Raw genomic sequence first — 144179 nt, 5'->3', positions numbered from 1 at the left:
TGCAGTCCTGGTCTTGATCCTCGGAACTGTGTAAACTTGGTAATCCCAGCACTCAGAAAGTGGAGGCAAGGGACAAAAAGGTCATCCTTAGCCACATTTTGAGTTTGAACTACCTTGGTATACATTCAAATTAAAATAAAATTTAAAAAAGAAAACAAAAATATTTTAAAAACACACAAAACCAATAAGCTGCAAAAACTGAATAAAATTTAAAATAGTAAAGCTGAGCTTGGTGACTTGCCTTTAATCTCAGTATTTATTTGAGAAGCTGAAGCAGAAGGATTTGCTGCAAGTTCAAAGCTAGCTTGGGATATCTAGAAGTTCGGGCTACAGAATCAGACTCTGTCTCAAAAACACAAGTAAAATTAAGTAGGAACAGTAGGAAAATTGTTTAAACGCTAGTGTGGAGCGACCACTTTAAAAAACAGAACAAGAGGGAATTTTTATATGGAATAGGGTTCCTGAGGGGGGAAAAAAGAGAAGACAAAGGCTGAGGCCTGGGAAAGATGCTATGATTCATCTTGGATAGAATGAGGAATAGCTCCCTTATCCTCAGAGGGTAGAAAGAGATTTAAATAACTCTGTGGTATGAATGCAAGACATGAGGAAAGTTCCTCAGTCATTCCAGTCTTTCTGGGAAGATGCAAAGAGACAGGGGACAAGGATGCCAGGCAAGCATCTGGCGATGCTCTCAGAAGCCCTAAGGAGGCATCTAGCTATTAGAAGCTTGCTTAACTCACACGCACTAAGCCTGGAGTGCGCTGACTGAAATCACATCTGTTGAGTAGAACGACTTCTCCTCCAGGGTACAGGGATTTCTAGAGGCAGGTTAAAATCGAGATGGCAGACCTGGTATCACTCTGTGCCTCTTAGAATAAAAGTCTGCCTAGGGGAGAGGGGCTCCCCAAACCCTGGAAGACTTCTTCTGGTTGAGCAAGCCCGCTCGTTCCAGTGCCTTCTCCAGACGTGAAACTCAGAGCTGGGGTAGTCATTCTGGCTACTGCTCACTGAAGGAGAGTGGGCGCTGGCTTCAAGTCTCTTTTAACAAGGCTCTGCTCTGCTCTCGGCCCTCTCGTTTGAACTTCAATAATCAAATGTTTGGAAATCGTTAAGTAGCTGCTTTGCCTTGTTTAACGCCATGGCCACAGACACTTCACAGAGCTGACACAGGATTTATGTCTCAATAACACAGTAACGTTTAGTGCACACGGTGCTTGTAGAATGATTTATGCCCAATCTGAGATTGGAGAATGATTTACACCCAGTGAGGGGCAGAGTTATGAGATACTCTGCGAAGATACCCCACATCCTGTCACTGGCTTGCTTTTCTGCTGGATGAGGGGTGGCCATGTTCGTGTTTGGATACTTTTCCTTGATAGTCTGTCTGTTCATTAGAAAGAATTGGAAGTCTGAACCAGTAAGATGTTTCCCATCGCTCTTGTTCCTGTTGGTCATCTATAAACTCCACACTGTTCTGGGACAGTTGAGGGATGAACGCTATCACAGGAACTCAACACCAGACACGATGTGTAGTATTCCCAGCACTAAACTGCGCTCCTTGAGAGCACCGCGCAATGGCCAAGCTTGTCTCCATGACTGACTTGCCCAGGGCTCCAATGCTACGGTCACAGAATGTCTTTCTCACACTTGTGCTGAGACCCACAGCAAATCAGTGAGCAGTTAACGGTGTCTCCAGGGCAGTTACAGTCAGCAGCACAGAGAGACACTGGTGCAGAACAGTCCCGTGTTGGAGAAACAGTCCTCTGTGTCCGAGAGAGCTGTGAGGTGGGGGGCACGGCTTACCTGCATCAGCACCTGGCTCTGCTTGATCTGTTTGTGCCTTCATATCTCATCTGGAAAAGTGATGATTAGCGCTCCACTTGGGATTATTCTGTGAAAATTTGACTCAAAGAATATCCAAAATACCAATAATGTGTAGTTAAAAGAGAGATGGTGAAGAGAGAGAAAGAGAGAGAGAGAAGAGGGGAAGAAGGGAGGGAGGAAGAAAGGAAGGAAGGAAGGAAGGAAGGAAGGAAGGAAGGAAGGAAGGAAGGAAGGAAGGGAGGAAGAAAAGTAAACAAATGCTCTGAACGACAAAGGAGAATTAGACTAGGTTTAAATTTCACTCTGCCCCTTGCTGCCTGTGGCAGCAATGGTAGACTGGCTGTGTTGTTGATGCCATGAAAGACACTAGAATCACCCACCAAGTATTTATTACAGGCACAAATGAGCTCATGTGTATATTTTCCCTTCTTGTCAATAGCAGCTGAAAAGTAGAGGTACTTCAGCGAAATTCTTCTTATTTAAATTTTCATGCAGTATACATTTATCACGTTTTCCCCCTTCTCCAAGTTCTCCAGATCTTCCCTACCTTCCTACCCACCCAATTTCTTGTTTTTCTCTTTTCTCTCTGACTCTCTCATTCTCTTGAAATAACAAATGGATGAATGAAACAAGAAAAGGAAAATCCAAACAAACAAACAAACACCAGTAAGCCAAGAACAGGAAACATGGTCCACAAAAAACAAAATTAGAAAACCACAATAAAACAACATGGGCTTCTTTTTGTGTTGGTCAACTCCTGGGCTCAGGGTCTGTTCTGGAGTATGGTTGATATACCCAGTGACATTCCACCGGAGAAAGCCAATTTTCCCTTCGCTAGGGGGTATAGTCGCAAATGGCTCCTTGGTTAATTAGCAAGGTGTTACGTGGTAAGGATGTCTGCTGCACAGATCCAAAGCTATCTTGCACATGTGTGAAGCAATGTGTGTTTTCTCAAGCATCATTCACCCTTCCTTCTCAGTACACTTTCATCCAGCCATGGGCACCTACTACCTCCCCCCCTCCCACACACAGTTCTGCCTTATGAGTTGCTGCCACAAGGAAGAAATGGGGTTGAGCCATTGACTGTCAACAACAACAACAACAACAACAAGAAGCTATGAAATCTAAGGGCACTAGAATTTTGACAGGATAGGGTAGGAAAAAAAAACCCTTAAGGACTCTCAGGCAGTATAAAGTTCTATGACAACATTTTAAAAAAGACTTTTGGATACAGGCCCTTCCTTAAATTTATTCCCTTCCCACATGAAATGTGTGGCCAGATAGCCTCCAGAATTTTCCTTCTTTTTAAAAACTTTTTGGTAGTAAGCCAGTTCTCACCAACATGATCTTCTCGCATGGGGCCATACCAGCCCATTCCTTCCTCATAGATTCTGTGAGGAGCTCTTGTGCCCTGGATAGGCAGGACAGTCAGTATTGTCAGTTTCTTTTCCCTTCCTGCTCTGCCACAAACCCATTAACTACTCACACAGGCCCCAGTTACCTATAGAGAAAATCAAGACTTCATTAGTGTCTATTAGTAGTTTAAAAGAGAGCCATACAAGTTATTGGCCTTGATCTCCACTCAAGTGTTTGTTTTCTAAGCCATAAGGAAAGAGAAAGTGAAAACCACAGGGTTTTTGAAAATGCCTTAAAGTTGCCCAAGCATTTTATTTTCCAAAATATTTCATATCCTTCGGGTCCGAGGGAAAGTAAATAAGATTAGACATGATTTACTTTAAGCAAAACTTGGAAGGTGAGAAAAATGAACTACTCAGTAGAGCCCGAGTCACAGAGTTTCTTCTTTAGGTTCTTTCTGCAACTGATTTCTGAGCTCATAACTGAGATGTCAGGGGGTTCGGTCGTCCATCTCTGTTCACTAGGCACTGAGCTCCTTCAAGGCAGGACTGTGACTTGGTTATCCTGGTGCTTCATATATTCCAGGTCCTCCATTGGCACTTCAAGTCACTAAGGCTGACCACCTCAATTGCCAGCCAAAGCATTATTAAACAATGGGGAATTCTCTAAAGCATGGTGTGTGTGTGTGTGTGTGTGTGTGTGTGTGTGTGTGTTCGCCATAGGCTAGGAGACAACCTCAGGGTCATTACTCAGGATGCCACCCAACTTTTTTCTTTTGAAACAGGGTCTCCCAGCGACCTGGATTTCACCGGAGTAGCCTGCTAGTAAATCCCGGGGAGCCACTTGTCTCTTTTCCGCTTCAGGAACCCTAAGCACATGCCAGGAAGCCTAAATTTTTACTTTAACTAGAGTTCCAGGATCAAATTATGTCATCATGATTGCAAGGTACACACCTCACTCGAGTTATATTCCCAGTTCCCCGATATTTTCCTAAGAGCTTAAAATGGTTGTAAAAATCATAAATTTCGTATCAAGCCTTAAGGTTCCTGGTCGCACCTAGGTTTTCAAAGTTTTTTGTTTTGTTTTGTTTCTGTCTCCCACCACTATTAGTGTAGCTCTCAGATCTGGACAGTCATGGTGGTTCAGCAGATGGGGTCAATGGAGCCTGAAGCCCAGCTTTTGCCACCGTCTCTGAACTCAAAGTTTACATGTGGAGTTAAGTCTTTTGGGAACACGCCCCTTCCATGTACTTAGGCACTGTCCACTTCGCGAAGCAAGTACTCTAGAAACCATTTCTCATCTGGAAAGGCTTTCTTCCTGTTTCTCAAAATAGCTCCAATGAGTCAGAGATCCTACATCATTATGTATTCATTCGTTTATTCATTTGTTAATTCATTTCATAAGGTCTCACTCTGTATACCTGGCTGGCCTGGAGGTCTCTATGTAAACCAGGCTGGCCTTAAACTCACAGAGATAAGCTTGCTTCTGTCTCCTGAGTCTTTTAAGAAATATTATTAAAGATTTATTTTATTTTTAAATTGCATCTGTATGTATGTATGTATGCACGTGTGTGAGTGCGTGTATGTGCGTGCGTGCAAGTACGTGGTGTGTGTGTGTGCATGTGTGTGCATGCATGTGGTGTTTGTGTGCATGCGTGCATGTATGTGGTGTGTGTGTGTGTGTGGACTGTAGATACCCATGAAAGCCAGAGTAATGCTTCTGAACCTGGAGATACAGTCAGTCGTGAGCCACCAAATCTGGACGTTGAACTCAGGTCCTCTAGAACAGCACTGTGTGTTTTTAAGCACTGAGCCATCTTGCCAGCTCCTCTGCCTCTTCTTTTCCTCCAAAGCTATACTTCCCTTTGGCAGTGTGCGCCTCCTTCCTAGCCTTATGTCCAGCCTCTGAGCCACCATGCTGATGCTGGGATATAGTGGCATCTCAGCGAGGCGGTTTTGCTGTTAGATTTTGTTTTCAGGAGACAGTTATGCTGACCACTATAGCACTGGTGTTTTCTGGATATTTGATGCTTTACCCCTAACAGATTCCATCACTTAGTAGGCATATTCAGAATAAAATCTCTCTGAATAAGAAACAAGTATACAACATCTCCAGATAAATATCAAAATAGCATCAGTGATAACCAAAGGCAAAATAGCTTCCTAATAGGAAGTGGGGTGACTTCCAATTGGCCTTATACTATGTTAATACTAAATAATGAGCCTTGGCAAAACGTGCTACAACCTCAACATAATTCTTACCAAAGTCTTTTTTATCAAGCGAGCAATTTATTCTTTAGAGGAAAATATTTGTTTTGACATCTCTTTAATTGTCAATAAAGTTCAATTCAGAGCAATTGAGACATGGAAAAAGCTATTTCTCTATTAGTGACATTTTTAAATTATAAAAGACCCATAGAGAAATAATTTTTCTTTTCTATTTTTTTAAACAACTTCTAATGAGGACAACAAAGTTTCAACACAGAGAAATGTTAATAAACTATCTTAGTGAATATATAAAATCTTACTATCAGAGTGTGAATAACTACAGTGCTAATAGATTTACCCAATTTTTGAAATTTTTTTCTCCTAAATAGACACCTTTATGTTTTCATGGAAAGTTATAAGCATTTAGGGAACTGCCTGTGAGCACCATGAGAGTGGATATAGTTTCAACTTCTGTTTGAATGACCACTTTCTTATATCAGGATGCCCCTTCCATTATAGGCACAGTATCACGATCCATTGCAGTGAGTGGTGTAAGATTTCTGTTTCTCCTGCTGTGTCTTCCTGTCCAGGGCCTCATCTTTCTCGATAGGTAGATATTATTTTCCCTGCAAGTAACTTCTTAGGGAAGAGAATATGCAAGTACCTCTATTGTATGAGGCCAAGGCTCATAAATAAAAGAGTTAACTTGCAGTTACCTGGAAATACCTGCACCCTGCCAAGGCTACAATTGTTCTCTCATTTTAAGTTTAAATTAAACCAAATCCCAGGCTTTCTTGGTTCCAAATCTTCTCTTTTGGCAAAACTTGCTCTTGGTTCAAAGAAAAGAAAGGCTTTCTTTCCCCGCCGCCCTTCTTTATTTCTTTCTTTTCTTTTTTTTTTAAAAAAAGGGGGGCTCAAGGCTTCTTGGACACCAAATGACTTTTACAAAGTGCCATTTTGTTGAGTGCAAAAGAATAAGAAACAGATGGGCTACATTTCCTTTGAAATGCACACTTAGTTAAAATTAAAGACAAAAATAAAAAAAAAAAAAGAGCAGTAGAGAAAAACGCTTTTTGGTTTTGCCAAGACCCAAGCCACTTACAAAAAAATAATAGAGGGCATGAGAAAAGAAAAGAAAAAAGAATAGTTTGAAATGTCCTTGCCAAACCAGCTCCCCTTTCTGTGGCACAAAACTTTGTTTAGACCAAAACACAATAAGCAGGACACTGAGCTGGTTGTGAGGGTGGTTGTGAGTCTGCCAGGCATCACGGGCATCAGTCAATATATCCCTTTCCTGTCCCCTTCCACCCCCAAGTGGGCATAGTGACACGGTGATTCCTTGTTTCTAAAACTAGAAGATTTCTAAACAGGAGATCGGCTTTGAGTAGGAGAGTGTATTCTAATTTCTTAGGTTCTTGGAAGCATGTCCATACTACAAATAGTAAATAAATAAAAAAGTGATTCCATGGAATGAAAACCAACTGGCCTCTGCCAACTCGCTTTCATCGCATGACAGAAAAACAAAGAGTTGGTCTTGCCCTAGGAATGTAGATAAAATGAACTCGTATGTTGGGATGTTGACTTCAATTCCATTGAACACACACTATTCAGCACCTACCATATTCCAATCATATAGCAGCATGCTGTAAGAGGGTTTTAAAAGGAGCTGAGCGATCAGCTCGGGAGAGGGAAGGAGAACCAAACGATAGGGTAAATTACACCAGAAAATAACTTGCTATCAACACGGAGATTGATTTGTTCATCTCAAGAATTCTCAAGAACAAAACATTCATGAAATTGCATTAAATGCATATTGGGCTATGTATAATAATCTCGCACTAAATGTATCCTATAATAACGGTCAAACTTGGAGGAATGCACTTTATTGACAGCCTCCTGTTAGAGTTTCTAGAACAGAGCTAAGAAAGTAGAACAGTGGTATCCTGGTCTCTCATACTGGCTGAGCAGGAATTTATCCAACTCATGCCAAGGCGGACAGCACTGAGAATAGTTAACAAGCACATGCAACTTTTTGTCTTTCAGATTTCTGTTCACATCCATCAACCCAGCCTGACAGACCTAACGCTCTTACTGTTCTCCTGTGAGTTTCACTCCTATGGGGAGGGCAGATCTGATTTAGCATTGACACTAAAATGACATTCTTTTAGATCATCTGGATCTATTTTTTATTTATTTTTACATTTAGATAGCCTGTATATCTCCTTCCACCTTATGGGTTCTAAAACTCACTCACATCATCTGTCTTGATTGCAAGTGCCTTTACCCACTGAGAGGTCTCACTGGCTCAACTTTTCGATATTCTTATTTGTTTTGTTGGTGGTGGTAGTAGTGTTTTTTTTTTTTTTGGCAAGATCTTGCTCTCTAGCCCAAAGTGACCTTCAATTTTCCCTCTTCTCGCCTCTGCTTCTCACTGAATGATGAGATCATATGTATGGACTACCACACCCAGCTCTTACACTTCCTAAGAAGGAACTTGTGAGGCAGCTTTAAGAATCCCCTAAAAGTTGATTTCCATCAGAAATTGAAAGCAATCCAGTAAGACAATGGTGTGGGAAGTCCTTCTGTATATGTGTTGCTTTTATTGGTTATTGAATACAGCTGTTTTGGCCAGTGGCTTAGCAGAATAGAACAAAGCGGGAATTCCAAGCAGATAGAAGAAGAAAGAAGGTAGAGCCTGTGAGAAGCTGCCAACAGAACCTTACTAGTAGGCCACAACCATGTGGGGATGCATAGATTAATAGAAGTAGATAAATAAAAATGGATTAATTTAAGATGTAAGTGCTAGCTAGGAATACACTAGAGTCATCAGCCAAGCTGTGTTGCAATTAAAGAAGTTTCAGTGTGATTATTTTGGGTCTGGGAGACCGGGAAATAAAAGAGCAGCCTCTAACTACAAGGCAGGAATCACAAGGAGAAGGGCCTGGAGTGGCAAAACATAGATGGTTGTCTGCCAGTAGCAGGAACGCAATGGCTTGGAGAAAAAGGCAAAAGTTGAACAAAAGACTGGTGAAAAAGGACAGAGTTTCTAAGAGCCAGACTAGGACAAAAAACTACAGAATGCAGTGGGATAGCTCACGAAGTTACAGGATGCAGAGGGATAGCTCACAGAGTTACGGGGTGCCGTGGGATAGCTCACGGAGTTACAGGGTGCCGTGGGACAGCTCACGGAGTTACAGGGTACAGAGGGATAGCTCACGGAGTTACAGGATGCAGAGGGATAGCTCACAGAGTTACGGGGTGCCGTGGGATAGCTCACGGAGTTACAGGGTGCCGTGGGATAGCTCACAGCACCTCAGTGTGTAGTGGAACAGTTCATGGAGCTACAAACAGTGTCAGTGGGGGCAGATCATGGGCTACCTAGTTAGCAGGATGACAGATCATGGAGCTGCAGTGTCGGGGCAGATCATAAGTTTTTCATGAGAACAAAGCCTGGGAGGGTGTGAGAAGAGAGGAAAGTGTTGGAGAGACTGAGGTTCAAAACCAGAAATGAAGCTGCTTCCAAAGCTGTATGTCTGTGTGAAGTCACCACTCAAAGGTTCTGGGGAACTAGAAGAAACAAGGACGCTTTCCTGGCCAACTCTGGAGTCGATTCTGTTCAAGAACAGAAGCTGCATCCAGAAGACTGAAGGGGAGACAGAGGCAGAAGAGAAGGGAGACAGTGGTAGAAATGAATCTCTGTAAAGGTGGCAGATGCTTTGCCCCAGGGTGATGAGGGCAGCGGGGCTGTGGGGCAGGGGGCGTGCTGTCCGGAGGACACCCAGCTCAATGGCTTCTCTTGATTGGGCATCCAGCACAGTTCCACTTCCCTCTTGCAGCAAAGTTCCTGCCTTCCAGCTTCCACGAGGACAATGGATACATCAAGCCTCTACTTTAAAACCTTGATAGAGTAGGATTTGCCTCTTTCCTAAAAGGGGAATGTAAACATTTTAAAAGTAGGAAATATCCAAAAATCACAATTAAGATAAAAATTGTATTTTTGGCAGGGCTGATGAAACCTGATCATTGAATCACAGAAAACAAACTCAGGAGACCTGGAAACATCTAGGGAATCTCCCTCCTGATTCCTCAATGATACTCTATGTGATGGGGAAGATAGTGCCCCATGTACAGGGAATCTGCCAAGTATTGGTGAAAATGACAGTGCACACAGCTGGCCTGCACAACTCTCAAGACCACATTCAACTCTCCCAGTTCTCTCTGACTCATAGTCTGTGCATCCCGTCTCTTCTATCCTAACTCTTAGTGACCAACAGTTTGTCTTCAACCTGTACTCACAGCCCAGGAACAGCCTGATCCTGTTCATGATCTCATGCTAGAGTTTCCTGGAATCCAGAATCATCTCTCTCTCTCTCTCTTTCCTCCTCTTCTCTTTCCCCTCTCCTCCCTCCTCTGTTTTTTCACAGGACTAAACAATGCTTGGTACTTTAAGGATGCTAAACATCTTCGATAATTTTAATTCGATCATGGGTAGGATCTTTAGTAACAGCAAATTTAAAAATTGACAATTATCCATTTTCTGATGTATTTCAAAGGCGTGTAGACTGCACTGGGGTGAAAAGGGGTGAACCAAGAGGGTGGGGCTCCCATCAGTTATGAAAACTTGTGTCCTGAAGAACGAAAGCCTTCCAAGTCGCATTTGTATAGCCTCCATGCACACTCTATGGGTCACTGTAAGGGTCAGAATACAGTAGGGAGGGCTTAAAAGGAAATAAAAGAAATCCTTTTGTAAACATGATTGACCCATGGCCCAGACTTATACACCACCTGAAAAATGCATTTCTACAGTAGAAGCATATTGTTCATCGAACTGGATACATGGAATATTGCTACATTTGAGTCTGTTACTCATAGAGGCTAATTCAAGACTCTTGAGAACATGCTCCAAGTTTCTCCGGTGATGTTGAGCCTACCCACAGGTCTTCATCCTGCAGACAGAATACTAAGGGCTTCTTAATGACAAAAATCTCTGGTTTGTCTTGCATGACATTTCATTGCTATTGCTGCTGCTGTTGAACCTGTTAGTTTTCCAAAAGGTGCTTTGCTTCCTGTTTTCTGTGTTAAGGCACTTAGAAGCCCCTCCTCCCTCCTTCCCTCGCCTTCCTTCCTGCCCTGTATACCCCATCAACAAGGATGTGTCATTTTAGCCACCCAATAAAGAAAGCAGCGTGTGTATACAAAACAGGTTTAGTAATTCAAAATGGCAAAACCCAGACCAGAGCAGCCTTCTGTTCAAGGGTAAAGTAAATGTTCAATTACGTTTCAAAGACCTTGAACGGGCCATGATTCTTCCAAGAGTGTTCCCTACATACACTGTGTTGATAGGCTGATGGTTGTTTATAGAGGCAATCCCTCATGGGATGTCTTCCTATTCCTTCACCTGCCCAGAGACGACAGCTGGTTAAAATCAAAGTACTCACTCTTTGTTTTCCCCATGGCTTCAAGAAAATGGACTCCAACAGATCCCTTGTATGGAAGAAAGGTTTTCTGTGCAGGGCTCTCTTTCAGAAGACGCAAGTGAATCACAGGCCTTGAGGCTTCAGGCTGGCACCCACTTGAGAGCATAAACTAGTTGGATTAGAACAGTGCGAGAATGTAAAATAACATTATTTTAGACAGAGCTATTTGTTTGCTCTGCACTCAGTGCCTGATCCTTTCCCCACTGATATTGTTGCAAAGTTCGATGTTGTTCGTTGAGTTCGGGATCTTGGTTGTCCAGAACCTGACTCACATGAGAGAGATGAAGGACAGGATACAGTAGCTGTCTGGATGATCCACAGCAGAGCCATAGGAATGTGGGAATAATTGACAGGCCCAATGCCTGCATGACGATGCATAGTTCCCATTGTCCATTTTGTAGCAGTAATGGATGAATGAAACCATTTGGGACAAGATGGAAGACGGGCTATAGTCCTGTTGCACATGGCAAAAGAGCCAGAGGATAGGGACTTTTGCAGGCAGACCCAGGGGGCCTACAGAAAATCATTTCCTTGGCTTGCTGCACTTAGTCATTTTAGGATGACTTCTACTCTGAGAACTTAATCAAATCTTTAAGTCTTCTCATTTTAATATGTGTTCAGAGGGTTTCCAGACCCCCTGAAGGAGGCTCATACACTCCTGTTTTCTTTCCCATGCCACTTGTCCCACCAGGCGAAGACTCCTCTGACTTAACCCAACCCATCCCACGCAGATGGTACTACTTACCCAGGGTGCCTGGTCTCACTGTACTGTGCAGGGTTTCCTCCTTAGTCCCTGGCCACGCCCCCTCCTCTCATGAACCTACTTCCCAGCAGAGGCTCTTCTTACTAGTGTCTGGCCAGAAATCATTTCTTCATCTTTACATTGTCTTACCTTTAGCTTTGATCTATTGGTATATTCCCCCCTTGAATATAATCCCTGCATAGTGGTTCCTCTACCATGTCCAATCCCACCTCTGGAGGCCACCTGTTCCACACCCAGTGTCTAATCTAGGCTTCCTTGTTTATAGAACAGCCCTTGGAAACCTTTCCTAAATTTTGCAGAGCTCCAGGATTTGATTCGTGGTAACAAATGAAGGGTCTGAGGGAGGTCACACTTAAGTTACTGCCTTTCTTTTCCATTTCTGTGTTATTAAGTCTCAGATCTTGTTCTGGAGATGACACCAAGGAAAGCTTGGGATCTGGGTAGGCTGAGGAGAACATGCTCTGTTAAGAGAGGGAAAGACATTTACAGCATAGAGTTAAATTCTTCACTTTTCCTGTTCCCTCTCTTTGCTTTGAAGCCACACAAAGCAGGTGTCTAAAATGTAGCCCTGAAATGGCGTGCCTGACAGCAAGCACTTGCATCGATATAGAGTGTCCGGGAAGTGGTGTGGTCTGATGTCGCGGGTTTGGCACTGGCCACTGACTAGGAGTTGTGTGTTTACAGTGTTGAAGTGCATCTGATGAACAACATTCTGCCTGCCCTTCCCCAAAACCCGGCCTCTGAGGCAGAGTTGACACGTTCGGAAGGTTGCAGTTCTCTGTGGGCCAGCGATAGACTTGGTTCAGAGCTCTGATCAAACCAGACAGCCTGACTTTTTTTTTTACCTTAGAGAAACTCAGATTTATAAAATACATGCCCGTCTCATCATGTAGGGATTTATGCCTGAGAGGTCTGCTATCATTAAAAAGTTGTGTGTGAACATTCCCCTTTCCATGGTAGGGATTACAAACCCCTAACGATAGTAAATTATTCTCTTCGGCACTGTGCTCTACGATTACTCTGTGGAATTTTCTAGACTGTTTTGTGAGGCACTGCAGCCCTAATGAAGTGTTATTTAAACTGCATACTGATTTTACGTGCTTTGTTTTTCTTGAAGTTTCTCTTCGTTCCATCTCTTTTGATTTATCATACATTTAGCAGACCTAAGTATGAAAGCCGTTTTTCTGTCACTCTTTGAGATTTAAATGAACGAGACGTTTTATGAAGTGTAATTTTCAATAACAATGAAATATTAGAGTCCCCTCTTGGAGTTCCTTGTTCCATTTCTGCCTGTGGTTTCTCTTACTCTCATTTCTCCTCTCTTCTGCTTTCCCCTCCCCCAACACCCACCTCTGTCTCTTCCTGTCTTTTTACCCCTTCCTGGTACCCAGCAGCAGTCCCTACAATTTCCATAGCCTCGATATATGGAGTAAGGAAACACGACTGGGTCATTAAAGCTTCCTTCTCCCCCACTACACAACACTGAGACTGCTGATGCACCCTTGGCTGTGTTCAGTTAGGGAGGCTGAGAGAGCAGGAGATGCAAAGAGTCACTCAGCAAGCACTTCCAAAGACAGCAACTTCCCTTTGACTACTCTCTTTCACAGTGCCTAAGGTAAGCTCCTATCACTGCCCCGGGAGCTAAAGAGCATGGACTTTCTGAGTAATCAATGTGGGTCAAGCTATCACTATCCTGTTTGGGCGGTGTGGTTTAAAGGCCTTAAGGCTGCTTAGAAAAAAGGTATAATAAAAGCAAGTGCCATATGAAGACTTTATAGTAAAATATTGCTAGCATTATTTATGTTTTAAATGCCCAGGACTTTTCTTCTGGTCTCCTAACATCCATTTCCATCAGTTTGTTAGCCATTTTCAATAGTCATTGGGCAAGCAGCTGGTGGTTATATCTACAGAAGACAAATCTTCACACCTTCCCAAGAGTCATCACTGGCATCCCTGTCCCAAAATGGTCCCTCTCTCACTGCATATGTAAGAAAGTTACTCCCGTCCATTTGCATGCAAAATTCAAGAAGTCATTGTTTTTTACTGCTGAGTAGTACTCAAATATGTATATATTCCATACTTTCTTCATCCATTCTTCCATTGAAGGGCATCTAGGTTGTTTCCAGGTTCTGGCTATTACAAACAATGCTGCTATGAACATAGTTGAGCATATACTTTTGTTGTATAATAAGGCATCTCTTGGGTATATTCCCAAGAGTGGTATTGCTGGGTCCAGGGGTAGGTTGATCCTGAATTTCCTGAGAAACCGCCACACTGCTTTTCAAAGTGGTTGCACAAGTTTGCATTCCCACCAGCAATGGATGAGTGTACCCCTTTCTCCACAACCTCTCCAGCAAAGGCTATCATTGGTGTTTTTTATTTTAGCCATTCTGACAGGTGTGAGATGGTATCTTAAAGTTGTCTTGATTTGCATTTCCCTGATCGCTAAGGAAGTTGAGCATGACCTTAAGTGTCTTTTGGCCATTTGAACTTCTGTTGAGAATTCTCTGTTCATCTCAGTGCCCCATTTTATAATTGGGTTGATTAGCCTTTTACGGTCTAGTTTCTTGAGTTCTTTATATATTTTGGAGATCAGACCTTTGCCAGTTGCGGGGTTGGTAAAGATCTTCTCCCAGTCAGTGGGTTGCCTTTTTGTCTTAGTGACAGTGTCCTTTGCTTTACAGAAGCTTCTCAGTCTCAGGAGGTCCCATTTATTCAATGAGGCCCTTAATGTCTTCTGCTGCAAAACACTATCCTGAGTGAGGTAAGCCAGACCCAAAATGAGGAACATGGGATGTACTCACTCATATTTGGTTTCTAGCCATAAATAAAGAACATTGAGCCTATAATTCGTGATCCTAGAGAAGCTAAATAAGAAGGTGAACCCAAAGAAAAACATATAGGCATCCTCCTGAATATTAAACTTCATCAGGCGATGAAAGGAGACAGAGACCCACATTGGAGCACCGGACCGAAATCTCAAGGTCCAAATCAGGAGCAGAAGGAGAGAGAGCACGAGCAAGAAACTCAAGACCACGAGGGGTGCACCCACACACTGAGACAATAGGGATGTTCTATTGGGAACTCACCAAGGCCAGCTGGCCTGGGTCAGAAAAAGCATGGGATAAAACCGGACTTGCTGAACATAGCGGACAATGAGGACTACTGAGAACTCAAGAACAACGGCAATGGGTTTTTGATCCTACTGCACGTACTGGCTTGGTGGGAGCCTAGGCAGTGTGGATGCTCACCTTACTAGACTGGGATGGAGGTGGGTGGTCCTTGGATTTCCCACAGGGCAGGGAACCCTGATTGCTCTTCGGGCTGACGAAGGAGGGGGACTTGATTGGGGGAGGGGGAGGGAAATGGGAGGTGGTGGCGGGGAGGAGGCAGAAATCTTTAATAAATAAATAAATTAATTAACTAAAAATAAAAAATAAAGAAAAAGAAAGTTACTCCCTTCAACAGCCTTGGAGAATGGGTCATTCTTCACCTAAACTAATCATAGTAATTCTAAATCATTGGAAAGTAATTTCTGTTCAGACAAAAGTATATGGCTTAAAACTAATCATTAACATATGAAGAAAAAAATGAGTAGGATACTAGGGGATATATGGGAGATGATGTTTTAGATATTTATAATATTTTTATTTGTGTGTGTGTGTGTGCGCACGCACACACATTCACACGCATGCGTGCATGCCAGAATCGTGGAAGTCAAAAGAGGGTGTTGTATTCCCTAGAGTTAGAGTTACAGGCAGTTGTGAGCTGCCCAGTATGGTCACTGGGACCCCAACGCCCTGCACTTCTAACCACTGAGCAATCTCTCCAGCCCCAGGAGAGGCTTTCCTTCTCTAACAAAAGGAGAGACTTGTAAAGAACAGTCTTCCCCTCTTCTTAAGCAAATGTGGCCATTGCTTGATCAGGTGTCTGAATTTGCTGCAAATTCTGAAACACCAGGTATTGCTACCATGTATGGCCAAAGAAAGGGGTGAAAATTCCTGGATCCTGGTAACTTTTCTGCACTGCTGAACAGAACTCATTCAGAGCCCCTGCCTTGTTAAACAACACATACTAAGTGATTTTTTTTCATCTGCATTGTGTCCTCTGTATCAGAAATAGGCCTGCCAGTGCTCCATAGACCCGAGTATAAGTCTCAGCCTTGTGTCTGTGTGTCAGGTTAGACAAGTCACCAAGACTCACTTGTATTCTGGAGGCTGTCATTTGGTTTCCCTTTTGTGTGACATGGGGACTCAGCAAATTCACATAGAACAATGCTTGATATTTAGTTTTCAGGAGACAGTAGTTTAAATGGTTTTTAAACATTCTCTTCAATCCCTATGCTGAAGACCCGGATTCCCTCTCCCTAGTGAAGCCCTGGCTTTTCCTAGGTAATTAGAATTACAAACTTTACAGGTAACAGTGTTACAGCTTCATCTGCTTGTGGACTCCTAGTGGCAGAAGCAGGGTCTTTCCCTGATGTTTCCTCTGGTTTCCAGGAACCTAATGCCCATACTGGGTTGCCTTGCACAACCTTAATACAAGGGGAGGAACTTAGTCCTATCTCAACTTGGTGTGACATGCTTTGTTGACTCTTGTGGGAGTCCTGGCCCTTTCTGAACAGAAACAGAGAGGAGGAGTGGGTTGGGGAGTGGGAGGGGAGGGAACAGAAGGGAGGTGGGGAGAGGGAATGGGAGTAGAGGAGGGAGGTGAACTATGATCTGGATATAACATAAATGGATAAATTTAATTAATAAAAAAATTCCCAGCATAATTCTAAATAAAGAGATACTCCTTAATTGTTTAGAAAGAGTTTCAATCTATGTGCCAGAACAAGTTACAAAGATTGAAATGGTTATTATTTAGTGATCATATTCTTCAACTGATTGCTTGTCTAGTTTCCTGAAGGTGTCTCACTCATAGGAGAATTAAAAAAAAAAAACACTCTAAGTATGTTTACAAACTTCGTCTTTTATATTACAAATTTACATTGTTGTATTAATAATTTTAATTTTATATTTTTAAAAATTGTATTCTATCATGAAAGCTGTAGAATAGGGTCTTTTTAAATTTAAGAGTGTTGTGGTTAAGGGCTTATAAATCAGGAGTAATTTTAATATGAATAATTGCCTTTAATTTCTGTGATTTGCTAAAAATTATCTGGCTGTGGAGTTTTCTCCATTAAAGGCTCATGATTGAAAGGCAAACAAAATTTGACCCCTGTGGAACTAACTCTGCTCAGGTCCCAGAGAAGTGACTTTATAAGAAGGAAAGATTAAAAAAAATATCATTTGGGAAAAACAACAACAACAACAACAACAAAAAGCATTACTGTTCCTAATCCTAAATTTGGCTACACTAGACAGCTAGATGGTTATTCTCTTCCTCTCCCTTCTGTCTCTCTCACTCTCACACCCTGCCCCCATTTCTCCCTCCTTCCCTCCTTCCCCCTTCCCTCCCTCCCTCCCTCTCTCTCTTTTTCTCTTTTCCTCTCTCTCTTTTCTCTGTCTCTCTCTCTCTCTCTCTCTGTCTCTCTCTCTCTCTCTGTCTCTCTGTGCCCTGAAGCCATGGACCCACAGGAGGATGGTCACCCCATTATACACGCTCATACATCAAAGGAAATATGAAAGGGCCTCGTGCTCATATGACCCAGGCAGGAATTTGTGGTTTGGCTTGAAAATGTGAAGCCTGAACAGGCCTTTTAATTTGGGGGAGGGGTAAAGGGACTGGAACTCTTAATTTCCTTTGGAATAACTCTTTCTGACAGGGTACCCAGAAGTATCCTTTTTTGGCCTCCTCTAGGCTCTTCCTGTGACTCATCTAATTGTTTCTATTATGATCTGTGTATCAGAATCTACAACGTCGGTAGGTCTTGATGCTTGTTTTTTCTTATCCCCAAATATTACATAAAGCTGATCGTGTTTCCTAAACCCCCGTCAGGATCATTTCCTGTTTCAGTATCTGGGTCTGTTTGCCTTCCTCCCCTTCTTTGCCCTAGCACTTTTCCTTCGTTCTTCTCTAGTGGCCAGAGGACCAGCGCCCACCTCCTCTGTAGCTCATTTCGTCACATCTTAGCTTCCTGTCAGTCTGCACAGAAACATCCCAAACTTGAAGTTTGAATTGTTTCCTTTCTACAAATTGACTCAGTATCCACACGCAGCCAGGTAGAAGAGGTGAAGCTATCATCTCCGTTTTCTTCCACTTAAACAGTGTATTCATTGACTTGGGTCACAAGAAAAGATTTTTTTAAAAAAGAAAAGAAATAGAAAAAAAATCCAATAAAACTGTACCAGTTTCACAGCAGAACCCCGCCCCACCCCTATCCCGTGCTTAAGAGTATCTACACATAGCCAGTGTGTACTGGTCAGCACACCTGGCCTCTGCAGGAACCCTGCAAAGTCGATGTTGCTATCATGGTTAATATTTGAAGCGACTACCCATCCTAGAGTGATCAATCATGACAAAATGCCCAGTTGAACCCAACCCCAGGATCTTTCCCTACAATCCTGATCCTGTCTAGAGGGTTGGGTACTAGCATTGACTTAGATCACAAGGTGAATAACTGTTTCTGAGAAGCGGGGGATGAGGTGGGGTAGGGTGGTGGTAGTGGCTGACGGGGGATGTCTGAGAAGAATGAGGTGCTGTTTCTAATGGCGGGTTAGAACAGTACCAGAAATCCTGTTTAATATAATGCCAGTCCAGATTTTGTCTTCTGTCAATTCTTTTCCATCTTCGACAGCCTAGCTAAGTCTTATTTATCCCGAAAACTTGGCCAAGCACTATCCCCTCTAGGGGGGCATCCCTGTCTATCCTTGCCTGGGCCAGAGAACCCCTCCTTTGTGTACCCACAACTGACACATCATGTCATGGGTCCTACACGTGTTGACTTTGCTGCATGCAATTATGAATATGTGGACTTGAAGTGCAAAGGCGATGCCTGCTGTATTCATCATTCTGTTCACAGTCTCCAGCACGGGCCTTGACACACAGTAAGTGCTCGAGTTCAGTCAGTGTTTATTGAAGGCATGTGGAGTGAGGACCCCCAGCAGAGAAACCCACAGCAACTCTGAATGAATATGGAATGTTTGGAAGAGAGCCTTTGCCAGGGTCAAAACTACCAGTGTGAAAACACCCTGGCCCTTTCCAGTTCTTTATTGCAAAAATATAAATGATCAAAGATTATTATGACAATTAAATTAGAAGATGGTCATGTGAAATATATAAAAATGAGTCTTTAGGAGCATTTCCAATATGAAATGAAGACTGCTTTGATATTATTATAATTAGTTGCTTTGAGTGGTAATTATAAGCTCAGCACAGGGGTTTCTGTGTATGTGATTGCATGTGTGTGCTTGTGTGATTATATATTCTCTCTCCATCTATATAAATATATATATGAATATATATATAAATATATATATTCTCTAATAAAATTTTGTGATTATAGACTGTTGGAATTCCATGTGCACTGCCGGTTCATCCTGTGACATCCTCTCTAAGTCTCACACTCACAGAAATAAGATTGGCTTTTTTCGACATAACATTTTGATTACGCTGGCTCCAGCAAGTCTGGGGTTTGCTCTCTATCCGCACGCTTTTGGAGGAAAAGGCATTCTGGTCCTGACAGACCAATATATGCACCTGAAGAATTGTTTGAATAATCTGGGTGTTAGGATATGTGCCAAGAAGGATAGAGAAAGAGTTATAGGAGTCGAGGCACGGCAGCGCAGAGTGAGACGGGTTATTAGGCGAGCGCTTGGGTAGGAGAGCAAAAGTCACGAATGTTTTTTAGCGGAACAAAGAACAACTAGCAGAGGCTGTGTAGGAGGGAGAAGGGGATGGGGCTCATATTTAGGAAGGATGACGATGAAACAATAGGAGGCAAGACCGAGGCTTCCATTTTTGTGACCCCAAGACTCAAGAGGGTGCCGACCCCTAGATCATTTTCTTCAGCACACAGTACAATTGCTCTTTTTCCTGTCAAGATCTGTGGATTATTACATACATTTAGAGTCATGTGAGCACCGCTGTGATCAGGACATCACATTGGCTCATCACCCCCAAATAATTCCTGTGACACTCTTTACAGGGGTTCCCTACTTTTCCCTCCCTCTAGGTGCCATTAATGAGATGTCACGTTAGCTCTCTTCTCAAGAACATCATTGTTCAATATAATACAGTGTGTGAAAGTTTCACACCAGATTTTTTTCCAATCATCATAATGACTTTAAGATTCATTCAACTATTTGTGCATATGCACGTTAATGTTTTACTATGTACATGGGCAAGTGGAGGCCAGAGGACACCCTCAGCTATCACCCCTCAGGTCTATGTACCATATGTACCACTTTACTTTCCAAGACAGGATCCCTCTCTGGACTAGAGCTTACCAGGTAGGCGAGGCTACCTGATCAGCAAACCTCAAGTATCTGCTTGTCTCTGACATCCCACTCTGGGGTTACAAGCATGTACCACCTTGGCTGGCATTCTGAAGATCAAGCTCAGATTCTCACACTTCCATAGCCAGCGTTTTGCTGAATAAATTATCTTTCTAATTCTTCATTCCACAGCTGAACCAGTAATCCATTGCTTGATGTAGCTTAGTAGTATTCCAGTTGATGGAGCACCTGTTTCTTCATCCATTATGTTCTTGAAGGACAATTGAGTAATTTCTAGTTGGTTTTATTTTTTGTGGGGAGGGGTGGTACATAGCACAGATATTACAAGTATTCCCATGAAGGTTTTCATGTGTACATATTTTTATTTTTCTAAAATAAATGCCTATGAGTAGAACTGTAGGTCAAGACTGCATGTCCAACTTAATAACAATGTCTTACCTGTTTTGTAAAGATGGGTGTGTCATATTGCAGCACCAGTGTGTGTGTGTGTGTGTGTGTGTTGTTCTGCATCCTTGCCAGTTGCAAGCTGCATACAAGTATCTCTCCATGGAGTGACTAAAGATGGTGAACACTTTTTTATGTGTTTATTTGCCATTAAAATGCCCAATTGTTTCATGAAAACCTGATTATTAAGCATTAGGTTGGTTTTTTTCCTTTATTCTCTATACTATTCCATCATTCTATGTGTTGATCACTATGAAAACATGATTATTACCACACATTAAATCTTCACTTTAGTGTGGTGTGATTCAACTTTACTTTTTTCCACAATTGTGTTGGCTATTCTAAAACCTTTTTCATTTACACATAAATTTTAGAATGGAATTATTTATTTTTATTAAAAAGCATGTTAGATGTTTGATGTATGTTCTATTAAATTTTTGACCAACTGGGGGAATTAAATACCATTTGTTAGTGTCAATGTATGGTGCTTTATTAAGATTTTTTAAATTAAAATATAATTATATCACTTTCCCACCTCTCTGTCCTCCCTCCAACCCTCCTATCCCTCTCCTTTTAAACTAATAATATCTTTTTCTTTGATCATTACTTACATATATGTACAAATGCATAAGTATTATATGTATAAATGTATAAATAAATATTATATATAAACAGATTATATGAAGAGGTAAATGGGACAATAAGGAGGGATCCTTAAATGGGGAACAGAAAGAAGAAGAGGGAAAGAGGGACAAACAATATCAAAAATGTTTAAAATGTTTCAAAGGATCATACTATTTTATATTTATCTAAAATTATACACAATACATAAAAGAGTATGTGTGTATAATCTTTTTCATACACACAAATATTCTTAAATTTATTTATTTATTTTACATCCCAACTACAGTTTCCCCTCACTCCCCTTCTTTCATTCCCTCCCCACCACTTCCCCTCTGTGTTCCCCCCCCCCACACTCCTCCTTCCTTCAGGTCAGAAAGGGCAGGCCTCCCATGGGTGTTAACAAAGCATGGCTTGTCAAGTTGAGGCAGGACTAAGCACTTCCCCTTGTTTAAGGCTGGGCAAAGCAACCCAGTATGAGGAATAGGTTCCCCAAATCTAGCAAAAGTATTAGGGACAGACCCTGCTCTCACCCTTAAGAGTCCCTCAAGTACACCAAGCCACACAACTGTCACATATATGCAGAAGGCCTAGGTGGGCCCCATGCAGGCTCCCTAGTTTTGGGTTCAGTATGTGTGTATAATCTTAAATGAAGTTTTGGTCCATGCTGCCTTGGAACTCATGATCCTTTTGCCTCAGCCTCATCAGTGCTGGGATTACAGACGTGTGACGTTATGCTTGGATGAAGCTATTTCTTAATTAAATTAAAATGCTTTTGCTTGTTAGATATGCAGGTAATACTGTGATATAAATTATAGCACTAAAGTAATGGTTTATTTCCCCTGAAGAACTTAATAAGCTTTGTATTTAATCCAAAAAATCATATTACTCCATGAAGTTCCATTTAAATTTTCAACTCAATTCATCTTTATCAGTGTGCATTAGTTTGTTAAAGCTACTGTAATAACGTGTCTCATAATGAGTGGTATACACAATAGAAATTTAGTCTCACAGTTAGTTCAAGAGGTGGAGTTCAAGACCAAACTTCCGGCAAGGTTGGCTTCTCCTGAAGCCTTTCTCCTTGATGTGTATATGGTTGCTTTCTTGCTACATCTTGACATGATCTTTCTTCTATGTGCACACTCCCAGGCTCCCTCTATATCCCAATTTCTTCTTACAGGGACACCAGTCAGATTGGGTTAAGATACACTATGGAGACCTTGTTTTATCCCAAACACCTCTTTAAAGACCTCATCATTGAAAATGGCTAAGTTAGGAAGCACTGAATTATGACTTTAATATATGACTTTGGAAAGAATACAAAGTAATGCATAGCATTGATGCCTTATAAAGTTCCACAAACAGCTTAGTAAACATCTCTTGGGAAACAATTTCAGTTGATGAACAACTCTGTATTTTTCTACCTTTCAATAATTAAATTTTTATTACATCATATTTATTAAATCTGAGTTTTCTTCCAGAAGGTTTGGCTTTTCATTTCTATACACAAAGATTATATATGTGTGTTATCTTTCCATGTTAGACAAGAAGATTCCAAGGTAACCATGCAAATAGATTTCTTGTAGAACTCTTGTATCAGTTTGTCAATCATTTGGACCCCCCCTTAACCTCCTACCCAATACAGTTGCCCAAAACCTCTCAGAGAAGACAATATTAGTTCCTTCAAATCTACAGCAAGTAGACTAAGCTCAAAGCCACTTACCCAGGGAATCCCTAGTCCCTCAATTTAAATCCAAATCTTGTAATTCCAAATGCTGTTTCTACTTCTATCAAACTATTAACAAAGGATTGGAACTTAGCCCCAAGTGATCAGCTGCCGCTTGTCTGCCAATGCTGGTAGAGTTTGCCTGTCTCCCAGCTTCCTCTGTGTGCTGGCTTTGATAAAGATAAAACAGGTTCTGAGTAAAGTGCTACATTGTCAGTGAAAATCAACACTGTAAAAAAATGAAGTCCAAAGACAGAGTCATCACAGAAAACCCTATTTGAATCCCGCCTTTTCCACTTGAATATGTTTCTTAAATTCCCCAAGCCTCTGAGCTGGATAACCTGGCTTAATATAACACTTTCCAGATGTATACATTTTCTCCCAAATTCCATTTTTCTTAACAATAAAGTTCATGTGTGTGTGTGTGTATCATATTTTCATTATTCATCTTTTATTGATTGGCCTTTAAGTTGGCTCTATTTTCTTGCCATTGTGAATAATACAGAAATAAACACGATATGCAAGTATCTCCAGGGATGCAGAGTCTTTTGATGGTATAGATAGGACTTATGGGAATTCCATTTTTAATTTTTGAGAAATCTCCAGATTGATTCCCATAATAGTTGCTTCTGTTCACACTTTAACTGGCACTGGATAAGGGTTCCTCTTCCCCACCACATCCTCACAGGGGTATGTTGTTTAATTTCTTGATGATAGTCCTTATGACTGGAGTGAAATGGGATCTCAAAACAATTCTCATTTGCATTTCCTTGACTACTGTAGATGTTGAATGCGTTTGAAAATAATGTCCACTTAGGCATCTTCTTTTGAGAACCATCTCTTTACTGCATTAGCCTGTTTGTTGATTGGCGGCTCAGATTTTTAGTGTTTATTTTTCTTTTAAATGTAGATCCTCGCTCATGGGATTAGGTGTATATGGTTATGAGTGTGGCTATAGACAATTCTAGAAAAGAGAAGGGGGTGGGATGAGGACAAAAGGTCACATGTAACACAATAGCAAAAAACCACTTCTACATGCATGTTTTTAAATCCTTTTCCTAAAATGTAACACACATCCCCTTAAGTGACCAATTTTTACTTTTAACTAATTGTCATTGTATTTGGAAAATGTTAGGTAACGTGTTGTGGATATTTTGGCATATTAGGAAAATTGACTTTAGCCTGCCTTCTTTCTCAAGAACACAAACATAGGTAATGTTTCCATGGTTGAAGAGGTCACCTCCACTCGCAGCTAGATGACTTTTGGAAACAACACACATGTGGCACCACACAGTGCTGCAGGGCAGCAGGGTTCTGGAAGTAAGGCATGGCTATGCTTCCTCAAATATGAGTTAGATTCTCGGAGAGATTTGGGTTATTTAGAGTGTACTGAAAATGATAGAGGATTAGGTTTCTTTATTTCAAGCCAATATATACAACAAAAGGATAATTGGAGACACAATTTTACAAGATTACTTTTAAATTCAATAATTAGCACCCTCACTCTCTGTACTGCTGAGAAATAAGATGAATGCCACCAGCCCTTTCCCTCATAATTAGTTATTATATTTTGCTCAAAACTGTAGCTGGAGGCTTTTAATCACATATTTTCTCTTTCTCCTTACTACTCCGAGTAGTTAAAGAACAGTTCAGGTGAGACCTGGATGACAAAAGAAGCTACCCAAAAATATAACTAAACAGACTTTTCAATCAGAAGGAAAAGCAGATGCAAAAACTGGAACAGGTAGCAAAATCACTGTGGTGGCAGGAACAGAAACAAAGTTGTGTGGATTGAATGTCATGAGCAAGGAGCAATCTGAGATGGAATTGAGAACATACCAGGGCACAATGACATAAATGTATGAAGCCCAATACGGAGACACATCATGTTGTACGCTAGCCTAAAAAGATTAACTAAAAGTTATTTTAATAGGCACACCAGAGCATATTACTCCATAAGCAGAAATGAAATGTTTGTAGTTTTGGAGGTAAGGAAGTGATCAAGTGACTAACACTTGTAAGGGGCCTTTCTGGGGCTTCCCCCATGACAGTGGTGGAAGAGAAGGTAAATGAGGGGAGAAACAGAGGCCAAATCCCATCAATTTATAATAACCAACTTTACAGTAAGGTTGGAGGGCAGAAAGGGCTAATAAACACATAAACCTCATCCTTTTGTTTGTTTGTTTAATTATTTATTCTTTTTTTTTTTTTTTTTTTTTTTTTTTTTTTTTTTTTTGGTTTTTCGAGGCAGGGTTTCTCTGTAGCTTTGGTGCCTGTCCCGCTGTCCCGGAACTAGCTCTTGTAGACCAGGCTGGCCTCGAACTCAGAGATCCGCCTGTCTCTGCCTCCCAAGTGCTGGGATTAAAGGCGTGCGCCACCACCGCCCAGCTATTTATTCATTTTTTGAGACAGGGTTTGTCTGTGTAACAGCTCTGGCTGTCCTGAAACATGCTTTGTAGACCAGGATGGCCTCAAACTCACAGAGACCTGTCTGCCTCTGCCTGTGCCTCCTGAGTGCTGGGATTAAAGGCATGCACCACCCAACTGCACAGCTTAAAGGACCATCTTAGTCTGACTAAAATGATCATTGAGCTTCAACTTGAGTATGGAAAAGCATATATTTAAGCAATAACCCAGTGATCGCATTGTTCACCTCCTTGAAGACGAAGTAAATTATTTTAAACATGATGGGAAGACACTGACATTGGGCAAAGCTCTGACACTCTTAATGTTTTAAGAATTCTATATACTAGAGAATGAATTATAGACGTGCAAGGTAGAACGTAATTGTAAAAGTCACAGGAAAGTTGTTAACAACTGGAATGAGAATAATAGTCTGTAGGATTGATGGAGGAATAACACTCATAGATTGTTAGACCAGTAAAAACAAAAGAGAACATACTCAATATTAATGAAAGAAACCTGAATGGTAGACACTTGAAAGAGCCTCTGAAGGCGAGGGTCATGGAATCTAAAAGGGATGAAGACAGACTCTACTCTGGGCTCACTAAGACAGAAATCACAAAATGTAAATAATACCAGGATTATATGGAGGAGAGAAACTTAGAAACATAAAAAACTAAAAAGAAAGGAAAGAAGGAATGAAAAAAGAAAGAAAGGAAGAAAGAAAGAAAATGGTAAATCAGAATAAAATGTATAAGGGAACAAAAGGAATGGGGAGATTTTAATACATTTAGACCTCACAATAGATATTAATTTCCCTTTAAACACAAACCCCATTTCTCCATTAGGTGAAGACCACAGCAGTGTAAGCCAGGGATGTCATTGTGTCCTTGGAAATAAGATGCTATTTGTTGTCTTGGCTTTCCTTTGCTGTAGTCTTTGCCATATCATATTGAACGTCAGTTTGCATCAGTTGTCGTGTGTGCACATTCTCTTTCAGGGAACATTTGTTTCATTCATTTTATATGCTCCAAATTTCCTAGCCACAGAACCACTCTTACTTGATCAAGCGATGAATGTTGGTTGACATAATGTTCACAGGTGATATATAAATAATTCACTCATCTTTATATTGTCCCTGTATCTTTCTTCCCAGTAAAGTACAGGAAAAGATGTCTCCTATTTACCTCTGGACCTATAGCTCTAGTCATTCTCTGTATAGATAGTTCATGGTTGCTGCAGTGATAGGCTAAATTTAACCTGACTCGTATGGTCAAAAATGTCTGATAAAGAGAATACTGTAAGATAACATGCAGTCATAAGGATCATAGATGGTGGGCAGATCGGCTCTCCTAAAGACCCTATGAGAAGGCAAATAAAATGTCACACCCATCCAGGAAACCTAAGTTTCTGTAATATCAGGAATCAAGAAATAGCTGAACATACTAAAAACACACACTACAATTATGAATGGGACAAAGTCAGAGTTGCTGAAATTGGGATTTAGCCCATTTACATTTGTGACTGCTATTGAGGACAGTAAGTCTAAGGAATGCTCAGAAGTCTGTTTGTCGCATTGTTTTATGTGGAGCAGTTTTTCTCCACATAAAACAAGACTGTCAGAAAGTTTATCCTAATAATTAGCTTGAATTTATTGCACCAAACCCTCCATCTTTCTCCTTCAGAGACACTGGACACTTTCAAAGCATGTGTGTCCTTACCCACATCCTTCTTGAATTATGGTGGAATGGGGAAGAAACTTGACTTTCTCATTTTTCACATCGTTCCTGTTTTTGTACATATTCTTTATCACCTATTTACATCCCTGTTTCATCAAAGGGCCCCCAACACCAGTGTTTGAACCCTTGAAACAGCACCTCATTAAGGACCCTATTCCTTTCCTAAAACTCATATGCTAAACCAGATGCTGATAAAAATTTTCCATCTAATGTAATTAATGCATGGTTTCTATAGCCCAGAGTCCCTAGTTGATAGCAGCATGAAATGGAGGGAGATCTGTTATACTATTTTGGTTCCAAAATTAAATTTGTAATTTACCCGTTTACCTTCCTTTACAGCTCTGCCACATTCATTCTTCAGTAGTATTTACATCTACTTGTGTATATAACTTTGAGATATTCCTAAGGCTGATGCATTGGTGCACATCTGTTTATTCTCTCTCTCTCTCTCTCTCTCTCTCTCTCTCTCTCTCTCTCTCTCTCTCTCTCTCCCTCTCTCCCTCTCTCTCTCTTTCTCTCTCTTTTCATGGGGTGAGGCACATGAGGTATGGTGCCAGACAATTGTCTATATTCTGTCAATTATGTTTTAAATAACCACTGATTAGCCAGTAGCCAGGCAGGAAGTAGAGGTGAGACAACCAGGCAGGAAGTAGAGGTGGGTCAATGAGAACAGGAGATTTCTGGGAAGGAGAAAGCCCATTCCTCTGCAGTCCTGTCCAGACACAGAAGAAGCAAGAAGTGACTACACCGCTGAAAAAGGAACTGAGCCGTGTGGCTAACACAGATAAGAATAATGGGCTAATGTAAGTTATAAGAGTCAATAAGATGCCTGAGCTAATGGGCCAATCAGTTTATGATTGGTGTAGACCTCTGTGTGATTTCTTTGGAACTTAATGACTGCGGGAACTGGGCAGAACAAGGACTGGGCAGGGCAGAAACCTCAGACAACAGAGGCATGTGTGTGTGTGTGTGATTGTGTACATGTGTGAGCATATGTGAGAAGGTTTAAAGTTGCTATTGAAAGATTTCTTGGATTGTTTTCCACTTTATTAACAGAACTGGAGTGTCTTGTTGAACCCAGGAATTACTAGTTATGAGTAGTCTAGATAGCCAGCTTGCCTAAGGATTCCCTCTCTCTGCTTCTCATGTAATGGAATTACTGGGGACTACCACACCTGTGGGGCCCTGGGGATCCAAATTCCAGTCTTCACATTTTCAGGGCAAGTGTTTGGTCTACTGAGGCTTCTCCCCAGGCCCTGATTTTATTCTATAACCTGATTTTAGTTTGTGCTGACAGACATAGCCAAGCTGTACGTCATCTTCAAACAAGATGAAGACGCACTGATGGGACAGATGGGACAGAGCTGATCCATATCTTAGGATTCTCTAGCAGCTTTCCCACCCAGTGCTCATTCCTTACTCCTTGCCACTCAGTCGGTTGATTGGCAGAGTGCCCCAGTGTGACATTATCTCTCACTTCTGCTTTACTTGGCAGAAGCCCTCGTGCTGTGCGACAGACACCATGTGAGCACTAATTTAAAAATTACAGTCAGAGATGACACACGGGGATTGAATTCTGCAGCAATGACTATTAGATCTCAGTTTGTTTCCCTTGGAACTTAACATGTTCTAAATCTTCTGACTAAAAACTTAAAAACAAAGAAAAAAAATATTCTCTGTTGACTTCTGTGCCTACCCACAGATAAATCTTTAAAGTGTACATTGAATAATGGTACCCAAGCCAGCAGTGCAATGCAATGTAAACACTTCAAAGAAAATAAAATTCAAGTATGGCCAGCTTGTTATTTGACACTGTGAGAACCTAGGCTGTGCTGAATACGAGGTTCTTACTAAGCCTCACCACATACCTGACATCAGAATAAGTCAGTCAGAAAGACTCTAGCCAGCACCGTGACTTTCTCTAAACACCCCCGTGTCCTTTAGTGGAAGTTTGAATTTCACTTCTTCAGGCTAAAATGAAATTCCTTAAATCTTTCCTTGCATGACTTGTTTTGAAACAGAATAAGCTTTCTCCTTGATTGACCAAAATAATTATGCCTGTGTGCAGTTTCCAAGATTTAAATTGGGAATAAATCTTAGCAGGATAAAAAAAAATATATGGTAGTGTGCTTTTCTGGGTATAAAGAAATGGGGGCAGGGTACTTACTCTTTGGAAGTTTTAAAGAGAAGTCAGTGGTTTTTTTTTTTTTTTTTTTTTTTTTGATTTTTCCAGACAGGGTTTCTCCGTAGCCTGGAACTAGCTCTTGTAGACCAGACTGGCCTCGAACTCACAGAGATCCGCCTGCCTCTGCCTCCTGAGTGCTGGGATTAAAGGCATGCTCCACCACCGCCCGGCTTTGTTTTTTATTTTTTCGGCACTAACTGTAGCACCACTTTCTGAGCATGCCTTATTACCACTCGCCCCGAAAATCTTTCCTACTCTCTAACTTTCCATGTTTTCTTCTAAGTTTTTAACTTATGCTTCCTATTTTTTAAAAAAAACAGAACAACTTGTTTAATGTATTTAGAATTTTCCTTTTAAAATAGATTTACTTTTATTATTTTTATGTGTGTGTGCACATATGTGTGTGTGGTTATGTACACATGAATGGAGGTGCCCTTAGAGGCTGGAGGAGATGGATCCCATGGACCTGGAGTGACAGGCAATTAAAAACTGCCCAGTATAGGTGCTGGGAACTGAACTCAGGTCCTGAGCAAGAGCAGCATGCATTCTTAACTGTTAATTCTTCTCTCTGGTTTAGTTTTGTTTTTTGTCATAGGCAAGAACTTAAATGTTTCCCTGAAATAGTCAATTTAACCTTCATCATGTTGATTGAATGATACATTGATTGAAATATATATATATATATATAATGGTAAAGAAAACCAGTAGTAAGATCATCAGATATCAACAGGACCCATGAACTGTGTCTGTCAATGGCTTTATGAATAAAACAGTCTAAGGAATTGCATTAGTATAAAGATCGTTTGATGAAAAGTCATCAATAATTGTTACATTGTAGGGAGATGTCTTTAAAAATAGGGAAGTCCAACTCATCCCTCCTCTCCATTAAATAAAAATACCTCTAACCTGCTACCCATAACTCTATACCCCTACCTATTCTGTACCCTACCTACCCTATACCCTACCTACTCTATTATACCCTACCCACCCTATACCCTACCTACTCTGTTATACCCTACCTACTCTACCCTACCTACTCTAATATACCCTAAGTACTCTATACCCTACCTATTCTATAGTCTACCTATTCTATAGCCTACATACTCTATATTATACCTACTCTATACTCTACCTACTCTACACCCTACCTACTCTATACTCTACCTATTCTATACCATACCTACTCTGTACCCTACCTACCCTATGCCCTACCTACCTATTATACCCTACCTACTCTACCCTACCTACTCTAATATACCCTAAGTACTCTATACCCTACCTATTCTATAGTCTACCTATTCTATAGCCTACATACTCTATATTATACCTACTCTATACCCTACCTACTCCATACCCTACCTACTCCATACCCTACCTACTCCATACCCTACCTACTCTATACCCTACCTACTCTATACCCCTACCTACTCTATACCCTACCTACTCTATACCTTACCTACTCTATTATACCCTACCTACTCTATTATACCCTACCTACTCTATATTCTACCTATTCTATACTCTACCTACTCTATACCCTACCTACTCTATACCCTACCTACTCTATTATACCCTACCTATTCTATTATACCCTACGTACTCTATACCCTACATACTCTACAGCCTACCTACTCTATACCCTACATACTCTATACCTTACCTACTCTATACCCCACATACTCTACAGCCTACCTACTCTATACCCCTAAGCTTCCCATCCTTTGTTTTCTACAACTTGAAATTATTTGGCATTCCTATGCCTTGCTTCAAGGCTTTGATGACTACTAAGTTTCCCCTAGAGGAATATTTACTTGATGACATTTTAGCTTCCCAGAGATGGGACAGAAACAGATGGCTCTAGAACAGACAAATCATAGTTCTAACTGTGGCCTGATGACACGGCTCTTGGCTGCTTCAGATCAAGTTTATCTCTACTCTGGATCTCACTTTACATGCCTGTCCACTGGAGATCTTTGAGACACATCAGAACTGATGTGAGTACTATGCACTGTAACAGAAACCATGATGATATGTGCTCTGAGGTTTTGCTGAAATACACAGGCAACAGAGTCCAGAGTCAGGCTGGCAAAGGACTCAAAGCGTGTAGATGCTTGACTTAGAAATTTGGTCTTGGAAATGATGATGGTTTATTTAGGGTTGTTCCCCTCTGAAGAGATGAGAACTGTGCTTTGCTTGCTTATGGAATGTTATATTCCTTTAGACCAAATCATTGCGGAAGATTGAAGTATAGGGATAAAAACGTGGACATATGGATCACCAAGGGCACGGAGCATATACACATTCGTGTTTACACATAGCAATTACCCCACATCCCCTTCCTTCTTAAGGAGGCTCTTCTACAGCTTGATGAATCATGAAGGCCTGTGTTCCTCTGGATAAAAAATGAGCAAATTACCCAAATTAGGCTTTGGGGGAGAAAAAAAAACCCTTTATAGTTCGTGAATCTCGAGCATATCAATAAAAGGCAAAAGCTTCTGAACATTTATCCACCCAGAGGCCAGAATCCTGGGAAACTGCTAATCCTTCCCTTCTTGGATGTCTAGAGCTGCACTCATTTCTGTTCAGTTAAGTCCAGTCCTTCAGCTTTGGCCTGATTGGTGGACTGCATTGTGTTCTCTCTTCTCCTTTGCTGCATCGTTTCGCAGTGTTTGCAATCAAAAGAATGTAAACAAATAGAACCTTTACCTGATTGAAACAACTCAAGTTCCCGATGCCAAGTAACTTGGGCCAGGCTTCCCTGCAGTGTGTGCAGAATGCAAACCCAGATTGGATGTTTTGAGGACTAGCTTCCTTCCATACCTGCCACTTTTGGTCATGTGAGATATCTAGCTTTCAAGGGAATGTTGTAGGCTGAGGTGTAGGAGGAGGAAAGCAGTGGCATCAGCAGTATGCAAACAAGCAAACTATATTCATTAATGAAATCTCTCTGAAATAACCTTTCTGTCAGCAAACAGGACATGTTATCTCTTATCAGTGTGTGATTTCTATGCCCTTTAGGTTTGAGGAATTTGTGTTTGACTTGTGGTCATGCAGTGTTTTCTCCTAGCTTAAGACATATTTCTGAAGCCTGAAAGTAAAAGTCACAGAGCCAAGTAAGGAAGGGTGACCTTCACTTTCATACCTGTCAATCAAAATCCATGACTCGGGAGGCCATTGGTCCTTGGGAGAGGATATATAAACGTTGTTTTTCTAAGTGGCCACCTGTCAAAAGGCCTTCTGTTAGCATCATGCTCTCTCCAACCAAGCTACCTGACTGCCCCTTTTAAACTGCCTTCTAAATATGTATACATTATATAGTTTTGTGCTTCTCCCAACCTTGGTAAGGGAAGCTTCATGTTGCAGTGTGCAGTGATTAATGCAAAGGTTCATAACTATTCGAAGTGCTAAAAATAAGAAATTGTGAGTGCTCAGTGTGGATGGTACATCTATAGCAACCTCCCCCAACAAAACTAGAAAGCATCTGGGAGGAGGGGGCAGAGAGAATGTATGAGTCAGAGGATGGGAAGGAAGGCTATGAAATGCTGTCTTCTGAACATGATGTGGTTGTGGTACAAATCTACAGTAGGTGTGGTTACCTACAGAGGACCAAGCCAGTCAAAATCCCAGCATGGATAGAGGAAGGACTTCTAAGACTTCACTCCAAGATGAGGCATTATTACAAATGATGGCTACTGGGGGAGGAGGCAGAATCATTTTTATTTGGGGTGTGTGACCACTGGTAGGTTTTTTATGCACCAGTAGGTGGCCCCATCACTGTGTGCATATAGGCAGCATTAACTGGACTCAGTGAGTTAAAGATGAATAAATAAATAAACAAATAATTTTTAAAAAGGAGGACTTGAAGTTGAGAAATGATGGGGAGGAGCCTGGGTGGAGCTGGAAAGGGACAGAGGAGGAGGGGGCAGATCCGATACATGGTATACATGATCAAATTTTTAAAGAATACAAAGTATTCTTTTAAAAAGAGACTATTGCCTCTCAGGAGTAATTTCTGTACCTTTTTCCTAAGTCAGTTTCTTTTCTTTTTTATCAGTTCCTCCCTACACTTAAATGGTAGCGAACATGTCCTGTTAAGCCCACTGCCATTGCTTGCTTAGGACACCCCTTAAGTTTTTCTAAGTCTTCATCTCCAGGAGATACCTTCTTAAAGTTTGTGTCTCTCCTATCCAAAACAAAGGATACACCTCTCAATCTGATGCTGTCCTCTAGCTATTGATATGCCTGGAATCGTTCCTTATAACAGCCTTCAGCTGGAGCTCCAATTTCATATCCCCCATGAGAACAATTGTTCCTGCTGCGATGTATTAACCAGTTTCTTACTTCGCTAGTCATTTCCCCTGTTCCTTATATCATGCTTCAAAATGCCATGGTTATATGCATGCTCTATTTTGTTATACCAACAATCTATCCATATACCACACCTTCTAACTCTGAAATAGTTAAAAACCTTTATATCTTGATCACAAACCATTTCTTCCATTCTGCCTCTTCAGAAATGAATTGACTGGTCTTTTATCTTTGCCTCCCTATTGGTCTATATACCTTTTACCATCAGTTTTCAAAAAAAGAATTTATCTTTTGCTCTTGATGATTTCAACCTAGTTTGTTTACATATATATAATTTATCTTTCTGCAATTTTAAATCTCTGAAGCTCATTATTTAAATATAAATACATATTTATATACATTTATTATATATGATTATTACAAAATTAAACATCTAAGTTATTTCATTAGGAGCATTCTGAGGGTTAAAATTTTTCTACTATTCATGATTAATTACTTAGGATAGTGTTCTGGACATCAAACTATTTTACAAACATGTTCTGTCTTCTGCTAAACATATCATGAGAAAATTTAACTGTGCACAAAACACAGAACAAGTAATGTAACAAGGAGGAGTTGCTTGTTTGGCCCAGCTGCTAGGCTAGCTTAGCCCTGAAATAACCACACAGAAACTTTATTAATTAAGTCACTGCTTTGCCCATTAGCTCTAACTTCTTATTAGCTAACTCTTACATCTTAACCCCATTTTTTATTAATCTATGTATCATCACGTGGCAGTGGCTTACCAGGTAAAATTTCCAGCATCTGTCTTTGGTGGATCCATGGTGTCTTTATGACTCTGCTTCCTTTCGCCCAGCATGCCATTTAGTTTTCCCCACCTACCTAAATTCTGTCCTACCCTATCAGGCAAGCCAGTTTCTTTATTCATTAACCAATGGAAGCAACATATAGACAGAAGGACCTCCTACACCAAAGTAATAAAATACATCTCAGGCATTAAAGTTTTAGATAGAACAACTGCCCATCCTCTTCAAGACAGACTGCAGACACCATAACACTGCTGATAATAAAAAAATCCCCCATATTTCACCTGTTTTTCACAATAAATAACCGTAGTATTATCATTGCTACAGAGAAAATTAAATCTAAATCCTTAGGGTAGGATAAGCCCATATTTAAATATCTCCCTATTGTCTACCAACTATCTCTTTTTTTATTTTTCTGAAAAAAAATCCTCCCAATTAGAGTGTCCCTACTGTATTAGTTATTAAATCTTTTAGTCTCTTTTAATTGAGAACAGTTTCAATATCTTTTTAATGACACTGACATTTTGGAGTGACCAGGCCAGACTTACAGAGTTCCTGCAACCTGAATTCACTCAACTGATTGCTTCCATCTGGATGTCGTTCTCCTTATTTCTTCTATCTTCTATTTTTATAAACTGGAAGGTCGGTATAAAGAAATAATGAGGTTCAGGTTAAAGATGTTGAATATGGAAATTTTATAGAAGATGCAATGCGTTTTGGGTCATGTCACATTATGTGACAGAAAAAGTCAGATTGTCCTGCTTTAGGTAACGCCAATCTGAGCACTTGAAATAACTAGAATTGAATATTTCCATTGTAATGCTTTCTTTCTTAAAATTCATATAGTTAGAAAATGAATTTTGGCTCCATGTGAATATATGAATTTTAATTATTATTTCATGTGATTTTTTGTAAATTTGATAATCCTTACCACAAAATAATTTTATCACAGAGTTGAAAAATGGTATTTTCTTCAAATATAATTGTTGTATTTTTTAGTGTGTGAAGAAATATTATTTAGAAATAATATGTAATATTATTATTTATTGTAATACTATATAAGAAAGAAAGCATTATTCCTCATTTTAAGTGGGTGTGTTTATCCTTTACATCTACTTAGTTGTTTCACAATGCACTTTTATAGAGAAATCGCTTCTAGTGGTGATTTGACTCATGAAGTCCCTGCAATTGAACACACCCCTCTTAGAGCTTGCATTCTTGCTTCCTGCCATAAAAAGAAGACAAAAAAAGAAAAGATAAGAAGACAAGAAAATGTTTCCAAACCAAAACCCCTCAATTGACTACTTTTGCAAACTAATCTTATTGTGTTACCATGAAATTCTTGCTGTAACAAAACTCCAGATACCAAGTCCATTGCTTTTACCAGGGAGGCGTTCCTGAGGTTGGCGTAAGTGAGGAGGAGAGCTAGGAGATGCACTCTAAAAGGATGAGCCAAAGTCAACTAACAGGGACCAGATTTATCATCTTGCTGGAAACAATCAAAAACACATTGGACAATCTATATGGAACAATTTTCAAGGCTTTGGATAGAAGACAACAAGAGATAGTATTTCTCACAATATAGGAAATAAACAGCCTGGATTCTGTGTGCTCAAAGTTTGTTCCCCGAAGAGAGTTTCCAGACCCTGTTTCAGAAGTAGGAGTCCAGAGAGAACAAAGCAGACAGTGTCCAGGTCAATGGATTAGGCCACACAGCAGTGAAGCCACACTTTCCCCCTCAGATCTGGGCCATGTACGTATGATAACTCTCCAGTGCTGAAGCTACCGTCCAGGATAACACATCAAGGGCAGAAAGGAGTGCTTCCTATCACCAGCTAGACTGGAAAATCCTAAGATGCACAGAAAAGACTGGGTCAATCCTAGGACGTGTTTCTATCCAACCTAACACGTCTGACAAACAACACTCCACAAGTTGAAGCTCTTTTCCTATGATTCAACTGTATTTCAGAAGAAACTAGATTACTTATAGGAAGCAAACATTTCTAGCAGCCAAGAAGCTGGCATTCACAAAGTCTGGAATCTCATAATTCAAGAAACTGCCACATACACAAAGAATGAAGAATATATGACTTTTAGAAATGAGTATCTCAATCAGCTGAAAAGACACATACTAAAATTACTAACAGTTGTTATAATATTCATTTATTAAAAATGTTAACCAGAAATACAGGTGTAATATAGATGGTAATAAAAGTTCTCAAAACGGAAACTAGTCTCCCATGAAAATACATCAAATGGAATAATACATCACAAAGGTGAGACACAATATAAGGAAAAAAACAGTGATCTTGAAATCATAACAATAAAAATTCCTATACAAACCACAGGGCAAATAATTACAAAATTAAAGGCCACCAGTGCATTGTGGGAAAAATATTAAGTGACCTACACATGTATAATTGAAATCCTATTTAAATGGGTCATGAAAAATATACTTAAAGAAACAATTGCTAATAAGATTCTGAACTGGATAATGACTGAAGACCCACAGACAATAGAACAGCAAAATTACACAGATACACATGAGAAACCATTTGTTCAAATGTGGTGATGCAGCAAAGGGCATTAAAGCATCATAAGAAGGAGGAAATACTACAAATGAGACATTAGGCAAGGGAGGCCATAGTGCTCAGGAACAGGAATGGCGGCCCAACAACACCTCCAAAGTACTGTGACAAACGGTGGCACACTGGAATGCTGCTTGTAGTAGAATCATTGGCTCATTCAAAACAAGAAAGAAATCCTTAGCTATGCAAAAGCTAGAGAACCTACAGAAAAGCATTGAAGGCACTCTTTCAGACAGAAGGAAAACCACACAAAATGGAACCATATATTGCCAAAAAGAAGTGCATTGGAAAGTGGTAGCTGTGTGGACAAACCTGGGATCATTTCTACTTTCCAGTTGTCCCAAGATAATTTTAATAAAAAATAAAAATAATAATGTATTTCAGGGATTATCCTATCTGGGGATGTAAAATGCATTAAAATGTTAGGAAGGGAGACAGAGACAAAGAAACAAAATACTAAGATAAGGACTTCATAGTATCACTATGAAGTGATAAGGACATTTTAAAGTTGGTTGTGACCACATAAAGATGTATTCTACCAATCCCAAAGCTGCTATCAGGACAAAAAGTAAAACTGAAGCAAATAAATCAACAGAAGACAGTGCTGAAAATATCAGAGACAGTGCAAGGAGACAAAGGGCAGAGTGGACCATTGGAGATGATCCAGTAGGAACCAGGAGGCTGACGTCCTTTCTTCTCTGTCTTGATCATGCAGCCTTGTTCTCCAAGTATCCCTGTCCTTTTCAAAGTCTGCTCTACGCAGGATCTAACTCCTTCCCTTCTGACTCTTAAGTATCCAGCCTTCTAACCCACAGTTCTTCCAGAGATTCTCTTTTAGGATTTCTCACTGAGGATGAGGCCTTCCAGGAAGACTTAGTGACATCATCTGTGTTCTATCCTTGCAAGGGTCTCACCATGTTATCTTCTTATCTGCTCAGATCCTTCAAGCTTCTACATTGATCCAGAACTTATTCTTCAGCAACTGGACTGTATATTCCCTTTATTTCCTTATGTATAAGTCCTTGGGCTATGATTTATGTAAATGCTCTCAAATCCCATCACTTAGTAGAATGTGCTCACAGATTCAACTTTAGGCAGCCATCCTTATCTACAGGAGTCTTCCTGTCTTCCTTGCTCTTCCTTGTTCTTCATAGATGCACATGGTGGCCTCCTACCTCACGGCAACTGTCTCAACAAGAGCAGCGAACCCTTGTTGAACATTTTAGTGAGCACTGTCTCTCACCCCTTCTCTTCCTTGGCATTACTGTACATTCTAATATCTGGGGTATTCCCTGCTCCTTGAAGCCCTTTTCACCCCTCGATGCTTTGGCACAACACTCTCCTCTCTCTTTCCCATCTGTTTGCCACTCCTTGAGCCCTTTCCCCTCCACCTGCGTCTGATTCAGCATCCCGTCAAATGTTGACTTCTCTCTCTCAATGTATTCCTTTCTGAATTTCTCTTTTTTAAACGTTCCCTCCTTCTATAATTTCACTTTTCATTTATTATACCAATATTGTCAAAATATTTTCCTGAAATCTTTGTCCAAACCCTAAAGCAGACACCCAGTTGCCTATGGGGCATTTCCATCTTTTATTCCACAGATGCTTCAAAGCCATTATCTTCCAAACTTAATAATCCTATTCACCCTCTTAAACATGAGTGACAATGATGGATCGCCAACCATTACATTAACCTACCCTGAAATCTCGTGATAATCTCTGCTCCTTCTTCTCAGTGTCTTTATGATTTTTCTACCATGACATCTGTTGACAGTCTGTTTATGATAATTAGCATTATCATTTCCCAGTTCAAGTCTTATCATCTCTCACTCAGATTATTTGACAGTGTTCCATCTCCCTGAGCACAATTTCCTACAGCCAATCAATAATTCATACAGCACTCAGAGAAAATATTCTGAATTGTAACTTAATTATTTCTCTCAATTCAGTTGAATGACAAAGCATATCCTTGGGATAAAGTTTAAATTCCTTAACATGGTTTATGAAGTCAAAGTCCATAATTTACCTCCTCTTCACTAACTCAGTGAGGCAAGAGCCTCACTCCTCTTCTACCTCAGCATCCGCATCCGTCCTGCTGAATTTGTGCAGTGTTTATAGCCAACCCCAGATCTTTCTTCATGCTGTCCTTCTTTTCATAAAGTTAATCCTGTTCATCTTGGCTCTTTCTTCTTTCCCGAAGTCATCTACACTTTTTTCACATTTAGGTGGATCTCCCTTTGGTTCCATGATACTTGACACTTATCTCTCATAAGAGTTATGGAGAGATAATGATGCGGTAATTGTAATTTCATGTTTACAGGTCTGTATTCTGTTTTAGAAGGCTTTGAGAGGGATGTCTTCACTAACTTATGAGTGAGTATAAACATGTTGTATATAATAAGTACTTACTGAACAGTTAATGGACTAATAAGTCTACTAGTATAAATGTGAATGAATGTCTTATATTGTATATTTATTCACAGTACTTAAATTCTTCTATTAATAATTCTCTTTGTGGAATCAAAATATTCCTTGATGGCATGATTGTAAGGCTTATAATATCAACAAAAACCCAAAGTTATCTTTCTTATTTTAGGATGTTCTTAAGATCTCTTAAAATAATAAATATATATTATTTCTAAATGAAGGTGGGACTTTGTTGGTTCTTCTCTGGAGGGGATGATAGTTACGGTTATTGATCACTCACTCATTGCCCGTCAGTATGCTAAGAACTTTCTGGATAATGTTGTTGAGTTTTCATAGCAGCCCAGTGTGATTCCTGGTATCCCATTTTATGATGGTAACAGGCACATGAAGGTTTAGTAACTTCCTCTGAGCTACATGGTTAGTAAGCGGCACTGAGCTTCAACTCTGCGTGTGGAATTCTAAATTGCTATGATTCACTACCACTTAGTTGTCTTAACCTGAGAGCTTTGGTCTGTAAATGTTTTTACTACCCTCCTTTGTCTTAATTTTCATTCTTTATTGTATTTGCATGTAAACATGGAGTCAGCTTCATTTACAGGTCCAATTACATTCTACAAAACCAACTCAGAATTAACTTTATCCATTGAAGCAAAACCCCAAAATGCTCTTTTCTATTCTTGTCGTAAGGCAGAGTGATACTACTTAGGTGCAGTTTCTCTCTCTCTCTCTCTCTCTCTCTCTCTCTCTCTCTCTCTCTCTCTCTCTCTCTCTGTGTGTGTGTGTGTGTGTCTCTCTCTCTGTCTCTCTGTCTCTGTCTCTGTCTCCCTCTCTCCCTCTCCCCCCCCCCTTTCCTTAATAAATTTGAGGAAGACTGCTTGTAGTGTTGAACTCTTTCCTAAATCTCAGGACTGACTGATTTCCAGAGTCCAGTGTAAAATGGAAATGTAAGATTCTTGCTCAAAAGTTAGTGACAGTAGAACATTAGATCAAACATGCAGTTCCCCAAGCACATATCCCTTTGCCCAGGAAGTGTGTCTGTGAAGCTAGTGTGGTTGAGACCCCTCAGAAGCAGCCTTATCAGACAATGATTCCCAGCAATCACTTTGTCTGCAGCTGATACTACCTTGAGAGCAATGCTGCTAAAGTGTATAGGGTTAAAAACTGTATTTTCGATTTTAAAACAACTTCATTGTTTAAAATAGAAGTCCTCACTCACATTATCCTATCACAGAATCTCCATAGCCAAAAAAGAATTTAGCAAATACAAAAGAAAATGTTTAGGGTAGGGAGATAGCATGCTGGGTTAAATGCCTGCCCTGAAAGCATAGGACCTGGGTCCCCATCAGTTACATAAGATGTTTGATATGGTGATGTATGCCTGTAATGCAGCACTAGGGAGGCAAAAGCAGGAGTGTTCCCAGGGTTTGCTGCCTATTTTAGCTAGTGTATTAGAGACTGTCTAAAATAAGATGTAGATCAATTGAAAAAAGACACCTATAGTTTCTCTCTGGCTTCCATATACGTATATGAATGTGTGTATATACTTAAACATATATATGTATTAAGGCAAACACACACACATACATCACACACTATTAGTGTGTTTTAGTCACTATGATATCTATTGTTCTGTGTAATAGCAATAAGTGATTTTCTTTTACTGAGGATCAAATAGACTGAGAACTTTTAAGCAACTTCCATAAAACCACTTAGCCAGTAAATCGAGGAGCTACTAGTTAAGCTCAGAGCCACCTGCTGCCAAACACCATGGTTTTTCCATTATGCCACATCACTCCTTTTACAGCAATGGAAAAACCACAATCAGTCACGGACCAATAAGTCAAATTGTAAGACATTTAATTTTGGCTTTAAAGAATCTAAGGCTTGCTCTCGTTTTTTCTGTGCTTTCCCTGTGAATCTCTGGTTCTCCAAACCTGGGTCTAATCCTGGAAATACAAAGGACAATTCATGATTTCTCTTTTTAAAAGGAAGGGGAGCCTCGTCCGAGGCTGGGTGAGCTCCCCAGTGGGGATGCTGTCATGGTCATTCTCAAATATCAGGGCAGATGCAGTCTATTAGGCATTACAACGCCAGCTGTTGTTTTATATCATTAGCCTTGTAACCAACTGGGAAAAAATCTACTTCTGCCAAGAGGCGAGTCTCCAGGCTCTGCAACAAATATCAACTCCAATTTGGCTGAAGCGATGCAGGGTCATTTCCCCCCCTCTTTTTCATGGTTTCAGAGATGATTCTCTGTACATTGGTTGGAACCCAACCTGAACTATGTCATATTTTCCATTTAGATTTAAGAAGATGTATACTTACATGGGACCTTAAAACAGAGTCAGACACACATTTTCCGTCAAGACAGAAGACTCTGGGCATCTGTCCTTGTCCTTTGATGTGAATCAGAGCATAAAACTTGCCTGGGACTTTGAGCTAAGAGCAGTACGTGATTTGCAGAACCAATCATCTTGCCTTAGAAAGGGACAAGAAGAACTGCAATTTGATGCTCTCTTGGGAACAGTCCCAGTGTCCACTCAACGTTATTGCCAAGCCAGAAATTCACAAGTGGGTCTCTTTGGCAACTTGATCACGAGTCTGACAGCCGTTTGATTATTTCATAGAATTTTAGAATCATGAAGTGTTAGACTTGGAAGGGACCTTAGGTCATATCATCTCAATGTTTCATTTCATATAGACATTCAGGGATGTTTATTGTGGCAGAAGTCAGGAAGCCAGTGAACAAGCTGGTTCAGGGTTTGAGTTACAAATCCTTGTCTGCCTCTCTTTCTGCGATGCCATACCAGTCTTCTGCACTTGGTTCCTGCAAAATTCCATTTGTTCTTGCTTTGCATACATTTTCCATTTCAACAGGGAAGCTCATTGAATGGGAAAACTTAAATGAAAACAGTTTTAATTAGTATACATTGACCTTTTAAAAATTCAATAAAACATTCAGCATACTATTATCTGCAGAGGGACCCTTGGGTAATTCTTGCATCCATGGATTAAGTCAAGGGTTTGTTGATCATTGATAAAACTTAATGAATCTTTATTTTTAATTTAAGATTGTTTTGCTTATTTCAACTAAAACATAATTCCCCATCCTAAACGAGATTAAAATCTACAGGAATAGATATAAAATAATAATTATAATAATTATTCAATTTACCTTTTTAAGCATATATGTTAATATGGACTAACAACTTGACATGGTCTAGACTCACCTAGGAGACGGACTACTGAGTATGTCTGTGAGATAGTTTCTAGAATGGATAGAGGTGGGAAGACCTACCCTAAATGTAAGCAGATCCACCCCAGAGGCAGTTAGGGTCCCTAACTGAAGAAAGATAAAGCAGGCTGAGTAGCAGCATCCATTTCTTTGTGCTTCTTCATTGTGGATGCAATGACCAGTTACCTCTCATTAGCTTTGCCATGTCTTCAATCCCATTATTCCATGCCCTCAAACTGTGAGCGAAAGTAAATGCTTCCTTCCCAAAGTTACTTTTCTCAAGTGTTTGTCACGTCAATGAGAAAAGCAACTAGTACATATATACATCATAAAAACAGCACAGGAATAAAAACAAAGTTTGGCACAAAGGTTTATAAAATAGGCTGCATAGGCAGTTAAGCAGTGTTACCGACTGGTTTATTTCCACAATGATTCCATTGTGAGGGGCAGCATCCCAGGCTGTGGCAGGAACTGGAACTCAACAGGATGCAATGGTTGTGCTCTCATCTGAAATCCCTGAAGATGAGCTGCACAGCAGTTAAGCAGGATACAAAGGTAGGAGGACAAGACATCCAGTCAGATCTTAGAATGACAGCAGAGTGTCATCACGTAAATAGAATGTCAGGGATGATTCAATCTGTATGATCTGAGATAGTGCAAAAATTGTACTGGGGAATCAAGAGAAAAATGCCAATCAGTAATAAAGCAATTTCTGGGCAGGAGAGTTGGCTCAACCATTAAGAGTACTTGTTCTTCTAGAGAACTTGGGTTTGATTCCCAGAATCCACAATGTGGCTTACAACCATGTTACCTCAATCCCAAGGAATTCAGTACCTGCCTCTGACTTCTACAGGCACCAGGTACATACATGATACATACATACATGCATGCGTACATTCATGCAGGAAAAACACCCATACACAAAAAATAATAAAATAAAATTTTAAAATAAAACCGTTTCTGCCCATATAAACAAGGCAATCCTGTTGTTGTAGGAGACTGCTTGTTCATTTCCTGGCCACCCATACTCCTGAAATAATCACACAGAAATCTGTATTATTTGCAAAACTGTTTGGCCAATAGCTTAAGCATATTTCTGGCTAACTCTTATATCTTAAATTAATCCATTTCTATTCATCTGTGTACTTCTATATGGCTGTGGCTTACCAGCAAGGTTCCAGTGCATCTGTCTCCAGTGGGTGGCTACATAGCTTCTTCCTGACCCTCCCTACTTTCTACCAGCATTCGGTTTAGTTTTTCTGCCTAGCTCCTAATGTGGGATTTCCATCTGCATACTGTGATTACCATTAGTGAATAAAGAAACTGCTTTGGAGTTATAGCAGGGCAGAACTAAGGTAGGCAGGGAAAACTAAACTAAATGCTGGGAGAAAAAAAGGGCAGGATCAGAGAGAAGCCATGAAGTCCTGCCGGAGACAGATGCCAGAAATTTGCCAGTAAGCCACTGCCATCTGGCGATACACAGATTAAAGATAGAAATGGGTTGAATTAATATGTAAGAGTTAGTCAATAAGAAGCTAGAGCTAGTAGGCCAAAGAGTTATTTAATTAATACATTTTCTGTGTGATTATTTAGGTTCTAAGTGGCCAGGAATCAACAAGCAGCCTTCTCCTATGAGCTCTATTTTGTTAAACCATTGGCCAAAAACAGTTTCTTTATTAACTAATAGCAATAAAACGTATTCATAGCATACAGAGGGAAATTCTATATCACCTCTCCTTTTCTATCTAAACAAAAGGAAGGTTTTGACTTTAACATAGTAAATTTACATATAGCAAAAAAGGTATCAAGAAAGAATTACAATTACAATATTTATATCTACTTTATCTTATATCATAACTAAGGAAAACTATAACTATCTATTCTTCAACTCCATCAAAGACTGCAGAAGGATATAACATTGCCTAAATAAACAGGAAGTGCATTGTAAGCAACTTCCAAAACTCTAAAATTGACAGAGACATATCGCTGCCTGGACAGTCACCCAAAGTTCTTCTGTAATATTGTGGGCACCCATCTTAAGCCTATTGGCCCATAGTGTTCGCCAGACTTTTCCATAAAGCAGGAAATTTTAAGACAGTTCTACCTATATTGGCAGTTTGTCAGTCATTTTCTTCTGTGTCCTGCAGAGTGTCTGGCAAACTCTTTCATGAAACAGAAACCCCGAAGGACGGTCTCACCCTTAGGCAAGTTCAGCAGTCATTTTTCTGTGGGTCCTGCATGTCCAGTTCATACAGCATAACATCAAGCAGTCCAGGCAAGAGCAGTTTCTTACCCAAATGGCTAGAAAACTCCATAAGGAGACTCTGTGATGCCCATCTACATCTTGCAGTAGATTAGTGCAACCAGGAGCAGATGTGTCTCATTGTCATAAAAGTCCTAAGTTCTTAAAACATTTTAAATGCTGTATTCTGTAGTCTTTGAAAGAGAAATCTATCTAACCAAAATATATCTCTATATATCTAGAAAACCTAAGATGACTACAAGCTTGACTATTATTGGTGATTATCTATTAACCTATATTTCTTACTTATAACTACATTTTTAAATGAGCTACACAATCTCTCCAGCATTCAGATGCTAATTGTTAAATCAATTGCTACCACTAGCAAAGCCACCGAGACCTCTTGACTGAATTCTCTCAGTAGCACAGTAGCCACTAAGATATTCCCCTATTTCTGGTCTTGCTCCTGAGTAGTCTGTTCCGAGGACCACCCACTGCAAAGGCATTACAGCATCACATGACCTCCAGCCAGGATACTTAGTAATCTCCAGAGGCTCTTTATTTTCTCAAGTGGTGGAGGTGTGAAGCACAACTAATAAAAACTCAGAAGATAAATTAAGGTTCAACCTGAAGATCTGAAAAGGAAAACAACCAGCCATTGGTTCTTAATTAGACCTCAGTCTGAAATGGCATCCTGCCTCCAGAAATCTCAGACCAAGACTGTGTCTAAGAGCTGTCTCCCCTCCTCCCTCCCTGTTTTATATTCCTTTCTAGGGCTGCGATTAAAGGCATGTACCACTGGGATTAAAGGCATACACCATGTGATTTCTATAGCAACTAGTGTGGCCACAGGTATTAAAGGTGCCTGTCATTGTGGTTACTGGGATTAAAGGTGTTTGCTGCCATAACCTGGTCTGCAAGGCTGACCAGTGGGACTGTTTACTCTCAGATCTTCAGGCAGTCTTTATTTATTAAAATACATTTACCCTTTTGTTTAAAATTTAAAAAGAAGGCTATAATTAATATAAGAAAACTATATGCAATAAGTACAATGACTATATATAATATATATAAGCAATAAATATATCAACAATATCTAGTCCATTTGCATTTGACAAATTCAGAGAAAATATTTCATCTCTATCCTATCTTGGTGAGTCTAAAGTTTTTTGGTTTCTGTTTTGTTTTCTTTTTTAATTGATTTTTATTGAGCTCTACATTTTTCTCTGCTCCCCTCCCTGCCTCTCCCCTCCACTTCAACCCTCTTCCAAGGTCCCCACGCTCCCAATTTACTCAGGAGATCTTGTCTTTTTCTACTACCCATGTAGATTAGATATATGTATGACTCTCTTAGGGTCCTCATTGTTGTTTAGGCTCTCTGGGATTATTATTTGTCAGTTGGTTTTCTTTGCTTTATGTTTAAAAACCACTTATGAATCCAAAGTTTTATACCTAATTTACTTTCTATCATAACTCACTTTCTGAGTGTAGTAAACTATAACTATAGCTATCTAGTCTTCAACTCCCTCAGAGACCCAAGAAGGAAATAATATTAACTGAGTAAGCAGGAAGTACAAGCAAGCAACTTCCAAAAGGATATGAGTAATGACAGAAACAACTGACTATCTGGACAGTCACACAAAGTTCCTCTCTAACATTGGGTCTTCCATCTTCAGCCTACAGGCCTGGCATATTTGACAGACTTTTCTGTGAAGCAGGATATTTTGTGTCCTGCTTGTCTAATTTGGACAGCATAATGCCAGCAGTCAAGGCAGGGGCATTTTCTTGCCCAGTGGTTTACTTTTGCCACAAAGAAATTAAACTCTATGTGAAGTTTCTTTAATACTCATTATCTTCTCTGAAGTAGATTGGTGCTGCCAGGAGTAGAGATGTCTCGTCATAAAAAAGATCCTAGGTTATTAAAACATCTTAAATGCCATATTCTGTAAATCTCTGAAGTATTTGAAGATGACCTATCTATCTAAATTATATCTTTGTTTGTCCTTGAAAACATACCTATAACAAGTTCAGTTTTACTAGGTGATTAACTACTAACCTATATTTCTTTATTATCCTAAATAGTTGGTAATAATAATTTTCAAGGACTAGAAATTCACATTACATTGTTAAATGAGCTGTATAGGTACAATATCTTGAACAAGATTAGAAATGTATGTACAATACATTTTAACAAAATTAATTTCAAATTTGTATCAATATACAAAATTCATATACAAAAGTAAAACCAATGTAAAACATTTAAAACTGATACTTGCTTTTAAAAAGCAGATTCAATAAATTACCTTTTTATATTATCATATCTATATCCTTTTTTTTCTTTTCAGAGTAGATTCAATAATTTACCTTTTAGCCAGGCTGTGGTGGCCCATGCCTTTAATCTAGCACTCAGGAGGCAGAGGCAGGTGGACCTCTGTGAGTTCAGGGCTAGCCTGGTCTACAAGAGCTAGTTCCAGAGCAGGCCCTCAAAGCTACAGAGAAATCCTGTCTTGAAAATCCAAAAACAAACAAAAACAACCACAAAGAAAAACCTAACGATAATCTACCTTTCTATCTTATTATATTTATATCCCCCTTTTCCTTTCATCCCCCCCCCCTTTCTATCTCTAGCTCTGTCTGTCTCTTCTGGTTTTTCTAGGCAGAGTTTCTCAGTAGCCATGTTGCCTGTACTGGAACTCATTCTGTAGACTAGGCTGACCTTGAACTCACAGAGATCTTCCTGCCTCTGCCTTCCAAGCACTGGGATTAAAGGCATGCACCATCTTATTTCTTTTTGTTAAATTTTATTTTATTTTATTCTTTTTTAATTAAAATTTCCGCCTCCTCCCCGTTTCTCATTTCCCTCCCCCTCCTCCCACATATTGCCCCCTCCCTCCCCTCCCCTCCCCCTATCCCCACTCCTCTTCTCCTCCCCCCACTCCATTCCCCCTCCCTCTCGATACTGAAGAGCAGTCCAAATTCCCTGCCCTGCGGGAAGACCAAGGTCCTCCCACTTCTATCTAGGTCGAGGAAGGTGAGCACCCAAACAGGCTAAGCTCCCACAAAGCCAGTTAGAGAACTCAAGAACAATGGTAGTGGGTTTTTTATCCTACTGCACGTACTGGCTTGGTGGGAGCCTAGGCAGTTTGGATGCTCACCTTAATAGACCTGGATGGAGGTGGGGGGTCCTTGGACTTCCCACAGGGCAGGGAACCCTGATTGCTCTTTGGGCTGATGAGGGAGGAAGACTTGATTGGGGGAGGGGGACAGAAATGGGAGGCGGTGGCGGGGAGGAGGCAGAAATCTTTAATAAATGAATAAATAAATGGACCTTCATCTGGCAATGGATCAAGATAGAGACAGAGACCCAATTTGGAGCAACGGACTGAGCTCTTAAGGTCCAAATGAGGAGCAGAAGGAGGGAGAACATGAGCAAGGAAGTCAGGACCACAAGGGGTGCACCCACCCACTGTGACAGTGGAACTGATCTATTGGGAGCCCACCAAGGCCAACTGGACTGGGACTGAATAAGCATGGGTTGAAACCGGACTCTCTGAACATGGTGGACAATGAAGGCTGATGAGAAGCCAAGGACAATGGCACTAGGTTTCGATCCTAATACATGAACTGGCACCATCTGATTTCTATGGCAACTACTGGGACTAAAGGTGCCTGTCATTGTGGTTACTGGGATTAAAGGTGTGTGTTACCATAACCTGGTCTGTGAGGCTGAGCAGCGGGACTGTTTTACTCTCAGATCTTCAGGCAGTCTTTATTTATTAAAATACAGTTGAAGTGGCACTACAGAGGTGCTGCTGTTGGCATCTGATAAGCAAAGGGTAGGGACGACTCCAGGAAATATAAACTAAACAAGCTGTACACGAAAGCAAGGAACTGTCTGCTGTGAAATACTACCAGCGCTGAGTCTGAGAAATCCTGATCTCTTGTCCTTACGATAGCTGCCAAACCTATCCATTTAGGGGGGTAGAAAACAAAGCTAATTCTGTGTAAGACATTGTGTTACACAGGTAATTTTTATACAAGTAAGTATTGTATATTAGGCATACTCATGCCTCCCTCTCCTCTCCTTTCTCCATGCCTAGTTCCGTTGGCCACCTTTGTCCACCTAGACAGTTTCACTTCTCTTTTCATGTCATGCTACACACTTGAATGCATTTATTCATATAGAATCTAGGAAACCCATGGGAGAGAAGACATACTACTTACTTTTTCCTGAGACCGGCTTGGTTTATTTAACATGGTCACTTACAATTGCATCCACTTTGCTGCAAATCATAGAACTTACATCTTCATGGCTATGTTGGATGTTTAAGTCAACTTGACATAAACTAGAGAGAATTTGCCAAGAGGGAACCTTAATTGAGAAAATGCCATCTGTAAATGCCCTCTTTGCCCATGGGGAAGCCTGTGATTCATTTTCTTAGTTAGTGATTAATATGGAAAGGTTCAGCCTACTATGCATGGTTCTACCCCTAAACAAGTAGTTCTGGTAGGTACAAGAAAGCAGGCCGAGCAAGCCTTGATGAACAAATCAGTAAGGAGTGTTCCTCCTTGACCTCTGCTTCAGTTCCTGCCATAGATGACAGACTGACTGCAAGCTGAAGATGAAATAAACTCTTTCCTTCCCAAGTTGCTTTGGGTCATGGTATTTTAAGACAGCAATAGAAACCCTAACTAAGCCCATAGCTTTCTATATTTCATTGTATCTGCATGTCACATTTCTCTCTCTATTCTCTGTTGATGGGCAGGTAAACTAGCTTCATGCATTCACTACTGATAGCATTACAACAGATTCAATGGGCGAGTGTCTCTGCAATGTGCTGACTTGAGGTCCTTTAGGCAAATAATGAGGATCATAGAGATAGGTCATATGGTAGATATACACAATGGAAATTTTTAAATGATGAAAAAAAAACAAAGAGGGAAGATACACATGAAGTAGAATCAAAGAAAAGATATTAAGAAATGGGGAAAAGAGAATGTTAGAACAGTTGTTCCACGAAAGCAGAGGGGGATCAAGGGACACAGGAAATGTCAGTGGGAAGAGGATGAATTATAATAAAGGATAATGACACATCTGTATGAAAATGTTGTAATAAAACCAGGAAATTTGTATACTAACTTACATATTAAAAAATAATTTCAAATGGGAAAAATACCTAATTCTGGGCTTAATCCTGTTAGAGCACTTTAGACATTATCTACCACTCTCCAGTACACTCATTGTGTCCAGATTCTTGGCCTCAGCCTCCTTGCTACCCCATGGATGAGGAGACAAGGCTGCCATTGGAGGTCTTTCCTCTAATCGGGCACTCAGGATGGGATACTCCCTTTCCAGTACCAATTTCACCAAATCTCTCGACTGCTTGCATTCTTGTCTATTCTTTTTTTTTTCTCAGTGAGAATTGCAAATCATTCAACCATAGTTTTGACTCTCCTTGTTCTGTTTTCCGTCTTTCAGAGTCTTTATTAAATTCTGCTACACTCTAAAATTCCCTGTTAGGTACATGTTTTACTGTCTCTGGAACTAGCTCCCTATTGGGCTTGGATGTGCATTTGTTCATCTATTTATCTGAGTATTGTGTCCGCACAGACACTGACTTAAAATATTTTGACCAAATAATGATGATTTATTGAAGGCAAAAGCCTAACAGAAAAAAGTAAGTATTTGAATATAAACAGATCCAGATATCATAATAAAAAGCATATCTATGTTGATCCCTGTTTGCCAGATGAGCAAGAAGTTTAAGAGCTTTGTTTAAGGTCCATAAATATGGGTGCCAGAACTCACTGGTAGCAAAAATATGGATAAATAAGAATAAATAAACAAGGCTAGAAAAATTTTATTCTAAAAGAATATAGATGAGAAACAACAAAATTAGAGTAAGAGAGGAAAGACCTGATATTTGGAGAAAGCCCCCAAGCTGTCAGAAAGTGAGGCCAAACTGTCCTTATTTAATAGATGAGGACATTGAAAACTAGGGGGCCAGTCCAGGTGATTGCCTTCAAAAGTGGTTTCTGGAACTGAGGCTATTGCTCTCAGTACAGAACAGGGTTCCATCCTCGGAACTGCACACACCCACTTTGTGTGTGTGTGTGTGTGTGTGTGTGAATGGTACCAGGTCATCCTATTGTAATCTAATGCTCACTTTAACACATTCATATCTCCCTCATCTTTCTATAGAAAATGGAGAGACTACATTTGTCTTTCTGGGTCTGGGTTACTCCACTCGATATAATCTTTCTGAGGCCCAACCATTTACCTATAAATTTCATCATTTCATTTTTAGCTACAGCTGAATAGTATCACATTGGGTACATATATATTTTCACACCTGTTGAAGGACGGCTACGTTGTTTTCATTTCCTAGCTATTATGAAGAGGGCAGCTACGACCTTGCAGAGCAAGTATCTGTGGAGCAGGATGTCTAGTCCTTTGGGCAGATGTCAAGGAGTAGCATAACTAGGTAATGGGGTAGATTTATTTTCAGATGTTTTTAGGAGTCTCAGGACTGATTCTCAGCGTGGATGCACCAGTTTGCATTCCCAACAACAGCGAATGAGGGTGTCTCTCCACAGTCCCACCAGCATTTGTTGTAAGTTGTTTTGTTGAACATGGCTATTCTGACTGAGGTGAGACTAAAAACTTCAAAATTCCTTTAATTCGCATTTACTAATTGTTAAATATAATGGACACTTTGTGAAGTGTCTCTTAACCATTTTTATTTCCTCTGTTGAAAACTCTATTTAGACGCCTAGCACTGGGTTATCTGTTTCCTTGACTCTTCATTGTTTGAGTTCCTTGTATATTCTGGATATGAATCCTCCATCATTTGTATATCTGGCAAAAAGTCTCTCCCATTCTACATGTTTCCTCTTTATTTCATTGTTTTCTTAGCTCTACAGAAGCTTTTCAGTGTTTTTGAGGGTCCCAGCTGTCAACTGTTGGCCTTAATTCTTTGGAAAGTGGAGTCATGTTCAGAAAGTCCTTTTTTTTTAATGCTATGCAAATGCAAATTTATGACTTCTATTCCCCACATGGTATAGAAAACAAAAGTTAATTCATAAAACATGTTTTAAACAGTCGATCTGAAAGACAAGACATTCCAGGTACATCTACCTGTCAAAGCCCAAAGCAAATTGGATGCCTCTATTAAAATGTTGTGGGGTTTGTTTTTTCTTCTCACATAAGCTGAGGCAAATTTATGAATTACAAAGTGGTGAGCTCTCCACAGTCACACCTCAAGGCTTTGGAGAGACTTGCTCACATGATTGTGTGACTCTATACTTAAGAGGGAAACAGGTTTCTTTTGTTTTGATTGGGACAGGTAAGGCTAGTTAGAATACCAAAACTCTCCCATTGGTTCCTACTGGCACGGCATCATGGTTCAAAGCTGAACAATTTGAAGATGTGTCTTTATATTTCCCATGTGACCCACTGCTGGGATATGTAGCCACAGACCTGTCAGTGGGAAGAGGGCATGTATGAGTCTCTAAACATTGCCTTTTCTGTCAAACAATTATTTTAGATAGTTTTGCTGGGGGTTAGAATTTATTTCTATCCCAATGAGTAATTATACATTATTTTTAATAATAGTATATTTACCTTAACCTCTGGTACTGGTGCTGTTTGATGTTTTCATGTTTATTGAACTAATTTCATTATAACAATACAATTCATAATATGTTTGTAAATTGAACTTTCCAGGATTTTGATATTTTCCTTTTGATGAATGTATGTCCTTGCATTGAGCAGGTTTTGGTTGCCGGGGGCAGCGGATGGACTAGTTCTTTAACCCCAGGGTAGCGCGCTTCTTACTCACCATTTCTTTCCAATCTGATGGTCTTGATGCTTTTTGATTAACACATGTGAAAAATCCTGTCTGCTTGTTTGGAAAAAAAATGTTTTTTTTTCTCTTCAAGCTCTCTGTGTGACTTGTAGGCTTGTCATTTCACGTTATCTGAGCGTCAGGTCATTCACCTGTAAAATGAGTTGGCTTGAATGTCTCCAAGGCTCATTTGAAATCATAGTATTGTACTGTGGGGAAAGATTTTAATAATGCAATCGCTTGCTTTTCCCTTCATCAATGTCCTCCACTCCGAGGCAGGAAGACAGTTTAAGATTAGAGGCGGTAAAGGAACATTATTTTATTTCCATCCCAAGGCCATGTCGCTTGGTGACTATTGCCAGTTGACTATCTTACTTAAGCAAGAATATTGAGCAGAATGATCAAGATTTCCTTTTAACTTTGTTGAGTTGTAAAGAAGCCTGTTTCCCTCGTGAGTAGAGAAGTCCTTTCTTATATCCACATCTTGTAACATTCGACCTATGTTTTCTTCCAGCAGTTTTCATGTTTCGGGCTTCAAATTGAGGTCTTTGCTCCATTTGAGTCTAAATTCAGTGCAGAGAAATGGATATCAGTCTAATTTTATTTTTCTATAGTGTCCAGTTTCCCCAGCAGCATTTATTGAAGGAAGATGCTGTCTTTTCTCTGTATGTATGGTTTTTGCTTTATTTTTGTTTGTTTTTGCCTTTTTGCAAAATATCAGAAGAATGTTATCACTAGTATACATGCTTAAATGAAATATAGACAATTTTATTCCATTGGTCTATGTGTACTAGTACCATATTGCTTTTGTACTCTATACAGTTCCTCAATAGATCTTGAACTCTAGAATAGCAATTCTTCCAGTATTCTCTTTGCTCAAGATTTCTTTTATTATCTGAGGTCTTTTCTAGTTCCATATAAATTTTAGGATTTTTTTTTCAATTTCTGTTAAAAAAAAATGTTAGTTAGGATTGCATTGAATCTGTAAATTACTTTTGATAAGATGGCCATTTTCACAATAATTAATTCTATATTTTAAATCTTATTCTTAGATTCATATATAAGTGTAGTTATCACCCTTTTTCGCAGAACCCTCTCTTTACAGCAAATAAAGAGTCTCTCAGTAAGCCACAACTGGTCACAGTGCAGAAGCCACCAGGTCATAGGAGCCCAGTCTGAGCAGATATATCTTTGTCACAGCTCCTAAATCTAGGCTCAGTGAACATGGGGAATAAGGGGCTACAAGACCCTTAGAGTAGAATACACAAAAGTCTGTTGTGACACCATCTCTCCTAGAAATAACTGCACAAGAAAGACCAGAACAATGTTAAGTATCAACTGTGTGTTGATGTGGAAGAGGAAACATTTCAGAGTCTCACCTCTAGACAAGGAATGACCGGCACCTAATGACTGCTGGAAGACAAAGCGTTAGTTAGTCTCCACAGGGATGAGCCTCTTCATTGAGCATCCAATTCAGAGTGGTCAGCCTCGAAACCATATAGAAACAAACAACAAAAATGGATTCAGCAGGCTTTGCGTGTGTGCATTTGTTCATACAAATACATATATATGTAGCAAATATAATTTTAAAAGAGGCTATCAGTTTGAGAGGGATTATGGGAGGAGTCTGAGGGAGGGTAGGTGAGAAGGATTGGAGAGAATAAAGGAAGGGAGAAATCGTGTAATTCTATTCAAATTGAAATACATTTTTAAAATACGGCCGCTTTAAGCTTGAAAGTGAAAACTGCAAACAGGTGCTTGCTCTGTCTATTCAACACCATATAGGCTGCAAGCCCTGCTCTTCTGCACAAGACCATCCTCGCCATGAGCTTCCTGTCCTCGCAGTGACTCTTTGAGGTAGTAGTGGTGCTTCCTCTACTTCTTAGCTTAGGAAACTCAGTCTCAAAGGTAAATTCTGAAAAATCTATTAATCCTGCAAAAGTGAGTGGGGAGACGCAAACTGATATCTCACTGGGGCAGTTGCTCTGTCCACCCTAGTAGCTCCCCTTTCCAAGAGGAAATTCACATCTCCCACCTCAGAGAATGCATTCCTCTGACTGATGTGAACAGGGAGTAAGTGAGTTGAGAAATTACCAGTACTTCAACCCCTTGTCCGTCTGGGGAGATACTAAAGAAAGCTTCGTAAAACACCATTTTAAAGACTTCTTTGAAACACTAATTCTGGTGTGCAGAAAATATTCTGTTACTGACCTCACCTGTGTGTGTGAATCTCAAACAGTGCCTTAGAGAAAGCTACAGGAAGAAGAAATGTCTGCTTAGAAATCCCAGGCTTTGTGCTCTTCTTCCCAGATCCACCTTGTGGTATCCTTGTGCGTTTAAAACAACTACTTCCCTTAGTGATCTGTCCTTAACCAGTTCTAATCTAAAGAGGATCTTTCCTGACCCATATTGTGTCAATTCCATAGTCATGCCTCTCCCTCCTTACGTGGGTCTCTTCCTGCATCTCAGATTTCTCCAGCAGCTGAGAGAAATGGCTGGTCAAATACATTTGCTCAGAAAAGCCAGGAGGGTACATTTTCCCACATTCAAGGAAGAGGGACAATTTTGTATTTGTTGACCACTACCTGGATCACTGCACTACATGAGAGAGCAAAGTTGAGTCATAGACATCCCTCAGGAGAGTCACTGTATCTTGTTTATGTGATAATATCACTGGAGCGGGTTCTCTGATGCTCTCCAGCTCTTCCATCATGAGAGTCACATAAAAGCACATACAAAATTCGGTCTCACTTTGTAATTCCTCAAGAGAGAACTATGGCGGGGGAGGCCAGTGCAAGAGAAGGAGCATGGGGAGTGTTGGGATTGGCATCAATGTTGTGGAATCTTCTCTCCAGTCTCTGGAAAGTTACAGCCCCTGGATATTTCATCTGTGCTTTAAAGGTTTGCCTTTCTCATCATCTGAAGTGATTATTAGCATTTTATTGATCTTTCAATGTTTTAAACCTGGTCACTCATTATGACAATGCTCAGATACAGTCTAAGTTGAGACCACCACTCAAATAAAATATAAAGATATATGTAAGACAAATAGTAATGACTCTGAACATTTTGGGGCTTAGGAATTTTCAGAGCACTCTTTCCTGCATTATCTGATTCATGCCCACAGTTCTGAAAGGAATGTGTGACAGAGTAAGGCAGCGCAGAGGTTACTCCATCTTGTGATCTTGCTGAGGCCATTTCAGGTTTAACTAGAATTTGATGGTGATAGAGAATCCCATGGGAAGTTACCCAACTCTATTCTAGATGTCCAAGGTTAAGATGACCCAGCTAACTTAGCCTCGGTTATACTGCCTGCTTGTGCAAACTGCCCCCTCCAGCTAACCGCTTATCTTAGCTTCTGTTAAACTGCTTGATTGCACAAGGCACCCTCCTGCCTGAAGCTGCCCAGCAAGGTGCCAGGCTCCCCCTAATATACATATTGGTACTGTTGAATCAAGAAGCCAAGTCTTGGAGAGGTAAAATGGTTTCCCTGGTATTTTAAGGTGAGGCTTTGATTCGTGATGCCTTCTGTTTCTACCGTACCTCAGTTACCCAAGCTGAGTGTGTCAAAATAGCACAACTAAGTCCATGTCTGGTGAATGCAGTTTGTGATGAATGACAATGGCATGGCAGAGCAGGACACTAAGGAAAGAAATGTCTTCCATAGAGTGGGTGAAATTTCAACTATCAACACGCGGCACTTGCTTTGAACTCTCCCTAGGTAGAATTCTTAGGAAACAGCATAGCATGCAGCCAGAAAGTTGATTCCATGGCTTAAAAGCTAATGCTTGCCCCAGTGTCTCTCATTTGAAAATGTGCTTCACACATGTGAATGTCTAATAAACGCTAGTTGATAGTGCCAAGGAGGACTGATAACTGAAATAGCCTTCGGCCCTGACGTTGTCAGCTTTCCCGTGAGCAGCATGTGAGGAAGAATGCTGTGTCCCATTAGCAGCTCTCTGAATACTTGAGTCCATGAAAGTCACTTTTTGAACCCACTGTGATGGGGGGTCTGAGGGTTGATAACACAAGGCCATGTACACACAATGCCAATCATTCCAATGAAAACTGAAAAATTCAGTCAATCATCTGGGGATTTATCCACATGACACCGAACATCTGGATGACTGAGTGTTTCCAGTCCTCACTAGGATGGTGTCATGAAGAGAGTCAGACATCTGCCATTTAAGATCAGCAATATTGCAAGGGACATACAGTTTTACATAGCAAGTTGCAAAAGAGAACACAAGAACATGTTTCACTCGTTTCTTCTCTGGGTGACGTTTGTAAAAGGATGTACATGTGACTGTTCACTCTTTTTGTACAAGAAACTGAACATACACCAAGAACTCACAGCCTAGTGGGAAAAGAAAAGCAGATCCTGATGGAAGTCCAAACAAGTGGACAAAAGATTCAATGCAAAGATGAACTCCGAGAGTTTTCAAAGCTTCTAAGATGAGGTAACATTTGACCAAGACTCCGTACTTAAATGGAGTAGGGGTAGATGTTCTCAGTGGAAGGGGAAGCCAGAGGGTGTGATTTCTGTAATGACAAGAGATCCTCGGACACTCCAAAAGCAAAAGGATGACTCGGGAGAGAACAGAACACAGGTGCACTGCCAGTATCTGTCTGCAGCCTATGTGTTGGAAGGTCAGGCTTCACTCTCCCTTAGCTGCATGCCTTCCAAGAAACAAAACCATCATAGGCAAAAAACCAGCAGCCTCGCCCTGAGCCAACCCCCAGCTTTGCAGGCCACAACCTGGTTCCTAGGCTCCAGAATTTCCTTCTCACCTTGCTCTCCTTGAGTACCCGCAGAGGTCATTTCTCAAATCTCTGCTCCCAGAGGAAGATATTGCTACTGATACTGCTGCTGCAGCTGGGCATACCAATGGGCAGCTGCTTGTGGGCTGTGAATGAGGATGGGTGTGTGAGCCTGAAACCCCTCACCCCACAGACTGAACAGGTAACAGGGAGAGAGGGTTGGCAGACAACAGGACTGGTATAAGGAACCAGACATCTCCACTCCACTCCTGGAACCCATGGTTTATAAATTGGAACATAGCCTTTCAGGTTAATCGTAGAGTTAGGTATGATGCATTTATTTCAGCCTGCTCCTTTGTTTTACAGTGTGTCTGTTTTTAAATGAAAGTGAGTAGGCCTCCGTTGTACCATTTACCGGGTTCTGTAAATGTTAGGAGCAGTTCCAGAGGCTGGACAAAGGTGGAGGAGGAGAAACTGGGATGAGATTCTGGAGGGTCTCATATAGGCTTGGCAAATAGGTTCCTAAAGAGATAATGAGCTGTTTGATGACGGAAGTTCCTCCTTTCCCCACCTTCCCCAGCTATTCCTACCCTTAGAGAGGTCTCCCTTTTCCAAACTGTTATTCCAGTTACATAAGAAACTGAACTCTTATGTGTGGACCATATCTAATTACTTTATAGATAATGCTTATATCCCTCAACTTAGTAAGCTCTAGTATCTGCTAACAAATATCTAGAACTTTCATTTGTTTGTTTGTTCTTCCATGGTTGTCTTGGATAGTGTTTGGGCAGAAGTTTCCCGCAGAAGCTTTTTAATAGCTCATTGTAAAGGAGTTCATGAAAAAAAAATCTCAGTGTCAGGAGCACACTGAGCTGTGCTCGCTGCCAGACTTTCATGTTCGTGTACCCTCTCGGGACTGGCTGTACAGTTTGCAAAACCTGATGAAAAAGGAAAATGTGGAACCAGTTGCTCAAAACTTCTTCAGAATTTCAAGAAGGTGACAGCTGAGTCTTAAGGCAAGCCTGGGCCCTCTGAGCATGGGGCTGTGTGTGGCTGCACAGGTCTGTTTGCCTTTACTCATCGGAGGCAAGATGCCTTTCCTCCAGGCGTAGCTAGTGAACTCAGTGCCAGGAGCCTTTTCACAGTTTCAAAAAGTGTGGTCCAGAAGTAAATGAGATGACGCTGGATGGTACGCAGATGGGCGTGTGTTCAGTGTCACAGCTACGTACCAATGTGTTATGATACATGTAAGAGCTATGTAAATGTGCCTTAGGGAAATATAATTTGCACATCAATCAATAATTTTGTGTTTATTATTGTTTAGGACAAGGCTAAGCTACAAAATAGGCCAAATTAAAGAAAATATTAATAAGAGTCCAGGTGGTAGGCAGATGTTGCACAAAGTACAAAATGGTACTTAAATGACTGAAGTTCGGAAACACTGGGAATGCTGGGTGGTTACGGTGTCCTGAGGACCTTCAGTATTTGGGAGCATCTTTGGGCACACCTGGCCTCTCCTTTTGGGTGCTAGCTGATGCCCTTTCCACCTTTCGCCATTTAGTGGGTAGGACTTTGATTTGAACAAAGAAAGGTCACCAGATCTGGAGCCCAGTTTAAAGCAGACCTGGAAAGTCTCTCAGGTCCAAAACTCTACTCTCTTGTGAGCACAGATCTTATTCTGTAGGTGAGAGAGACCCCTTAGCCTAGGCAGAACGCTTGTAACCAACCACAAAGATGATTGCAGGCAGCCTTAGGTGCTTCCAATATTCTTTATGCTCTTTACTGTTGTAGGTATTTGACATTGCTTGTTTGATAAATATTATTTACTGTTTATCTCCATTACTGTTCTTCTCAAAATTATACATGGTCCCACAAAATTTAGTAAATAGTATTTATGATTAGTCTCTGGGTTTGTGTTCCTTATTTATTGAGAGTGTATTAAATGGTGTAAGTTGTTCTTCTATCATATGGTGGCATGAGTGGGGGGCAGGATGGGGAGCTGCCCCTGTCCCCCACCGGCTGCTAAACTCGGGCAAGCAGCCCCTGTGCCTCACTTGGGCAACACAACAGAGCCAATCCTGTTGGAGGAGGTGTGGGTGAGCCAGTCCCGTAGTTGTTAGTGTGGGAGATCTGTCCCCATTACTCATCTGTCATGAGGTGGTATGGGCAGGGGAAAGAAGCTTGACTCCCATATCAACGTCCAAGACAGGTGGGAAAGCCGGCCCTGCCCTTCATCAGCTGCAGCACTCAGGACTGTGGCCCCTATGCCGCTCCTGGGCAACACAGTAGAGCTGTCCCTGAAGGTATAGGTGTGGGCCATCTGACCCTGAGGATATGAAAGCAGAAGAATTGGCCCAACCCTTGCTCACCGATGCAAGGGAGAATTCACCAGGACAATACAGCTCACCCCCATGGTGAGGACAAGGGAGAGCTGGCAGGCTGACCAATCCTGCAACCACTCAGGCCCAGAACCAGGGTTATGTGTCAGCCTACCCCAACATCCACCCCATCTGTGATTTGCTGGGACAAGTGAGGGGACCGGACTGGTGCTGCAGACCCAAAGCTGCAGGATCTCCACAACACAGGGCAACAGCAGGGTATCCAAGAAGAGTCTCAGTGAGGATCCAGCATCGATCCTGTAGCACTGTGTGGCACAGCTTCCATGACAACTTTGATTTTTTTTTCCTTTCTTTTTTTTTTTTCTTAAATTTTATTTTATTTGGGAGAGAGGTAGAATCCAAGGGAAGAGAGTGGATATGAAGGGATGGGGAAATGAATGGGATGGAGAGGCATAATGTACAAGACACAAATGATTTTTAAAATTGGTGTGAATGGTATAAAGGCTAACCTTAATTTGATCTTCTCAATAATTCTGTAAGTGTTAGCATTTCTACCTTGTGAAGGAGTCTCAAGAACCCAAGTGGCTTCTCCAGGATGACCTGGGAGGCCTGTCTCTAACTCCTCTGATTTCAAAGTTCAAGATACCTTCACACTTTTTTGCTTGTACACTTAACATCTGGGTCTTAGGTTCCATTCTAGAATGGTGTTTCTCTCTAAATTTATCCAGGACTACTGCTGCTTCAGATCAAAAGGTGTTAATCTTAGGGATTTAGAGAACAAGACATCAGAACTTCTGGGAACTCTTGGGAAATTTGATGTCTTAATTCTTAATTAATTCATAATGTACTTCAGACCTTCTGCTTACTCTTGGCTTGTTATTATAAGTGCCTAAAATATTTAATTAATAAGCTATATTTATTATTAATATTCTTTATCAATAATGTGAATATGTCTTTTGTATCATAAAAAGCCTGCAGCCCATAATTAATGTACAAGAACCAGAGCACATTATCGGTATTTTGAAGGACTCCGAAATTCATATCATCTGACATGAATAGCAACACTACAGATAATTATATGCTGGTATGAATAATTTAAGGATCAGTTTTGCTTCTAAACTGTTATTTCTTGAAACACTACTCAGAGAACATGACACAATATGTGATTAATCTTACTAGTATTTACTTTATTCACAAGAATGACTCATGAGCCTTGCATGGGGCCATGGACACACATTGGGACCACAGCAGCAGCTACAAGCAGGGCTAGCATTGATCCCCTCTTACTATACATCCTCCAGGTCCTGTACCCCAGGGGTCAGTTCCAAACTCTCCAATGTAATCATTTCCTGAGAGCCTTTAACTTAACAACTTCTCTTTATTGAGTTTAGTTCTCTCTAAAGATTTTACTTGGGATTCAAGATTAGAAAAAAAAATCAGAATAACTTTTTTAATGCTCAAAAGAAAAACCCACAGGGAAACATTCCCCAAAATGGACGGCACTGTGCGCTCATGGGCATTTGGGTGGAGCGGTTAGGTCAAATTATTTGTGTTCCAAGAAAGAGGAAAGCAACAGTTAAATAAGGTTTTGAAGAGCCATCCCTTCTTCTCAAACTGAAGAGCACTTGAAAGCTTGTTCTAGATAATGAGCATTTTATGTAGAATTAGAATTCATCCTGACCCTGGAAGGAATTATTACTAGGAGTTAATTGCAAGCTGCTTGTTTAGACTTTCTGTGGCTGTTAGGTTATTGCTGAGTGAAGGCCTCATAAACAAGAAGCTTCCTAACATGGCCCCCTCCAGAGCAAACGGACATGTGTTTCCCATTTCGATGTTTCATTGCCCCAACTGAAAACAAATCAGCTGTGTCCTTGGGATCTTAAGGAGAGAAGGTTAGGATTTATTCCTGGACGAGCCTGAGGAAAACATTACCCTAATGGATGAAATGTGTTCCCACTAAAGACTTCTTAAAAGTGTTGAACTAGCCTTTCCCAGCGTAAGCTCCTCTGTCCTGAAAAGAATGGAAATGCAGAAGAGTCCATTGGTGTTAGGCTGGCTTTGTCTTTCCGTGAGGAACAACGTGTAAACCTTGCTTTGATTTAGATAAGCATCAAATGTAGTCACTGTCTCCAGGGATTACACCCCCACCCACACACCTTCACCAGTGTGGCCGTCTAGAAATGCCATCCTTTCTTGGCTCTATACAGCGATCGAAACCCACTTCCTGTTTTCGTGGGCCAAATTCCTCAATCAATTCTATTTTATTTCCCCAAGAAAACGTTCTCTGATTTCTCAGTGCTCAGCAGGGTCACCAAAAACATTGATTCTAGAAAGATTGTTTGCTTTTCTGCACTGGAAGTAATGGTCTCCTTAGGTCTGCAAGCCTACGGTGGAGGAATTCTGGCTTCCTTTTTATGGCTTTTACCCTGACAGGGCACAGGAAATAAGAAAATAGATTTATTTTCCTTGGCAAAATCAGGGGATGCTTGGTTTATCAGTCTGAAGGTTTTTAAGAGTTCAAGTGGGGCGGCACAACATGAAGCCATTCTGATTCAGATTCAGATTCTCCAGGATAGTAAGGGAAATTCGCCACCCTTATTTGTCTCATTCTCAGTTCTGTGTGATAGACTAGGCAGCGAGCAGGGCAGTTGACTTTTCTTTTCCTCTTTTCTTCTCTCCTTTTTTGTCTTTTCCAAATTTGATTTCTTTATGAAAAGATTTAAAAATTTAAGGAAATTTAGAGTTCCAAAGTCCACAGTGTACCCACTCTACTAAGGTGACAAGGAGCTGGTGACTGGCTTGTGCTGGCGTGATGTCTCCCTGGTTTTGAGAAAAACAAAAGACTAGCATAAAGGGAAAATTTGACATTTCTCCTTCTACGGGTGATTGGTACAAATTCAGAATGAAATGTAGAAGTCACTATTTCATCATTCAGATTTGTGACACTCCCCCTGGAGAGAATCCAATCGCTAGTCCTTATTTTTGGCCTCCAACCAATCAGACTTGGACTTTTTAGTAGAGTGCATTTTAGTAGCATCATCTGAGGTTAGTCTGTGGTTGTATCTTCTGGCTTTCATAGTTTATAGTAAGAGGTATATCTTGACATTTTCAAATCTTCAGGTTTCCTTATAATCACCATTTTGAAATGCAGTTTGAGATCTTATTTGACAAGATAATTCACATACATATGAAATATAACCATATTATAGCATACTGTGAAATCATACCATTTGCAATTTATACCAGCATTACTGGTATCCAGAAAAAGATTGTGTTTCACTTTCAGGAAATATTAAAATGAACATATAAGCAAATTCACCAAGATAGGCATAAATACACATCAATTATATATCCTATATTGTTTTATATTAAAAAAAATATAGATTCCATATTGTGAAAGAATGGTCCTGGGATGAAGTCATGTGAGGAGAATTCTGAGTTCTTGTGAGGGTACTCAAGAAAACAAGAGTCTTGTGACCTCAGTTTCTTTGAAACACGAAATTGTTCTTGACATGTGTTTTCATGCTCCTCCCAGGTGAAGCAGCGAGGAGTAAGCTTACTTTAGATTACTCATTATTGCTTGCTGCTGCTACTCAATTAAATGTTGAAATGATCTTTTCTATGCCTCTATGGAAAAAACCATGATTTTACCATTGCAGCTTGTCCTTGTGGCTGTGTACAGCTTGAACTCATGAGAACTTCCCTCATATGACCTTTCTTAACTCTCGGAGTATAAACTGTCCAGGGCTCTGAATAAAGTTGACTATTGCATGAGACTTTAGTCCACCTCATTCATTGGCTCCTTTCTCCCAGGTCCTACCGTCTCTAGGATGGTGACACATAGTGTAAAAATATATTTATACACACACACACACACACACACACACACAATATTATTTTGTTTAAAATGGTCATCAGCTTTACCTAGTTTCCTGCAAATAACGTAATTTCACCCTTTGTTATAGAAGAGTAAAACTCTAGTACGCACAGATCACTTTGTTGTTGTTGTTTTGTTTTTCGAGACAGGATTCCTCTGTGTAGCTTTGAAGCCTGTCCTGAAACTTGCTTTCTACACAAGGCTGGCCTTGAACTGACAGAGATCCACCTGCCTCTGCCTCCTGAGTGCTGGGATTAAAAATGTGCACCACCACCGCCCAGCCACATATCACATTTTTAAAATTCATTCTTCTATTGGGGAGCATCCAGGCTGATTCCATATCTTGCTTACTGTAAATCACACGTTTAGAGTTGATATAGAAGTTTTCTCTTTAGTTTAATAAGGAACCTCCTTACTGACTTCCACCCTCCCCACCAAGGATTCCCATCAGAAACTGTCGCTTTTTTTCTTGTTGCTGAGAGGAGAAGGCACCTCCACGTAGTTTTCATGTGTTTTCCTCTTTGGTCAAGGACTCAAACATGCCTTGCTTTAACTCTGAGATAATAAACAGGCTCTTGATTCTCAGAGTCTTCGAAGGAGCCCTCCCCATAGCCCTTTTCCTGACTGCAGCTGTTCTTCAAGGCATAATACTTATTTCTGTGTTGAAGCTGCATCCAAAAGCCAGTTATTAAAGTTATTCCTGTGTTACAGGGCCGTTTTCCTTCTTGAAAAGCACAATCATATTTGCATCCCACATTGTTATCTTAAACTTTGGTCTATGCCCCTGACCTTGATACCCAGTCCTGCTTTTCATGCCCTTACTTACCAGGAGCTTCCATTTGGAGGTGGCAGCCTCCACAGTGGATCTGAGACTGCATCATCCTTCCCAGGGACAGAGTGGCTGTTGATTTTAATGAGGTTATCGGTGATTTACTCTCTGAGTCACCAGGGTTCTGAGTCACCAGGGTTCTGTCACCTTCACCTCTCTTCTCTCCTTGCTAGGCAGTCTTATGGATTCTTTTCTTGGAAGACTCTCCTCATCCCCCATATGCCACCTCTTTATTCCAGAGCTTCTCTGCTCTAGTCCATCTTTGCCCTTTTGTAAGAAGTGTCTGCTTCCAATTTCCAGGAGGATCTATATATGTTTTTCTTTGGGTTCACCTTGTTATTTGGCTTCTCTAGGCTTGTGAAATATAGGACTAATGTCCTTGGTTTATGGCTAGAGTCCACTAATGAGTGACCATTCACTCATATGGTAATACATACCATATTCATCATTTTGGGTCTAGGTTATCTCACTCAGGATAGTGTTTTCTATTTCTATCCATTTGCATGCAAAATTCAAGATGTTATTGTTTTTTACCACTGAGCAGTACTCTAATGTATATATATTCCATATTTTCCTTATCCATTCTTTTGGCTATTACAAATAATTCTGCTGTGAACATAGTTGTAGTATGATTGGGCATCTCTTGGGTATATTCCCAAGAGTGGTATTGCTGGATCCTGAGGTAGGTTGATTCCCAATTTCCTGAGAAACCACCACACTGATTTCCAAAGTGGTTGCACAAGTTTACATTCCCACCAGCAATGGATGAGTGTTCCCCTTACTCCATGTCCTTTCCAGCATAGGTTATCATTGGTGTTTTTGATTTTAGCCATTCTGACAGGTGTAAGATGGTATCTCAAAATTGTTTTGATTTGCATTTCCCTGATCGCTAAGGAAGTTGAACATGACCTTAAATGTCTTTTGGCCATTTGATCTTCTTCTGCTGAGAATTCTCTGTTCAGTTCGGTACCCCATTTTTTAATTGGGTTAATTAGAATTTTAAAGTCTAGTTTCTTGTGGTTCTCCTGGAAATTGGAAGCAAACAAGATTGCCAGGCAAAAGTTGGGAGCATGGGGGTGGGGGTAGGGGTGGGAGTGAGGTTGGAGGAAGGGGAGAGGTGGAGAGGGAAGGGAGAAGGGAAAGACTGGCGAGAGCTTGTGGGAGTGGGAAGGTGGAGATGGAGGAAGGGCAGATATAGGAGCAGGGAAGAAGATATCTACATTAAGGGAGCCATTTTAGGGTTGGCAAGAGACTTGGCTCTAGAGGGGATCCCAGGTATCCACGGGGATGTCCCCAGCTAGGTCCTTGGGCAACAGAGTAGAGGGTGCCTGAATTGTCCTTGCCTCACTATCACACCGATGACTATCTCGAATATCACCATAGAATCTTTGTCCAGCGATGGATGGAGATAGAGACAGAGACCCTCATCAGAGCAACAGACTGAGTTCCCAAGGTCCAGTTGAAGGCAGAAGGAGGGAGACGAGCAAGGAAGTCAGGACCATGAGGGGTTGGTCCACCAACTGAGGCAGTGTGTCTAATCAGAGCTCACAAATCCAGCTGGACCAGGACTGAATGAGGATGTGATCAAACCTGACTCTCTGACTGTGGCTGACAATAGGGGCTGACTGAGAAGCCATTGATAAAGGCACGGGGACTTGTTTTTACGGCATGTTCTGGCTTTTTGGGACCCTAGTCTATATGGATGCACAGTTTCCTAGGCCTGAATGTAGGGGGGAGGGCCTTGGACTTCCCACAGGGCAGGGTTCCCTGCCATCTCTCAAGCTAGGAGGGGGAGGGAGGAGGGTGAGTCGGGGAGCAGGAGGGGATTGGGAGGAGGGGTGGAAGTGTAAATTTTTGAAAGGAAAAATAAAAAAAAAATAAATAAAAAAGAATTTTAAAAAAAGAAGTGTCTGCCAAAATGGCAAGTTTGAGAACTGTTTTCTTCTCTTGCTTATAAACCATCTTTGCTTAAAACCTTTCTCTGGGTCTCCATGGCCTGAGAAAAGGTTAATATCTTTTGTTTGAAAGTTAAATTTCAGTGTTTTTTTTTTTCTACTTCGTTTAAAAATAAATTCCCCATCTTCCCGTTTTTCCTGGGCCCAGATTCTTCAAGGCTGCTTCCCTGTCTTGTCCCTCCCTGCCTCCTATTGCCACCTCTCCTTCCTCTCTCCTCCTGTTCCACTCTAGCTAAACATTTTCCTCTTCTTCTGAAGTTATTCTATGCACTGTCTCACATCTGTTAACAAGTGTCTTAATTTTGGGGCTTAAACTTGTTTATTCTCAGTTTGCTTTTTGACCAGATTTTAAATGGTAAGGAAAAAAATCTATTCCTCACAATGTGGGTTATTATTATTATTATTTCCTTATTGTCACATACCCACATGGGACACAACGATTGCTTAAAATGCTTCATTTTGATATTATTAAATAAAAGCTTGTGGCCTGTATGAAGACTGTCGTATCGTAGGTAGTACTGTGTATGCTAAAGGCATTAATAAAACTGCTAAATTTCCATCAGAAGTACTGCCCTCATCTTCCTACAGTGCTTACAGATATTCCTTCTTTCTCCCACTACTAGTTTTGTTTTAGAAGTATAATAGATTATTTTCCTTTGATAGGATATAATATTGTACTTTGATGAAAAATTCTCTAGCTTATAAACCATTCTTACCTTCACTTTTCTCAGTGTCATCTTGAGTCCAAGCGGTTGTGCAGTTTGGAAGTTCAAAGAAAAAACAATCACCAAGTCCAGTGTATTATAACAAAAGGCATTGTAGTATCTGTCTTTCATTTTATTGAAAAGAAATCATTTCTATTCTAGCACAAACAATGTATATTTTACATCATAAAGCAAGATATAATTTACATATTACATTTCTTATGAGATATTTATTACCACATGTCATTTACGTAGGTCATTACTTCTGGTTTAATTTAACCTGACAAGTACTCTACTAATTAGCCCCTTGTTTGGGAAGGGATTGTGGACAGTGATAGTGCCATGCCTTCATCTGGGTATATTGATGGAGAGCTACGGGTGTATGCCTTGAGTCTGTGGCACTGAGACACTCCTCTGGCAATTGACTTACAGACTAGAAATCTAATCCTCCAAATCACTTGTTAAAACATATGTCTATTGAAAAAGTGGATCATAAATGAACAAAATTTGTGTGTGTTTCAGGGATATATCTAGATAAGTGCTCAGATAAAAATGTTGTGGTGTGGGCCCACCAGCAACAGGCATTCCTGTGACTGACTAGCATAGATTATTCTAAGAAATTCCTAGAAACTGCTGATTTGAACCATCAGATAAAGCCTCCCTCTTTCTCCTTTGAGTTTATAGGATCAGACTCTCTTGATGGCCACTGGAAATGGAGTCAGGACAAAGGCGTCGAATGACATCATTTTTCTTATGTGATTCTCTGCAAAGATTCCGCCCTCCTTAGCAAAACCTTTTCATTTCTAATTTCTGTTCCTTGCCTATAATCCAAATCTTTTAGCTTTTTTCTGCAAACTCTAAATCCCCAATGTTTATCAGTCTATTGGATTTGTACTTGCTTTTCAAATCAAAGGAAGTTTTTACAGTAAGGATGTGTTGTTCCTTTGAAACTTGTTAATACACAGCAATCAATGGGATGAATACATGAATAGAAAGATTCCTTAAAAACAAGTAATGTGTGTTCAGCCAGACCACATGAACTATTCTGAAAGAAATGTTTAATTGTAGTTATTGAAAAGGATTCACTTCATGAGATCAAAGTACACAAAATGGTGTTCCTCCTTATTATTAAAAAAGGACAAAATCACTCCAAGTATTGTTTAGAGCAGTGGTTGTTAGAGTGAAAATATGTCACTATTAACTCAGATATGCCAAGGGAAACACAAACATGAGCTCAAAGTGCATCTTATGCCCCAAGTACTTTGCCTGTCACTCATATTACAAAGGTGATATATTTGGCCAAAATCAATCTGAAACATTTTATTCACTGAGAGCTATGGTTATTAGAACTAAGCTATTGATGAGAATATAAGTTAAAAAATATTTCTATACTTTGTGCCTTAAATTATTCTTTGGTCAAATTATGTGATTGTTGAGATATCTGAAAATATAAACCTATTTATCATTTCCAAATACAGGGCTATATGTATGTACAGCCAGATATCATTTCTTGCTAGAAAACAAAGCTTCCAGATACTATGTTAATCCATGAACACTGTATGCTTGTAAAGTCCCTTTCTTCCCATGGTTACAAAGTGCTGAACAAACAAAGAACAAGCAAGCAATCAAGCAAGGAAGGAAGGGAGGGAGGGAGGGAGGGAGGGAGGGAGGGAGGGAGGGCGAACAAACAAACATAGTCTTGCCACATACCCGTGAGGTACGTAAGAACTGGTAAACCCATTTTATAAACGGATAAACTAGACACATCATGGTAACATGGTTTGGTCAAGTCCACCAGGAAAGTTGACAAAGCATAACCAGGAACAAAGAGAAACAAAGAAATGCCTGCCCTGCCTGCCTCCCACCCTACATACTAAAGCTCATTTCAAAAATACTAAAATGTAAAAGTATAATTGTCCTTAATTTTTGGAGGAGAGAATTTAGAGAAAGCTTTAAGCACTTCACTAAAATATGCTATTTGTTTTTCATGTTTCTGTGGCGAGGAGAAAGAGCAGATAGCTAACTCTCCCTCCTCCTCCTTTCTGGGTATATTTTCTGTGATATGTCAGATGATATAGAATTTCCACCTGAGCTCAGGCTCCAAACTCAAAATTATTCTTATATCGTCAAATAGTTCTGAATCCCACTAAAGCCCTGATGGGAGCAAGACAGCTGTTCTCAGACACTTTCCTAGCAAACTGCTCTCTGACCTCAGTGAGAATTTTGTGTCAAGTATAGAAAAGAGCAAGAGGCCACGTTAATGTATCATTACTGTGTAGATAGGATGGCGGTGATGGTGTAAAGTTGGGTTTTGTAGTGTTTGAGAAATTGCAAACTCAAGCTTGCAATATTTTATATATAATATATATATATAAATATACACAGAATATATGTGCATCTGACCACCCCTAAGGCACCAAAGAGGTAAAGGCTATGCGTTTCACAATTCAGTATTTGTTTTCCTTAAAAAAAAAATTCTCCAAAATTTCCTACAAAAAATTCATTCCATCTCTAAAGCTAAAAAAGAGCGAGTGACAGCAATTGTTCAAAAACAACAAATATCTTTAACTTAGGATGGTTTATTGTTTGTTCAGGGGAAGGACTGTGTTGATGGTGACGCTGTAACCTAGAACTTCGAGCTTGAATCCACAGATTAGCTCTAGATCTTAGAGCTTAGCATTCACCAGTCATAGCGTTCACCACATCGATCAGACAGGTCAGACACAAGAACATGTGTACATTTCTTTTTCCTGAAACTGATAGAAAAACCTTACCATGACCAAGAGACATCGAGACAACAATACTGATTCTTTAGAAATACTTTGGGTTTTCAAAGTCTCCTAGAGAGATGTAGAAGGAAGCAGAGTAAGGCACTGAGGTCAAACAGGCTACTGAGAAGTAATCCTTCACACACATATACATAGATATGTGTCTATCTTTGGCTGCTGCAGAATATTTTATTTTCATACAATTATAGGAATGAAGAAGCCTAACTGAAGAAGCCCAGAGTATAATTAGCAAAGCACAGATAGAAGGAAAACAAAATAAACACACACAAAAGCAAATGGTGATGGTATCCGAGAGGAAGAAGGAACCACTGTTAGCTAATTTTCATTTTGTTCCTCTCCTGCTTTTCTCCGCCATGGTCCCAATATTTTAGTCCTGGCTTTGTTTGTTTGTTTGCTTTTATTTTTTCCAGCGGATGAAGAAATGACAGAACAGGATAGGTTTTCTTATGGTTTTTGATTTCTTCTTAGGCCTGTTTAAATTTTTTTTCCTCAGTTGACTGTTGGCACCTGGTTCCTCTGTAAACTATATTCCTTGGCCTTCAGTCTCAGGTTGGCAATGCTGTTGGCCATGTTGATACCCTGTGCAGGGCTATTGTTGGCACATGTGGCAGAATAAGTAGCCATGGCGCTGTAGGGACAAAGGAGAGAGCAGGGAGAACAACAGGCATTAGTTTCATAATTGGTTTCTTGCAGGGCTGCAAGACCATGCCCTGGGTGGATAAACTCTCAGGACAGGGGCGGGCATTAGGGCGGACAGAGGACCTCTGGGATATTTTACAGCCCCAGCTTTCAATTAGCCTAAGGTCCTTGGAGAAGGGTGGCCATCTTTTACAGGGCATTGGGGAAGCAGAGGAGAACGAGACAGGGTAGGGAGAGGTATTTGCTGTCGTGGACACCGTGAGCAATGATCTGTTTCTGAGGGAAGAAGAGATTCTGCTCAAGTCAAATAGCACCAGTTTCATCCTCTACTTAGAATGTAAGCTTCCCTACCTATCCCAAACAGCCTGTGGGATGAGTGAAGGGAAACAGCAAGCGAGTGACACAAGAACAAAAGAATTCTGTTTCTTCACTCTGGGGAACAGACCTTCATTTCAATACATTTGGGATAATCAATAACACCATAAGAAATAATGTGCTTGTAGAATCGGTTAAAGAACCCAACAACACTACTCCTCTGGCACTGTGATTCGTGATTCACTGGACAATAATAACAAACATGGTCGAAGCAAGACTTTGCTATCAATGGGTCTTGATTTTTATAACTTTGTGAAAATATTTGACTAGCACACACCACCTTTGGGGTGAGTCACTTTGGAAATGCTTAAAATTTCAAAATAAACTTCCCAAGTTATAATTTTACCACTCTCGATCTCAGACGTCACTATTTCTCACTGTCTACGTTGTTGAGAGAAACATGATACTGGATTTGATTGTCATAGACTATAATTAAGACCAAGGCAAGAACTCATCATTGGTGGGTTTCTATTCATTGCGTCTGCAGATCTCTTTTAAAGGAAAAGAAAATAGTGTTTTGATGTGGATGCAAATGGTCTTTTCTCTGTGTGAAATAGTTAACATGAGGCTTTCTGGACTAAGTAGAACGCTGCTCACTGTTTCTACTATGAGTGAAATCCGTTTCAACAGAGAGCTGAGATGGAGATTCTCAAATGGAATGGCATGGGCTTTTCTGCCACCTGCATTCCAGGGAAATTTTGCCATCCATACAGGACTTTGTTGTTCTGGGATGAGATGACAAGATCAGAAAGAAGGAAAACTAAAGCTAGAGGAGCTCAATCGTTGGTATTTATCTGGGACAGCGCAGAGTCAGGATTGAGACTCATAGTAATCTATTTCACTTCCGATTCTAACATGCGCCAAGAAAAGAAAATGAGTTAAAGAAATATACTGAGTTTTAGATCACTTACTCATTCTATAAAACAAATCTTTTAAAAAGATTATTTCATGGGTATAAATGAGAATAAAGTCTGCATTACAGCAAAGTGGAGAAGACTCAGGATTACAAAAAGAATTCTACATTCTTACATTCCATTTTTCTAGCTTTCCCTCTTACTGACAATTTCTGGGTAGATGGTCCTAAGCCTCCCTACCCAGACAAGGCTGGGTTCTCCTGTAGCACCCTGCATTTTTGTTTTACTCGCTTATTTCATGCTTAATTAGTTATTTATTTAGTATCTAGCCCTGTCGTCTACAAGCTGCACAGGCCACCCAATCCGTTTTTGTTATCACTGTGTCTTCAAGCTCAGCCTGATACCACACCCAGCACATATTTGGTGCCCAATAAACCGTTTTCTGGGGGAAAAAAAGTCAAGCTAGGAGTTGGAGAGATGGCTCAGTGGTTAAGAGTATTGCCTGCTCTTCCAAAGGTCCTGAGTTCAATTCCCAGCAACCACATGGTGGCTCACAACCATCTGAAATGAGTTCTGGTGCCCTCTTCTGGCATGCAGGCATACATGCAGACAGAATATTGTATATACAATAAGTAAATTTTAAAAAGCCATAGCTAGATATAGAATGATTAAACAGACCTGTGCTCTGTGACTCTGCCATCTCTTATGCTACTGGAGTGATCTCTAAAAAGAATTCATTTATTCTTGAGAACGCCTTCTTTCTGTAAAATTTGTTTTCTTAATGGAAGGAAAGAGTCAGAAGGGTGTGACATAAGAAGGCATAATCATTGCATAGTCCTAGATCTATAAAGAGATCTTTTCATATTAAAAATACATTAATAAAAACTTAATAAAAGAGACTGTTTTATCATTGTTTATCAAGAGGCAGGAGAGTCCTCAGGTAAAGCAGGCTTAAATTATGAAGGCATAAAGGACAAGAACAATCCTCTGAGACAGGACAAAAGTCAAATAGATATCATTTAGTTCTAGATAAATTACATTCTGCTATCTAATATCCTACCAGAAATCAATGTAAACCCAAAATTTATAGTTTAAAAATTTCCAGGATATACCAAACATTCAAAGATTTAGTTGCTGCTAGATGCGGTAGTGCACACATCTAATCCTAGCACAAGGAAAGCAGAGGCAGGTAGATATCTGAGTTTGAGGCCAGCCTGGTCACAAAATGAGAGTCAGGACAGTCATGGCTACACAGGAAAACCCTGTCTCAACAAAAACCAAACCAAACAAAAAATAAAATAAATCAAAAATAATAATTAAGAAAAGTGATAACTGGATTTGGGGGATGTACCTAAATTATGAATTATTCATAATATAATTAGCCTTTCTCAACCATGTTTCTGCGAAAATATCAAGTCCTAAAGACAGTCTGCAGTTGTTAATGTTTTAAACACTTGGAGCAGAAGCTGGCATTACAGGATGTCTGTTAAATACAGGTTCTTTTTTAAATACTGGGAAGAAAATTGAAAGACTTCTGAATATACAAGGCTAAAACTTCATGAGAAAAAATGACCAGTGTAAATTATAGATTGTTATGGAATGATTTTGCTTTTAGATACTTGACCCAAGTTTCTACAAAAACTGTTACCCATCCTTTGAGACTCCAGGCAACAAGATCCTACTTGTCTTTTTCTTTGGTAACTGAAAGTATTCCATTTCTTCACTGGAAGAAGGGATTAGAACTTTGGGGAGCATGTGTTAATTTTCTGAAGTTGTTGTTACTATTTTTCTGCACTGTTTACTATAGTGTTGGTATCAATCCTGCTATATCACAACATTTGGCTGCAATTATTTTATAGTCTACTATCTATATCTCATCTGATGTTCTAGCCTGGGTAATCTCTATGGTAACACATCTCTGAGAAGTCCGGAGTTTCTCTCTTAGGTAGGTTGACAGTCAGTGATATGAATTGATCCACTTTCTCACGCAAACCGAATGAACAAGAATTAGGATAGTATCTTGCACCATGGTATTCAAATGGCAGCCTGCACTGGCCCAGCAGAAAACAGTGTCCTTTTGCATTCTGCAGTCCTGCAACGGTGAGAGTGACATTCTAGCAGTGATTCCGTGGCTATATTCTATGAAGCACCTCAGGTTGCAGGGCCAGAAGTTGAGAAAGCAGTTGATATTCGCGAATGACATTTGCATTCCCTTGGGAAGTTTGGTGATAGCAGTTTCACTTGGTAAATGCTTAAGAAAGTCACAAATTTTCAAAGACTGAACAAACTTAGTATTGCAGCATTTGTGAGTTGAATATGTAGACTATAAACAACAGACACCATCTCCACTCTACCTCTTAATAAGTGCCTATGATATATAATCCCACAAATTGGAATTTCAGTCATACTTTATATATTTCACTCTGGTGCTGGACATGGCTCTATTTTTACAGCTGAAGCTAAATGTGCAGTATCGGCAAGCAATAGGTAGTGTTTTGACTTAACACATGAAAAACAAGGCTCGTTATCAGTCAGAAAAGAGAATTAACTGCTAGTGTCCCAAGAGCTGCTCAGTCATGCTTTAAACAGCATTGGAAGGTGGAAGGCTTGCTTGCTGAAGTGACTGCAGATACACGAGAGCCCTAAATGGGCCAAGCTGAGAGACGGCTCATGACCGAGAGAGAGAGAGAGAGAGAGAGAGAGAGAGAGAGAGAGAGAGAGAGAGAGAGAGACCTTAAATATCTTCCCACCAGAAAGGCACTAAGGTAGTTAATTGATTTCAACCAATGAATGGGACATCCAGTCCATGTAAAATTATCACCTGTTCCTACACAGAATGAAACTTCCTGGAATTAACAAAAAATAAAAGCAAAACCAGAAAACAAACAAAACAAAGACAGGAACTCAGGGAGGTGTATCAGGACAACCACCAAGAGCTCCCTCAACTGACAGACATCCAAGTGCTTAGTCTCCCGCTGGGTAAAAATCTCTCATTCCTGTGAGCAGGGAGCACGTAGGAGTTTAGAGTTCTGGACGGAATTGAAAAGGTTGGCTAATGTATCATTTCTGATGAAGTTTTAACAGAGCTTCTTGTATCAGTTACTAAGAAACTGCATTGCCAAATAAAGCCCATGGAGACCTTAGGGATGAGAAAGAAATGCTTGCCTTCCATCTGCTGACTCATCGAGTCTGCAGTGGGACTTCACAGAGCTGACACATTTTGGGACACATGAGGCTTTCCACTTCCTTATTTGGAGATTCCAAACAGACGCGACCCAGCAGCATGCTAACCCCACTAGCAAGGTTAGAAAATTGTTTCCTCTGGAGACAGTTCTCTTAGGACCATTTCTACTTGCTCTGAAAGGTGGATTTTAAGGAAGACTGAGTGAAAATAATGGCCACTAGCAAGGACATCTAGCAAATACTCTGAAGGATTTGACATCTAATCACCCAGTCCTATAAATCACAAAACAATTGAGGAGAAACTTTAATGCTTGGCTTGATCTTTAATGCTCTCTCTGGCCAGCCTTTTTGAATAAGGGATGACAAACTGCTCAAAACGTCACCCTAACAATTATGACAGTCTAAGAACCACGTGAATGGTCCTTAGCATCCAGGTTTCCTCCCACTCTAGATAGTCTTTCAACAAGCTCCAGTTTGTAGTTTTCTGAACCTTGAAATAGAGAGGTTGGAGGCTCTCTCTCTGGCTTGTTCTTTTGTGAAGGCAAGAACAATATAAGTTTTTCATATAAAACAAGTAACTTTCAGTTTCCCTAGGGAAATTCACTTCTAAAATAGGATCCCCTGCTTCCTTTGGAGTTGCCCCATGTAACTGAAATCACCATTTCCTGCTTCTGTTTGAAATTTAGAGTTTGAGTTTTAAAATACATTCTCGGTTTCCCCAATTGGACACGAGGGACCACATTTCATCAGTAAGGCTTTAGTTTCCATTGTACATTCTGTGATCCCTCTGTAATGTTCAACTGCTCTTTCTAGCAACACCTTCCTACCGCCTCCAGAACTTCTGCTCTTCCCCTTTTCAATATTGAATATGCCATATTGTGTATTCCTAGATTCTCAACTCCCTTGTGAGACATACAATTGGAAAATTCTTTCTAGTTCAAGTTTTCAATATAAAGTTACATAATAAATCAGCTACGGCATTGGCCAGAAGCAGGACAATAATGTAGTCTGACCCCTGGCTCATACTCTGAGTAACTAAATCCTCCCTCGTCAAAGTCCATCAGATATGACCATCATGGGAATTACTTTAGAGCGGAACAACGGAGAGATGTAGCATCTCGCCCCACTCTAGACTTACTGGATTAGGGTCTTCACAGGCACTGATCCCGGAACATAACCATAGCTCTAAACTGTCATGCTCCCTTAGAGGGCATGCTTTCTTACAGTTCTGTCTCCTAATTTCCCACTTGGGGAAGTTCCACTGTTCATATTTCTAAGACATCAGTCCCCAGTTGTTTTTTTTTAAAAAAAAAAAAAAAAACACCTAATTCCCCCTTAATCCCTACCCCAATAAGCCACCCTCATGCCCATCTGACAAGTTACCTTTTCAGTGTCTTCCGTTAGAATCCGTTATGAAGCCCCTCGTGTAAACAACATCTTGGGAGGGACGAGGATCTATTTTTGAAAGTGTGAAAGGGGAGAAATGAGCCAAATGCGTTGAGCAGATGTCAGCAGCACCATGACCAAGACAACTGAGGGGAGGGGCACTGTACAAGAGTCATCGGCCTTGCTTTCCCTTGCCACTAGGTTCACGTCCAACCCTCCCTCTGTAAATGGTACTGCAGACCAGTACTACAGAGCCAAGCCCTTCTCAAGCTACCTCTCAGAGGAACAAAGGTGTCTGGGAAAGGGTTTCTTGGCTACTTCATTTCAAAGAATTGCATAGGATTTGGTTGATTTTTGCCACCCAAGAGGCATAACACTGTAAGGTTAGTGAGTCTTGATGATTTTTGTGCTTGTGTGCATTCTTATAATTTGCTTAAAGAAAATAATTCTTTGCTAAGAAGTGGGTTTATGTCCCAAAGACAAGTTTGCTTCAGTGAGCTACAGGTAAATAAATGGCAACTGCTACCAGGAAAGTAGTCTCCATGTTAGGAAATCCTTTGCTCCCTCTGGTACCTCGGTTGCCTGTCTGACATCATCATCTAGTGTACTCAAGAGAATGAGTGAGGTCATACTGAGCTATAATTAGAGTGGACCTAATGTCTTTGTTTGCCAGGGACAATCCTGGTTCGTGCCCTTTGTCCTAATGTAATTATTAATATTCAAAAGCCTTCCTAGCCCATATGATATGTTATATGATTTTTACACTCAACAGCAGCGATATCAGCAAAAACAGGGAGAAGGGCTTTGGTTACTTTCCAGCCTGTGATTCTGACTGTAGGCAAATAGCTGTTTCTATGGTTTGGTTTCCTGTTCTTCTTCCAGAGATGAGCTGTGGGAGTCAGAAAACCTTTCTCTCTACTCACTGTCCCCGTATTTCATGATCTAACCACGTAGGCCACCCCACTGGAATGCCCACACCCCAGATAGAGACCCCAGCTGCAGACATGCTTTGCTGATCAAGAAAGAGTCATGAACCAAGAAGGACCATTGAGATGGTTTTCCAGTCTTACACTTAGTAGCACTTCCAATACAATGCATGTGAAATTTGAATAGAATAGACTGTCCAGACCTCCATAGGACAGAAACAGGGCCCAGAAGTACTGTTCTAACTCTTCTTACTTAAAACTAGGGAGGTGTTCAGTTTCCTCTTGTTTTGTACCAAGGCAAGGACAGAGCTATCACACAGGAGTGCGCTAAAGGTTAACCAAGAGAAAACGCCTTTTAATGAAGATCACATGTAAGGCAACTAGCTTGACGTAAAGGTACCAATAGCAACAACAACTATCATTTCCTTTGCTTTCCATCATTTGTTTTTCTTTTATATTTCCTTAAGAACAATTATGTTTCCTAGCATGGTTGAAAATATAAAATCATAATATATTTGATTCTAAGCAGAGTTTAAAATTCCCATGTTACAGAATAACCTTTGCTACTTCCAGAAATTAACCAAATTATAAACACTTCAGTCAACATTAAGTCAAAGAGACATATCATTCAATAAACTGTTGCCTTAAACTTTTGCTTTTCTACTTATAATGGATATTAATTTATTCTTCACACAAAATATGAACAATCAGCTTTTGCATCACTTTGCTTAGTTGTTTTTTTTTACAAACACTGTATGTAGAGAAATAAATGCAATACCATGCAATGAGTAAGAGGAACTAGGTTATACAGTCTTAAGTCAAAAAGAGCACAATACAAAAAATATGTACACTAAGATTATCTCTATATAAAATATTGAACTCTAGTCATAAAATGAACTAACTAATTATGTCAAGATGTTGAAATTATGGGTTGATTTTGGAAATGTAGCTAGAGTTTCTATAACTTTTCAACTAAAATAGAACATTTCCCAAAAGGCACACACAAATTGCCATGTTACTAGCTTTGTGTTGGATACCGACACTGGATCTTGTCTCTCTTTGGTCTAACGTGATACTCTTTCAGGACGGATGTCATCTGTGTAGTGTGCTGCGTTCAGCTCCATGGGAAGGGACCACATGGCAGCCATGTGGATTTTTGATAGCTGGGGGTAAAAATCCCGAGGAAGACATAGGCAGAAAGAGGAACAATGCTTCCTGGTTGCAACCAAATTCAAACCAGAGATCTCAATGCAGCAGACCCCTAACTTAACCCAGATTCCAAGCCACTTGCTGAATCTGTAGACTATCGGTAGTTGTAGAGAGAACAGGCCTTCCATTTATTTAAAATATTAAAGAATATTTAAGCAATCTTAAAAATGTGTTTTTAGTAAGTTCCATGGGAGAAGCATCTAAATTTTAAGTAAGAAGCATAGACATGGCTGACCTTTCAAAGTCAGTCAGGATGGGGGCGGTGAAGAGCCAGGACAGGAAAAGTCCCTCTTATTCTTCTAGACATGGGATATTTATCATTGAGATCAGAGCTACTTCAGGCTAATAAATGTCCCAAAACTCCCAAATACTTTTATGGCATTTTTCTGAAGAAATTATTTGAACTGGAAAGACCATTTAGGTGAGGCTTTGGGATTTAAGGACATCTACCAACTGTGGGAAAGTACTCGTGTTTCCCAAATGTGCATTTCCCATTTTTAGCTAGGCCCCATGTCCTGTAGCCAGTTTCAAACCCCTCCTTAGGTCACGAATTAGCTTTAAGAATAAAAAGATAAACAAGTGTCATTTAATAGAAAAACAAACGTGCATAGTTCCATAGACATCAGCCAGACAAAATACATAGCCTTGACCTGGTGGCGTCTCCCACAAGCCTGATCATATGCTAAGGATAGGAACCCTAGGTGTGACTGTGTCAGCCTGTGCTTTCTGAATAGCACGCTGGATGGAGGGTAGAAGTCTCCAAACAAAGATTGAAATGGCCCTCATGGCCCTCTCTTATTTTCTGTTTCAAACAAGCAATTCTTTTTTTAATATAAAAGTTTAGTGTGTTGTTTTTTCTTATTTAGAGAGAGCGAGAGAGCTATATCATGGGGGGGGGGGAGAAAGCCAGATAAACAGTGGAATATATAAGAATAACACATAGAAGAGGAAGGCATTTGTGGATGGTAAGAAAGCCTTACTCACTAACAAAGAACTAGGGTCCCTCTCCTCTCTCTTCTCCCTCCCTCATGTCTCTCCCTCTGTCCCTCCAACCTTCCTTTCCTTTTAACTCAAAATCAGTTTTATTGTGGAGTGCCTTTAGTCCTACACTTGGAACATTAGATATTGATTCCCTGCGTGACCATAATACGATGAATGTGTCTTAAATGGATTCATTTTTTTCCAGAATGGTTCCAAGAGGGGCACTGGATACAGTTTACAAAGGATCTGTTCTTTAATATTCTTTCCCAGTTTTGCAACCTTGGCAAAAATTCCTGAGTCCAAGAGGAGATTGCTGATGGCCGCCCCTCTCTCTTCTGCCCCAAACCCTGCTCCTGGGGCAACTAGCAATCTCCTTTAAAAATGTAGAGATGCCAGCAAGTTGAATGTCTCTGAAGAGGTTAACCCAGTAAGGAATGTCAGCTGGCTGCCAAAGCAGCCTTGAGAGTGGTGGATGACTGAGAAGCATGTGGAATTGGAGCAAGGGAGAGTGGGCCAGTCATTCACCTGTACGGAGAGGCTGTCCCCCAGGAGAGATAATCGGTGGGTCTAGGAGCAGGACGAGGTACGATGGGCTGCTCCACCGCAGTCACATCTCCTGAGTAGGACTTGAGGAGGGAAGCGTTTTTATTGGCCAGCATGGCTCTCTCGTTCCGGCGGAACTTGGCCCTTCGGTTCTGAAACCACACCTGGAAGAGGGTTGGGAGGGAAGAAAGATGTAAGGAGGGAGAAGAAGAACAACGACAGACAGGTTACACGTGTGCAATTTGGGCTTATTTTTGCTACAAAATGCCATCCCAAGAAAGACCCAGGATGGGTCTGGCACCTTTCCTAAAAGAACAGAAATACTGCAGTGTAATCCTCCCCGCGGTTGTGTATTCAGAGTTAAACCTCTGTCTGTGGAGCACTTCAGGGTAGAGCTTAGCATGGATAAAGCCCCATTTTAATGCCCCTCACTATAGGACCATGAAATACTTCTGGTAATTAAGAACCCAGAGATGGGCTCTATGAATAATAGACAAGACCACAAAATGTAGGCTCTACACCCTGCTCTAATTATAATCAATAAAATGAGGATTTCAGTAGATGCTGGCAATGGATACAATGGCTTTTTCTAAGGGAATTTTTAAAAGTCTTCAAAATAGAATTTTTCATCTGCCTCCACTGTGTTTATGATTTAAAGAAAACCCTTTATCTCCCCACACCTTCTGGCAAGGATTAAGAAGGAAATCATTCATATAAGAAGTGAAGGAAAACCCATCAGAGAGTGAGGCTGCAAGAGAAGAAAAAGAAGCACTAAAGAGTGCTCAGTAGATTGGTGACCTTTATGGGAGTCAAATGGTGACCCCAGAGACCAAGACTAATGGAGGACAGATGTTCTGGGGTCCCCCTCTCCCTTAAGGGTGATTTGTGCACTGACTCCTGGCTATAAGGTTCTAGCACTTCTAAAATATTGAACCAAACAGGAAAAACTTATTTACATTCTATAAGTAAATTCCCAGAAGCAAACCACAGCCACTAGCCCTGAGGATTCAATCGGAGTACATTTATTTGTACATCTCAAGGAATGCGGGTGGCTCTGGCAACTTCTGGGGTAGCTGATAATAAACTCATCGCTTATTAAACTGCTGCCATAACTAGTAACTCACACAGGACCTACTACACTGCTTCTACTTAGCATGACAGTTCTCCATGTTGGGTGTTTATTGTTGCTACTTTAAAGTTAAGGAACGTGTCTAGTGAGATTTCAGTTCTGAAGGTCACACAAATAATAACTGGCTGATCATTTTACTTAAGGATGTCTGGCCCATGACCACACAATTCTCTTATACTGCAATAGAATTTTATCATTCATTGATATTCATTCAAGGACTCTGTATTGGGTGCTCACTGGAGTGCAGGCCTTGTACCCAATACTGGGAAGAAAGAGATGAAGAGGACTGCTTTCAAGCAGCCTAAAATTTATTAAAGGGGGATGTGGAAGTGTATCTGAAATAATGCAAAACAAATATTTTAGTCAAGTTATAGAAAGTATGACAGTGTGTTGGAACAAACCACTCTAGGGGGTGGCATTTACCTAAAATACCATGTGACTATTGCCCCCACCATGGAAGTGTGTAGCATGTGGGACCTGAGTGGAAATCAGCAAAGGTGAGATTAGGCATCTCCTCCATACCTTCCCAGTCCTCAGATCTTTCATTTTAATATGAGTAACACATCGCTGTCAGAGTTAGCACTCTAAATGTAAAGATAAATGGTACCTGGCTTGAAACCTTCTACTGCCTTCCGACTGAAGAACAGAATGAATATTTCTTAACAAACACTATTCAAGAATTACCTCTTTTATTATCATAAAGCCACGTTATTTCTAGGGGTTCTTAGGCTCGGGGCTACCAGAGGAACCCCAAATGCAGTGGGTGACTGTCCACTTACACACAGCTACACAAGACATTTTCTTTATTGGCAACATTCTTTGTCTCCATCCAATATGAAATGGAAGATTTGATTGTAACATTGCTTCCTCCATGAAGTGTAGAGAAAGGCATAGATTAAGGTCTAAGAGAACTGGATAGAAATACCAGCTATAAAAAAAGAAAGAAAGAAAGAAAGAAAGAAAGAAAGAAAGAAAGAAAGAAAGAAAGAAAGAAAGAAAGAAAGAAAGACCAGCTATTTGAGACTAAGGATTTACCATTGAGCTGCTATATAATTTGTCTATTACTTTGTTTCATAGTTGATTAGAAATGACTGACGTGTTACAAATAGTTATGAGCTGGGCCTCAGTGTAAAGTTAATAAGGACATAGTCCCTCCATTTTCCTTGGGTAGATAGATCACTCTTTCTTCTACTCTATCAACAATTCTTGCAGAATTCTTTACTGTGGGGATTATATCATGGTGGCATCATTTGAAGGTCTGATCATCTTTTCCCTCTGGTTCAGACTGTGGCATTCTTAAGAAGAGGACCAGTGTCTCACTTATCACCAACAAAACGAATCAGGTCAAAAAGTCCACCTTTGCTCCAAAAGCATTTGAGGAAAGGGAGGGAAATAAATTTTGCAAAGCTGAATAAAGCTTATCCCTACACAAGAGGACTCCATCACCCAGTAAGGGGAGTTGACCCACAGATACCTCAATACAGTGCCTGCCATGTTATGACAAATGCCCCGAATAGAGAGTCCCAGAGTTAGGGGACTGGTTTGACCTAAGAAAGCCTAGGACTTTACGGAGAAATAGTGAAGTCACAGAGGAACAACTCTGGGCCACTCGCCTAGGACATTCACAGCAGTGGAAGGCATTGGTTTGCAGTGCAGTGGAAAGGGAAGGGGAAGAGTTAGATGGTAGACATTCAGGAGGTACATGGATGACATTCCCCTGTCTCTCCCACGATGTCTGTGTATAAGTGTGCATATACGTATGGACATGCATGATATTCAACTGTTGTAACTGGAAAAGATAATCTCCCAATTCAAAAGTTACCCTTCTGCGTTTTTAAAACAATTTTCACCATTGCACTGTCTATGGTTCTTTTTCAACTTTGAAGCGCTGTCACAAAATGGTACTCTAAGACACTAGGGGCTGATACTTGATTTAGTTTTTTACATACAACATATTTCGATGATATTCTTTCCCATCTCCCAGCTCCTCCCGGGTCCTCCCAACCTCCTTACCTACCCAATCTTGTTCTCTCTGTTTCTCTGTCCCTCTGTCTCTTTGTCTCTCTCCCTCTCTGTCTCTTTCTCTCAAATAAATAAATAAAACAAAATCAAAGGTCAAAACAAAAACATAAGAAAAAAAGCCAAAACAAAGAGAAGAGCATGTTTTGAGTGTGCATGTAAATGCCTGTGTGTGTGAATGTGTGTGTGCTTGTGAATGTGTGTGAATGTGTGTGTGTGTGCGTGTGAATGCGTGTGTGTTGCTCATTTAAGTTCTTTTATTTCACTGCAGGCTGAGTTTGGGGAAATGGGAGACATAGAGGATTAGGAAAGTGGAGGGAATTCACAGCTGTGTGTGAAAAGCAGCCCAGGGTGGTATGGTTCTGTGAGGACGATGGGATGGAGAGAGCAGGACTCTGATGCCACTATGGTGTGCTTGCTCGTGGGTCCTGACTGCCAACACAGGGGTGAATCTGCAGCATTCTGTTTCAGTTTCCTCGGGGCCACAGAAGAAAGATATCATTCCTTGCATCATTGTGCTGCAATTCTTTCTTGTGTCATGGGGAGAATGTTAAGGTGGAGCGCCTGTCTCCCCATGTGGAAAATCTTCCCACACCCCTCTTCCAACTGAAGGGGTCACCAATACTCTACCTTCCCATTGCTTGTTTTATTTCCTAGAGACATTGAAGACTAAAATAAGCTATCTACTTTGCTCCTAACTTAATTTTTCAATATCCATCTCCACTCTTTATCACCATCCATAAACATGAGTGCTTAGAACAAAGTACTGGAAGGTTTGTACATTCTCCCGTGCTGGAGGGGAAAGCTCAGGTGAGAGAGAGTTCATATCTCAGGCATGGCCACTCTAGAGCTCAAATTGAAAACTGGGGGTGTAGAGGAAAGCGGACGGCATAATAAAACACTGAAGTGTAAGGTTCACAACAGTGGGGAAGAGATGGCAGCCCTCCCTACAGCGTGTTCTACCCTTCCTGAGGCCTTCTGTTTGATTATTAAAACATTTCATTCAACCCAGAGAAACACAATAAAGATATGAAGTCTCTTGTCATACTTCATATATACAACTCTTATCAGTACCAACTCCAGTCCCAAACCTACAACTTGTATTCATAAGCAGTCTTTAGAGATGGGTCACTATGGAGGGAACACTTGGTGGCTGGCACTCAAAGCATGAGTTACCTGCACTCTGGCCTCAGTGAGGTTCACCCGACGCGCAAGATCTTCTCGTACAAAAGCATCCGGGTAATGTGTCCGCTCGAAGACACGCTCCAAGGCCTGAAGTTGGCTGCTGTTAAAGGTTGTTCTGTTTCTCCGTTGCTTTCTCTTCTTCTTCTCCTCTGAGTTAAGTTGATCATCTGAAACGGAATTGATTGGTGATAAGGAATGGATACCACTCCAGTGGTCCCAGACACCCTATGTTTACCATCATCTCTAATGAGAGATGCTTCTTCTGCTCACATTCCTAGCAAAGTGCTAGAGCCAAATGCTACTTTTCTTATCCGAATCCTGGCAAGGACCAAGAGTCTTCCTCAGTTCTGGTGTCTCATTGCATCTGTATGTAAGATTCAACCTCAGATGGCTGCCCAAAGAATATTACTCGCATGCTCTTCAAAGCCTGTTATGTAAAAGAGGGCTAAAGAAAAAAATCTCACGCTTGTCTCCGTATTTCACTAGAGATGGAGAAATAAAAGTCGATCACATGATACCTTACACAAAATGATGCTCATTCATACAGTTTCATTGCCAGCTACACCAGCCCCCTCCTGGCTCCTCTCTACAGCACAGTCCCGAGGTCAAAAGTGTACATTTATAGAAAAGAAACTGTCCAAACCCAACCAGAGCGATTTCCATTTTAACATGATTTCTCTTGGAAGCAGTGATTCAAAACATTATTCATTAAAACTCCATGCTCTTGCCCGGAAAGGTGTCAGCTTAGATCAAGTTTAGTGTCAGGCACAATACCGGGAACCTAAGCAACCATTAACTTGGGGCTACACCCTGAGAAAATACAAGGATAGGGTGTCGTTCCCTGAAACATTCTGCCCTGAGTAATAGGGTCCTGAGGACGGGGGGGAATCTTTTGATAATTACATCCCTGAATTTTTACCTGCTGGTATCTTTCTGGGGTTTGCTCTGAATTATTCCAAAGCCACCTTGGTTTGCTAATCATTCCGAGAGCAGCATGCTCCCATTAGAGAATAACATGGGCTTTGGTCTGAACCCCTACCCAGCTTCAGGATAAGAATGATTGACTGGGGAAGCCAAGAGATTGACCAACTGTGCTAATACCACTATCAACCCATTGCTCAGACACTTGAACTTCCCAGAGCCTCTGTGGTGCATCTCATACACATTCCTCTACAGCCCACATTGTCCACTAGCTTCTCACCACAGAGGCTCAGCCTAAAGAAAAGTACAAGGAGTAAAGATGACGGGAAAGGAGAAGTTGTGCCTTTGCTCCATCCTCAACAACAAAAAAGTAGCTCTCGACTCCTTGTTTCGAGCACATCTAATTTTGATTTTCTGTGACTAAACACATAGCACTCTCAACAGAGCTGCGAGCAAGACTCAAGATGGCTTAGTGACATCCAGCTCAGCTGTGATATTATTGTTGCCACAAACTAACACATTAGAGCCTGTTTCTAGATTCATGTTTGGGTTCAAAGTGCAGGTTAGACTGAAGACTCCTGCAGGGCGGACATGTAGGTCCCTGATGGCTGAGACGGCTACTTCACCCTCTGAGACTCCTTCCCCCTCACGCTCCTTCAGGACTTGGAATAGACATTGTATATTGTCCTTGGTAATTAAAGACCTGGATACAATAAACATTGACTGAATTTTTTTCTGTGGCAAACATGAAACTTCTCTTGTCTTCAAAAATGTTTCTATAGAAAAAAAAATGTGGAAGACCTTGCTCAGTTTCTCTAAAAAAGAGATTGCTGGCCACTCTTCCCTGACTGCTCTGTGAGTTCCATGAATCCTCTCTGTTTCTGATACTTCTGGCTCCTTGGCGGAGCTCCTGTCACACTCTACTGAGATTCTCAAGTCGGCCATATTTTGATGAGGCACTATTTGAGTCATAATTGCTAAGGTCTTTCCAGGCCTAGAACATCCAGTTAACGTGGCTGGCACTATTTACCTAGTAGGTAAATGTAGCCCATGATAGCATTACAACTGTGATTCAAACACATAGGACAGAACGTTTTTTCGCCATTTTCTTGCATGTACAATCTCTTCCCTGCTCACCTGTCTGAAAACATTTGTATTGTCCTTATTGTGTCCCACCCCCACTCCCATCTCTTGTCCACAGTTCCATATGCCTAGCTTTTCGGTGACTCTAGGTCTTCAGGGACTTTGAGAAAGTACCTTGTCTTGAAATTTCACATTTCCATTCAACATGACTCTGCAAAAAGTCCTCAGCTTCTATTCTCTTCTAAATCTGAGACCAATCAGACCTCAAGTTAATATTTTTTTTGTTGTATAAAGAAAACTCCAGATTAAGTAAATACTCTGATTTTTCTTCACTGAAGGAAATTCTTTCTCCTGTATAAACACAAGCTCCAAATCCTTTGTTCTGTTTTGCAATCCTGTTTCTCCTTGGACCGCCAAGCTCTGATCAAGATCAAGAGTATTTTCCATCTTGCTCCTAGTGCCGCAACCTGCCACATAATCACTCGGTAGGTCTTTGAAATCTCCCACCGTTGGTTGAAATTCTACTGACTGTCCACTATAAAACCACCAACTCCCCTGCCGTGGGAGTAAGGGAAATGGAGGATTACAGTTTATGACAGGGAATAAATAGCTCCATGATCTGAAGGGATTCCAGCAAGAGTTTCCCAGTGAATGTTCTTGTTGTTTTAACAAATGAAAACATGGGTTCAGATTATGTTGAAGGTGAGAAAAGACACGCAAATAACAAGGGTCCCGGGAGGCCGGCTCTGGCAAATGTCCTTCAAAGCCCCAGTCAAATGGAAAGAGACAATGACTGGGCAGCAGAGGCAGCATGCGCAGCAGCTCTTGGGCTCATCTGTCTTTGCTCACTATTCACAGCCCGAGGGGTTCCCCTACCGTGGAAGAACAGGCCCTCGTACAGTAGTATCTTCAACAGCAGGAGAGGATAAATAAACACCAGCGAAGTTTACAAATTCAGGGCACTTGAAAAAACGTGTGATAAATACACTCATCAGACTCAGGGCTCTGGTTGAACACAAGGAACAAAAGCAGCGAGTGTTTATCAGAGCAGAGGGTCGTCTTTCTGTTAGGACAGCAGCAGGGAAGGGGAACTGCAAACTGAGAAGTCCAGGAGCACCAATACCCAACTGGATAATGGGATGGGCATCATTCTTGGGCATCTTGAAGGGATTGGGACCTTACGACATGAATCGTGAATTAATTTTTATTGAAATCTTCTGTAAATCCAAGGGCTTTGTGGATTTTATAGGTTTGGGGTTTGACTACATTGCAAGTATGTAGCTATTGCTACTTTCTTGATGAGATGACTAACTGTCATTATTGACATGTGTAGTCTTACTTGGAATCATGAATCATAAAATGCCAACACCAAATGAAACCCCAGAAATTATCTAATTCATCTCTCTCATTTTACAGATGAGGTAAGGAAGGACCTAGAGGAACTATGCGATTTGCCCAAAATAAGAATGAAAATTTGAGATTTCAGGACAAAGCTGGAGGCCAAGACACCGAATTCCACTCCATTCTTCAGTACAAATGGCAATGTACGTGTGGTGCAAGAGAAAAAACAAGGAAGTATCCACAAGGAGAATAGACTGCTGCCCAGGGAAGTTATTCATGGGAAATGTTTATCATGCTAGCTGTGATAAAGACATTATAAGGAGGGTCTGTGAACAAGAATCAATGTGTCATATCCCACTCCTGCCAAGGCGCCCACTATAAAACGAAGCCATATTCATCTTGAGCAGCTGTTTAGTTCAGGTATTCTGTACTTTCTTTTTCAGTTGTCTTCCTAAGTATCTCCGATTATTTTATCTTTATTATTATCACCACCATCTTCCATCTTTTCCCAGGAAATGAATGGGCATATTTCTCTTTCATTTTAAGGGACACATTAAAATTGATGTGTCATAGGAAATACATCTCACATTTTACTTCCTGTGTTAGGACTTGACCAATAATATCATTCCATATTGACCTATCTCTTTCAAAATCCACATGCATTTGTTAATATTTTATCAAATATTATGTGGAAATTATGGTCCAGTTCTTTCCGGGTATATATTTTCTTGTTGTTGTGCACTCAGTCATTACTGTGGAAGAGCTAGAGGAAGCACAGATGAGCTAGCAATAAAGGTTGGATGAGTTAGACCTATACCATCATACAGAAGCAGGACTGAGAGAATTGGTACCCTGGTATCTAAAGGACTTGGTGATACCTGAATTGTGATGATACCTTTTAATAATGCAAAGAAACTAATTAAGTCAGGGATGTCTTTGTTTCTGGATAATTTTAAATACAAAAGGAAATATCAACCTTTTGTAGTGTGTCTTCTTCAGATCTAGACACAGGGAAAACCTTGGGGTACGGTTCCTTTGTAAATGCAGGGCTCAGTCCTTCATTTTCATCTCTTAAGTGAAAAGCAACCTTGAGATGAACGAGCGATTTATTTTTTTTTAAATATTTATTTATTATGTATACAATATTCTGTTTGTGTGTATGCCTGCAGGCCAGAAGAGGGCACCAGACCTCATTACAGATGGTTGTGAGCCACCATGTGGTTGCTGGGAATTGAACTCAGAACCTTTGGAAGAGTTGGCAATGCTCTTAACCTCTGAGCCATCTCTCCAGCCCCTGAATGAGTGATTTAAATAATCAGGAACACATTCAAGACAGAAACGCTAAAGAGTGGTGTTTTCAGTGGATCAAAGTATTAAGAACAGAGTATAAATGCTTCATAAGGAAAAGGAGCCAGAAACCCCTGTAAAATAAATTGTGCATCCATACATGGCTAAATAATAATAATAATAATAATAATAATAATAATAATAATAATAATAATAATAGTGCTCACTCTGGCTGTAGTATAAAGTTTACTCTGCATTCTGCTTGAGACGGCTGCCATTGCATTGGAGGTGAGATGAAGAAAGCAGAAATCGGTTCATCAGGACCAGAAGCTGTGGTAATCCCTACTTGCTAAGACCTTGCACCCCCCATGCAGTCTTTGACCTTCTGCTGTGCTGTGTCCAGTAGAAGAAACCTCTGAGGTCCCAGATCAATGGTCAGCCCCATATAATTTAAGTGTACAGTAAAAATATATTTTAGGAAGAAACTCGCTGTAAAATTGTGTTCCCTATGCCTGAGTCACATCAATTTGGGAAGAAATCTGATGCAAGAAGATAAAATGCCAACTTCAGTAGCAGCAACCAGCCACCACATCAAAGCTTGTCGTCTGTCTCTGGGCTAAAACCATGGCAGGCAAGCAGATCTGAAGTGCAGACCGCTGATGGCTTTATGGGCATTGAAGAATGTTTTCAAAGCAATTTATATTGCACAACAGCTACTTACTTTAATGGGATTTGTGTGGTTCGGGCCCTTTAACCTTTAGAAAATTGAGAGGAAGTATAATTGCAAAAGCCACTAAAAACTGTTTGGCCTTGATTGCCAGGCCTAGGAAAAGCAGTAAACTGTGGTGTTCATTTGCGTGTCTTTGGGTACACTTAGCTTTTGATGAAATCAGGACACCATCCTTCTAACATGTACCCTGATAAGTGCCTCAGGTACCACTGCACTGGAGACACTCGCAATGCCAACGGAGCTTCCTCATTCCAACGACCAAAGCCAGTGTTAGCAGCATGCTCACCCTTTCTCAACAACATGGTCCTTGCCTGGTCCTTCACCATTGAATTTCATCCATTGGGCAGAGAAACGAGGTCTCTGATAGTACAAATATGCAACTATTCAGTCATTGGAAATGAGTGATCACCTTGGAACTGCCAGGTGCATATTGTCTGGTGAAATTAGACACGTGTACTCTTTCCTGTACCATCATGTTGCATGCCTTTAGTTTGTTTTTAGTTAGGCATCAGTCTAAGTCTTACAAAAATATATTAAGACACTCAAAATGTGATGCTTCTTTCAAGAAAAAAAAGACTTAAAATATTCTAAAGATATAGGAAAAGGGGGTCGGAGGGATGGCTCTGTGGTTAACAGCATGTACTCTTTTCACACAGGGCCAGAGTTCCCAGCACCCCACATCATAACCACCCATAACTTGAGCTCCAGGGAATCTGATGCCCTTTTCTGGCCTCCACATGTCCACGGGCACCAGCACTCACAATCACAGACACACATGCACACAAACACGTACACACGCACTCACACACACACACACACATTTAGTCTTTTAAAAAAATTATTTTTATGGTGCTGACTGAAAGGGGGAGCCTGTGATTCTGTGTCCAACCTCAAACCGTAGCTTTCTCATTACAGCCAACCTTCCCGGGAAACGGAAAGCACTGAAAACGAGGAGGTACCTTCATGGGTTGATATTGCTTTAAATCTCTCAGCTTCCTCTACATCCTTTTGGGTCTGTGAGCCAAATGTATTTTCACAGTGCTGAAAATGTTAACACAGTCCGCAACTCTCAAGACGTGTCTCTTAAGGCTTTTCTGATCAGAATTCCTTGGATCAGAAAATGGAATGCAGTACAAACAAAACTTCCTATGGAGTCCCGTATCAGAACTCTAACATTTTCTGGGGCTATGTAGAATATGTATAAGGTTCTAGATTTAATCTCCAGAACCACCAAATAACAACACTACTACTAATAATAATAACAATAATACACTCTAGTTATTGGCTTGATAGAGACATAAAGATCTGTCTTTAGATACGTCCACTCCTCAGTTTCTGAATCTTCGATCCGATTCACCTAATTGCAGTTGAGGGGATACAGTGAAACAGAGCAGGAAGCTGACCAGCTTAGAAATCAGGATCACTGTTTCCCAACAACCCTACCCAACATTATCTGTGACCTTGGGCTGTGAGCTTCACTTTCCTGTGCCTGTTTTCAAAACAACAGAAAAAAGAGGAAGACTAACTTCTCAAGATTACCTGAGGCCTTCAGGGGTGCAGCCTGTGTAGTCAGTGGGGCAAAGGGAAAACATTTGTAAGTGGTTATAAGGCTGCTCTTGTGGGTTGACTTCTCCTTGGAAATGAACTAGTCACTAGTCGGGTCTTTGCCTTTGCGCTGATCCCTTTGCCTACAGATCCCCCTTGGTAGTGAGCCATCCTTTCACAGAATAGCTAGCTACAGGGAAAGTTTCAAGATCTTCAGATTTGGTGGCCACAGCTTGGTCAAGTTGGGTGAGCGTGTGAATGAGGCTGGAAGCTAAAAAGACTCATTCATAAAAACTTTAAAACTCAGCAGGAACAAAGACATGGTGGCAGACCCAGACAAGCATAGGGAGGTCCATAGCGTGTCCCAGATGCTCCACTGGGGGTGTTCTTCTGCTCTCGGTCAATTCCTGGCTTTTTAGTGAGCCAGGTTTTTTTTTCTTCTTCTTTTTTCTAAATTTCGCTTTGGAAAGTAAATATTCAAATATCAAGCAGATGCCAGCACTCAAATAGGTAAGGAATTCGTAACTGTTATAAGCAACCTTACCAGAAATTAGTATTTTCAAAACACAGGAAAAAGAAGAAGGCCAAAGGCTAAACCCAGGCTATGAAAATTCAATTATTCCCAGCTCATTTGCTTTGTGTTAGCTAATTTGGTTGCCACATGTATAAAAGCTAAAAGTCACATTATTCAGTATTTATTCAGTGAGTACTTTTTCTTTCTTTCTTTTTTTTTTTTTTTTGAACGTTTTGGAAAATTCCAAAAGATTTTTTAAAAGAAAGGAAAGAAAGAAACCACCACGGGAGGCAAAATTCTAAGGAAAGAGTAAATTCTGAATCAGATTTTAGAAGGTTTCTAAACCCTGGATATTGCAGGTGTGTGGTCGCCTGAGGTGATTGCTCCCTTCACAGGCAGGCAGCTCTGGGTGAGCTAAGTGCTGCTGCTGCTGCTGCTGCTGCTGCTGCTGCTGCTGCTGCCTGGTGACATCCTTCCTCTGCAAAGACTGTTTCCACTTTCTAAAGGCCTTAGCATCCGTCATGACATTGCCGGTAGGAACTGGCAATATCATGAGGATTCCACATGCTCCAGGTCATTTTTAAGATGATTCTTTTATTTGTCACATTTTTAAACTGTTACTTGAAACAGGCTTCAGAAAAAACACTCCTGGGAGTGGACTGCAATGAGTAAGATGCCCGTAGTTAATGGATGAACTCAGCTCTCAGAAGGGCGGGGCTAATGAAATGGAGAAGGCTCTTCTCCTTGGATTAAAAAAGAAGTGACTAAAAGGTGTGTGAGCTCTTTTTGAGTAGACTGTGACTTGTACTGCCTTACATATTTTTACTTAGGTTGAAAGAACAAGATGCTTCTAGCAGAGAGGCCATAAAGAACAGAGTGCTAGGTGCCCCTCACAGTGAAACACAGGGGCAAGGGCATCTTAGTCTCTGCCAGTAAACAAGGAAGTCTGAAGAGATTACTTCCTTCCGGGTGGTTACTCTGGTCTTCTGTTCCAAAATAATCAGACAACAGGAGGATGCCAATGTGCCCAACACAAGGAGTCTGACATTTAAAAATAGTGTAGTAAAGGAAATGAAAACTCTCCTTAGAGAAGGAGACAAGGGAAAGGATGGTGCTCACAGATCAGAATTTTTATTTTTGCAGGGTGGTGAGCGGACACTATTCCATAACGTCCCTGGGCTTCAATAGTTTCGTATGCAAACTCAGCTGCTGTCTCAGTCAGTTCGGGCTGCCCTCATCAAACACCGTAGACTGTGAGCTACAGAACAGAGATGCATCTCTCATGGTCTGGAAACTGGGGAGCTCTAGAGCCTGAGTGTGGGCCTACCCAGGTCCTTGAAAATAACAGAGTGGAGAGTGTTTTCCTGGGGTAACAAGGATCAAACTCTATCTTGAGGACTCCACCCTCATGACTTCATCTGAACCTAATTACTTCGCCAAGACCTGACCTTCCAACAGGCCACACTGAACGTTGTAGCTAAGATACCCGAACTGTGGTGGGGTGGAGGTGAGCACTTACTCCATGAGAATTGCTTTGTCACAGAGAATTCCCGGGCTTTCAGAGAAGCCCAGTTACACCACCAACTAGTTACACACCATTGTCTTTTGCTTTAAAGCATATTGTGTCTTAGTAATTATTATTAGTAATTCTGGAAATGAGTACGGGAGAATTGGATTCTAATTGAAGGAGTTACTGGCCAAGTCTGCATCAGCCTGCAGTGCCAGCAATGTCTCTCTGTGGCATCGTGGGGTTGTTTTTATTTCAAGGACCTAACCATACAGAAAGCATCCAGTAGTTGTTTGTTTTAGATAATAACTAAATTATGCTCTTTTGGTGGCCATGTGTTCCTTTTTTTTCTTTCTTTTTAAAGAAAATCATTGACTGGATTATAAATTATATGGAGGCTGTGCTGTAATTAGCATGCCTGGGGAAACCCTGGGTGACTGACAAAAGCCTGATTGCCAAAAGAATCTTATAGGGATAAATCTCCAGATTGAAAATGATATGAGCCAGGCAGGGGTGGCGCACGCCTTTAATCCCAGCACTCGGGAGACAGAGGCAGGCGGATCTCTGTGAGTTTGAGGCCAGCCTGGTCTACAAGAGCTAGTTCCAGGACAGGAACCAAAGGAACACAGAGAAGCCCTCTCTCGACAAACCAAAAGAAAAAAGAAAAAAGAAAATGTGATACGAATGTTATTTAGAAATAACTCATGTTTAATGACTGTCTAGACCAGGAAGAAACCTAGCAGTCAGTTACCCTGTTCTCTAGCTGAACTAACAGGAAGCGGTACTAACTATATAGCACTTGCCTGTCTTCCGTCTTTGACCTCCTTTCCGTGAGTTAGGGCATTCTTCTTACTACAAACACTGTTTTTATCCACGGCTGGAGAGCAATTCTGAAATTACCGACTCTGACTGCAGTCAGAACCAATCATGATCTTCACATCCTCTTACTATCACCCCAAATATCTACCAATTTCCTGTTGCCATGGGAAAGTGGGCTCTCTGGATGCAGAGAAGTGAGACACACAGTCTGCTCTCAGCCGATTTGATGCTGCTTTGAGAAGCAAAATTGCAAGAATGTGAATGGAAACGTAGAAAAAGAGAAAATATGCATTAGACTCAGTGGCCACCAGAGCCAGCAAAGGCAAAAAAGGAGGGCTGGGATCCCATGTGCATGCTGGGGTGGAGACACATCCTGAGTGGGCTTCCTTCTCTCCCATTGGAAGCTCCGCATCCTTCCTCAGTTTCAGCATTGTTTTGGCTCCATTCTCTCTACTCCAGCAGTAGCACTGATGGTACCAATATCTTTGAGGTTTTGTTGTTGTTCTTGTTAGTTTGTTTACTTCTATTGTGTCTCTTGTGACCTAATGAAACATCCTTGACCCTACCCTTAGTCATGCATTTTACTCCTCTTCGAAGTCTCAGTTTCCTGATATCTCTTGGCAGGAACTTCTTCTAAGAAGCAGCAGACCCTTTCCATTGTTCCCTGATTCCCAACATTTTAGCCCACTTAGTAACCCGTGTGAACTCTTATGGCTATCTGGAATGTCTTATGTCTGTTGCCGACACAGTGGACTGTTAGATCTTGAAAGCAGGCACTTTGTCTGACTTGCTCAGTGTGACACTCTTGCATTCAGTAATGGTACCCAGCACAGTTTAAGAACTTTCCTTGGAATAACTAAAGGAATAAACTAAGCTGTTTAGTGAAGCTGCCTTACATGACCTAGCCAGTTCACACTTAGCTTGAGCCTGGCAACTCTTTCGGACATTGGTTTCAAAAAAAAAAAAAAAAAAGACAAAAACACCTTGGCACACAAATTTTTGAACAACTAAGGTTTCCTGTAGTCTTGATAAAGGACATAATGTCCAGGGTTAGCATTATTCAGATCTTTGATGCACTCTCTCCATCAGTGACTTTGCATCAGAAATTATCCAGTAGATCAATAAATCTTCTCAGTTGAAAAGGGAACCCTTGAAGGCAGATGAAGCCTTTAATAAATGTTAGTCCCTGATAAGGGCAGCACATATGGAATTATTGACCGGTTTGGTCTTGTGAAGGTGAAGGAAATCTTCAAAGAGGGCTCAGTTCAATTATGTCTGTGCTCCAAAAGACGTGCGTACTTTAGATTGCTTTTCTTCTACTCAGTTGTCTCCAGGCACTGTGTTCGCTGTTCCCTTTCCCTGGCAAGAAAGCTTGGGTGAAAGCTTGCCTAACTCACTCTCTAACATACAGGAACATGACTGCCTGTCAACCACACCTAACCTTAATTATATGACGATTTCGTGCCCAGGGAGTTGTGTTTTAACTAGCAAGGAAGTTGAAGAGTTGAGGTCAGATGAAAAAAAAAAAAAGAAAGTCAAATTTGGGCAAGCTTCATGTGGAATAATCTTATTCCACTGAGGCATGCGCCCTGGTTTTAAGCATCCTCAAGAAGTCCTTGTTAGTCGATGGTCCTGTCTGCCTGGAGTGGAGACTGTGAGTGACCTGTGTGTCACCTGACTCACATCATGACCACGCTTCCACACCCCAGTCTATGAACACTGGTGGGAAGAAGACATGCTGTCCCAGTTCACAGCAGGAAGAAGCCAGGGTCAAAGACAGCCATAATTAAAGGCTTTGTTTATTGAAAAGAAAATGGTAAGCAGAAGAGGGTGACAGCATTTCAGTGACCACTGGGTCACTCCCTCAGCATCAGTTTCCAGTGTGCCTCCCATGCCAGGCATTCTCCTTTCTGTAGCCACGGGTCACTTCTCAGCTTTGATATACCTTTAAAACTTTTTGATTTTCTGGTTACTTTTAAGGAAAGCTTTTCAGACTGTCTATGCTGCTCTGGCTGTCCTGGAACACACTCTGTAGATCAACCTGGCCTAGAATTCACAGAGATCCATCTGCCTCTGTTTCCCGAGTGTTGGGGCTAAAGGGGTGTGCTTCCACTGCCCAGATGAGGAAGAACTTTTTTAAATTATGTGTTGTGTGTGAGTGCATGTACCTGCAGAGTTCAGGGGTGTCAGAATTCCCCCCTTGGGACTAGATTTATAGACTGTGGTGAGCTCTCCAATGTGCATGTTGAACTTGGGTTCCCTGCAAGAACAATAAGATATCTTAGCTACTGAGCCCTTCCGTAGGTCATCTAAGCCCAAATTGTCATTACTACACATGTAGACATATGAGCAACACAAAATGGACCCAGCAATATGTGTGATATGCATGTGAATGAGTGTGGGATGTGTGTGCGCTCAGGAAATCCACAGCTGAACTAGTAACACCAATGCTATAAATACAAGAACTCAAAGCAGATCCAACTGCCTGTGGTAAAAAAAAAAAAAAATAAAATAAAAAAATAAAAAAATAAAACCAAGACTCTTGCACTGTGAAAGATTTACTTCTCTGGACTGTCTGTAGAGCCCACTAAGGCTGTTGAGGTCTATCATCGTTACCTGGTGGGGTACTAACTATATCTGGTAACTCACTTTGACATATTAGTTGCTGGTGGGAGTTCCCAGATAATGGCTCATATGTCACTGCCAGCTGGGCTTCACTTCAAAACAGAAGAAAATTTAAATAGATATTTCAGACATTTGAAATTTAAATAAAGCATAGCAGAGCCTGCAAGGTGCCAACTGGCACGTTGCTCCGGTTGGCATGACCTAGCACCACATCAATGGGCTCTTAAATCTTTGTACAATTCACGCATGGAAAAAAAATGGAAAGTAATGGAGACATTGAAGAAAATCACAAAGAGAAAAAAAAAAACTTCCATTAAAATCTGAGTGTTTATACGTTGATATTGAGACAGTCCCAGTCCCACTAGAACCCAAATGATATGTGTAACTTTGGAGACATTGGAGGTGTGTATTTCAAAGTTTTGAGCTAAGCTACTATGTAAGTTTTATGGGTCCCTCTAGAAAAAGAGGGTATTTTTTGTCAGAACTGGAAAAATAATGACATAAAACATCCAGTCCCAACAGCATTGAGGCCTGTTAGTTAGATTTCTCTTCCAAGAGAATTCAGCTTGAGTGTCTAATACTTAACATTAAAAAACTTTTCTTTACTGAAAATGACCCATGTGGAGACCAACTGAGGAACCTGCTCATCATTTAATTTGTTCCAGTTGTGACTCTCAGGAAGGGGAGCTTCTCCAAGACTGTCACATGTGGGGGTGAGGAACATGAGCAACATGTATGTCGCTGGCTTTCTGAGGGACACCCCGCTTATCAAGATTCCCCAAAGAACATGAGATAACTGAGAAGGAGAGTTTGCAGACAGCCCCTGACCGTCACTGCAGTGACCCAGAGTCAGTAAATCAGCTACATGGTAGGCAACCAGCTACACCTATGGATACAATGACTGTTTGGAATGTGTTTTTTATGGTCTCCAGCCCAAAGCTAACTACAACCTCAAGATTTTTGAATCTCAGAAAAGCAAGTGGAGATCCACACCCCCACGCTCTATTCTTAGCATGCTTAGAACAGATTTCCACCAGCAAAGCATAACGGAATTGTATTCTCAACTTCTGAGCATTTAACAGGTCAGGTTTCTGTAGGTCCTTTCTTCCAAAGACCATAAAACACCTCACATATGTTATTTCATTTATATTCCAAATGTTTCTGGTATAACAAAGGAGCACTTAGTACAATTTTAACCAAAAATGGATAATTTAACAAATTAAAGCATAACTTAGTAAAGTCTTATCCATCTAATTAATTGCAGAAACAGCAGCACCTAGTAACATTTTGGAAAAAAATAGCCAATCAGTAGGTTTTTTATTTCTACCTTTTAATTAAAATTTGTCTGGGAACAGTGGTGGCACTGGAGTGATAGGTCAGCAGTCAAGATCATTGTCTGCTCTCCCAGAGGACCCAGGTTTGATTCCTAACACACACATGGTGACTCACAACTGCCTGTAACTCCAGCGCCAGGAAATCTGATGCCCTCTTCTGGTCTCTGTGGGCATTGCACACATGTGGCCAGAGACTCACATGCAGACAAAAAAAATTCATACTACTACTAGTAATAATAGCAATAACAATAATAAATTTTCTTTTTCTGTTTCCAACCTCTAGGCCACATTAATTTAATTTTTCTTCCTTAACTCTGAATTGGTATTTGATTCAAACAATTTATCACATTGGAGCATATTTCTTATTAGTTGGAAGACAGGGTCTGCAGAACCAGACTGAATCTGTCACTTACTTCAGCAGATTCAGCCTTCTCGAGCCCAAGTTCCTTAATTGACAAATGAAAAAAAACTGTAAATATTTTCAAGGCTAATTTTGTGAGGTCCAGGTAAGTGTTCTAAAACCACATGTGCACACGTACACACACATTACAGGGGCACATATGTGAGACATTATTTTACATTCTATGAAGGCAGAGAATATTTTTGCCTTCTTATATGCTCTCAAGGATCTAACATAATGTTGGTGGATATGATTTTCCAGGTAAGCACTTAATAAATATATTTTAATGTTAAACAATTATTGATCACTTGTTATTTGCTTCCAGCCACCATTAATGTGATTTACATGCTCTTTATGATTTTATTTCACTGTTACTACTATGTCTGTTCTATATATGAAGACACTAAAACGTGGAAGCCTGAGCATCCTGGCTGAGGCCATGCAGATGACATCTAGTAATTTCGCTAAAGAATCCAAGTTCTGAAAAGCTTTGCTGTGTTTGACATTCAAGGACTCAATGATCTTGGAAGAACTCAGAGCCTATAAAGTGTCATTCCTAAGAACTAATAAGCAAGGGAAGAAATTGGGTGTGGTGGGATATGCCTCTATTGCCAGCACATGGGGAGTAGACACGAGAGGGTTGCAGAGTCAAGAGCAGCCTGGGCTGCACAGTGAAACCAGGTCTCAAAACAACAGAGAAAGCAAAAGAGGAGGAAGAAAGAGAGTGACGGAAGGAAAGAAGGAAATTCTTTAGGAGACAGGAATTTTTCCAAATATATTGGATACCATTTTAGCTCAGAAAGTGGAATAGATGTATGAGCCTTCCTCTTCTTCTGATCAGGGTGTGATCAGATGATTTTCATAAGACATATATTTGTCTAAGAAACGTTCATACTTATTTTGTTTTACTTTGAGAACTGAAGCTCTGGGATGTATTGTGATTGCTCTCCCAATTCACATCACAGAGCGTTCTTGGCTTCATGGGAGCATAAATCTGACCGTGCATGAAGACAACAAGAAAACATCTCACTCAGATCTATCACCGTTTTATTGTACTTAACTTCATAAATCATATGCTGTAGCCTCAGCTCTTTGAAATCCCCAGGTTATTGGAAATACTCTCTTATTACCATGTATGGGAGAGACATACTGGACTGTCTTCATCTCAATTATAAAAGTAAAAAATAAATGATAATAATAGCAATTGGAGTGTTCACGTTCATAGAGGGGTTAGATGATAAACAGCTGGAAACAAATCAAGACGTGGCATCTTACATCAACATAGACAGTAACCTTGATCCTAGGACCAGTTAGCCCCATGCTTATAAAATTAGACTGGACAGTTCCATGTTTAGTCTTTTTGTATAAAAAAAATATATTTAGTGAGCAGAAGTGCAGGTCTGCTTCCTCCTAACACACCCATTACACAGTACCAACTCCATATGGAAAGTTTAATGAATCTACTTCTTAGATGGTTCTTTCAAATTCTTCTACCCCTTAGACGTTTAGAATGAAGATTTTATGCCCTCTGAAATGGTAATGCCTGAGAAATGCAAGCAAAGCTTCTGGTGTGGATGGAGATGAAGCAATCAAATGCCCACAGGTTAAACTGAGTTCACCTCCAAGCTTTATGTAAACTTGCAACTCATGGAATTCAAATTAAGCAGCAATTAAAAAAAAAGTCACAATTCATATTTCCTATCCTTTGCTTTCTTTCTGGTTATTGTAACTTATGTTTAATGAACAGCAATTGGTCGGTAATTATGAAAGGTGAGTCCCCTCCAACAAGGGGTTCATGGTTTAGCAGAGGGGGAAAGGAGAAATCATGTCACCAAGTGACTTCAACAAGTGAGTGAAGTAAATTAAGTGAGGGTGTGCACTTCTAAAGTTGGGGCACAGACCAACCGTATTTGACAGATGAGATTAAATGATAGAAAAGAGTCATAGAATAAAAGGAAGTGATTACATTGTACTTTCAAAGAAAAAAAAGTACATATTTTGACCAACTGGGAAGGAAAAGAAACTACTTGTAATGAGTAGAGTATGGTGATAAATAGCAGCGTGACTCATGGCTAAAAATGTATCTGTACCTCATTTGTTCCCTAAGACAGTGTTATTGTGACTTTAGGGTTCAGAGAAGAAAGCTTGTCAAAAGCGCAGCGTCAGTCAGAGACAAAGATGGTGGCATTCCAGTGTTGCAGACACTGGGAGTTTGGGAGCTGTGAGCCAGAAGAGAGGTAGAGCTGAGATGGAGAAGGTGGAAGGCAGTGGCCCTTACAGCGTTCCCTGGTCTTTAGACCGTTAGTGCAAGCAAGTTAGCAATGTGGTTCTGGCAGAGCGGTAGGCACCCAAGCACGTTTGCCTTCCCTACTAGGTCTTGGTGACTACGCAGAGTCCAGGTTTCTCTGGGTACGAAACAAATGCCCTTGTTCTGAGACTCGGAAGAGGTTGTTCCTGAGAATACGCTTTGTCCTGCTGCTTTAGTGGATGGTATGCCTCTCTGATTCCCAGATGTCTACCTTGGCCCTGCCCATCACCACGCACTTTCTCCTCTGTCCTGTTCTCTTTCTAAATCTCCAAACTCATATTGTTTCTCAGCCTCTGAAGTGTATACATACATACATACATACACACACACACACACACACACACACACACACACACACATATATATATATATGAGATCTGAAAGATTTTTCCAAATGGCCCAGATATTCCTCCTAAAGGCCTGTGTTCACTTCTATAAGCAACAAATGATCACACAAGTCATTAATGGCTCTAACCCAGCTGGCCATGCCTTGCACTCTAATATTTCACCTGAGCCCTACTTCCTGGGCCCCTGGAGCACCACACTGTAAGCAATTCGAGTCATAAAATAATAATAATAATAATAATTTCCAAAACCATAAAATCAGATATGGCAATTCACTTGCTTTTTAAAAAATGACCACAGGATGTTTTTTAAGCTGCCAGCTCCACTGACATTCAAATATCATTGCAGACATGTGTGCAAAGGTCCTTAAAATCCATCTGTTTGTGTTGTGAGGCAAGCCGGCACGTCTCAGAATATGGGGGAGTAGTAATATCAATTTAATTCTAAGCAAGCCCTTTCTTTTGAGCCAGAGGGAGCCTGACCCTACCATTTATTTACCAGGCACAGTTCCTTGTAACTTTCTATTCTAGTTGGAGGTGACAGACCCTTGGGGAAATCGGTCCCTAGTTCTATAGTCCACGACACCCAAGATTTCTGTGAACTGACTATGGCGTTGTCTTCTTGGCCTCTATGTGGAGGAGCTTTGTACAAACCGGAGCCTCTGCAGCGAAGATGAAATGGAGAGAAGCGCATGTCAATGCTCAACAAAGCCTCACTTCAAGGAACTACTTTACTTCTGAAAGGGTTTTGTTAAAGGGTAAAAGTATAAGTGGGAAGAAACTTTATTACTCTTTTCTAGAGAAACAAAACTGTCTTTTCCTTCCACAAGAAAAGTCTTTTCTGGGCTGCAATTGGCAGCCGGTCGGCCTGGCATTTATCTCCCGCGTAGAAAGTGCTTTGTCAGGCGCTCTGTGACCTAACAATAAGCTGAAAAACACACCACAGACGTCCACTGTATTTTATTTGGCAAGGGGGAATTATTTCTCAGTACAAAGTATTTGCAACTGGCATTGGTTAAACAAGAAATTACAACCTTGAAAAGCCCTATTTATCATTAGCTGCAAAAGTGCAGACTTCACTGTCAATTACCCTGACAAAGGATTACGGACCATCAACACAGCACAAGGAATTGCACAGTCTTGGCTGCCTGGGCCTCACTGAAGGGAGGATTGGAAAGGGTCCCCTCCTCTAGAGACCCCTTGGCCCTTCCGTTATACTCTCCCCCTACAGCTGTGAGGGACTCTCCCATTCTCTCTCTTCCTTTACCTGGAACTAGCTGGTGCTGGGAGGCAAAGAGAAGAACACTGGGTTTCAACAGCATCTTCCAACCCACTGGCTGAACCCAGTCCCCAGCCATCTTCCTCTGGTTCTGCTCTGAATGGATTCTGATGGGGTCACTAAAAAGTACAAGATTGATTTCTGAAAGCTACAGAAATAATAGGTGCTAATTCTCCCAATTCCTCCAGGAGGCTAAGTAGAGAGAACACTGATTCGAATAAACAAAGGGTCTCTACTGTGATTGGTTCTAATTAACGTCTCAATTCCTGTGTGGTGCCTATGTATTAGTCCAACCTACCTCAAAATGACTTAAGGTCCTCAGGATAGAAAAGTAAAGAAATGCTTTGCTTTCAGGCCATTCAGCTTTTTGAACAATATCTTTTTTTCTCAAGTGGTTATATAATAGTAATGGATTTTTCTCAAGGAACAGAGATAAACCAGACAGACAGAGAGATGGAGATCCTACTAAGCTTCAGCTTTCCTGAGGAGCAGGGTTTCTGACACACTGCTGCATCTGACACACACACTGCTGCATCTGACACACACACTGCTGCATCTGACACACACACTGCTGCATCTGACACACACACTGCTGCATCTGACACACACACTGCTGCATCTGACACACACACTGCCGCATCTGACACACACACTGCTGCATCATCTGACACACACACTGCTGCATCATCTGACACACACACTGCCGCATCTGACACACACACACACACACTGCCGCATCTGACACACACACTGCCGCATCTGACACACACACTGCTGCATCATCTGACACACACACTGCCGCATCTGACACACACACTGCTGCATCTGACACACACAGTGCTGCATCTGACACACACACACACTGCTGCATCTGACACACACACTGCTGCATCTGACACACACACACACACTGCTGCATCTGACACACACACTGCCGCATCTGACACACACACACACACTGCTGCATCTGACACACACACTGCCGCATCTGACACACACACTACCGCATCTGACACACACACTGCCACATCTGACACACACACTGCCGCATCTGACACACACACTGCCGCAAGTGCATTATCTGAAATGACCCCCAAGGATTTCTCGCAGCAATGAGGCTGACATCTGAACTACACTTCTCTTTAGTGTTTTTGCTCATTTTGATCATAGTTCTCTAAGCACACCAACATTAATAATGAATGCCCAAGGACGAAGTGAAGGAGCACAGTGTATATAAATCACTTCTACACAGTTGGACACAGTATTCAAGGGATGCTGGGGACATAATAATGCAGATGATAGAAAAGTCAATGGCAGCATGACATGCAGGGGGTATGTAGTGCTAAAAGTTACTACCTAAATTAAAATACCTTTTAATTTTAATATGATGAAGGGACACTGTGATGGGTATACATATATAGATATGTAACTTGGAATATATAACTTAGAGACATATATATATTTTCCAAGTTTCATGTATGTATAATCTTAACTACATAAACAATATTCAGCCAGACTAAGGTATTAGCTTTGTACAATGGGTTTTTAGAAAGCTTTAACACATGTTAATAGGCTCAGACTCAATCACAACCCTTCAGGGAAGACAATTTCCATTGCAGCAAACTGAGGCTCAAAGATATGAAGTGGCTAGCTCGGGAGAGAGCAGCTCTGCTCCACAGCCAAAGCTAAGGCACAGCTGCTCCGGGTGGTGGCTGTGTCGTTCCCTCTGCCCTTTCCATCTCTCCCAACTGCGTGTGTGTTGGGGGGGGGGGCTCTTGAATCTGCTGGCTCCCTTGCGTTCCTATCTTTTCCAGTTAATGTATGTTTAAGCAGTGGGTCTGTTCATGTGCATGGCCCCAAATTTCTCCCTTTCATTTTACTCTTCTGTGGACATACCAACTATCACAGGGATATCCTGTGTCGATGACCTCCTCCAAAAATCACGCGAGTTTGCATAGCTTTATTTAGCTCTATTAAGTTCAAAGAATGTGCCAGGCAGATTCGCAGTCCAAAAATAATCTCCTTTTATTGGCACTCTAAATTACCTCATGGAGCAGTGAGCTGAGCTAAATTAAAGCTTTCATACAGCAAGACCCAGGGATTTTTACTGAGTGGTAACCGCTTTCTCTCTGTGTGAGAACTTTACTGTTTCCTTCCTCTGAGAGAGACTGTGCTTAGAGGCAAAGCGGCTCAAAGCAGATCTGTGAGAACTCATTTTATGTGACAAAGACTCTTAGTGTAAGCCCCTGGTGTGGAATATTTAAATCTTTATAGGTTTTCCTAGCTTTTAGGCTCATTTGCATATAAATGAAGGGACACGAACCTCTAGCACAAATGGCTGAATAAGTTCATCGTTTTCCTCCTAATAAGAAAGTCGGGTCCCTAAGAGTCATTGAGGGAGGGATTTTTACTTATAAATGACGTTAAAGAGCTTGACGAGCCTTAACTACATCCTTTCTGGACCTCCCCCTGCACCTTATGTTGTCTTTTTCATAACTGCTGGAAAACTGTGGTACATTCCTCTCTGAGACCTGCGCGTCAGAGAACAGCCCATCTAAAACAGAAATTAGGAAATTAAGAGCAGTCACAGCTTCCTTTTTTCTCTAATTCAGAATGCCCGTGCTGGTCTCAGCTGGCAGTGGGGTTACCACTGTTCTCTCAATGTCTGGGTGATAAGCGCTGGATTTTTGAACAGCTAAGACCAGCATGCCTGGGACTTCTTGGTGTCACCCTGTATTGAACGAGTGACCTGTACAGCGTGAGGCCTGTGTGTGTCCCCTGTGCCCCTGCTTCTTTACTGGGTTTTGGACATATGCACTGTTATACACCAAAAAAGCTAAAGTGCCATAGTCTTCATGTAGTTTGAAGAAAAGTCTGTCTGCTTGTATTTTATTTCTCCCCACTGAGCATCTAGACCATGTAGGAAAAGCCACCCACTGTTTCTCTGGACATGTACTTTTACTTCAACAGAGGGTCCAGTGAAGTTCCTAGAGAACCAAGCAAAAGAATTTACCCAAGAAAAACCAAGAAGAGAAAGTAGAGGTCAAGGCACGTGGGAGAGGGATGCGAAGCTTTGTCTCTCTTGTGCAAGAGATTACATGTGAGAAAGTGCGCTGCATGTGGGTTTCCTATTGAGGGGAAGATGTAGGAAATATAACCAACATAGTGTTCTTATGTCCAAGTGAAAAGGTCCCAATGCGGGTGACATAATGCTGATACTCCTGACTCTAAGGCAGAAAACACTCTTCTCCAACTACTGCTGAGAATCTCATAGCCCCCCAAACACAAAAAATAAATGGCCCAACCTTCTACCAGCTCAACATGAGTTCTCTTGTGGTTCTGATAGAAGGAGGAGAAAAAAGAAATCTATAATCACATTGAATATTTAGCTGTGTAGTATTGAGAATTTAGTGTCTAATGGATCAAAAACACACACAGCTGTGGAAAAGCCATCGATGAAACACAATGGACAGTAAATAGGAACACAGACTCCAGTACCTGTTTTGCAAGCTAGCAAGCTGGCTCTGGGCACCCACTCTCTTTCGCTCCGTCTGTCAGTGGTTTGGAGGGGCACCATCTCTGGCTCCTTTTCCCTCTAGTAGTCCATTGCTAAAGTTACTGCTTCTGGTCACACTAACATCCAGTATCTCCCATCTCAGACCTCCAAAGACATTCAGTGGACTTCTCCCACCATTACCAGGGAGTGGGGCTTGACCACAACAAGTTCGGTGAGAGCAAACCACGTCAGAGAACCTTGGCATTCTCATCTATAACAAATTTCATGGAGAAGCTAAATGACAAATTAGCAGAACTGATGCCTCTAGCCTACTCCTAATTCCTGAGTCTGTTCTTATTCTAACAACAACAACAACAACAACAACAACAACAAAACAAAACAAAAAAAAAAAAGCAAAATCCTAAGATGCTAACATACTTTTGAATTTTATCTGTGGGACCCTTTCAAGCACAGCTGTTACTTGTTAGACTCCTGTGGCTGAAAGCATTTGGTTGCTACAAGAAAAAAAAAAAAAGAAAAGAAAAGAAAAAGAAAACCAGTAAAGTTTTATTTATAATCTACTCTCACTGTAAAATGGTAGACATTCTGAATTCATAAAAAGATGTGCTTGGTACTAACAGCATAACTATGTCTCCTTAAAACAGCAGTAAAGGCTGTGGGCCTGCTTCCCAGGTTTAAGCACTATCTCAGTAGGGTCTTATTTTCCCCAGATGGATGGCTGTGTTTCTCAGCCCCGGGACAGCTTTGCAGGGCTGTGCCTTCCTAGCTGGGAACACGGTTTATGCGCGTGCATACCCAGAATTCTCATACAGTTTTCCAACAAGAGCTTGCCCCCTCCGTAAGCTAGAGAACCCTGTGAAAATCTTTACATGAGGCTGGATTGTGTCTGCCAGGAACGTGAGCGAAAGAATTCTGGCTTCCAGAATAGCTTTTGGTTGGTTACTTACAAGGTTCGGTTTTGACGTTAACAGTTCTGTAAGTCACAAGAGTTTCCTAATTTCGTTTTAAGAACGGACTCGGCCTTTCTCCCGCTTTCCTGTGGTGGCAGGTACTACAGAAAATGCGAGTGAGAAAATGAAAAGTTATGGTGTTGAAATTCCGATATCCTTGCACCTGGAAACCAGAGTGCGCGGTAATAAAGTCCCTCTGGGCAGCAGCTCTCCTCCAGGAACTACAAAGGCTTCCAAAAATTAAAACTCTATTTGTTCCTTGGCATCTCCGTGTGGTGGAAAATAATGTGCTCACTTCCTGCGGCAGGTAGCATGGAAAGTAGGACTCAGATGGGTATAAATAGGACCAAAGTATTGTCCCCGACCGTTGTTGCTTTGTGAGCACAAACCCACCTGAATGTCACAGGCTGCTGCTGCTTTGTAGCTCACTGCATCTCCCCGCTCCCCCTAGGATCAGATTTCTCAGAAAATATATTTCCTTTATCTTCCATCCCATCTTGTAAACCTTGGCTGATTCAAGGCCTAACTAAGCCTTTCATCTTTTTTATTTAAATTTTTGAAGAAATCGTAAGTAATAAAGTACCATACTAAATGGGTTACCTACCACCCATAACGCTATCTGCACTAGGAAATCTGTATTGCTAAATGTTTTCTTTTAGGAGACTGACTGAGCGGATTTTACTTAGCACACATATTTTGACATTTTTGCATGATGGTTTTAGTAGCAAGAAAGCAGAGGATTGTTCTTCTCTTGACCCCTCCGAATGCAGGGCAGTACTTCCACGTCCAATAGCCTGCTTCCCGAAGCCTGCTTCTGAGATTGGTACATGCAAGAATTACATCATAGTGGAATTCGGTCACCCTGACCCTAAGAGCACCATATTCCAGCACTCATCTTATGACCCCCTCTCCCTAATCACATTTGCACGCTGTCTCTGCTCTTTATAGTAGATTTAAAACCTTTATACAGCATATTCTATTTTGCAAGTCATTTATCAATGCTTATTCATCTCTCCTTGCCTTCATTCCTTTAAGGTAGAACCCTGTGATTAGTTATGATGACAAAGCCATGTTATGTAGCTTTTCTGGAGCTTCTGTCCCCTGAGAACTCTCCAAATATTACAGCACACACTGAGGTCTTCTGAAATGGCTTAGGTCACAGACAGAGCGGGGCAATGCTGTGACTAGCCTAAGTGGAATAAATTGAAGGTTGGGTTGGAACTGGCTCAAGACGCGAGTGTTAACATGCCTGACTATTTAGGAAAAGTTCCAGGATCACTTAATGATGAAAAGCAATAAGCCTGTCAAAATTTGCCTGGAATATATATAGGATTAGGCCAGCTCCTAAAATTTCCCAAGGTACCTCTGGGTCAAGGACTTTCTGCAGAAGGTACGCATTCTTGATGTTATAAAAATTCCAAAAGTCTTAGTTACAGAAAAAAATATAGTAGTGGCAATAAGGGGTGGGGGGGGGGGAAGGAGAGAGAGCGAGAGAATGAATGGGAACAAAGGCTTTCTTTCTCTTGTTTCCATGAATGTTATTCAGGGAACCTGTATTAATTCCCAATACTTGTCATAGATTATCACTTCTAGGGAAAAAAAAATAAGATCCTGCAGCTAGGATCAATCCAACTGTTAAATAGTAAGAGAACTCCAGTGGTCTGAAATAAAATACAGCTTCAACTGGTCTTCAAACACACCTGGGTGATTTAATAATAATGTAAGATGAGCCTTTCCAAGGGAAAGTTAGCTACATTCTAAAATAAAATACAAAAATGAATCTAAGAAAGTTATCCCTATTTATGGAGAAAGGAAGGTAAGGAGGGAAAGAAAGGGTAGAAGACCTTTTTCTCAGTGATGTCAAAATTCATGTAAGGGGCAAGTCTATAAAAGCAAGTTCATTTCCATTAACTATGATTCTCTATCAGCAGTCCCTGAAAGTCAATACTTTGTATCTGACCCCTAGATTCCTAGTAAATACTTTTTGTCCAATTCATGTTGGCTTCTTGGCCACCAACACATCTCCTATATGTCATACATTCATTCAAGGCAAATAAATACTTGGTGAGCAACAGTTTCTGGTCCTGTGAACAGCACGAGAGGAACAGGAGCAAGGGAAGGATGGACTTTGCTTGAAAGCTTCACCCTGCTCTCTACTGTTCCTCGGTTCGGACTGGAAATACTTTACACACCTGAATTTTACTAGGTAGCTTTCCCCTGGAACCAAACTATCCTGAAGGGACTACTGACAAACACGTCCCCATGCCCTTGTCCTTATCCCTGACAGTGCCTGAATCAAGCTCTCTCCCTGTTTTCTCTTTAACCTCTTACTTTATGAAATGTCCATCCCTCCGAGCAAGGAGCTTCCAATTTTCATTTTTATATTCTTTCCATACTCACAATTGTAATACCATTCTGGCACATTGTCCAGACTCCCAAACTTAATCTCTCTGACCCAGTAAAATATTTGAATATTAAAGCTCAATTTACATCACAATTGGAGCTGTCACACGAACTCTCAAATATGAAGATAAATGAGGAAATTAAGTTTCATCAAATCTGTGTTTGTTCAAGTTCTCACATGCAGACCCTACACTGCTGCTAGACATGGTGACGTAAGTCTGTAATTCTAGCATTTGGGGGACTGTGGAGGGAGTGTGAGATCTGCCTGGGCTACATAGTAAATTCAAGGCTAGCCTGGGCTACTATAATGAAACAAACAAAACCAAAACAAGCAAACAAAAAAGCATGTAAGAAAATGAACAAATAACTGTACTATTAATGTTACTTACAAGATTGACTATATGTAAATGCTTAGACCCAACCAGCTTTTCTTCTACATACTGCACATGCTTGAACAGCCCTTGGGCACAAAGCCATGTATTAAAATAATTTCCTTAATGCACATTTTCCTGTGTTCAGCTTCACGTGCATGTCTATCCTGGTATTTGTTTCTTCACCCAATAGAATGACAGCTCCCTTCTGTAAGCATTGCCTTGACTTTAGCTTCATTTTTGATTCCATAAAATACGGCCAGTTCAAGGATTATACATCTAATTGTCAGGCAGCAGGACCAGAGAGGGAGCATCTGCAATGGTATTGCTAGAGCTTACTTCACTGTGTGGGTCATTGTAAGTGGGAGGGGAGGAGTTGAGGCCTTCTATATAACAATATGCTAGTCCAAATGGCTATCGTGATCTGCAAGTGCAGTAGGTATCTATATCTTACAAATATATATGTGGGTCTATGTATATATATGTACATATATGGTACACAGTCTGCTGAGAAAACTATTTCATTCAGATGGGTGATGCTAACCTAGTGTTTCTTAGTCAAAATATAATGAAATCAATCAAACCTTTGCAAGGTTTCCCCTTTTGATTTGTCTCTCACACTCACACGCACACACGCACACACACACACACACACACACGTTTGTTCTCCAAATCTCAGGGGTCCTATTTAATTTACACCATAATCTAAACTGCCAACCCCCATGCATCTCACAGCTCACCTCACATCGCCACCTGGTGCCCAAAAGCAAGAAAAATACCTAAAAAATGAAACATAAAAATAATTTTTCTTTCTTTTTTTTAGATCATTTTTAATTTGGTCTATGCTGCCCTCAACCTTGCTAAGTAACCAAGCATGGCTTTGAACTCCTGAACTCCCTGTCTCTATCCCCCAGAATACAGGGATTGCAAGTGTGGGCTACCATGTGTGGCCGAACCGTGGAGCCACGTGCTGACAGTGCTTCTGAAAAGTTCTGTTTTCTGACATAGACATTCCGTCACAACCAAGACCCAAATATAAACCTGTTTCAGAAGCCAAGCTCATTTCCATTCACGTCTTTACATAACATGAACACTTTCCAGTTCCTGTGCTTCCTTCCCCAACACACCCCAGGCCTCAAAGCCTTGCTTATCAAGTAAACTGTACCAGTGGTTTATATTTCCTAACCTCAGGCCATGTAGCCTGTGATTTAAAAAAAATACTTATTTTATTTTGAAATTAAATTTACTATTATTTTGGTGCTCTAGAGACATTTGTTTCATAAAATAGCAGATTGTAGATTTATTTAAACAGTCTCACAAATCTACATAAGCAGTACCCTGTTTCAAAAAAATAAAACTTTACTGGTACATAGATTTCTAAATTCTTAGTAAACTTAAGCATGAATCTAAAACGAATTTTCAAGGAAAATTAGAAGTTGGAAAGCATTGAAAATATCCGACTTAAAGCAATCTTTAGAATAAGTATGAAACATCTAATGCTTTTTTCAAAAGAATTGGTGAAATTAAAGCATTTTTAAGAGAAAAGTCAGGGGGAATCACCAAGTTTAATTTTCAGTCCAGTGTGGTCCAGTTCCAGAAAAGAATAATAACATTATATAAATCACAGTTTTTCAACCCCAAATTCTACTTTGAGTGGTCTAAGTTCCTCTTTTACTTTGTGGTTTCAAAGTCCCTAGGAAGCTCTAGGATTTATTTTCCTTCCAAAGATCTCTAGGTTAGTGAAAAAAAATAATAATTATGGCAACAACTGATGGGAACTTTAACAATGAATCCAAAGGTCCCACAGTGGATGGGTGTGGTGTCTACATGCCTGGACTTCTGTTTACCGAAGAGCAGCAAGTTCTCATCCAACTGTGGGGCTTAACTTTGTGCAAAATCCGTGTCCAAACTCCCTTCCTTTCTCCTTTCTTTTTTTCTTTTCTCTCACCGCAGAGCTTCTTGGATTGAGTAGAAGTATTTGGTCACTTGCTCTTTGACCTCAGAGTCTTCTGAGACTATATATTCATCTGAGAATGAGTCCCTTTAGTTACCTAAAGTGTCCTCACACTAAATTGATTCCAGATGTTTACAAATATTTCAAGGAAATATCCACATACCTTTTATGGCTGAGTGATAAAGGACTCCACAGTGTCTGTTCTGTTGTAAAATGAGCTCCAAGCACTTAGTATTTTAAAATAATCTTTGATTTGACAAGGACCCACGACATGGCAGGCACTGCAGCCACCATACTAAAACATTATCTTATTTGGTGTTCACCAAAGAAAACGCTGTATGGGTGGGGTTATAATAATCTCCCTTTTAGAGAAAAGGGAAGGAGGCTCAGGGAGTATCTCAGAGCAAACAAGACAGGAAAAAAAAAAAAGGTGCTTCCAGCTCCTCAGTCTGCATCTGTGGGCTGCAACTTTCTGAGAAAACTCTCAACTGTTGGTTTAATACAAGACAGACTTAAGAGTACTTACAAGAGTCTTGAGGCATCCCTAAGTGTCCAAAGAGTCTGTCACAGAGAGCAGAGAAGACAAAATTCCTATAGTTTCAACTAGTGACATCAATCGATATATATGTTCACTGAATACGCATTGGAAGGCTGTGAAGGCCTGAGATTAGTGTGCCTTTATTGTTTGAAAAACAGCTGTTACATTTGAGGTCCTGAAATTTTCCTGTCAAATGTTTATATTGTTCTTCAGTCGTAATATTCTGACTTATTCTGAAAAAAAAATCAAATGGTCAAGATGATCTTTTACTTTATTAAACTTTTTTCATAGAAACTATGCTTTTTACTTAACATTTTGACATTGAAAAAGGCAATTATTAGTAAGAAAACTCTAGTGATTTGCTTTTGAGATGAGGCAGGACACTGCCCAGTGGATATTTCATTACTCTACTTAGGCAAAGACGCAAAGCATGATGAGTTCTGAGCTCAGTGAGTCCTGCCTCCATTACCCACAATAAACAATGGTCCAAAACGTTCTGTATCTGTACTTGGAAAGCATTCTAGTTTCTTCACTTTAATTCATTGTATTTATCTGGGACGTTTACACCTCTGATTAGTTTTGCCTTGGTGTGTTTACATGAGATTTTTGAATTATCAAGGACATTGAGAATATAATTCGTGATTCTAGAGAAGCTAAATAAGAAGGTGAACCCAAAGAAAAACATATAAGCATCCCCCTGAATATTAACCTTCATCAGGCGATGAAAGAAGACAGAGACAGAGACCAACATTGGAGCACTGGACTGAAGTCTCACGATCCAAAGGAGGAGCAGAAGGAGAGTGAGCACGAGCAAGGAACTCAGGACTGCGAGGGGTGCACCCACACACTGAGGCAATGGGGATGTTCTATCAGGAACTCACCAAGGCCAGCTGGCCGGGGTCTGAAAAAAAAGCATGGGACAAAACCGGTCTCGCTGAACATAATGGACAATGAGGACTACTTAGAACTGAAGAACAATGGCATTGGGTTCTTGATCCCATTGCACGTAATGGCTTTGTGGGAGCCCAGGTAGTTTGGATGCTCACCTTAATAGACCTGGATGGAGGTGGGTGGTCCTTGGACCTCCCACAGGGCAGAGAAACCTGCTTGCTCTTTGGGCTGAGGAGGAAGGAAGACTTGATTGGGGGAGGGGGAGGGAATGGGAGGTGGTGGCAGGGAAGAGGCAGAAATCTTTAATAATTAAATAAATTAATTAATAAAAAAAAAGAAAAAAAAAGAAACTGATGGTGAGATAAAGGAATTATAAAACATGCATGTGAGGGAGAGTTGTCTACTACTGTAGATTAGCCAAACAGTTCATGAGGTGGGCAATTCATATGCAGGAGATTAAGAGGTGAGCGTGCTGGAATTTCTCTCAAGGAAGCCACTGCACACGCTGCCGCAGCTTGCTCTCTTCCACCCATGGTAAATGTCACCCATACCTGCCACCTCGTCCCCTGACCCCATCAAATAGCTCCCCCAACCCCACAAGGCTAAAATTTAAATAAGTGTCAAGAATGCCTAACCACCTTTGCTGGCCCCCTCCCCAAGGCACTATAGGACTCTCAGACTCTTGGCCTTGCTGCAACCACAGGATTATCTGAAGGAGGGGTTTTTTCCTTGTGGTTCATTGTGCCTTCCTGTTCCTTCTTCTCCTCAAACCGCCATGGCTCCATTTAAAGAAAAGATGAATTATAAAACAGCAGCCTGCTTTTCCTTGTTTGGGTTCTTGGTCTCTTAGGTCAAAAGTTTTCTAAGCTTTCTTTAAAAAAACAAAAACAAACAAAACAAAACAAAGAACCCAGAACATTTAAAAAATAGCTTGTGATTTTTTTTTGCATGTGTTTTTAATTAAAAATGTGATTTTTTTTTCCTTTTTTGGTTTTTCGAGACACAGTTTCTCTGTGTAACAGTCCAGGCTGTTCTAAAACTCACTCTGTAGACCAGGCTGGCCTCAAACTCCCTCAGATCCACCTGCCTCTGCCTCCCAAATACTAGGATAAAGGGTGTGCACCACCACCGTCCAACATCAATATTTATTAATGAGTTTTCAATCTTTTAAAAATATTTTAATTATACATATGTGGTTGTGTCTGTACACACGTGTGTGTGTATGTGTGTGTGTGTGTGTGTGCGTGTGCGTGTGCGTGAGTGAGTGCAAATCTCATAGAGACCAGAAGCTAGAGTTACAGATGGTTGTAGGCTGCCACCTGTAGGTGCTGGGAACTGAAGTTAGTCATAACTGTTAAGTCACCTCTCCAGACTTAACTTCAAATCATTTTTAAGTGAGTTAACACTGGTGAAGAGTCAGACTTAAAGCCTCCTAGGCAAAAGGTCTACATTTTTAGTTTGACAAAATAGCATGTCAGCTACTAAGGAGATCCATGAGAAAACACTCATGCCCAGAAGAGTTCTCGTGGGATTGAACAGGCATCTGACCATCTAAATTTGCTTGTTTCATGTTTTTAATATTCTTAACTCACAATGTTTAGACTTGTAAAAAGGAAACACTATTTTGCTACACAGCAGCCCCATTCGAATACCACCTCCTCCCAAAAGCCTTCCTACTGGGAGATGTCAAAGAGTTCCCCTCTCGGTATATGAGAGTTTATTATTTATACAGAAATTTCCATCAGACCTCATACCATACATAGGCCTCTTGGTTTAAACAAACTTAAGCAAAAATTATCATTTTTCATTTTCTTAATATGCAGGAGAGACAAGCAGTGGTATATTTAGTCAGAAATGCAAGTGGAACTGAGATCTCAATGTCTGACTCCAAATCCTAAACTCTTTAGTCTCTATCAAAATGAATGTTTTTCAAATTACCAAGAGTGGGTGAAGAGGCTTTCATTCCTAACTCGAACTCTCTATGTTTGTCCTGCAGAATGCCTGACTTCTAGTCAGCCTTCTGCCCCAGCCAGCTGCTGGTCCAGACTGGAGTTGCCCTTTGATGGTACACCCCAAGCTCAGGCTACAAGCTTGACCCCGCCCCCTGCCGCATCACCCCATGTCCTCCCATGTCAGGAGATGAGCAGGGTTAGTTCGGTCAGCCACAGTAGGTATAAACTAGCTTACCTCACCCAATTTCCCCTTTTGTTTTTCATTAATGAAGCCATCTGCGAAGGCTCAGAGTTTGAAGACATGAATCTCAAATAAACAAGACCTGATGAAGAAGCTGATCTTTTGGCCTTAGGCAAAGTACAGATTAAATTTTCTGTGCTGAGCAGCGAATACATTTTAAAAGTCGTGGAATATGTTAGAAGATTCAGCAGAATCTGAGACAGAGCCCAACCTCCCTAGCATACAGGTCCCTGACATCTTGCTGGCATATGCATCTCACCTTTTCTTCTCTAAAGTTCCTACCACTCACTGTCTTCTGAGCACATTAACCTTCCTTCTGGGTCCTGGATGCTCATGTTTGGCTCAACTTCAGAGCCTTCCTACCTGTCCCTTCCCTCCTCTCATGGTTATCTCCTTTATTCATTCATATTCTTCCTCAAATTAGCCTGTTTCGTTTTTTTTAAATAGAACTCACCCGTAACTAAATTATTTACCTGTTTGCTTTTTTACTTATTTATCACTTTCCTTCCCAGAAGCACGCAAGTTTCTGAAAAAAGGGCAGTTTTTGTTTGCTGTTGAAGTCGCAACAACTTGGATAATGACTGGGATGGCCAGTACTCAGTGCAAATGTGCCAACGCGGTGTGAAAAATATGAGAGAAAGAAAGAAAGATTGGAGCGGGAGTCTGCAGTTCCTACCGAGTTGATTCCACCTCCTGCTTGATTGTGTCAGCAAATGTTACAAACCTGGATGTCCACAATTATGGGCATCTGTCTAAACGTTGATGGTTCAATACATTGTTTGCCACTTAGTTTCTCTTCTGTGTTCTTATTTTCCTCCCAGAGACCTCTGAATCAGAAGGGAGACCAAGACACTGTACTCTACGGCATGCTTTGAGAGACCACGTGTGTGGCAATTATGTAAAGGATGCTAAGAGCATGTGCAGGAGATTTGGAAGACAGACGATTGAATAAGGCAGCCCAGATACTAAATTCACTGCATTCTAAATTAGGCCTGGCATGGGTCCTACACCAAAGAGGAGGAAAAACTTACCCACTTCGTCGTCACTATATTGTCACAAAATCACTTCTGTCCAAGACAGCAGCACTCTGGCTGCCCCCACCAACTCTAGAGCTCAACTATCTCATACATTTGCCAATCTTTTTAGGTTTCGTGGGAAACCAATCCCTACTTAGAACATCACATTTGAACAAATGAATTTCCAAATCTAAAGAGTCAAGTTAGAGGTCACTGTGAGAATCTTGCAGGTAAAATCCAGTCTACAACTTTAAAAACCTCGTTGCTTGTATGTGGGGTGCCTGGCAATTGGACCAGGATCTGTTCTTGGTGCATAAGCTGCCTCACCTTGGTGTGCCAGACATTGTTGACTTCCCATGGGAGGGCCTTACACTTTCTAAGGTGTGGGTGGGAGATGGGTTGGAGGGAAGGTGGTGGGGCAGGAGGGGTAATTGTGGTTGGTATGTAAAATATAAAAATAAATAATTAAAATATAAAAAAAAAACTCATTGCTACCTCAAAAGAGGTCATACCTAGAATTTTGAATGTTTTTTTTTTCTAATTCAACATTAGACCTGACACAAATGAAGAGCTTGTTTCCATATCTCTGTGATAGGTAGGTCCACGGGCGTCTCTTTTAGCCTCCAATAGACTTGCAAAGAAGATATGTCACTCCTCTTTCATAGACCTAGAGACAGTCCAAAGGAACTTGATGGCACATGTAAAATCATGTGGATGCCAAGATTCATGGTCAAAGTCTCATCTCTCGGGCTCACTCAGCTTCTCTAAAACTCACCTCCAGCTCAACACCTTCATTTAAGTTACTTAGCCCTGTAGTTAACCTCAGCTCATCTAGTTAACTAACAAGTCTCTGTCATCATTAGGGGATTTTCTTGGTAAAGTCATTTGTTTTCAAAGGATTCTTGACAATTTTAAATGTATAATCCCAGGACATGACCTGCTCTCACAGTGTCCAGCTCAATGTCTACTGAATAAATGCCACGAAGAACATGGGTCCGGCTCCACTAGAAGATACTGGAGAGAGTATTGGAGAATAATGGAATATAATGTACCTGAGGGGTCAAGACTAGTTCTAGTCTTTGTCAATAGCTAGCTTCAAGGCTCCAGGCAAGAAGATCAGCTTCTACCAAGTATAGGACAACATATAATATATGTACATATATGTTATAAACATATATTATATGCATTATATATTAGGTATAACAATAGCTACCATTTAGCCTTGTTATGAAAATGTAATGAGCTTAATTAGTAAAAAAAATCACCCAGCAAACTGTCTGTTTCATGATGAGTGCTCAATAAATCTCAGTTTCTTTTCTTTAGTTCTCTTATCCCAGTGAGATATCCAAAGACACTACATAAGTAGAATCATTTCTAAACTTCAGGGACAAACACAAAAGACATATGCAGGCAAGTCCAGAGTCTCTTTACTTATCCAGAAGCCCTCTTTGCTGACTCACTGATATCACTTACGCACTGGTGAATTAACAGTAATAGAATCTTGTTTCTCAGTTGTGTTGTAGAAGGTAGGATCCGATTATTTGTCTATGGGAACATACTTGTTACTCGGCAAACTGTCTTCAAACCAGGAGTCATCTTTCATAACTACCCACCCCAAATAGGAAGATTCATTGAGAAGGTGAGTCAGCCAGGATAAGTTCAGGACAGTCGTAAATAAGATCAGCATCTGCAAGGCCTGAGGCTTGGGATGTCATGACACTTGCTGAATGCCTTCTGATGTACTCGATTATGAAACAAAGAGATTTGCAGAAGCATAACCACATAGCTCCCCTGGGTAGGCAGCCAGTGTGCTCACAAATGATTAAATGTAAAATAAACAAGAGTGAGCTGTGAATTATGGAGTTGTAATTCCACCAACAGGGTTCCAGTGATGTCATAGACCACCAGAGCAAAGTTTGTGTCACCAAAGGATCCCAGATGGCTTAGAGGCCTATAACTCTGTAGTGTAGTCTGCTACAGACCCGGATGCAGGAAGGCTTCTGTCCCTGGTTTAAACTCATCTCATATCTGCTAGGGTCTGCCTTTCTTGTTTCTTTTCTCTGAGTTTACTGAAGTCAAACTCACTCTGCTTTTCTAAAAGTAGTTCCTTCTAATCAGTCTAATATTTTATCAGTTGTCATAATCCAACAAAAAGACCATGTGGAGACCAGTCTACTCTGACATACACTTCATCAGAAAGCATGCTTTGGTATTAATAAAACATACATTCAGGGAAAGATCCTTGAAACATACTTAAAGAGGAACATTGAAGATATATGTAGCCTCAATACATGCCAAGTCCAAGAATGTCACTAATGCGATAAATTCAGTTGCCACTAAACGAGCTACGTTTGGGAAAGTTATAGTGAAAGCTCATCTATAGCCTTCTCATAAATACACATCCAAAGGGGGATAATTTAGACCAAATTTAATTTAAACCAAATAAGAGTAACCAAATTTCAAAGCTTTGCAAAATCTGTGCTTTGTCATCTACCTGAAAGTGAGGAAATACTTTATTTTTTTAAAGAGGAAGAAGGGGAAGAGGATGAACGCCAGCTTTCCAAGGACAGGACACTTTTATGTGAGAATTACTTAGACTTGAAACTGAATTGCAAATGCAACTGTCTTGTGACAGGGTGCCACTTTTCAAATGTACGCTTAAGGGCTAAGTGCTGAGACAACAGTCACCTAAGCCTATACCCAGGGATTGTGTATTTCTGCAAAATGTATTTCCTGTCCTTCAAGAACAGTGCTATGTGTCCATAAACATGGTGTGCATGCTTTTTATTTCTTGTTTGTTTGTATGCGCATTCATATATTCAATAGCAGCTTTAAAGCAACCTGTGCTAGGAAAAGAACTGTGGCAGCTGCTCTGAGGTCTAACCATCTGCCTCTCTTTCTTTGTTTTCCAAACTGGATGAACCTAGATAAATACGTAAGATTGGCGCTTAGAGTTTAAGTGACAATGGAATACAAAATATTCAGCCTCTGTCACAAGGAAATGCCTTAGCCTGTGACTCTCTACCAATTGCTATGGACCAAACTGTTTTAAATTAGGGCTTTCAAACTTGGTATCACTTAAAAGTTCATCATCTGTGCATGTGGACCTTGGAGGAGGGTTGAAGAGGAGGGGAGAGGCAGGGAGGGGAGCAGAGAAAAATATAGAGCTCAATAAAAATCAATTAAAAAGTTCATCTGTGATATTTAAAATACTGCTTTTTGGAAAGCCTCATTCACTGGGTACAATGGAATAATAAATGTATCCCTTGGATCATTTTATTATCACAGGTTTACACAGGAAGGAGTGTGAGTGTGTTAGAGAAAGAAACAGATGATCTGGTGTGTCTCTATTTCTTTCTCTGCAAATCAGTAAAAATTAGCAGCTTTGCAATAGTGTATATAGCACATCGATTATGAAAACAAGGGCCAAGAGAAGGTCTTTCTAGACTCTATGCTCCCGAAAGAGAATGGTAACCCAGAATTATCTGTGTACCCTACCACAGACTGCATAGATCAAAAAATAAAGACTGTCTTTTAGCAAACATGTACAAATGCTTCTCACCCTATAAGATTGCCATTTATTTTCAGCAGATCTGTCTAATCTTTGCCTCATATTCACTGAAACTGTTTGGGGGCATAATCTGCCTCACTCCCCAAAAAAGCAAATGGCAAGCTGCTTCCTTGGACCACACTGGGGAAGGCACACCAGTCTGGCAATATGCTCTTCTCAGAGTGCCTCACCCATAGAGACTGGTGTTCCCCACATGTGCCACAGCTGTGAGCAACACAAATCCACTGCTTGCAAATGCCAGGGAGATCTGATTGTTAGTGGCTTGGCAAAGAAAAAAAACAACAAAATCTTAGATATTTTGTGATAAATGCGGTCTGTACATATTCTAGCCTTATTAGATTTCAAAGAGGAATGTGAGAAAACAGGTCACATATCAGAGGGAGGGTTTAATGTTTATATTATGCAACTCATTAGGAAATTGAAGCCGGAGACTAAAAGGGCAAACTTATGTGTAGTCATAGTTAACATGGTATTATGACTGTACAAAATCTTAATAAGCCCCAGAGAAATCTCAATGAAGTAGCCAGTGCTGCCGTAGAAACATGACAACTTGGGAGAATGCTTCATGGGGGGTCCCTGGGAACTCACTAAGTCAGGTCTGGGTTTAACAGTCTCAATACTTTGTATCCTAAATGTGTATCATAATCTATGGAACATTCAGAAGCTCAGTAGAAAATAAAGGGATTTGCCTCCCAGTCTGTAAAGCCCATGGTGATGGCTGAAGCAGATGGGTATTAAGGATGCTCCTGCCCTCTTCTGAAGCACTTAGGGTTCAGCATGGCTATTCCTCATGGAGAGAGGAAGAAGCATGGACTGAAAAGGGGCTCTTACCCAGAAAGTTCTAGGACAGACACACGCCTAGCATTCCTGGTGGCATTTGTGGTGGGGCCTTGTGAGCGTCACAGAAAACCATGAGGCATCAGTTTCTAACTGTGAATTAAAAACGGATGTCTGCTTAGTCACTCAGCAAATGACATGCGGGAAGAGTTTGACTTTCAGAGTATGGGAATATTCTAATTTCAGTAGTACGAAATGGCCTCCAGCATTGACTGGGAAACCACACTGAATATATAAGCAAGCTGGGGAGAAACGATACTTGTCAGGGATGTTTGGAGAAGTGCAGAAAAAGAAAAAGGCCAGCATTTATTTATGCCTATGACAGGAAGTGTGCTGGAGGACTGATCACTTTGCGATTATTACTCTCTCTAAGCAGTGAAACTCAGTCATCCATATTAATACATGTAGACGAAGCTTGAGACCTAGAGATTTCTACCAAATCAAGTTATAAGTGGGATCATAATTTGAATAGAGAATTCTCTGAAATCACAATAAATACATACAAATTGCTAATATCCCTAAAACCCAGATAAAATATTTCTCACTTTTGTGTGTATAGTTTCTAGGTAGGGAATGAATTCAAGTTCTCACACATATTAATAAGCACATGCTCTCCTAATCACCTATGTTGCTAGTCCCAAAGATTTCTCACATTTTGAGAACTTGGCATAAATCTAATGAAGTGTATGTTTATTTTTTTATCTTTTCTTGATAACTTAATCTTGAAAGTTCTGTATTCTACCCCTTATGGTTTATCAATGCACATATGCTTAGCCCTTTTTATTTTATTTTATTTTATTTTATTTTATTTTATTTTTGTTGTTGTTTGTTGAGGCAGGGTCTCACTATATACCTCTGACTGTTCTGGAACTCATTATGTAGACAAGGCTGGCATCGAACTCACAGAGAACTTCTTGCCTCTGCCTTCTGAGTACTGAGAGTAAAGGCATTAGCCACCGTGCCCAGTTGATTTTTCATTTAGTTTTAGAAGTACAAGTTTTTCCTACTGCATTCCCATGAAAGAGACAGGCAGAGCAATGGCTTTATCCTAAAGAATGGGATTACTTTTAAAAATATTTATACAGCATAGTGACATTGTTGTAAAGTAGCTTGCTTGATGCCTCCATTCCCAATTTACCTTGTTTTCTAAGAGAGTGATGCAAGCAAACTAATTTGGTTGATATCAAGGGTAAAGGAGGAGAATTTTAAAATATGAAAATGGAATCAGGAGAGTGAGTCACTTTACAGTAGCAATGCAACTGAGATTCTATACACAAGCAGACTCCCTATCTATAAACTGAAAACAATTACCCTAGTTCCATCCACTTAAGAGAATTACTAGAAATAGCAAGTATGTGTCTTTAATGTTTGTGGAGTAGGTTTATACTTTATATGGCTTTATCTTCCATGCATTAATGCTTTCAATACTTCATGACAAAGCAAGTAAGCCATGCAAGTCATTAAGGACACGGATGAAATAAGCCAGCAGTGTAAGTAAATTAGGTCAGTTGAAATAATGCCACTTCCAGACCTAAACCAACACAGGCTAAATTTCCTCTCTGCTCGAAGTAGAGCTGAACCTTCAAAACAAACAAACAAACCTCAAACAGGGCAGAAAACACATATTTGCACCATCTCAAGAAAGCAGAAAAATGGAGGCAAAGGAAGTGGGGAAGAGGGAGATAAACATTTCAACAAAGATCCTAAAAAGAATCGCACTCAGGAAAATTGCTCCTTCCCTGAGGGTGGCGGAGAACAGACTGTAAGAGTCGAGTGTGCAGAGATATTATTTTCTGTTTCTCTTGTCAGAAGGGATTCAGTCTTTGAAATATGTCTAGCTGAACTGCAGAATTCAGCTCCATGATTAATGAACAAAATTACATTTTATTTCTTAAATGTGTCGGGGATTCATCCTGTGGTCTTCCCCCGGTCTTGAGGATTAGAGCGGCTGGAAGGCACATCTGGTTCAGGCAACCAGCTCTCTGGGTGTTCTTTCTTCCCTCCTTTAGAAGAAGAAGGCAATGTGGGGAACTGCAGAAACTTTTATTGGGTAAGTGTGGTTTTTTAATTCTCAAAAATGGTGCTGACTCTATTCCCTCTAATGAGAAAGAGAAAAGTAATTATTAAGATCTATAAACTATATCTAATTCACAAACAAAAGCTTTTATTTAGCATAGCATTATACCCCTTGTTAATTTTCCCCCTCAATACAATGTTTGTATTCATTGAGAAAGTATTTTAATGGCAATCTGCCTTGGAATGATTTTTAAATAGACTTCATAATAACAATTTCATATCTTCCTTATAATTATCACTTTAAACAAAAACTCATGTCTGGATAAAATTCAACATCTTTGTTTTTTTTTTTAATGCTTCTTACTTTATCAAAATGTCTTACTGGGTCCTGAATCTGCCACTGTGTCTATCATTCTACAAAGCACAAAAGAATGTATGACTTCCAATATTTAATAAAAGGAAATGCAAGATCCAAGAACCTACAAAAAAAAAAAAAACAAGAAACCATGTTGGACTCCACTTTGTGTCCACTTGGTGAGCACGCTTTACCACTTATGTCAAAAAATAATCCTATGGAAAAATCCCCTTTCAGTGTGGTCTAGAAGCATCCTTTAGATAGATACGAGGCAGGCTTTTCCAACTTCAGAATATGTGTGCTCATGTCTAGAGAAGGTTCTCAACTAGAACAGGCAAAAGGAAAAAGAAACCATTTCTTCTGAAAGCTGGAGATGCCTCCAGTGGAAGCTGAGAAGGCTGAGATTTGACTGCCATGGAGGACCAAGGTTTGCATAACCCTCGGGAGACATTGTTTGCATGTTTATTTGTTTAACTTTCCTGATGAGAATAAGCGGGATAAATGTTTATATGTTTTCTTGTTTAAAGGAAACCGGATATTTGACAATGGGCTTAAAAACTCCTCTGCTGATTAAAGAACCACCAGTCATCCAGGATGCTAATACCACATCATCAAAAATTGTTTAGACAAGACTAAAAGGAAAAAACTTCAATGTCAAAATATTAACTGTATTCTCCTCAGGGTAGTGAAACAATGGCAACTTCACTTTTTCTTTTGAAATTTTAATGTAAATAAATATAGCTATCTAAAATACATATGTGCCACTCTTGGTTTTTACTTTATAAGAGAACAAACGATCAAAAACTTTGCAGATAGAAAGCAGTCGGTAGAAGGCCTCCAGGCAGATGTGTCTACATAGTATTTGAGGAAATATGCCCCACCCCACAGTCTCTAGTCTTAAGAAAATGCTTAAGGCACATTCACAATCCTAAAATATTTTGAAAATAAGTAAACAATACATGTGAAAGCACTGAGTGTTTCTAGAATGTGCGCTGAGGAAAGGAATTTACAGGAAGGGGTTTGCAGGGACCAGGATTAAGCAGGGGCGTCCCAAGCGTTGTGGAAATAGAACCTTGGAAGGTAACACGCGTAGTGTGAGCCCTTCCACATAAGAAGCCAAGAGACAGAAATGAGGCTCGCACATAGGAATCCACTGCCTAGCATCTGAGGGCAGAGCTGCAAGACAGCTTCTGTCGGGATTTAGGCTTATGAACAGGGCAAGTTGCTGGGGCGGGATGGAAGGAAAGATTGTAGAGAATGGGTTTAAGAGAAAATCAAAGTCAGGGTAAGCCAACCATCCTTGATGCTGAAAAGGTTGAAAAGCGTTCTAATGAAAGGTGGGAGATGGGATTTTTAAACGATGTATTCGGGGGGTGAGGGGGGAGAAGCCATCACCAAAACTCTCAAGTTGTGTGTTAAGGATTTGGTCCACACCGTTCTCATTTCAACACCTGTGCATAGGGAAAGACAAGGATGCACTGTGGGGAAATTGACAGGAAAGGAGGAGGAGGAGGTGGTGCAGGTAGACCTGCCAGCGGTTTAAAGGAGGGGGGGTTTGGGTAGATTTTAAAGGTAAACTCGCAGGGAATTAGAGATGGAGTCAGCAAAGGCCTCAGGGATGACTGTGACACCCTTCGGGTTTGCCATGTGTTGCCACCTAGGGAAACAGGAAAATCTATCAAAGTTAGGGAGTCCCTCGCTTTGCTATTTCTGAGGCCAAAACACTTTAGTGACATTGGATCAGCAATGTCAAGTAGGAGGCCGCATCCCTAGCTCTGCCCCTTCCATAGAATCCTAAAGCTGTGAGAGAGAAGAAGAATCTACAAATGGCTGCCGACAGGAAGATGGGCCCGGGCAAAAAGCAGGAAGTGGGAAGGAGAAACTAGCATGCAGAGTACTTCCGTGCCATAAGGATGGCTTTTATTTGGAAGTGCTTACTTAGCACTAGCGAGCACAGACAACTAGTTGACAGCTGTCTACATGTCATGGCTGCCATGAGCTATGGCAGCATTTGTTGAAGAAAAGCTGCTAGGAAGTGAAAGGAGTGTAAGCATGCAAATAATTATTTAATGCTGCTCCCTGGTCTGGATTAATTGTGACGCATGAAAATGGCAAGGTGCAAAGATTTAGAATCAGTATGTTTTCCATTAGAACCTTCAGTTCTGTGGAACTAATCAATGACCCCGAAAAGAAACCGAATACAATAAACAATCTCCCAAACTCCAATCACCAACAAGTTCTTCACTGAGGAGAGGCCGGGTATGGTAGTGCGTGCCTATGATTCTAACTTACAGGAGTCAGAGGCAGGAGGATTACTGTAAGTTCAAAGCTAGTCAGGTCTGTGTAAGAGTTCCCAGATACCCAGGGCTGCATGTGAGACCCTGTCCCAAGAACCCCCAAATTAAAAATGAAATAATAAACTGAGTTAGCAGAGAGAAAGAACGCAGGTAGCTATCGGGTACAGTATACCTACTTGAGCGCGACACCCCTTTCTTTCAGAAGATGCCAGAACATAATATTTAAGGGATGCTCAGGCAGAGGATACACAAAGAAAAGAAAGTAAAAGGGACAGGGTGCTGGAACACAACGCTCTCCCCACCCACAGGGTCCAAGACAATCCTACTGACCTCTTGGCAGCCCGGCACTGAATCTGTAGAAAGATTGCAAGGAAACATAAGAAAACGTGTTTCTCTGCATGTGCCCACTTCTGGCCAGGCCCTCGACTTTGCCCATAGTGAAGGCGGACTGACCTTAGCACATTCTGGCACAGGGTTCTGATTGAGTTGTGCCCTTTGGCCTTGAAGTTGTATTTCTGATTCTCTTTTGAAAAGATTTGGCCTCCTTGTATGTCCTCAGCATATAACTGAGAGAGCACCCATCTGTTTTTATGCTTATTCATAACTGCACCTCCTTCCAGCACTGTGAGGTCCTTTAAACTATAACGACATGAGTAATGAGGATAAAATAGCTGAATGGGTTGAATGTCCTCGCTCTCTGACACAGAATTGTGGGAAAGTAATCCCCCTCACAATTCTGGCCTCCTGTTTCTACTTCTACTGAACATCTAGGGTCAGATCATCTGGAAAAGTTCGCATTCAACGCCATTTATGCTAAGACAACAGTATCTTCATTCAGTCATTGTCCTTCCCCCAGAGTTGCCTCACCTCACTCTAGCCATCCTTAGGTAAGAAGAGAATTAAAAGAACTGTAAAATTTACCAGGGTGGGGGTGTAAGAATTTACCCTAAAGTTCTTCAGGTTTGACCATAAAGGGTCAGATTTGGGGATTGGAAGTCGTTTCAAGTGTTCAGATTTCAGTGCCACGCAAGTGTTGGGGCATTTTTTGCCTTCCTCTCAAGGAAAAGGGTTACCCTTACTCCAGGGGGCCAGATTTCCTGCCCTATTTGAAGACTCTAAGGGTTTCCATTACAGTCTGAAACATCTTGCTTATACCAGCCAAGATTCTACCTCCTCCTTTAAAACCTCCAGCACATTTGGACACACACACACACACACACACACACACACAGACAGTTACATTCACATTTGCAGGGCCAATCCCCGCCTGCTCCCTAGAATCCACACACCAGTTCTAGAAGCTATAACTGAAGGGCCAGTCTTCTGGCCCTACCTCCTACTACCTCTTCCTTCTTACCCTGGAATCTTGATCAGAGTCATTTCAAAGGAGCTGAGGAAAGTAGCCCTCTTCCCTAGCAGCTCTCTCCATGTTTCTGTCAAGCTACATATGCATGGAATATATTCATACAGTCCCTGAAGTGTCTTCATGCTATCAGGATTTGCTGTGTTCTCCTGGCCTAGGACTGGAGTCTTTTTTAAGGCAAAATAACCTCAGCCCTGGAGAACTGCACCCCCTATTGGAAAGAAAAGGCAAGGAGGAACCAGTCAGACTAGGTTGGTGGTCCTACCCTGCAAAATGCAGGGATTTCTGGACCAGCAAGGAGGGGATATAGGTGGAGTAGGCAGGTTTGCATCTTTGCTTGGGCAGAGACAAAAGCAATTCAAATCAAAGGCACTAAAGACTGTGTTTTGAAATTAAAAATCTTTGTTCAATTAATTCCTCTTTACCTGACACACACACACACACACACACCAGATTACTGCTACTTCTCATGAACATTCCAAATTTATTCCTTATTTGAAGTTGAGCCTAATGAAACAAAAAATTCTCAGGAACTGAAACTCTCTCACTCTGCAGAATAGCAAAGGGTTTTGTGCATTCAGGACCCAAGAATGTATGTGGTCACAACTCAGTCCTTGTCCCTGTATTTGAGGACACCACAGAGGACAGAATTCTAAGATTTTGACTGCCCCTGGACTCTTCTCAAAGGTCACTGTGAGTTTCATTTGACATGATTTTTATTTCTTTCACAAGATGTCCATAAGTGGCTACCAAGAGAGGGATGACATCGTTCCTCTAAACTACCAAGGCTGTCACCCTCTGTAATCAGCTTCTCAGATTTTTTTTAATTAAGCAATTTCAATGCCAATGAAATACTGTAATTTTTAAAAATCTTACTGCAAAATTGATATGTCATAGAGGTCTGTATGAACAACTATTTGAGACTTCTATCTACGGATATCAAAAACTACTAATATTCAGTCTTCAGGAGAGACATCTTTCTGTGAAAATAAATTTGCTAACTTACTTAGAAACACCCATGACTGCCCTGCTCTCCTTCCTCTGGTGCCTTCCACTATACTGGCCCAACCAGAAGCCACATTTAAAAAAAGGAGGGCACGGTGCTTTGCTGATATTTTCATTACCGTTTGAGAATATTGATTTTTTTTTTCACTTGAGCGTTGTTAGCCTGCACACCAAGGTCTTTGATTTTTTTCCCAAGAATCCAAATTCGTGTGGATCGATACCATTATCAAAGACATCTACATCTTCTTTCTCTTGATAAAGAGGGAGTTACAGTATAGGAAACCCGTGGGAGGTGGTACCTCAGCATCAGAGAAAATCAGAGAAAGGAAGGAGAAATTTTGGTCAGACACAGGGTAATGCTCTGCATGCAGGTAGTTCTCGAATTGTTGGGACACACAATGGCCATAGAGAGCTGGGCACTTAACAACAATAAAATTAATCATTTTTTATACATGTGTCTAGCCCTTAAGGTCCCTGTTATTAAATTTACCAAGACTTAGCTAGAGCATGCTGAGACCCATATTTTACTTTTCTTTGGGAAGAAGAGTACTGTCCAACTAAAACTTTCTTCTCGTCCACCCCCAACACAATGCAAAACCTAAACCTATCTCCTTTTCTATGAATACCCCATTCCAGGTTCAAAGTGCTTCCTCATGTGGCTCTTCCAAGGGGTTAATAAAAAGAACATTCCGCAGCATGCAAAGAGGATGGAGCCTTAAGCTGGAGGATCCCTGGGGTCACAGTGCAAGACCTGAAGGCACAAAAGTTTGCAACAACTGGGTAGCAGCAACTCTAGCGTCCTCCCCACGGAGGGGTTGGGGTCTGCTTTGGCGGGAGTCTCCCCCGCCGCTGCGGTGGGCCGGTAAACACCACAGAAGAAGACAATTGTAAACTCTTCAAAATAAAACAGTTGGTCTAGGAACCCTCGTAGCCGAAAATCTACAGCTGTCAGCGGGTGCACAGGACTCCACGCCGTCGGCCTGGAGCAGCGGACAAAACTCTTCAGAACTCGGTCCTGGGTAGAAGTAATACAAAATCTGGGACTTGAAGTCCGTTCTATCGAAAAGTACCCGCTGCTTTGGAATTGATGCTTCACCTAGGGCACGAGCTGGCATTGGTGGTTTAGGGATGATTTATTCACTCCTGTTGTAAAATCTAAAATGATTGTCCTGGGAAGACAAAGGAACCACTGACCAAGGTGCATGCGATCCACTGCGGAGTCTGCCTTGCTACCCAGGGCCCTGCCTCGAGGGCCTCTTAAGAAAGGTCACAAATTGCGGAGCAAAGGCTATGGCTAGTATAGGATGCTACAGGGTATTGGAAAAGGTTTTACAGAGAATGAGATCCGGGCAATGATGACTAGAGTTGATTATCTGTAGCCTCAAAGAGTCTGCTCAGCCTGAGCCCTTGACTCCTATGGGGCCCAATTCCCTAACAACTTCAAACCCCAAGTCGTCCTTGGTCCCCAAACTTCGAAGTTACTGGATTGTCTTTTTCTCTGAAAATTTTAAATGGAGGCCACCAGGCTCTAAGCCTCTGTGCGTAAAATAAGCAATTCACCAGCCTTTGCATTAAACTTAATGCTTTGGGGACTCCCTTGCTCCGGAATTTCATCCCCTACTCCCATAAAGAGAGAATTTTCCAGGCCACCCTTAAAATGACTTGCTTTATTATCTCCATCTTGAATTAAGATCTTTGAGGCCTGAATTCAAATTCAGAGTACCAGCGCGGGGCATAAATCCCAGGGTGGTGCTGCGAAAGATACTTCTGGCGCCATAACTATTGCGAAATGAGACGCTGCGGGTGGAGAGAGGGAATTGATATTATTTTGATGCGGATTTCAACTGGGGAGCGCCCTAGAGAAAGTTCCCGCTCTCCTGGGCGTTTCTCTGGCATAGAGGAATTGGGGAGCTGGGCCAGCAAGAGTGGGTTGGTGGATCTGGAGGGCGACCGTCTGCCTGCGTTTACACCTCTCCCTTTGAGACAAATCGATTTCCCGCGCCGCTGTTCCGCATTTGCATCCACCACGGCCCGGGACCCAGCTGTGCCCGGGTGCACACTTAGCGCTGGCTGGTGAATGTGTGCGTGCGCGCGCGCGTGTCTAATTGACTTTCCGTCTACCTTTTTATGACTACATGTGTTTCCAACAAAAGGTCTTATTAGGACAATCTGGTTTCACTAATTTAGAGGTTGGGAATGTGGAAGGCAGGCCGTGTTTTTTTTAAGAGTTTGCAGAAGTTGAAATTAAGAAGTTGACAGAGGGATGAACTGTCCTCCCGAGAGCAGGTCTGCTTGATTTTATGAGTCCTTACTCTCCCTTCTTACTTATCCCTGCTCTGCCATCACCAGCGTTCATACACCAAACGTTCCTCCACTGGTTTAGCCGTTAAAGGATGCGAAAAGATTGAGAAAAATACACTGGGAAAATAAAAAATAAAATCAGTTCTTCCACTGAGGGGAAAACAGAGTGAGAATAAGCCCCCACCCAGGGGAGGAGGGGGAGAATAGATAGCTGACTTACTGTAGGAAGGGTCAATAAGGACTCCTTACTTTTTACAATAGAGCTGGCAAGCAGAAGCATCTGTTGGGTGTTCCCATCTCTTTGAAGGGAAGGGTCTGTTTCTTTCCCACTCTGAGCACCTGATGCCCTGTGAACTTCCCCATCCTTTGTGACCCCAAGTGTGACCCCTAAATCCCTTACAGTCAGATCTCTGCAGTAGCTCCCCTCAATGCCAGACTCCCCTCTTCTCTGTCTATAATCTGAGCTTTACTGCCGGCCCCCAAGCTAGAGAACCGGAGATCTTGACTTCCAAGTAGCTCACAGTTTTCTCTGCTTTCTACCTGACATCTAAGAATAAGGATGGGGTTCCATGGGGCTGCTTGTCTTACCAGACAAGAGTCTCCTGTTATCACCCCCCCATGGAGAAGAGGAAGTTTGAGAAAATTCCACTAACAAAAGCAACAGTTTCTTAGTACATCCCTGCGGGTCATCTCCCAGCAAAGGCAAAGTCAGCCTGTGCCTATGTGTAGTTTCCCTGAATTCTTTCTCAGTTTTAGGTGCTTGTCACTTATACCCCTTACCACAGCCAGCATCTGTTGAGTAGTGACTGTCCTGTTCAGTGCATCCTTTCCCTAGGCTAACCTTAAGAGGCTAGGTTTCCTCTCTGGGTCCTCTCTTCATTGGCCTCTCTATTTGTTACAAGTATGAATGAGATAAGGCTGGGTTTGATGAAGGCAGATTCACAGAGTCCTGTCCCTCTCTCTGTGGGCAAAAGATTCCCCAACCCAGATGGAAACCTTACACTTGTCCAGGAGATTCCTAAGCATAATGTGACCTTGGTGGTTCTAAGCCCAAGTCTCATAAAAACTATTCTCCAGTTTCAACCAGCCTCAGGGCAGCCCCTTCAAATGAGCTCCACAGTGGCCTCGTTGGCCTAGGTTTTCTGTATCCCTGCTGTATGACCAGGACTCTCCTCAACTCCCTTCTCCTGTGGTTTCCTTAAAGGAGAAAAACAAAGCAAAGCAAACAAAACCACTACTTTCTGTCTGCTTCCAGCCCCACAATTTCTGATACTGACTGCCTCTCCCTCCATGGCTTTTGCTGGCTGAGGCCAGCCTTGGTCCTGCTTTTCCTATGCTCCAGCCTTCTCTTGGAACAAAGCAATACTGGCCTCCTCTCTCCTGCCCACATTGGTCTTCTCCACAGCAGTTTCCTTACAGCTTGTTTTATGTTGGGGTAGTGTGTGTGTGGTGGTGTGAGGTTCCAACATCCAGGTCTTCAAACAGTGCTAACTGCCGGGACAGATCATAAGTCGTAGAGAAACTGCCTGTCACAGAGCAGCTACAACTGGGGTTCCAGGTACTAGTGTCCTTGTCTTTGTTTTTTACATTTTCCCTAATGAAAGGTTTTTTTTAATAACCGTAGAATTTCATAGCCCATTTCGTTGGTGCTTCAGATACCCCATCCGCGAGATACCAGCTTCTCCCAAATACTTCCCAGAATGACTATAGTTCCAAACCTAGTCCATACCCAGGGTTTGGGGACTCTGATTCTTCCTGGGTGTGGTAATTCAAATGGCTACTTCAAACCTCTTCATTCAGTTTTTGTGGCACTCGGTGGACGGTGGACCCGATCAAGAGCTGACTGTCCCCCAGGTTACTGCCCTCTGAACTAGTTAAATCCTAGCAGACTGCAGAATTTAAGGCAGAACTAGGGGCCAGTGCCCTGAACTGACTAGTGCTCTCCAGTGGCCTGCTTCAGGGAGCCTGCCCCACCACTGTGCCTAGGTACCATTCCCAGCTGTTTCCGATGCCAACTTGCTTCGAATGTCTTTTTAAAATTATTATTTGGAAGTCTAAGAAGGCCAGTGTCTTGAGAGAATCATAGACTGTCCAGGGGCCGCCGAACTACAAAGTTCATGAAAGAGTCATCAGCATAAAAAGATAAGGAAAGAGTCATTTTCAAACTTTCTACCGAAGGGAAATAGTATCTCTCTGTGTGCATCTGACTAGAAGCCACTTGAGATGAACCAGGTGGCAAGTGTGCTATATACTCAGGGACCACCACGACACATGCTTGTGGCCAGTCTTTTTGTAAGGGCAAAGTTAATAAGTCTGAGATGAACGTTTCGTGGAGAGGAGGTGGGCAGTGAGCGAGGGTGGGTAAGGTAGCTTGTACACTGACGGGTTTTCTAGAAATCTAGGTGCCAAAAGGCCGCGCTACACTAGGATTTAGGCCTGCAACCCGCGATTCCCGGTGCCCCTTTGGTGCTAGATCGAGTTGGGCAGAGTTTTGGATTTTGCTACTAAAGAACATTCTTCTAGCTTCACCAGGGTTTGCCCTAACAGATGGGCTTTTGGCTCTGGCTCAAAACTGATTCACGGATAGAAGTGACAGCAGGGGGCAGAGAGCAAGGCTAGGCTACTAGGGCTGGGCATTCCCGTGCTGCCCTTGGCCTTTTCCAGGCCAGGGTCACAGACACTGGCGTGTGCAACCTGACTAGCTTCTGCCAGGTTCCCTTGAACACAGTGCTTTTCCTTCAGCCCCACAGAAGAAGCGCTCCCAAGGCCCACCCAGCATCTTTGTAGGCTGTTTTCTATAACAGAGGTGGCTGTGCAGTCTACGTTCTGGCCAGACCGCTCCTACCCTGGCACGGACGCCTGCGAGATTTCTGGCCGCTGCTCCTGCCCGAAACCGTGATGCAGGCGGCTAGGGACAGTCGTGGCCGCAGAGTCCCTGCCTGGGATCGCCTGGCCTCCCAGCGTCCCTGGGCCTCCGAGTTTCTCTCCAGCGTCCGCTAGGCTTACACACTTGGCGGAGCCCTCTTTTTCTCAGCCATCTTTCTGTGATCAGCCACTTTTCCCAGGACTCTTAACTTCCTCATCTTCACCTCTTCCAGGAACCTAAGTCTAGAACACGCTCCCGCCGCCCTTCCCGGGCCTCCACCCGCTGTCCCCAGTACACACTTCCCGGAGCACGCGCCCCTCACTCACTGTCCTGCTGAGGGGTGTCGCTGCCACTGGTCAGTCCCGGTGACTCCAGCAGGCTCCGGCCCGCCTCGCCCACACTTTCGTCTGCCTGTGCCGCCACCATGTCCCCGGCTTCCTCCAGGTCTAGCAGGTGACTGACGGAGAAGTTCTTTTTCGCCTGCAGGGTGTCGAGGTTGCCCGGGCTGTCCAAGCGGCCGCCCAGCGCCGGTTGCCGCTCCAGAACGTGCCCGTAGCTGGAGGTCATGGTCTCCCCTCCAATCCCACCCACCCCCCTCTTCCCGCTCGAATCAACACCAAACGCTGTGGGCGCGAGGGGGGAGAGGAGGCGAGTGGGGAAGAAAGAGGGGGGAGTGGAGAGAGAGAGAGAGAGAGAGAGAGAGAGAGAGAGAGAGAGAGAGAGAGAGAGAGAGAGAGAGAGAGAGAAAACCCCCTTCTGAAAAGCAGAACTTTCGGCACCAGTAACTTTCCCGCAGCCTCGGTTGGTTCCCTGAAGTCAAGTCCGGCGGGGTCCAAAGAGACAATCCACACCAAAAAATTAAAAAAAAAAAAAAAGTTATCCTGTGCTTAAATCAGGAAGAAAAAAGTATCCCTTCGAACTCTCAAAAAGCGTCCACACACAGACACTAAAAATAATAATAAGGGGAGAGAGGAAAGGGGAGGCCAGCAGGGCGGGGGAGTTAGGCAAACAGAAGAGAGAAGAAGGGGTGGAGAGAAGAATCAAAGTGGGTTAAAAAAAAAAAAGGTTAAAAAAGTTATTCCCCGGCAAGAGTTCAAGCACCAACAGAAGGAGGCTTGTTCCAGCTTTAAAATGTCTTCAAGAAAGCGCGTTCCCCTCTCTGCACTCCTGTGGATTCTCGGGAGTGACTAGAATTTCAGGAGAGTGATGTCTTGCAGATGTATTAGAGGGCAGGATTCTCACTTTACTTTTCGTAAGGAGAAAAAAAAATAAGAAATAAAAAGTAAGGCTTTAAGAGTCAGCAGAGGGCGGCGGGTCCCCCCTTCCCTTCTCTCTCTCTCTCTCTCTCTCCCCTCTCAGTTGAGTTCCTCTCCCCTTCTCAGTCGGATCAAGAAGCTCTCTGGCACTTCAAAAGGCACAGACTGGCATGGAGAGGAGGCTTTGTAGGGAATACAAGAAAATTGGAGACCCCTGGGAGGGCAGATCTCCACTTAATGGGAGCCTGTAATTACGTGGCAAAGCCTTTGTGCGGCGCCTGACGTTTTACAGACCCTCTTTCTCCATCTCCATCTCCTTCCTCCTTTCCCTTGGACCGAAAAAAAAAAAAAAGGTCTGATTAAGAAAACCCCCTTTGCGAGAAAGAGAGAGGGAGGGAGCAAGAGAGAGGGCGAGAGGGAGGGAGGAGGGCCAGAGAGGGAGGGAAGCAGAGAGAGCCCCTTTGGATTTTTAAAATAAAGGTCTAATTATCATTCCCTCGCAGTAGTATCAGGGAGAGAAAGGAGCTGAAACCCACAGTCACTTTAAACGGGCTGATTATTTTGTTTGGGCATTAACTCCTCCGGATTTGTTTGAAATTCTGTTGGAAAATCTCATTTGCATGCTTTGATAACAGCTGAGGGCAAACTTGTTAGAAAAAAAAAGAATGCACATCTATAACAATCAAATCTTCTGCTGTCCCGCCCCCCCCGCAACTTTTCCTGTAGATTTGTTTTGGCGAAGAGCGCAGGGAGAGTCTGAGACAGAAAAGCAAAAGAGCAAGCCTATTAACGCTCCTTTGGCTCTGTAGAGACAGCCTATTAAATAATGTAATAAAATAACAAGAGCGATAATAACTGGAGGCTCTCTACGTTCTAAAGGCGGCTTGGAGAAATCCAGAAGTCATCAGCTTCGAATGGATTCGAGACTTTCGCTGCCACCAGAAACCTCGAGGCTTCCGACAGTTGAAAATTTACATATTTATTAAACAGGAGGAAAGTCCATCCTGATCGGTCCCCTACCCTTCCAACGGGTGTAATTTCTTAGGTGTGGCCATAGTCGCTTTTCCAGGCGACGATGTGTTAGCACAGAGGCTGCCCAAATTGGACCGGACAAGAGCACCCTGAGGGAGCCGAGAGAGCTGGGGGAACTGGGGAGCTGGGGGTAGGCTCTTTGCTAATCTCTGTCCAGCGGGGTGCGGTCCTGGCAGACACCGAGTCAGAGGACGCCGGGGTTGAGGTCTATGGACCAGGCTTGACAGAGGACAGAGAGGTGCTAGTGGTGTTTTCATGACCTGTTGGAATCTGGTAACAGCTTTAATAGTCTCATTAGGAATGAGTTACTATATGGCCAGTAAGTAAAATAGTAAGTGCTTATTTGTGGGGTTTTATGTTCTTTAAACACACACATACATACGTTTTCCCTCACTCCCTTGATTGCAAGATTTCCCCTCCTCCTGTAGCTATGAGGTTGAATTGAAAAGGAGGAAGGGTCCGAGTGTGTGTAAATGGTTTCTGGGCTCCAAACGGCCATAGTTAGCCCAGAACTTCCAGCCCTGATCTGGGAAAAGAACATTTGATGCCATCAAAGGGTTGCAGATTGAAACCAGATGTGCGCGCCTCGGTTCTTTCCATGCATTTAATTAAGGAGCCAGGATGGAGGAGACTTTTTCATCATTAGTCCACCCGCTGCCCCTCCTCTTTCCTCCCCTCGCCTCTCTCCAGCCACTCATGCCCCCCAACCGGCAGCCCCCCAGCCCCGCCAGAGCCTGCTGGCCACTTAGGCTCTGCAGCCCAGGCTCCGAGCTGCGAGTATTTGTCTGCCAGTGCCTGAACCAGGGAAGCTAGTTAGTTCTTGCGCTGGGAATTTGCGCGTGGGTGGGCTAGGCAGAGTGGGAGCGTGGGTCTCCCGGCTGTCTTCAGAGATGCTAACGATGAGGTCTTCAGAGCCTAAGACATCTGCGCCATTCCTTGGCGTGGAAGCAACTTAACAGACAGGTTAAAGTGGAAAGTTCTCACCGCCATCTCCGGAGCTCTCTCACTCTGTTGGATAAAAGGAGTCACCCTTTCTTCTCTCTCTAAGACCAGCTTAGGCCCCCACAGCATCAGTCTCCCTATGTCATTCCAGAACCGGAGTCTCACAGTCTCCAACTTTACTTATATAGTTGGATTTTTTTTTCTTTCAGATTCGAGAATTGTCATTTGTGACCACACCCTGACATCGCACCATAGAAGTAGTTTTGTTTCCGTGTGCAGCCAGTATGGTTGACGACCCCGGAATATTGACAAAGACGAGAGATCATAGCCCATGCCCAGAAATATCATCAGATGCTTTCCCTTGCTCTCAGTTGCCCTTTTTTTCTCTATGGGTAGGAGACAGGTTTTGAAAATCTCCTTAGGGTTACCCATGCATATATCAGTCACTTGCAACACAATCAGCTAGGGCGCTAATGGTTTCTACAGGAGCTTTGGAGATATACCTAAACATTTGTGCACCAAATTTGTTTATCTAGTAACAAACAACAGCACCGAGCATATAGCAAATTCAAACGTGATATTTTTCTAAGGTTCAAATGCAAACCAACTTTGGTGCTTGCTGGTCTCCCCCATAGCTTCCATCTCTTCCCTAGAAACCAGAAGGGTCCTTTGAAATCGGTGGGCACAGAGTGTACTCAGGTCCTCTAAACTGGAACTCAGGAGCAGAGTCCCAGAGAAACCTGTATCGTTTAGTACCTGGGGAGGGCAAGGCAGACAGCTGGGCTACCTCCCAATAGGGGTTAGAATCCTTAGAGGCTGTGCTAGCTCAAAAGGCTCCTGGGACCTTGTACTCTTCCTAGAAAGCCATGTAGACTTCAGCTGGGTGCATTTAAGTCCTTTTGTCTGATCAGGAAACTTAGGCTATGACCCCTGCAGTCAGGGGGAAGGCTTGGCTGCCCTGGGAGAATTCTCTCTTAAGCAAGTCCTCTGGGAAACCTGCACCCTGCTGAACTGTCCCCAAGTCCATCCCAGAATTTTTCAAGAGCCTGTGAGTCCCCCCCCCCCCATCTCCTTTTCTATTAGCAATTACAACCGGATTGGATCTACATCCTGATTGTGTTTACATATGGCATTTGTGATTTGTTGAGATTCTGGATTGCAATTAAAAACTGTGGAATAGCCCTAGGAGGAAATCCAAGACTTGGCAAACAGCGCTGACATCAGAGACCATGCTTGGGCAGGAGAAGGTGTTCCCAGATCCCATGGAATCAGCCCTGTTGCTGCTCTACCAAGACACTCAGCTCAGGGCTGGGGAGGTTTTTGTCTCCTATCTCCTCTCTGTCCAGGCTCTGGGATGGCTTTTTGGGTGGAGCAAGGAGAAAAATGTTGAACCAAATTCTTTGGGCTCAAGTTGCAATTACCAGAAGAGCCAAGAACTTTCAGAATTCTGGAAGAGAATGGCCATCTGACATAAATACACCAGGAGAAGCTGTTCAGGGAAGCTCTGGCTACCAGCACACAGTCATCTTTCAGGCAGGGCACTGAACTAGCCTGAGCAGTTAGAAGGCCCTGGAGGAAAGTGGCCCGGCTTTGCCTTTGCCGTTCTTTAATTTCTATTTTATTTTCCAAAGTAACTTCCTTGGAGAAAGTTTTGAACACCTGTAGGTTTTTCCTTGCCTTTAGCTTTGACTCCCATCAATCAATCATTATTTATTACTAAAGTCTGTAACTTTGGATGATGTAACTTACCGAGCTTTCTTTCTAATAATCCACCCAGCACCCGACAGTGACTTTCCACCCATTCTTTTAGGTCTATCCCCTTTAAAGAAATTCCTGTTTTCAGATTCCTCCTCCTCCACCTCAGTGGGTACAAAGCTAGAACCAGGGAGGAGAGTTGCCAAGATACTAGACCTTGGTAAGAAGGACTTTTGGTTGGCAGCCAGGTAGTCGTGGGTGGTCCTGCATAGGCTTGATAGTGGTTATTGTCCAGGGTTTTCCTGGCATAAGAAGCTGGCAAAACATTGCCCCATCTGCCTAGCAGGATGCCCCCCACCCTAAGCGAACCCCCTCTGAACTAGAAGTCAGAAGCTGTGTTCTCTGACATCTTAATTTGCTGACATGCTAATCACACATGACAAGTCACTGGTTCCATGACGCATAAAGAACACAATATTACCCTCGTGCAAACAGCATGTCAGGGATGGAGCTGCTTTCCTGATCACGACTGACAATGAAGTACATATTTATTAACAGAGAATGTGGGGATGCTAGCTGGAATCTGCAGGGGGACCATGTTTTAGTATTTCTATGGAGCTTTTGTCCGACCTTAGTGTGCCCTTCCGGTTTTGGTTCCTGTAACCCTAAGTGGTGTATTAGAAAAATCCCTCCTGTCTTGAGTGGATGTTTCCAAATTACCCCCAACTCTGCCCAATATTCCTATTAAAAGATTTCAAAAACTTTGCAACACTAAAAGGGAATGAGACTGAAAGCACACTTACTGGTGCCGAGTTACAGGGTCAGCTCTAGTACAGAATGTGAGGCCAGTACACTGAGAGACCTCGTGTAGTATAACTGTGTCTGTCTGCTTCGCACACTACCAACTTGTCGCGTATGCCACAGGGGCAGTTTTAGTCAAAGGCCCTGGGATGCAGGCAATGCAGGTGGGCGCTTCTCAGGCCTTCCGCTGCTAGCAGCCTCTGTTGTATCTCACAATGCAGAGTACTGTACTTGGGAGTTCTTCCTAGTCCTCTGTCTATGTTTCTGGCTGATTCCCTTGGTCTTCATGGAGAACTTCTCTCCCTCTTAAATACTGATATTTTCCTAAGCTATGTCTGTCATTTTTTTTATTGTCCTTTATAATAAACAGGTTGTTCTTAGATTTCACATATACTTATAGGTTAATTTCTACTTGCTTGTCCAAACTACCCTTGGTCTCCTGAATCCCCTGTTTCTCCATACAATGGTGCACAGACATACATGCAGACAAAATACCCATTCACATAAAGTAAAATAAAAGCATTGTTAAAGTGTCTACCAGTTTTATATAACAATCTGCAATATCAACGAAAAATAATCACCATATTCTGGTGGAATTGAAATGGAGGAAGACAGAGCAATAACAGGGTGGGAGAGTCATAAAAGCTACATGAAAATATGTAGGTGTGATATTTGGATGTGTGTATATTGTATAAACATAATACACTCTGTAGTTAAGGTTCTCGGCCAAATATCCTCCTAAAAATATGTGTGTAGATGCCTCCTTGAAGGCGCCCAAGCCTTAATTGTCAGGTCATTTCAGATGGACCACATGTTGCTCTTGGGAGGATTAAGACAGAAATCAAAGAGGAATTGTCTTACTGTGATCATATCCAACAGCTATTAATCCTCTTCTTGTCTTTTCCCTCGTATCTGAATGGCCCAGGCCACATGTTCTTTGGGGCTGCACTGAAGAGTAAGTGGCTCAATTCTTGTTACCTCTGCAGTTTTTAAAAAATCCTTTTAAGATGGCAAATGCATGCAAACACGGCATTAGCATTAAGACTAATAGGAAGTCACAGCACATAGAGCTACTGAGAAAATCGCTACTAACGCTTCAATACCTAGTGGGGAGAGAACTAACGGTTGGTGGGTAGGGGAGGGAGACCCATTATGAGGATTCAAGAATCTGCATGTTCGTTGGATTCTTGGCCTTACACAAGGCATATGTACCAAGACTTGAGGCCTCTACAAGATCACTAACTTTTGGGCCACAAGTTTGTTTATGGCCCAGGCCCAGATGACACAGATCTTTATTGGAGAATACAAAATGCTTTGTTCCTGGGTGAATTTTGGATGATCAGAAACCAGTAAATCTCTTCAAGTGACTTCAGGGTTGATTCACACAATGTTAACGGATATGCTGTGGATAACTTCCCTTGTCTTGTTGTCCCAGAAATCTGGAACCAACCCCAGGCCCCCTCTTTAACTGCTTTCTTCTCCCTGAGGGTTTGCACAAATTCCTAATTATTTTATCCCCTCTTCTCCTTTTCCCTGGCTCTCCACTTTTCCTGTAATGCTGGATGGTTGAGATTTCTCCTCCAATTTCATATGCTAGATTAAGTATATATTTTTATCATCACTTTTTAAAATGTCTTTCTTCTGTTAAACATACTTGGATCTGTCTTACTTCAAGCTCTGCCTCAGATTAAATAGTGGTAACAAAAATTTGAGACTTTATTTTTTCCTCACCTGGCTCCAACAGATGCTGAGGGCAATGTGTAGAAGTCACAGCTGTGTCTAAGACCAGCTGAGTTACCATCGCTATCAGTTATCTTTTCCCCACATTCTGCTTTACCCTTTCCCCCACAAATTAGCAGGACGCTTTAAAGAGTGAAACCGAGGCAGCTGACTTTTAAAAATCTGAATACTGTGTTATCTTAATACTTGGAGCTCCTGGGAAAACCATCGCTCTTCCAAATTCCCATGCCCACATATTGCTGCACTGAGGGCCAAGCTTTCGTCATAAAAATGTTTGGTGACATTCCAGATCTTAACTGTGACACCAGGTATGATGATGGATGCCTGCCACCTAAAAACTCAAACAAAGCAGGCCAGCACGTCCTGAATTCCCGGCTAGTTTGTACTATGCAGAGATATTTTTATCTTAAATAACAAAAACAAAAAAACAAAACAAAAGAAAAATGCCAAACATAAAATTTGAAGGTGAGACTTAGTGATGTCTCTAGTATTTGTTATTCTCATTCTCTATCAGATTATTGTCTAAGGCTTTAGATGTTAAAATTTTTTATCTGTTTTATACCAAATGATATAAAGTGCAAGCTAACCATTCATTTTTAAAATCACTACTAGACATCTTGCTCTGGTCATGTAGAGTCCAGGATGGAGGAGAGAAAATAGCTTTATGTATTTTTGGTTCTGTCTTCTTAAAGCAACTCTAAATATGTTAGTCCCTCTCAACCTCCAATTCTGAGCTTCAACATTCAAGCTACTACAGAAATGGTAAAGTAACAGGTGGAGCATCTAAAACGGTGCCTGGAAAATGGGTAAATAGTCAATAAGAGTTTAGTTCAGACTCTACATTTGGCTATGATGTAGTTGTTTGGACAAGACCAGCAATGCTCTCTCCAAGAGCAAACAGAATACGCGTTTGTCATCTCCTCAAATATCAAGAGGAAGCCAAGAGTTGGGCAACAGTATTCCAGAAAAAGATCCTCTGAGGTTAACTAAATTCCCTTCCTTCTCTTTGAAAGGAGAATATCTCTCCCACCAGTTTCCCTACAGGTATTTCACAATATAGAAGCACAGGTAAGAGATACAGATTATTAAGTAGATAAAAATTAGAGCAGAGATTTTGACAGAAAGATCATTGATGTTTACGATTTGCTTAGGAAGAAAATTCACAAAACATACTCTAGTGTATGTCAAGATTTCTAGAAAGCTGAGCTTTTAATCAAGTCTCAAAATTATTGAAAACATTGAAACAAGCCAATTAAGTCTTCCAGCTAGAAAGAGTTCAAATGAGATTAGCCTATTCATCAAAAAAAAAAAAAAAGATAATCAAAAGATCTCTGAATGCTTAGAAATTAAGCTGTTCAATTTCACAGACTGTTCATCAAGGAAAAATTAAAATGCAAATTACAAATAATTTGAATCATACATCACACACACACACGTACACACACACACACACACATATATATATGGTGTTTTTTAAAAAGGTACTAAAATCTATGAGTCACATAACCTCATCAGAGAAGACATTTGTCTTCAGTTTAATGACTAACTGTAGCATGATTTCTAATTGATCTTAATAATAAAAACCCAGAGTCAGATATTAGGGGATAAAAGCTGAAAGATCAGAGAAGCAGAGCAGCCAGTCACTAATTCTTACGTCTCTGAATGCTCAGACCTAAAGGGATAGCCTGTCTCTGCAAGTCCTCAGACTGAATGCACAAGATCCTGTCTCCTCCCACTTTATATTCTTCTCTCCATTCACCCATATCCCTTCCTGTCTCCACCTCCCTATGGCTGGAATTAAAGGCACGAGACATCCAAGTACTGGGATGTAGTAGCATTTCATTTATTTATATTTTAAAAAATAAAGTTTGCCTGAAGATCAGAGAGTACAGCAGCCCCACTGGTCAGCCTTACAGACCAGGCAGTGGTAACACACACCTCTAATCCCAGTAGCCACACTAGTTGCCAGAGAAACTGCGTGGTGCATGCCTTTAATCCCAATTGCGCACACCTTTAATCCAAGCCCTAGACAGGATTATAAAACGGGAGGAGACAGTCTGATTCTGAAATTCTTAGAGGCAGGATCGCCATTTCGGACTGAGCTACTTATTTGTTTTTCATTTGTTTTTCATATCTTCAGGCTGAACTCGGGTTTCTCTCTCTGAGTTTTATTAATTGTGCTTCACTGGAATTAAAAGTGTGTGCCACAACCACCTGGCTCTGTTTCTCTTTGAGACTCCATCAAGCTAGTGTAGCCCAGGGTGGCCTTGAACTCACAGAGATCCATCTGTCTCTGCCTCTCAAGTGCTGGGATTAAAGGTGTGTGCCACCACTGTCTGGCTTCTCTGGCTAATTAGTGGCTCACTCCACACTCTGATCCTCAGGCAAGCTTTACTTGTTAAAAAACAAACAAAATATCACCACAACTAATGGACAAAACAATAGAGTTAAAAATTGGAATTTTAATAAAGTAAGTTTGGGAGTGAGAGAACACACTTACAATCCCAGTACTCTGAAGGCAGTGGCAGGTGGATCTTCACGTGCTTGAGGGCTGCCTCACCTGCATATTGAGTTTCAGAACAATCAGCTCTTTTTAGAGAAAGTGTGTCTCCAAAAAATCCACAAAGATAAAAGCAGATACTCTAAATAGGCTAAGAAAAAACCATGAACTCATAGCAAGGCTAAGAAAGAATGACAAAGAAAGAGAAATTGCTGCTGCTGAAAATGGTGTTATGAATCCTTATGGTAAACATTTAAAGAATGCATTGATGATGAAAGTCACAACTTTGGCTCATATATGACAGGTAAGCATTGCACCATTGAACCGAATCTCTGCTGTCTGAATGGAACATCATAAAAGTTTTATTATGATGAAATTGAAAACTCAGAGGACATACAATCCCATAAAAAGCATAATTTATCAAAATTGACATAAACATAAATAGAAAGTATGAATAATTTTGCAACTTTTAAAGAAAATGCATGTAGAATTCTCTCCACAAAGAGATCTTCAGGCTCAGCTGTCATTAAAAGTGAAGTCTTCCAACAATGTGTAAAACAAAAAATGGACCATCATAAAACTAAGTGAAGAATAAAGAGAGAAATTTTTTAACGTTGTATGAGAACAGTGCCATCCTATCAACACCACCAAATAGGAGAAGAAAAATAATCACAAACAGGAAAAATTACAGGCTCATTTTCATAAGTACACAAAATTTTAGAAAAGTCAAGTAAGTGAGTGAGATATAAAAAGTCGAACACTTCACAGTCAAGCTGGGTTTATCGCAGGAATGCAAGGTTGGTTTAATATTATAAAATAAACCAATACAGGTTTAATTTAATGAAAGAGAAACATGTTTATCACCTGATGAAGAAAAAGCATTTGATAAAATTTACTAAGTATAATTCAATTCCTTTTTATATTTGTGGTTAAATTTAATTATAACTTTTAAAACTCTTGGAGTTAGTCAGTGGGTAAGTACTTGCTATAGAGCATGAGGACCTAAGTTCAGATCCCAGCACCCATACAACAGAAATGTGTGAACTTAAAAACAACAGTATATGCCTGTAATCTAAGCAGTAGGAAGACCAAGACAGGAGGATGATGAGTAGCTAGCCTGGGCTACAGAATAAGAACCTATCTTAAAATAAAACAAAACAAACAAATACTCCAAATCTCTAAATGCCCCAAATTAGTATTAAAGATAAAAAGTTTGTATGCTAATTAAATTTAATACTAGCAATAATATGGATGATTTTCTCAAAGATAATATTTGAAAAACATCAGACACAAACAGCATAAAGTTTATATATCATTTTATTTAGAGTGAAAAAGCTGGTTTTGCACATTACTTTTCCAAAACCCAAAAGATCTGATGTCACATCTCAGAAATGGTAATTAAAACAGGAAATCAAAGGCCTAGTTTTGCTATAAAGATATCATTTATCTACC

At 41.2% G+C, this 144179-nt stretch overlaps 1 protein-coding gene across 2 annotated transcripts; it reads right to left on the bottom strand.

Moving 5' to 3' along the window:
* Window positions 1-67189: 67189 nt before the first annotated feature.
* Prrx1 (paired related homeobox 1) lies at window positions 67190-134157 on the bottom strand. Of its 2 annotated transcripts, XM_057770242.1 has the most exons (5): window positions 133088-134157; window positions 84272-84447; window positions 79930-80111; window positions 76286-76357; window positions 70353-70479 (listed from the first exon to the last, which is right to left on the bottom strand). In XM_057770242.1, exons 1-4 carry the CDS (start codon window positions 133326-133328, stop codon window positions 76303-76305), a joined length of 654 nt encoding a protein of 217 aa, XP_057626225.1. In that variant the 5' UTR covers window positions 133329-134157; the 3' UTR covers window positions 70353-70479; window positions 76286-76302. The 2 variants fall into 2 exon arrangements, with proteins under 2 accessions (XP_057626224.1, XP_057626225.1); XM_057770241.1 differs by lacking the exon at window positions 76286-76357 and having other exon boundaries at window positions 67190-70479.
* Window positions 134158-144179: the final 10022 nt, after the last annotated feature.

This window comes from Chionomys nivalis, chromosome 5 (genome assembly GCF_950005125.1).
Source record: "Chionomys nivalis chromosome 5, mChiNiv1.1, whole genome shotgun sequence".
Lineage (NCBI taxonomy): Eukaryota > Metazoa > Chordata > Mammalia > Rodentia > Cricetidae > Chionomys > Chionomys nivalis.
The sequence above is the reverse complement of the archived record's forward strand: the minus strand, read 5'-3'. Positions and strand labels throughout refer to the sequence as shown.

Excerpts from the sequence above, each read along its gene's own strand:
- Prrx1 (XM_057770241.1), bottom strand. The coding sequence starts at position 133,328 with ATGACCTCCAGCTACGGGCACGTTCTGGAGCGGCAACCGGCGCTGGGC. Across the intron at positions 80,112-84,271 it reads TCACTGAGGCCAGAGTGCAG|GTGTGGTTTCAGAACCGAAG; the intron begins GTAACTCATGCT and ends ACCCTCTTCCAG. Across the intron at positions 70,480-79,929 it reads GGGACAGCCTCTCCGTACAG|CGCCATGGCTACTTATTCTG; the intron begins GTGAATGACTGG and ends TTGTCCCTACAG.